Source organism: Vidua macroura, chromosome 1 (assembly GCF_024509145.1).
Source record: "Vidua macroura isolate BioBank_ID:100142 chromosome 1, ASM2450914v1, whole genome shotgun sequence".
NCBI lineage: Eukaryota > Metazoa > Chordata > Aves > Passeriformes > Viduidae > Vidua > Vidua macroura.
The window spans coordinates 3006983-3151161 of record NC_071571.1 but is presented as its reverse complement, the minus strand read 5'-3'; the positions used below and the strand labels follow the sequence as shown (position 1 = coordinate 3151161).

Sequence of the window (144179 nt, the reverse complement as noted above, 5' to 3'; positions counted from 1 at the left end):
TCGCCAATACTGAAAGCAAATACCTGTTCAGCCCAGAATTGTTCCAGCTCCTTCTAATTCAAGGCAGAGAGATGAGCATCTTCAGAGGGTGATCCTAAAAGAGCTGCCCTAAACAAGTGAGGTGATCCATCCCCTGCCCTTACACCAAGAATGAACTCAATCAGCTGAGCAATAAGGGCACTGCCTCTGTCAGTCTGGCAGTTCCAAATTTGCCCTTTCTGGGTGACTCTGGATGATTCTGCCATGGACCCACGTGGCCATGCAAGATATTCATGTGCCAGGCTTGTTCTTGCTTGTGTTTTCTTTTTAAATCTTTATTTGCCTCTTGTTGCTTTCTAATAACGCTGAAGAAATTTCCCAGATATTGTGTGGTCAAATGCAAATCCCAAAATTTGTAGTCAGGTGGGGCTGGGCTCTTTCTCCAGGCAACACTGACAAAACCAGAGGACACAGCCTCAAGCTGCACCAAGGGAAGTTTAGGTTGGATATCTGGAAAGAGTTTTTTACAGAAAGGGTGATAAAGTTCTGGAATGGCTGCCCGGGGAGGTGGTGGAGTCACCATCCCTGGGTGTGTTTAACAAAGCCTGGATGTGGCACTGGGTGCCAGGGTTGAGTTGAGGTGTTGGGGCTGGGTTGGACTCAATGCTCTTGAAGGTCTCTTCCAACCTGGTCATTCTGGGAATTCTGTGAAATCCTATTGCAACCAGGACTATTTTTTATTTTGTTGCTTTCCTCCTCTGAATCCTGCCAAAATGGACTTTTTCCACTCTTACCACTTTATTGTCCCACTAACACATTCCTGACTATGATGAACTCTAGCAAATTCCCTTTAAAAGTAAACAGTTTAATTAAAAGTCTGCTGCATAGCCCCCCTCTAAGCCTCTAGGCTGTTAATAAACAGAGGAAAATCTTATTTCAATAAGCTCTCCTCTAATTAACATTTTTCTCTGCTTTTCCCTGGACATCTTAAACAAGTAGTGCCACACTGGGACCCAGCTGAATCTTCCTCCACAATGATATTAAAAGCTGGATAAATAGTAATATTCAATTTATGTTAAAACTTAGCATGGAACGCTGATGTCAAAAATTCTTCCTTTCCTTTCTTTTTGACCCTGGTTGATATTTATGGTCTACTTGTTTGATTTGATTATTCATGTGCCTCAGTTTAGGTTGTACCAGAGCAAATCATGAGGGCCAAATGAGCACAAAATAAGGTAAAATGGCCTAATAATTTTCCCCTGCTATTTAATAAATGCATTGCTGGGCTTATTCCAAACCAGTTTTAAACACAACTCAAAGAGGTTTGTGTGCAAATGTCATGTATTTCACAGATCTCACAGGCTGTAATGGTGAAATTCCACTTATTTCACAGAATTATGCTGAAAGCAGTCCCAGGTTTCCGAAACTCCTGTAGTAAGTAAATTTCTGCATGGTTATTTTAACTCATGCTTCTCTAAAAGCACCAAATAGCAGTTCTGGGAAAGGATCCATCTCACTTCTTGGTGGGGGAATCTCCTGTGGTCATCCTAGTCCTGGTGGTGATCTTTTAGTCCAAAATAATTAATTCTTCTGTTAATTACCCTGGTAAGTCTGGCAGGTGAGAGTCAGCTCCAAAATAACCAAGTGCATAAAGGGTAAGGTGGGCTCATGATAGACCTTGTAAAGATTGAAGGGTAAAACACAAAACAAAAATTCCCTCATTGCAACATAATGGTATTTTTGGGGAATCTGTTTATTTGCTTACTTTTTGTTAGGATATTTTGATTTGTACCTGAAAAGGGCTGTGCTAGTATGTAATGGAATTACAACAATTCAAGATGGACACAGCTTTTTAAAATTTTGTTTATTAACCACCCCTTCTCCTCACACACAAAAGGAAAAGAACAAGAGAATAAAAACTAAGGATTATTTAAATAAAAACTCTAGGAAGGGGAGAAAAACTCTTCCTTCCACATATTCTTGGTCACCCCAAATTGTTTTGAACAAACCATAGGAAAGCATTCTGTATCACCTCGCGTTTATCCTTTTTTGGGTGCAATTTAAATTTACCTTTTAAATTAAAACTGCAGCTATAAATCAGCTACTACTTCACTATCAGTCATATAAACATGAACATTTCCCAACACTTCTCCCAGTTTAACTTCCTGCTTTTTCCTGTTGTTTCAGGCACTAGGATTTAACATGGTCAAAAGTTCAAGCTGGAACATTGCCTGAGCGTGACAAGGAGCTGCCTCTGGTTATGGGGTAGATGTGGATTTGTTAAAATATGAAAGATTCTAAATATTTTTACCCCTTTTGATTTAATCTCTTTTAAAAAAGGAACACATTTTCGTGTCAAAATCATTGAAGGCTCCTTAGTAACAAATTTACAAGGCCTGTGTGTTACAGCACATTACTGCTCAACCCTTGAGGAAATAACCCCAATTATTGGGTTATTTTAGGACATCCCATTAACTTTGAGGGCACAAATGAAACTCCATTAGTAAAATGGATTCAGCTGGCTGTGGAGGGATGATATTTTCAATAGGTGTCCTGATAAAAGGATTTGGGTTTGCTCCTTTGGAGATTTACAAACATTTTTCTTCTGTGGTCTCTGTGATGGCTCACATTTCACCCCTAATGAACTCAGCTCTGGCTGGAATTATGCTTTATTTTTCTCCAAACTATTTTTATGCAACTATTTATGCACTGTGTTTATTTATTGGATTAGAAGTTGAAACTGTATCCCAGAGATTGTCCTGTATCTCAAAACGCCGTTTCAGACTTCATCAATCCTGATTTTTGCCCTGAACTTGGTTTTTAAAATTCCTTTTTTTTTTTTCCCTGTTAAATTTCTGTTCATTTCTCATTAATCCTATGAGGCTTTACTCTGAAAATTAGTCTGACAGTTTTAGAGTGGAAATGGTTTGTTTTCTATCTTTTGGGGTTCGGTTAATTGCATTTTCCTGGTTATAGATCTGCCATAATTCCTGAAAATTATTCCACACTATTTGTGGGTTTCCCAGCTTGAGTTGAACACAAGCTCATATTCATGGCTCCATTTCCTTGTAGGTTTTTATATTCAGACTTTGAAAATCAGTACTCAGCATCAATGCTCATTCAGAATTTTAGGAATTATTCTAATTTCCTGAGTGCATAATCATTGTGAGAGAAAACCTTGCAGCTTTTGTATGTCACAAATTCTTCACTGTTCTGCTCCACCTTAGCAGCTGATGGATTCTGCTCAGACATTTCATATCTTCTGTGAATGGTGACAACACTGCTGCCTTCTTTTCTGTTAAAAACCCCCAAGGATGTGCATTAGACTTGCTCTCAATCCCTTCAATTTTTTATTATTTCTTATACTTGAGTTATATGTCAATAATACAGGCTATTTAATTTTTTCCAGTTGATTTACCCTCAAATGTTGTATATCTATCTGTTGTAAAGTGTCATTATCTTAGCATATAAAAAATAAATTATAGAAATTAACTTCGAACAAAAAAAGCCAACAATGGTTGGTTTAAGTCTTCTTTCTGCTGTGCTATGAAAAAAAATCACCAAATTTACTCTCACAGCAATGAAAACCTTGAAAATACCTTTTTTTTCCTTAATACATTCTTTCAAAAGATTTATGAGTTTCAGAATAATGTAGTTGGGGCACTGTGGATATTCAGCAACCCTCAAAATAGAGCTGACACTTGAATCTTGGCCTGACAGATCACATGAGACCTGTGAATATAAGGTCTGCATAACCCCTCTTAAAGTCATTTCCAGTTTAATACTCCAGATTGAGAATGCTGATTTTCCTTCTCCATTTTTCACTCCTTATCAGTATGCCCTGTCATGGCAGAAGCTTTCACAGAGATTTTGATGCAGCTGAAGGTTGGTGCCACCTCATTGCAGTCACTGCCTCAGCCATGCAATGGCCAGGGGGCTCCACTTGTCCAGTGGTAGATTTTTGAGTTTTACCTGTAAGAGCCACTGATTAATCTGGAAACAGTCTCAAATAAACGACTCTGGCTTCACCAATTTTTTTTCCCCAGGATTTTTTCTATTCACTTGTTGGAACCCTGGCTGCTGAGAATTTCAGACTTTCTGTGCTGCCAGGCACTGACCCCCAAGAGAACACTGCATTGACCTGAGGCCGTGGAGAAGCTTCCAAAATGGAATGACAGAACTGGGATTGTGGGGGTGGAGTTTGGATAGAAGTGTGTGATATCACAGGCTGGGAAACTCAGAGGTTAAGGGTTTAGAATACAGGAATAGATAGAAAGCAAGATGGAGGTTTTGGGGTGGAGGCTGGTCCTTCTTCTTCTCCTTCTTCACCATGGGTTTGGGTGGTTTTGTGTGTTGCACTACGACACTAAATAACTCACACTCACTCAAGATGTAAAAGAAGAAAAGAGGAAGTTTTATTTCTGACCTTGTAATATATAGAATTTTAAAAGTGACAGGGGATTGGAGGATGAAATTGCTACCTCTCCAACCACACTGATCAAATTAACAGTCTATCAATTTTCTCTTCTTACAAAGAAGAATGCAAAACAATCATTATTTACATGAACAGTGCATGAGAACTCCAGTAGAAATATGTAAACAACAGAAGGTATAAAAAACTTTTAAAAGAACTTCAAAACTTTTAAAAGAACAGGACAACATTTTGTGTAATTGGATAAAAAAGTCCCCATTGCAGGCACGGGTGGTTGGTTATTGGGTTAAAAGTAAAAATAATTGAGGTGTCATTTCTTAATTGGACAGTTGATCCTTAAAAGGCCTTGTAGAGAGAGAGATGGGGCTCCATGTTGAGTTTGTTGGAGTGAAGGGCTGCAGAACTCAGGGTTTGTGAGACTGTGACAGAGATAAGAACTGATAAACATTTGAGTCCTAACAAGAAATTCCATCTCACGCATTAAATCCTGACCCTGGCAAAAAGAAGATAAGACTCAACGTTCATCCATCCTGTGAATGGTGAATTAGATGTTTCCTGACAGAGCTGGACTTTGGGATGAAGAGGGAGTGTCTAAGTAGAGGTTCTGAGGATGTCAGAAGAATCCAAACACCTCCAGTTGTGCTCCGATACAGATTCCCCAAAACAGGAGGTTTGTTGTGAAATGAGGAACTGGAAGCAGGTTCCCCTCTTTGCAATCCCAGATTTGAGAAGCCAATCATTTCCACTTGCCAGTCCCATCTGTTTTCTCCGCAGTACCTAAAATAATGTTGTTTTTCTCCCAGTGGGGCTGATGCCTCTTCAAAGAACATATTTGGGTGGGACCCAGCTCACAGAGGGATAAGATCATTTTTGGGTGAATCTGTACATATCAAATCCCACTAATAATCCCCTACACCCATTTTCCATTTGTTAGAACCGTGAAGGGAGAGAACTTGCAACACTTGGCTGTGGATATTATCAGTGTGGTACAATCAACCACCACAGCAAAAATCCACTTATTAAATTGTCTTGGTCCAGCTAATCCACCTGATTTAAGCTACAGGGGGTAATGTTTCTGACTTCCTTGAAACATCAACACATATCTTCTTCCTTCTTTCAACTCTGAAGCTGGCAGACAGGTATTGCTGCTCAAAACTATTGATCTTGCTTCTCAAATCTCATTTATTCTATCTCAGACTCAACACTACAGCCACCAATACTGGAGAGATAAAGAGGGGTTATGATTACATTGCTAATGTCCTCACACTAAATTTATCAGATTAAAGGATGGATTTAATAACTTCAGTGCAATCTCAGATTTGATGGCATTGTTGGTATAAAGAAAGACTGTTGCTAACATCGTTGATACTGGATAAAATTGACCCTGGCATCATTAAAATCAATATTTTTCCTCTTCTTCACCTGCCCTACTGACTGAACCATTGAAATCCTAGTCCTGAAATCTGTCAGTTCTGCCCTGGTTCCTAAACAAGACAGCGAATTCCCTGGGATTGTGAACTTTAGTCCCTCTTTTGCTCCATCACCAGGTGCCTGGAAGCTCTGCCAGTGCTCAGCCACCCTTAGCTAATGTTTTCCCTCTCCTGTGTGTGAGCTGAAGCCTTTAACACTGTTTCCCTTTGATCAGATTAATAAATGAGGTAGCTGAAATCACCACTCCCTTGCAGGATCCAAAGGCTACACCACAGTGAGAGTCTCCATCACCATGGGCTGGGCTGAAGGTCACATTCCCCATGTTTTTCTGGAGGCTTTGAAGCCTGTCCATGAGGGCAACCTCCTAAAACCCACAGATCACGGGACCATCCATCTGTTCAATAAACACAAATGGACCTGGAAGGAAAAGTACCGAGGTCAGGTCATGACTGGAAGCAATCAGCATTCCCCCATTGCCTCGGTGATGATTTATTTAAGGATATTAACTTGATGCCTCAGGTTTTAACTTTTATATTTTCAGATTCTGTGCTGCTTTAGTGTGTGGGTCTGGGCTTCATATTATGGGATGGTGAGCTCTCTGCACAGAGCAGGGAGACAAAACAATTCCTGCTCCAGCTGGGCACCAAGGACAAATGATCCAAATCTCAGGCCCAAGAGCACAAACAAGGTGGGCTGGAGAGAGAAAAACAAGCAGGATGGGAGTGCATGGGCTAAAGCTGGAATGGGACAATGAACTGCAAGGTGCAAATGGAGCAGAGATGATCCCAGTGAGAGCCCCCGGGAGCGCTCGTGCATTTTGGGACCATTTTGGTTGATCTTGGGTGCAGCCCTGGCTGGGCTCTGGTGCTGCCCAAGGTGTATCCATGGAGGCCTTTGAATAAATCCCTGCTTGATTCTTTAGCTCTGTCCAGCCTCTGTTCTAGGTCAGCCTTCACAAGGCATCAAACTGACCCTCAGCTCAGCGGTGCATTAATCAGTGTTGCACAGGAGGAAAACAATTCCCCCTACAACATTCCCCTGAGGAGCAGAGTGTGTGTGGTGCTCAGTTTGCTCCTGCAGCCCCAATTCTGGTTTAGGTTTGGTTTTTTTTTTCCACCCCAGAAGCCTGTGTGTCCAGCATTCCAGCCTCTTGCCAACACACCCATGATTTCGGTTTGGCCTGCTCTTTACTGCTGGGCTGTTGTTTATGGGATTTAGGGATATAAACAACACTGATTGCATCAACAGAAATGTAACAACTGCACTGCACGAGGCATGGGGTTGTATTTTTTAGCATTTGCCAGGATTTTTTTTGGTTTAGTTTCATTTTTCAATTAGGGTATGTGTTTAGTTTATGAAATTAAAGCCACTGACTTTCCAGAATTTGGGATTAAACACACCATTCCTGGATTTAAAATCTGAGGTTTTTTTACTGATGGGGATTCATAGTTCCAACCCTTCCTTCTGCGTTGGTGCTCCACAGCTGCTCTTGCAAATGCAACTGAAGTAACCAGAAATTGGGACATTTCTGAGTCTTCACCCATCCCAGGAATTTGGTAAAAATCTCTGGCACCCTGGACCATCAGTCCTTGGCCACCACCCTCAACATCTCTGCACAGCTGTCCCTGCTGAATTGCCAAAAAAGGGAAGGGAAGGGAAGGGAAGGGAAGGGAAGGGAAGGGAAGGGAAGGGAAGGGAAGGGAAGGGAAGGGAAGGGAAGGGAAGGGAAGGGAAGGGAAGGGAAGGGAAGGGAAGGGAAGGGAAGGGAAGGGAAGGGAAGGGAAGGGAAGGGAAGGGAAGGGAAGGGAAGGGAAGGGAAGGGAAGGGGATTTCCACTGAATTCTGCCTTTACTTCTTTTCATTTCTAAGTGCAAGAATTGAAATCCCAGGAAATCTGGGTATTTTATCAAAAGATATCTTCATTTTAATAAGCAAATCTATTTGAAATGCTAATGTTCTTCAGCCAACAGTGGATTACACATAAGAAAATTTAACTTTTATTGACTCTACTGAATACTAGGTTTTTTTGTATTTTTTAAGGTGAGTGGGTGAGATGTATAATGTTTTATGCTGAAGTTCTATGTATTTTGCTGTTAAAGTAAATGATGATTTTTCCTTTTAAAACCCACGGCAGCCTTTTTCCACCCTCGCCTTACTCAGTGCTGTGATAAATGTTTAGAAAAGTCATAAGAGAACGGGTCTTGATGTAAATTTGGGGGCTACTGGGACCTGCATTCAAACCAGCCCATTCACAGCACTCAGCTCTCCTGTGGATATAAGGGTTTATTCATCCTGGAGAAGAGAAGGCTGCAAGGAGTCCTGAGAGCCCCTTCCAGTCCCTAAAGGGGGTTCAAGAGAGCTGGTGAGGGATTGAACAGTGGCAGGCTCTGGCACAGCTGCTAGTACTGAAAAATGAGGTCTTGGGCCTGCAATTCTCTTGTGGAAATGTCAATTCAGCAGAAGTATCAGTCAAAAAAAAGCAAATGAAATTTGAGATATTCTAGGGAAATGAAGAAGAAAATGTAAGGCATTTTTCTATGGGTAATGTCCTCACATCTTGAAAGTTGTGTGTGGTTCTGGTCACGTTATAATAATTCTGTAAAATCTTCCTGGCAAATCCATCACTAAAGGGATGATCCATCATGGATTGGTGGTATTGGAATAAGGAGCAGAAGGACAGGCTGGAATCCAGGCTGGCAGTGGGATGAGTGAGGAAGGGATGATGGACACCTGCAGAATCCAGAGTGACATGAGGAGTGGCTGAGCAGATGAAAAGGCAGCAAATCTGTTCCTGGGTAGTAATTACCTCACAACAAATCAAATCAGTGAGTGCCCAGCTCAAAACAAACAGAGGAGATGCCAGAAAAAGGGATGTGGAACTGTGGAACTCTCTGCAGCAGCTTGGAGCAAAAAGGACGGACAGGTTCAAAAATGATTGGAGATATTCAGAAAAGGAAAATCCATAAACCAGGCAAACACATCTCAGGATGTTCTCCAAGCCTCCATTCACACCCAAGCCTCATCCTGGGGGAATTTAGGAGACTGTGTGAAGGGAACCTCTCATATTCCAATACCTGGCCCTGGGAAGGTGCTTTAGACATACTGAGGACAGGATACCCATCTGGGCACTGATCCATAATGATATTTTCATAGGTTTTACCCCCTCACTTAACATATTTTTAATTTATTGGGGTTTTTTTTCTGCACAGAGCAGCACCAGAGTAGGAAGTGAGTACACGAACATGTCTGGTAGGTGAAATAAATAAGATGAGGTGTGGGGAAAACAACTTATCAATATTCCTTGGCTGGGGCTGTGCTGGCAGATCATAAACAGTTTGGGAGAACAGCACCTAAGAACTGTGTTGTTCTAAATAAATAATGATGGAGGGGAAAATTAATAAAAAATAATTTTATTGATTGAAAGATATCTGTGTTTCAAGCCACAGATTTAATTGCTAGAGAATGTAAAAGGTCTTAAGGAGGGAGGATGAGCCAGTGGTGTAACACAGGACTGGAAACCAGTGGAATTCTGTCTTCTCCCTCAAGCTACTGGGAGTTTTCCTGCCAGGTCCCTCATTCATTCAATCTCCATTTTTCACAACTTAATAGCTAAATCTTATTTTCTTTGCAGTGCCAAAAAAATCCCACCAGAAATATGGAAATTATTTGGGTCAGCCCCCAAAACTTTAATTTCTTAATGAACTAAAAAGGGGGAAAATGATTTTGTGGTAACCAATTCATTCATCCTAATTAACCCTCATCCTAATTATTCTCTTTAAAGGAGAATAATTTTTTAATAACAGTTTGTTCAAAATCATCAATGCAACTTTATAAGACTATTCAAAGGTATCAGCTTCTTATTTTTTTTTAATTGTGAACTGTACAGGAACATCCCCAGTCCATTAGCTGACAGATTTTTTAAAAAATATTCTTTATGAAACAGGGTTTTTGCAAAAAGAAATTTTTTAGCTCTGCTGCAAACAACATAGGCCAGAATTATATCCCATAATGAGTTTGTACTACACCGAGCATAATTATGTGCTTGTAACCAGTGCTGATTCTAGAATAATAATTACCAAAATTTTAAGTACATTTCTGAATTTTACCTGAACCTTCTAATTACATTGAGATTATCCACAGAATTCACAGAGCTTATCCACAGAGATTATCCACAGAGCTGAGCTGCTAAATGAGAGTCTGATTGAACAGCTGTGGGGATAAAAATAACTCAAACCTGCCCATCTTGCCTGCTTGTCCCAACAGCTGGTGCCAGCCTCAGAAAATACAGAAAATGTAAAAAATGAAGGTGGGCTGGACTAAACACCAGCAGAGTATTTTGACCTCCTCCATGGGCTGGATCCTGACACGGGTTAAGGTTTGTGCAGCTGAGAGAAGCCAATCTGTGAATAAACTGAGTTTTCATAGCTCACTTTCCAAACTTATTTATTTATATCAGATTTGAGACCAGCCCAAAAAACCTGGACCTCACACTGCAGACATCATTAAAAATCACTGTAAAACCTTCAGCCTTTTAACCTCTTTTAACCCTGTGATCCCTTCACAGGAGATAACCATTAACCAGTGTTCCGTTTTCCAGGTTTTCTGCCCTCAGAGCACTAAGGCACGCTTTTCCTGCTACCCCAGATTTGTGTTTACATGATTCCTCCCTGCCCTGTATATTTTGGGATTGCAAACTTTCTCAAACAAGTAAAAGGAGATGGGAAAAGCAGCTGTGCTGCAGCAAAGATTTCACAATGTTCCATTTTCTCCCCTCACGGGGCTGATGCCCTCCATGGATTTCTTTGCAGCAAATACAGACTTCTCCTAGCTGGGCATGATAATCCAAAAATATCACTTCATAATTAAGGAGCACGTGTGTTTTGCATGTTAATGGCCATGGCTGAGCTTGCTGGACTAAGAGCACCAGTGTGAGCTGGAGAGAGATGACAAATCTTCACCCACGGTGTCCAAATGCCCTTTGAGCTTCCATGGCTTCTCAGCAGATGATTTCTTTCACCCAACTGGTTTCAGGAGACAAATAAAAAATACCCTCTTCCTCCAAATTAGATTCCAGCTTTCTACTGACTGGCATTAAGGTCTGCTGTGGGTTATGCCTAGTGTTAGGTAAAAAAATATGTAATTGGTTCAAAGCCAGCATCACTACATTTCAAAATATTAAAGCTAAAGTAGTTAAAAAAAATGTACAGCTTGAAGAACCATCCCAGCCAAAAAGCTACAGCTCTAAGAGAGGACTGAGTGTAAACATGAGACTTCTTGCTCCATGTACTCAACATCTTCTATGGGTTGCACAGAATTTAAGTGGGGATTCTCTGGCTTCCTAAAAACCAAGAATCTCATCCCAGAAGTTAAACATTAATGTTTTCAGCATTAAGTGATTAATTTTTATGGTAATGGTGTTTCTTATAGCCCTTTAGGACCAGCCCACGCATCATCTTTAGATTTTTTTAGGAGTCAAGCCAACTGACTCCTAACAGGGCCCCATAACAATCCCAAGAAAGATGCAGGATTAGGTGGGATATTGGGAAGGAATTGCTCCCTGTGAGGGTGTCCAGAGAAGCTGTGGCTGCCCCTGGATCCCTGGAAGTGTCCAAGGCCAGGTTGGATGGAGCTTGGAGCAGCCTGGGCTAGTGGAAGGTGTGGGGTGGAAACAGACCCCTTTAAACCCAAACCACTGTAGGATTCCATCCTATGTTTTGCTGTCTGGATGAATGATCTACCAAGGTGAACCTCAGGGGGTTTAGGTTTTTCAGCAAATAAAAAACGACTTCTCTCCTGTCCTGCAGAACCTCTAACCCAGCCGTTCTCAAGCTTTCCTCACCTCTTCTCTCTTCCATTACCATAATATTCCTTCCATTTACACCTCCAGGCTGGCCACTCTACTTGGGCCTCTGGTTTGGTTAGAGCAGAATGAAATATTTGCTGTTTTGGATAAGGATTACAAAAATCCTCCCCATCTGCTAAATATCTTCAGCTCAGCCTGGAGCTTCCTCCTCCAGGGCAGCCCTTTCCATGAGCAGCTCACTTATTAAAGCTCACTGATAGTGTGTCCCTGCAATTCCATTGCCTGGGTGTTTTTGGAGGTTGTTCAATTCCCATTCCAGATGAGAACACCCTGGAGCCAATAAAAACCAAGTGCCTCCCTGCTGGGTATCCTGGTACTGTTTGTTGCTGTATTATCTATATTTCTTCAAATAGTTGTAAAGCACATTGTTTTCTCTTTCAGCTGGTTGAGAATGTGAATTTCTTCTGCTGGTAGTGCCTCCTTCCACCCTTTCTGGAGTCTTTTCTCTCTAAAGATGACATTGATGTGCTTTGTCCTCCTTCTTCCCAAGAGGGCAGCTGGCACAGGCTCCAAACAGCATCTCTGACAGACAAAAATGTGTCTGCAAAACACTCACTGGGTCATCAGCACCAGACACTCCCACCTTGTGCTTTCCTCTGGAGGAGAGCACCAAATTGTCAGCAGATAAGAGGATTATCAGCACCATCCTGCAGATGGAAAAAGCTGAGTTCAGCCAAACTCTACCCCGAGGCTCAGGCAGCTGCCAGCCAGAATCCCAGCTCTGTCACTCCTCTGGGATTATCCTCCCAGCAGAGCTGGGGGAAATGAGTGTATGAGCTCTCATAAATCACTCCAGGGTGAAGTTCAGGAGCTGAACTCTCATAAATCACTGCAGGGTGAAGTTCGGGAGTTGAGCCCTCATAAATCACTTCAGGGTGAAGGTCAGGAGCTGATCTTCAGCCTTTCCACTGAAAACCTTGACATGTGCACACAGAGCCTTCTGTGCAGTCCATAAGTGCCACCAAGGCATCAGGGACAGAGCTGGCCCTGGATCTGGAGTGGACAGGACAGATGGAAGGGCTGCTGCTAGTTCCTTTCACACCTGGAAACCCACAGGAACCCTACAAGGCAACATCCTGCAATTATTGCATCTGTCCTGCAGCTCTTGCATGGATTTTCTCCTGGATCTGTCCTGCAGCTCTTGCATGGATTTTCTCCTGGATCTGTCCTGCAGCTCTCAGTTCTCTACAGCAGGAGCTCTCTGCCGACACAGCCCTCCATTGCCCACCTTCCAAAACAATGCTGAAAGCCCCACAGCTCCTTCCAAGGGAAACTCCTCACTCCTAAATAGTTTCACTACTTCTCCCAATCACTCCTTACCCCAAAACAGCTCTGGGATAAACCCTTCCTGCCAGATGAGAGGTGATGCTACCCGAGTGTGACTCAGCTGGCATATTTCAGGATTAATCCACCGTGTCCCAAGGGAGGCCGAGTCAGACGTTGGTGTCTGGAGCTACAAATTAATCTCCTCCTTGTGTTCCAAATTTATCTCCACCACTGTCACTGTTGCTGCACCAAGCCTCCCATGAGAATTCCTGTTCACATCCAGGGAGTTGGTGCATCTGCAGGGGAGTCAGCTCCTGATAGTTTGGGAGCAGAACCTCCACAGGCCCTTGTGCTCCCAACACCTTTAATCTCATCTGAACGTTTTTCCTAAACCATTAAAACCTCAGCCTTGGGGAGAGTGTGCCTAGAGCACATTCCAGGGAGATCATGAAAAGGGGAGAGAGAGATTCAGCTGTGGACATGGGAATTTTCAACTTCATACAAGCACTGTCCAGGTAAAATAGTAAAAAGAGGCATTTCAATAAAAATCTCGCTTCTCTCCATAATTTTTTTAGCAATTCCCTTTGGGTAAATCCAGTCCAAAATTTCTCATTAATGTTGGCTGCCAATTAAAAGCATCTAAATGGATACATTTAATTTACCTTTTTGTAGTTTTCAGTGCTAAAAGAGATCTAAGGCAGACAACATCAGAGAGGATTACTCATGTGTCCCGAAAAAAATACATCTCTTAAAAAGGAATAAAAAATGGCTTTGTGACTACCTTTTGGAAAATTCATGGGGAGTTATTCAAGGGATCATAAGAGACCAAAACAGTGTTACAAATAGTCAGAATATGTTCTTTTGTATCCTCTGTTCTTGTATCTCCTCTGCATATGAGGAACGATACAAAGCTGCTGGACTTTTAAGGAAGGGACTTTCAAGGAGTTATTCTGTACCTTTTAACCTATTTCCTCTACATTTGAGCCATCAATATTTCTACTTTAGAGCTTCACTACACTTATTGAATCCACCTGGCATCCCAGCATGATGAGGCAAATGCTGAATTCCCAAGGAATCAGACACCAGTGCCAAGGATCAATTTTCTGCTCTTGTTTTTTTTTCTTGTCGCTCGACAGGTGAATCCATGAATGAGAACGAGACACTAATGAGGTTGTAGAGCATAATTCTGAAAACATATCGAGTCCAGAGGCGTAAATGGTCTCTTTTAATGAATCCCCATGTTTCAGTTGTACTCACTTTAGCGTGATAAATCAATAGTGCACGCTGTGACAGCGGGAGCATCGCTGCTCTACACCCAGGCTAAATCAAAAGTGCCAAGAGAAGTGTTCAGGATGCAGCATCACACAAACAAGCATGAAAGGAACCTCTAAATGTGATTTAATCTGTTCCTTCTCCATGCCAGCCAAGGCCAGGCCTGAGAAACATTCCTTTCACCTGGGCAGAGCTCATCATTGCACACTCTCAGGGTGCTGGATATGACTCACATAACTCAGCACAACCACACAACCTCCACAAACTGATTTGGAATATAACCCCAACCTCTTGCTTTCTGATTTTTTTTTTTTTTAATTCCCTGAGGGTGTGTCCCTATGACAAAGTACAAAACTGTACAGGTGGGTGTGGGAAAATCCCATGGATCAGTACAAACTGGGAATTTCCTGGCTGGCAGTTGCTCTGCTGAGCAGGGCCAGGGTGTTGTGCTGTGCCCCTGATCATTTTGGTAGCTCTTTTCCCAATCACTTTTACTTTCTTCACATCCCTCTTGGGCTAGAAGGGGTGGGGAGAGCAGGAATGTGTACAGGGTGTCAGAAGTGACCTCAGCAGTGCTGGACAGGGGGAGGATACCAGCTTGACTTATCTGCAGGCCACCCTGACCCTCATGAATGTTGATTATATCTCATTCCATATCCAAAAAATCAGCTTGGACCAGTGATTAGGGTGAGGGACCAGGATTTAACTACATGATCCTTTACAAACTGCTTGGATTATTTCAGACAAATCCTTAAAGGATCTAACCAGACCATCTCTTATAGGTGCTCAACATCTAAGTTACAAATCCCACAGACCTTTTGATCAAGAGAGAAAAGCCCATGACTCAGAGTTTAGGGTTTCTATTTCCATTTAACTGGGCAGTCAATGAATAGGTTTAGATGTGGTGTCTGAATTAATGTATATGAAGACATGAAAGTATATTCTTTACCTTTTCCCTGGCTATTTCCTGTTCATGTAATTATTTTCTAGTCAAAAAAAAGTGTCATAAAAATATCTTCATTGGCACTGTAATGTGGCAGAGAAGAATATCAGTTTCACAGCAAGTCTGGCTCGAGCACTGACCAATCCTGCATTTTTCAGAAGATCCCAGAGAAAGTACAAATCCTTTTACATTTTTGTTGGTCTGTACCCTGTCATTGTCATCAGTTTTACTCTGAAACTGTTGTTTGTTCTGTTTGACGCTGCTGCAGATGTCTCCTATTATCCACTGATTTCAGTGGAACGTGGTCATCCCCAAATGCCACCTCAGACAGAAAAAAAATAAGCACTATCCCCCAAAAACACACATTGGGCTTTGAGTTTCTCTCCTCATAATTAATTATTCATGTTATTTATTTGGTCTGTAATTAAACAAGCTTGATTTTACTGATTTTAAATTAGCCATCATTCACTTTTATCAGTCTTCTTGTTTTAGTAGCAGAGTGTTTCTGTGTATTGGTTTGGGGGGCCAGGTTTTGGTAACAGGGGGTTTCAGGGGTGGCTTCTGTGAGAAGCTTCCCCCATGTCTGAGGGAGGCAATTCCAGTCTGCTCCAGAGAATTCAGGAGTGAGCTTGAGCCTGGAAAGAAGGGAGGGATAGGAGAAAGGTGTTTTATGATTTGGTTTTCATTTCTCATTATCCTGCTCTGATTTTATTGGTGATACATTAAATTATTCTTTTTTCCTAAGTCAAGCCTGCTTTGCCTGTGACAGCAACTGATGAGAGATCCCCCCCTGTCCTTACATCAACCCAAAAGCCTTTCCTTATATTTTCTCTCTCCTGTCCAGCTGAGGAGGGGAATGATGGAGTGGCTTTGGTGGGAACCTGGTGTCTAGCTGAGGTCAGCTCACCACAGCCTGATTTCTCTGAACAAACCTTTTCTCAACACTCATTTTCTCTTCATCTGTCACATCCCTCCACATCCATCTCCTCCCTCCCTCTGGCCCTTGCAGAAACCTTTCCCTGTCAGCAGTCATTGCTATCACCTCATTCTGGCGATCTTTGCTCTCTACTCAGCCCTGTGGGATGCGAGGCAGCCAGTGACAGGGAATGGAGATGGATTCATCATGGTGCAGGCTGTGTATCTTCCCCTGGGCTACTTAGACAAGATTCTCTTACAAGCAGTATCAACCCAGCCAGTCACACCTTTGGTTTTGGTTTCTGAGACCAAGAGTGATAAATCAGCAGCACAAGAAAGGAAAGAAGTGGATTCTCCATTTCTTGACACTTTCAGCTACAAACTGCTGACACCCCTCAGCCAAATATTGGATGATGAACCCACTGTGAGAAGGCCACAGCCCCAGTAATTTATACATCCTAGACCCAAATCTATCACAGGGAAGAATGAATTACCCTGTCAAGGAAATGATCCCTCTCCATTAGCTGCAAAAGGAGCAGAGGGAAGACAGCTCATTTTGGCACAGGTATTCTATCTCTAACTTCATTCCTTGAATAACTGGGAGGTGAATCCCATCCCACAAGCTCTTTAAAAGATCAAGGTGAGTGAGCTAATTATCCCATCTGGCCCTTAAAAGTGTGAAAATCACTGAAATACGAGCTGATTCCAGGGACTCCTTTCCCACACAGCCAATGTAACCAATTCCTGCAAAAAAACTGAAGCCAGCCAAGATTTCAAAAGCATATACAGAATTAAATATTATGGTTTAAAAGTACTAAATTGTTTTGGTGGGGGAGGGGGGGAAGCATTTACATTCTCTGCTCCAGAGAAAAAACAACCAAGAAATGGGGATTAGGAAGAAAGCACCAATGTGATTCAAGTATCCCAGAGCTGACAGCCTCAAGTCTCCTTCTGCTGACAACTAAATTTTATGCTGGAATCATAGGACATGGTTCTAAAATTTCCTGTGGCATTGAAAATCTGACCTGAGGCCATGTCCATCACATGAAGAGCTGCCCCTCTCCATGGAACAGCCCAGTGTGTGTCTTCCACAAATCTTTCCTAACTGGAGAGGGCTGTCACAGGCTTGTCCCTGTCACAGACATCTCAAAGGGCCAGATGGATCATGATTTCATCCAGTATAGGAACAATTTATCTCCATTTTACTCAGACAGCTCTAATTGAAATGGAGTCTCTTCCCAAGGCATATTTCCATGTTGGATGTATTTTTCAAGTCCACCATCAGAGGAGAATGTTCAGCACAAAGACTACTAAAGCAGTCTGAAAAATGAAGCCAGGGACACAGTCTTACATTCTTCCTCTCAAACGAGCATGTAATTAAAGATTCCTTTTTGCATTTAAGTAATTTCAATCATCTTCAAGCCTTAGGGCTATATTCTGAAGTGGAAGATTGATTTTATAGGGGTTTTGATGAAAAAGTGGCTATATTTTTGAACTTCATTCCTTTTCTGAAATATGTCTCAGTGATTCCAGTGGTTTCACTGGGGATTGATGTGAATTAAATATGATTAGTGGTGCCCCATAAATTTCCAGTTACTTGTGTAGGAAGTGGTTCCACAGAGTTACAGGACCTGTGGCTTTGGGTATATCAACATCTAGAGATGTTACAGGCTGACAATTCACTGTCACTGTCATTCAGAGGACAAGAAAACAATTCCCCAAAAATTAACATAACCCATCAACACAAGTATAAAAAAAAAAAAATAAAAAAACCTTCACAATTATAAATTTCCCCAAACAACTACTATTCATAAAAAAAATTAAAACCACAAAAAGCCTATTTTTATCCTTATTAAAAAATCTCAATAACATTAACAAAAAAACTTCTCTCCCTAAAGAAGTTTTTAAAAAAACTGTTCTAAAAATAGTAAACTAACTAAAATTTTAAATTGTATTTATTTTCATTATCAATAGAAAAAGAAAAATTATGTGAAAGAAAAATATTCTAAAAGTATTATTCCAATTATTATTACTTTCCTTTAGTTACTATTAATAAATTTTTCTTTATACACTTTTAAAATTTTAAACCTATTTTACCTTTCTCCTAATCCTACCTCACAACAAAAAAAAAAAAATACACTAATAATTAATCAACACTAAACCCACCACACTCAATAATACATTAACCAAAAAATCTCAAAATTAACAAAATCTCAAATTAACAAAACAAAGCCACTACACGAATTTTTTTGGTTTAGCTATAATTTGAGCAGATGGGGTATTGGTTGGGGTATTGAGAGATTGGGGTAGTTGTTGATTTTATTTTTTTTGTTTTATTTGTTGTTTTATAGTATTTAGTAGCGTGTAGTACGTATAGGTTAGGATTTAGTTTATCCCCATGGCATTTATCTGAATGTTTTGAGAGCAGCCCCAAAGAAAATGAATTGTGAGCATCAAAGGACGTGGCTCAGAAATGTGGATTCACAGACTGAATTCTGGGCTGCAGCAAAAAAAAAAAGAGCGACCAGCAAGCTGATGGAGGAGATTCTCCCCTCTTCTCCACTGCATCCTGCACTGGGTGTTAGGAAAAAAATCTTCTCTGTGAGGGTGGTGAGCTGGAGCATTGCCTGAGTGTGACAAGGAGTTGCCTCTGTTTATGGGGTAGATGTGGATTTGTTAAAATATGAAAGATTCTAAATATTTTTACCCCTTTTGATTTAATCTCTTTTAAAAAAGGAACACATTTTCGTGTCAAAATCATTGAAGGCTCCTTAGTAACAAATTTACAAGTCCTGTGTGTTACAGCACATTACTGCTCAACCCTTGAGGAAATAACCCCAATTATTGGGTTATTTTAGGACATCCCATTAACTTTGAGGGCACAAATGAAACTCCATTAGTAAAATGGATTCAGCTGGCTGTGGAGGGATGATATTTTCAAGAGGTGTCCTGATAAAAGGATTTGGGTTTTTTTCTTTGGAGATTTACAAACATTTTTCTGCTGTGGTCTTCTGTGATGTCTCACATTTCACCCCGAATGAACCCATGGAAGGATCAGAGGCCAATACAAGGCTTCAGATTGCCCAGAGCAGCTGTGGCTGCCCCTGGATCCCTGGAAGTGCCCAAGGCCAGGTTGGACAGGGCTTGGAGCAGCACCCTGGGATAGTAGAAGGTGCCCCTGCCCATGGCAGGTTGGAATGAAATGATCTTTAAGGTCTCCTCCATCCCAAACCATTCCAGGACCCAAATGATTCCAGGATTCTGTGATCACAGCTGGTTTGAAATGGCAAAAAAAAAAAAAAAAAAAAAAAAAATACACCTCAAAACCAGTCAGAGATACCGAAAACATTGGCAGACAAGATATGGTATGAGAAGAAAACTGATCACATCATCACAGTGATGTGCCCAAGTTAATCAGGCAATTAGTTTATTAATTAATTAATTGCCAGGAGCTGCATGCTTCCCTCATGTTCTCATGCCATTCTAGAAGCCTGATCTAGTCACAGCCTCCCAAATTATCCCTGGAGACACCACTACACAACACTGCACTTCTGAGGACAGACAAAACTTGGAGGTGTTTGGCAGCCAAGGAAGATCAGAGTCTCCCTGCTCTGATCAAACATGAACTAATTCATTCACTGTGTGAAATACATCCTCTTCTGAGGAGGAAATCTGTGTTCCCTCAAGTCTGGGCCCTGCTTTGGATTCCTTTCTCATGCTGCTGGTGTGAGGTTTCCCTGGTTCCTCTACTGCAATCAATCTTTTTTTTTTGTCTGCTGATGCAGCTCCTGATGAATAATTGCCTGGGGATATAAATAGTGAGCTGATTACAGCCAGCATTGGAATGCTGGCAGTGCCTTCACGATGGCTTAGCTCCCCTTCAACTCCAGCCTGTGCCTTCCTCAAACCATCTCTGTGCAAATCCAAAGGATTTGAAGTTTTCCTGCAGTGCTGGAGCCCAGCCTGGCAGGATTCCCTGGCCAGCACACTCCAGATGTGCCACACGAATAATTTTTTAGCCAGAAATCACGCCCTGAGCATTGTGGCCATGTTGAACAACAGATCTGGAATGTTGGAGTCTGAAATGCAAGGAACTCTCAGAACTTTGGGCCTCTAAGCCACAGCTTAGAATTAAACCAGGAATTTGATCTGAGACCTTGGGAAAGGCTTCCAAACTGAGGTGCTAGAAGTGAGAATGTGGATTTATAGTTTAAAGCAGAGACACGTTAAGCTAAGTAAAGGAAAGTTCAGAGTTTTAGAGTTTAAATACAGGAAAAATAAATGTAGTTACAAAGGTAACGGGAAGTTTTAGAGTGCAGCACTGTAGGTTTATGTTTCACAACAGGATTGGTTAAGAAAGCTCACACTGTAGCATGGGTCCATAAGACAAAATATTTAAAGATTGGGTGAAAAGCATAAATACCCTTGTTGGCAGTGTTTTATTGGTCAATAAATCCTTAAAAAGTCTTGTAACTGAACTTGAACCATGCAGTGAAGTTGTGAGCCGAACTCACCCTTCCTTCCTATGTAGAAGATAAGAAAAATTAATTGCACCATCTAAAGCAACTCAGAAGTCCCATCTCGAATTCTTTCAAAATTCCTCACAGTGGAAGTCACTCAGGGATATTCAAAATGTTTTGCCACACAGAATTCATTCAAACACACACAGAGGACGTGCCTGAAGAGCTGCCTCAAGTTCTCCATAGCATATCTATGCAAATGTTATCACTGATATGAGATAAATGTGAAAGGGGATCATGGGTACAGAGCATGTAAAGGTTTTATGGCTTAAACTCTGTAAATATTCTTCAGGTTGCCTCCATAATTTGATTGTTAATAGAAGCCTGACTAGGTAAAAAATGATTTTTTTTAATCCTTCTAATGAAAATTATGGATTTTTAAAGCAATCTGGCTTCATTTTCCCCACTTTTTAAACAGTGGATGAATGGAGAAGTCTTGATAAGCTTTGGCTATAAACAGAATATAAGGGGTTAATCATTTAGGATAGCTTCTAATTTTTAATTATATACCAAAATCAAAGGAGCATCGGATATCACACTGATAACCATTCCTTGCAGGAGCCCACAGGTCACTGCTCCCGTTTCCAACTCAAAACAAAATTCAGTCCAAGCAAATAATTTCAGCTCAGGTTATTATTGTTTATATAACCATTGCACTTAAAAGGTTTTACAGCTTGAACAAATAAGCCAAAATCGAACCAAACTGAAGGGAAAACAGAAGGGTCAACCTCTGAAAGAGCTGAAGAACTGCACCAGCTTTGAATTCAGGGTCCTGCTTCTCAGGTTGCCCCTGAAGCTCTCAAAAGCCCAAAGTCTGGGAGCATTCCAGCATCAGGATTTCCATTCATTCAGTGACTTTAATGCCCAGAGTGGCCTGGTACCTGACCAAACCCAGAGCACAGGGCACCTCTGGGGACACATCACCAGCCCTGACCGAGCTCTCCCGGGTCAGAGCATTGCCCAGGAGAAAGGAGCCAGGGCAAGTGGGTCCCACATGTGTTTTCTGCTGACCTAATCACAGCTGAAAACCTAAACAAAACCCTGAATCCCAGTGAAATCTGTCCCCCAGATATTTACAGTCTGAGCTTCTACACCTGAACTTGTCAGCCCTGAGCTCTGCTGCTGCTGAAGGACAGAAATAAGGTACTTTTGAAGGGGGTTTTTCTGACTTCTTTCAGATGTTTTCATCGGGATTATCTCCATCTTTCCATGGCTGGAAGTGATTAAACTCCCAATGATTGTTAAAAACCTGAGGAGCCAAATGTACACCTGTAACATGGTGCTCCACAACTCAAAACCACAACCACAATTTGAAAGACTTTTGACACAGCACCTACATCTTGCCCAGCCGCATCTTCCCACCCTGTAAAGCACAGATGTGCTGCAGATCCTGCAGACCCTGCCCCCTGTTTGCCACGCTCACAGGGCTGCCAGGCAGAATCTCAAATAATGTTGTCTTTTGCCGGTGTTTGAGCAAGCAAATCCCACCCAGAAGCCCAACAAAGAGGTTGTATAAAGGAGCAGTGCTCTCGTTTTATGTGGAGAAGGATTGATGGCTCCAGTAAAATTGGAAGATTATCTGAAGATGCAAACTGGGGTGCACTCTGATAACACTTCACTATTTACAGGCTGTCTCTTGACAGGGAGTGTGTTTGCTTTTGGGGCCACAGATGAAGAAGCTCATGTAAATACTGGTCTTTATTGCAGGGCTCTTTTGCTGTCCAGGAATAGAGCAAACCTTGAACAGCATGAAAGGCATAGGTGGCACATTGGGCAGTGCTGGGTTTTGTTATCTTCATCACCCCAAAAGATCTCCACCATGATTAATTTCCCTGGAGATCAGTGTGGGTGGCACTGAGACTGTCTGGCAATGAAACTCATCCTGCTTATTCTTAATGTGATGTTTGACTCTGGCTCCGAATGGTTGTTCTAACACACAATCCTAATTATGTGCTCTGGAATAGTTTTGACCCAGTTCAGGAAACCCTTAATAAGTCCCCAAAGAGGAAATAGTTTTAACAGACACTTAGCTTTCAGCACTAACTATAACTTCCCCAACTTAACAGGATTTGAGTAAACTGGAATTTAGGCATTATAACTATCCCCAACTTCAATCCATTTGAGTAAACTGAAATTTAGACACCATAACCATCCCCAGCTTCAAGCCATTTGAGTAAACTGAAATTTGGACACTATAACCTCCCCAACTTCAACAGATTTGAGTAAACTGAAATGTGGACACTATAACCGTGCCCAGCTTCAATCCACTTGAGTAAACTGAAATGTGGACACTAAACCACCCTCAACTTCAACAGGATTTGAGTAAACTGAAATCTAGACCAAGTCTGTAGTGATTTTTCCCCTGATTGTGGATAATTTCTTGAAGTGAAAACTTAGCTGATTAAAACTCCCAGTTCAGAGATTCCTTGTTATCTTGGTATTGTTTAAAATCATTATTATTATTTTCTCAATTGTAAATACACTGAAAGGCTGCATTTTGTCTTGGACTTTATCACAAGCTTATATTTTGTAGTCATCCTTGATATTCACAATAACAGAAAACCTTGGTTCAACCTGAGCATGGATAAATGGTAAAAGCAGAACATCTCCAGTTTTGCAAATTGCATCTGCGTGTCTGATGCTTCATCCTGTGGTCTCCACCCTTTCTGCTGGAAAACTTTGGTGAGAAGTGTGGAGCTTTGGTGCAGTGAGACTCTAGGGCCGCATCGTCGATCAGATACGCCTGGAACACACAAATAAACAAATGGAAATTGGTGAAGCTGCAGTTCAACAAGATGGGGATGACTCACTGCGGAGCGAGTCCAACCCACTCACCTCCCCAGACAGAGGGAGATGTGGCACGGCTGCCTAAATTCCCCCTCAGAGAGCTATTTCCATTAAAGAGGGGACAGACACCAGAAGTTTTCTAGCCCAGCTGCTCTTAGCAATGTTTTACAGTGAAAACACCTCCATCACCCCCATTTTCTCCTGGGAATCCTGCTGTGAATGCCTGGAGGTGACAGGACCTTAGTGGGGTCATGCTTTAAAAGTAATTGATATTATTGCCTCTAAAAAACTGCCTGCCTGAGAGCAAAAATCCCCTAAGCACATTCCCTGATGCTTGGTGCTTCCCTCAGCGTTGGCACTGGAATATTTTCCCTTTTTCCCGTATTTTTCCCTTTGCTAGCTGCACACAGCCCAGCTCTCAGGCTGTCTCTGACTGGAGATAACCCAGGGCACAGATGCCACTCCCTCCCTACGTGGAGCTGTGGAGCAGGAGTGGTTGCTCTTTGCCATCCCCAGCCAAAGTTCTTGTTTGCTGACCCAAAAGTGCGCGAGGGCAGCGGCACAAACGTGAAAAGCTGCCCTGCTCCGAGGGGATTGGGAGCCAGGGGGTGAGCACAGGGGAGAAGACGCTGTAAAAACACAGAGGGCTGAGTGTAAATAGAGAGATAAGGGAGAAGATTAATGTTACAAATGCCAAGGGTCATATTTTCTGTTAAAACAAATAAAGCTTCGGTGAACTTCGCTGGGGCTGTGCCAAGCCTTTGATATGTGAGGAGCGGGTTCAAGGCAGCACCTTGGAGGTCAAATCCAGTCCCAAGCTCTCGTGCCCTTCAGAAAGGTCACTCACCTCGCTGTGAAATCCCTTTCAGAGGCACCAGGTAGCACAGGAGGCACCAGCACAGAGCCTGCACGCCAGGAAAGCTCAATAAATTCAATTATCTTCCCTAAAACTCTAACGCTTCACTTCCCTCAATTAGTCCCTATGTTATGCCATCTCCTTGGATAATGTTTAGCTCTCCTTGGGAAGCATGTCTTTATATGCCTGTTTTTTTTTTTTTTTTTTCTAGATGACTACAGCAGCACCCACCATTTAAAAATCTCTTTTTTCCTTGAAAAATCCAGTGCCAAACTTCCCAGAGAGGCTCACAATTCACAGGTATCAGGGTAATGCCACACACTTCAGCTCCTTCACTCATCCACCTCTTGATACAGAAAAAGAGATGGGAGTTTTTGGGATATTTTGTCATTACCATTTGCACTGTCAGAAATTGAAGGGAAGCATGGAAAATCAGTTGTTGTCATCCCGGTTAAATCTAACACGATTTAGTCTGGATTAGGAGAGGGCTTCCCTGCTTTGTACAGTCAGTCTGGCAGATTGTGGGCATGAAACTGTCTTTTGCTTACAAAGAAAGAAGAATTGTCAGGGAAAGGAAAAAAAAAAAAAAAAAAAAAAAAAAAAAAACACTTCAAAATTATCTGGAAAATTACATTTGTGTGCAACAAATTCTTCCCAGACAGCATTAATTCAGGAGAATGTGCTGTCATTTCTTATTCCCCCCAAGAAACAGAGTTTTATTTTTCATGTGTGTTGAAAGGACTCAGAACATAACAGTTCCCCCCATTAGTGCATGTAATGTTTTGCTGACATATAGTGAGGATGCTTAATTTGCTTGCACAAATCTATCCTGGAGGCAGCAGATATGCAAGGAATGCATCAGGCAAGGGAATCAAATGAGCAGCACAAACCCTGGGATATTCATCAGCTCAAGCAAGAGAAATGAACTGCAGCAGCCAGAAAGGCTTGCTTTAAATCTGATTCATAATAAGGAGGGCTGGAGGAAGAACTCCCAACCCTAATACCTGGTTGGATTCTTTCTCTCCGAGAAAGCTGGGTGGAAAGGGAAAAGCAGGGCTGCTCTCATTGCTTAGTGCAAGGAGGATTTTGAAGAGCAGGTTTGAGCTGGAAACAAGGGATATCCCAGCTAAACAAACAGGGGGAAAATCAATAATCTTACAAGGAGCGTTCGCTGCCTGCCAAAAGCACAACCAGGCAGAGGCAGAAATTGATTCTTTCCAGTGGCATCGGTTTGTTTGGGGTGTGGGAGAATGAGCTCACAGGGGAGCCCTCAAACAGGCAGATACCTTCCCACTAACCACACACAGAGCCTCTGACTTAATCTTTATCCTGTGGAAACCACTGGATTCCAGATGACAGATAACCAGCAAGTTTCAGGCTCAGGGGTTTTCTTACCAAGCTGCAAAAAGATCCCTCAGTTTGAGGGGAAGGGGGGTTTGAGGGAAAGAGGGGGGTTTTATTCCCTTCTCCATTACCATGTTTGAGCCCTAGCCTCATCATTTTTGTGGTTTTTTTTTCCTGACTGATGCCTGCAGGAACAATCTGGCACAGTCCAGGCATGGGGCAGGGCTATGCAGCCCTGTGTGAGAGCAACTGGCTTGGACAGAGCTGAACAGACCAAGGCTGCTGTCTGCTGGCATGAAAGATTTCCTTCTCTGCAGGCATGAGAGGAAAGGAGGCAGCCTGAGCTTGCTGCTCATTTCAGAAGAGGAGTGGAAAATAAAAGAGAAATACTCACAGGAGCTCTTGTGACTGATAAATCCCAAAGAGTGTCCTGGTGGATGTCCAGTGCTTTGGATCTCAGCTGCACCTTCCATTCGGCTTAAAAAAGTAGCAACTCAGCCCAGCAGGTGTGAGAAACAGGATCATGCTCCACAGTGTGGCCAAAAATGCTTTGCTGAGCATTTTCTCTGTTATTCCACTTTCTTCCCTGCATCTGGCTCTCCACAGATCAGAGCCACTGTCCCCGGGGCTCTTTGCACCCCTCCAGCAGCCCCAGAGCACAAAGCAGCTGGATGGATCAGGCAGATCCTCCTTAGCAGCACCAATTCAATGAACATGCTGACTTCTGAAATGTGGGCTTTCCTCTTTAACCCTTCCTGAAATGGATGTGGCAGTTCAGCCTTCTCAAAACTGGTTTCAGCAAACTCAGGCACATCCAGTCTCAGAGGTTCTGGAGGGTTTTGTCCATGGTGAAGCCAAAGGTGGATAAAAGATAGGATCTGGGAGAGAAATAGATTTATAGAATCTTGGAATTTTTAGCTTGGCAAAGACCTCTAAGATCAAGTCCAGCCATTAACCCAGCACTACCAAGTCCACCAACAAACCATGTCCCTGAGTGCCACCAGCAAGTCCAAGTAGACACCTTGGGAAGAGCCCTGAATGTTTTATTCACTGTTTATTGCACTTGTCAGTTTATACCAAGCCTCATAACATTTATCACAAAAATTACTGAGATTCTAGAAATTCCTCTTTCCAGCTGCTGAGCCCTTAAAAAACACTTCATTATTTTAACAACAGAGATTCTCATCACCCACTCAGAAGAAACTGGGGCTTGTTCTGTGGACACCAGCAGCCAATCCTCTCCGTGCAGAGCAGCTCCGTGATGCATTTGACCAGGCTGTGTAAAATGTTCCATTTCCTGCCTCCTCCACAAAAGCATCAGCTGTGTCACATCCTCTAATGATAAGGTGGAGGCTTTATCTCCCCCTCTAGAGCGTGTTTTAGCCCAAGCTTTTATTTAGTTTGTGTAATCTCTGGTGTCAATCACCGTGTTGGTTTCCCTGCTTCTTGTGCCTTCTTCTGCTGCCAAACCACTCTCAGGGAGTGTTAGAGGAGATAAAAATCTCTCAGTAGTGAGGGTAAAATGTTTCTTCATAGTGGCCACGACCTGGGACAGAACCTGCCTCTGCTGGGCACTCTGATTTTAAGGAATGTGGTTGTGGCCATGCTGAGAACTGTGCTGGGCAGCTTTATGCCCTCACAACCCTGCCCTGGCCACCTGCTCTGTCCTCCTTGGCTCTGCAGAGCCCCAAGGAGAAAGGAGGGAGAGGTGCCCTGTTCCCCTGTGCCTTGGGCACGTGGTGTACCCTGGAGCTGCTCTACAATGTTCCCAGTGTAAACAGCTCTGCTTTAATAATGCACAGTTTGCTACTCACCTGAATTCATTCCATCCCTGCCATCCCCAGCTTGGAGAAAGTTCTTGCTTGTTAGTTTGTTTGCACAGTTTTTTTTTTATTTGGTTTGCTCTTCCTGAGCCTGAAGATTTTCTCTTTTTGTGCCCAAACACAAGTAAGATTATTATTTTTTTAATTATTCTTAAGAAAACTGTTTTATCCAAGTATTTTGTGAGTGGATAGTCCCCTGTGGATATGTAATGGTAATTGCAAAGCTTATTTTTTTCTGCTCCCAGTGGCTTTGATTGTGTGAAAATAAATGTTGAGTACTATGAAGCAATTAATCCTCAGCTCTCCTGAGAGTTGGGTAGGTAATTATTGCTATCTTTAGCTTACAGAGTGAGGTGAGCATCAGCAACTGGATCATTTGCCCTTGCCCCAGAGAACAAGGACAAGATTTTAGCCCACTTGTATCAGGTAGATCCTTTTAATTGAAATATCCCACTCCTGCTCTTCAGACATTTCATGTTCTGCACTGACATACCCACCTCTGCTGCCCTCACAGCTTTAGTCATCAAACAGGTGAAGACTTCCAGGAGAACTTCACTGGAAAACTTTTGGGGACAGAAATAGAAGAAAGTCTGCGCTTTCAGCCCTGCTGGGTTGTGGTCAGCTCACTTTAGATTTTCCCTAGGGCCACTCTGGTGTTTCCACCCCACACTGAATAAGGGGCCTTAAACCACAGGAAAGCCCCAATTGTTTGTGCTTCATTTTGCAAATAATGAAGTCCTGTAGCTGGATGGAATGGTCCTGTTTGCAAAACACCACAGCCAGTGTTTGCCTGCCTCTAATCCCCAGTGCAAATAATGCACGGGAATTTATTTTGCAGCTTGCTTATGGGATGTGGTGTTATTACTGTATTCAAATAAAGTCACACAGTGGAAAGCAGAACAGATGCATTGTGTTGGCTTTGGAGAGGAAGCTGAATGGGGAATGTAACCCCAAGGGCACAGAACAGCAAATCCAGCCTGCAGCAAACTGCTGCATGAATCAGCCCTCAAATATTGTCCTTCTAGACACTGCTGCTGTTAGTCTTTGCATTTCTGGTTGCCAGAGGCACAGAGGAAAAAAAAAACATGGGCAGGAAACAACGTGGTTGCTTTTATTTACCTCTGCCATTAGTGTCCACCAAAATTTCTTACATTTGTATGACATTTCCCCAGGCACCCCTCCGAGAGATAAGTCATTTTGTGAAGGATGCCACAGCAGAAATGCTAATTACCTTCGAGGAAGAGGGTTAAATGATGGCAATGAAGAAAGGCAGGCCCAGAGAAGATGCACCAGCCCAAGACAGTGATCACTGAGGTAACTCTGCTGCTGCTGATGTGAAGAGGAATTAGATCAAGGCTTTCTCAAATTGTTCACAGCTGAGATTAGGGGGGAAAATGTCACCTTCTAGGCTGCAATATCAACTTATTAGCTGAGAGCCTTGTTCAACACCAAGCAGCTGCCACCCTCCAGCCTCCCCTCCCAGCCCTGAAGGTCAGGGAAGATTTTTGCAGGGAGGTGTTGGATGGAATCCCAGTGAGGGGAGCACCAAGCTCCCACCAGCACAGAGGAAATGGAGCTGAACTGCAGCAGCTCAAAACAGAGCCATGCTTCGGGGGAAATACATCTTGGAATGGTAATACCTGAGTAACTCAGCTGGGAATTCTCCTGTTCCCACCCACCCAAGGCAAAAATGAGGGTTTAAACCACAACCAGCACTAGGCCTTGCCATAAACCTGACATTTTGAATTCTTCAAGCACCTATTTTTGTTTTAAAGAAGATACACAGGGATAAGAAGAGGGCAAAAAAAAAAGATGCCAAAGGCATGGCACAGACTCCAGGCATGGGGCTCCAGAGAGTTTGGGGCTTTTCAGTCTGCACTGACACAGAGCCTTGTGCAGAAGGGAATGTGATTTCACTGATACAGGCAGTGTAAGATTTGGGGGCATGGGATGAAACGAGCAGGAGGTGAGTTCAAATCCAACAAGCAGATTTCTCCCAATGCTGTGGAGTTCACTCGCTGCCTTGTAAGAAATTATCAGGGTTTTTTTTAGAGAATTATGTAAATTTGATGAAGAACTGATGAGAAAAACATGAGCTTTCCCCTCTTTTATCTCGCACCTGGCCAGAGCAAGGAGTGACAACAGCATGATGTCTGGAGGAAGGCAGAGGTCCCACAGCCTGATTTTGTTTCAGAAGGGTGGAGGAGGACTAAAGTGTTTATTTTACCTGTTGTATTCACTGTCAATTCTAAAAGTAGCCACGTCCCTCATTAATACTCATTTGCATATTAACTTCCACACCCCTGAGGATGCAAATGGAGACACAGAATGCCTCAGATGCAGACAACAAAACCCCACCTGTAACACGTGATTGTTCCAACCCTCTGGCAAGGCCAAAACTTACAGTACAGAAGGAATCTGGATAAAATTAAATATGAAGAAAAAAGAAAAAAAGGGAAGGGAAGAACAACTCTGTTTGCTCAGGATTGTGTCTCCCTTCCTTCATTGAATGTAACCAGATTTATGGTGTTGAAAACAAACTCTCTGTGAATCCGTGGAAGTTCTTGCTGAACAGGACCAGACTTGAGAGCTGAATTGGTTTTAATCAAGAATCAAACCCAGCCCTTCTGATCCCTGAGGACCAGCAGCACCACAAAAGGGTTATTTTCTGCCAAAATTCCATACCCTCAACACAGCAAACCCACAGGATGCTCGACGAGCTGAACCTCGATCCACCACAGGGCAAAACGTGCTTCAGACTTTTCCTGTAAAATCACAAAACCTTCAGATTTACTCTCTGCAAAGAACCCAAAAAGCAGCACCTAGCAATACCTCACTCCCCTCCTCCTTCCCCCCAAAATTTACCCTTACCAGGCTACTTGAAAGCATTCAGGCTGCATTAATAAATGAAATAATGAAACCCAGAGTGGCTGTAATTAGTGGGGGGATGCATTGACCAGCTAATCAGCTCTGCCCCTGTTGTTTTAGGATCCAAACTGAGCCTTATATAGCTTTATAAACCTCTGTACAACTAATTGAGGTAATTAACATCTTGTCCCTCTTTTTACATGGGCAATTATAGGCCACCATCAGATCTATGATGAGAAATAAGGGGGAGGATGGGGATTTTTCATATCAAATGTTAAAAAAAATGGAAAAAATATTTTCAATACCAATAAATTCACATCTTTTCAGAAAAGTGTGGGGGGGAAGACACTAAACTGGTCTTCTTCTTACCCTTTGCAGGTTATATTTAAAAAGTGGTTGGTTTAGTGATTTGCTAACAAGAGCTAAAGACTGGATATATCTTTGGATTTTTAACCATTAAGCCTTTTCCCTAAAAATGGTGTTTTTCTTGGTCGTGTCAGTAAATTGAAGAGCCTGGAATCAGGGAGCTGTCTCAAGGGCCTCCAAAATATGAGGGTTTTCTTTTCTTTCCTTGAGGATTTTGGTTTTTTTCTTCAGCAGGTGCTTTACAAGGCAAGAAATCTGTCCGTCTGTTGGAGCTTGAAAATCTAGTGGAGCTGGGGGGAAAGGAACAGCAAGAAGGGTATTATTTTTCTTATTTTTACCTTTATTTATAGGACTTGTTTGGCTTTCTATACTAAAGCAAGCTGAGACCTGAGGGTTGTCTTGAATTGAAAGGAGCATTGCCCTTAATATTAAATTCAATGCTGCCCAGTGTGCTGGAAAGGGGAAAGATGTCCACATTTTTATTAAAAAAAAAAATGAAGGTCAGCCTGGTCTTGAGCTGTTCTTCCAGTCTGAGAAATTCAGAAATTCCATGTCAGTGACCTATAACATGGAATTGTTCTGCCTTTTTCTGGGGAAAATATTCATACAGATCACTGAATTGGGATTTTTGGCCCATTTAACCACTTCTTACCAAGCAGTTATTTCAGAGGAAGCCAAATGCCTCAATCAATCATTCATTTATTTCCCTTCCCAGCAGTGCTGGGTCACATTCCCAAAAGAGGAAAGGAAAGGAAAAAGGAAAGGAAAAAGGAAAAAGGAAAAAGAGGAAAAAGGAAAAAAAGGAAAAAAAGGAAAAAAAGGAAAAAAAGGAAAAAAAGGAAAAAAAAGGAAAAAAAGGAAAAAAAGGAAAAAAAAGGAAAAAAAGGAAAAAAAGGAAAAAAAGGAAAAAAAGGAAAAAAAGGAAAAAAAGGAAAAAAAGGAAAAAAAAGGAAAAAAAGGAAAAAGGAAAAAGGAAAAAGGAAAAAGGAAAAAGGAAAGGAAAGGAAAGGAAAGGAAAGGAAAGGAAAGGAAAGGAAAGGAAAGGAAAGTAGTAAATAGGGAAAAATAGAGAACGAGGGGGAAATGGGAAAGAAAAAAAAAGGAGGGGACAAAAGGGCAGAAAGAAAAAGATGGAAAGGGAGATAAAGTAAAAAGGGAAGAGAGAAGAAAGGGGGAAATAGTGAAGTGTGGGAAATAGGAGAGAAAGGGGGAAGAGAGGAGGAAGAGGGGGAAAAAAGGAAGAAATGGGAAATAAAAAGAAAGGGCAGAATAGAAGAAGATAAAGGGGAAAAATGAAAAGGAGGGAAGATGGGGAAGAGAAGGGAAACAGGAAAGAAAGGAAGGAGAAAGGAAGGGCAAGAAGGAAAAACGGGAGAAAGAAGAGGGGGAAAAAGGGGGAGGAAGGGAAAATTAATAAAGGTGAAAAAAGTCGGGTGAAAAAGAAAGGGAAGGAAGGGGGAAGGAGCCGGGGCGGCCGAGCAGCGCTGCTCCCCGGGCCCGGCCGTACCTGGGGCGGGCGGGGGCGGTGCCGGAGCCGCCCCGCGCAGGAGGCGGCGGGGGCGGTGCGGGCGCTCGGCGGAGCGGGCTCGGAGCCGCTCTTTCCTCCTCCTTCCTCCTCCTCCTCCTGTGCCTCCTCCTCGTCCTGCTGCCGCTGCCGTGCCCGCTGGATGCCGGAGCGGCGCGGGGGCTGCGGGGCTCGGGCAGGATGCGGGGCTCGGGCAGGATGCGGGGCTCGGTGCTGCGCGGCGCCGTGCCGCTGCTCGGCTGCCTGCTGGCCGCGGTGAGTGACCGGGGGAGCGCCACACGCCTCGGGCAAACTTCGGGCAACTTTGGGAGGGTCTGCTCCTTTCGCTGTGCCCTGGCAACCCGGGGAATAGCGAGCGCTTGGTTCGCCCTTAGGTTCAGGTGCGCGTCCCCTTCGCGGGTGAGAGGATCCCTTTGAGCTGCAGGGATTCCCTTTCGGGATTTTAGCGTTTTGTTTCACAAGCGGCTCCTGGGTTCGCTGTCATTCACGTTTGCTGGCTTTCGGTTCGCTTTGGTTTCTGTTGAGGAGCTCGATGAGTCCTTGCAGCGCTCGCCCCAAACCTGGGGACAACGGGACGGGGCTGTCACGGGATGGGGGAGCTCTGGGGTGGGCTCTCCCCGCAGCTGCCCACGAGAAGTTGGGCAAAGCGCCGCTTTCCACCGCTCCAGAGCCGGAGCCGGGGGATGTGTCCGGGCTGCCGCGTCCCTGCTGGGTGTGATGTCCCTGCTGGGTGTGATGTCCCTGCTGGGTGTGATGTCCCCGCGCTCGGGTCCGGGATGGGGGCAGGCTGAGCGAAGGGGTTTTGTTTCTTCTGGAGCTGTGTCTGCCCTGCACAGTCACACGTGCGAGCGGAGCTGATCCTCCGTGCCAGCAGGAGGATCAGGGCACGGCTTCTGCACGCTTATCTGAGCTCCCCGCTCCAGGGAAAAGTGTCCCTGGCCATGGCACGGGATGGAACTGGAGGATCTCTAAGGTCCCTTCCAACCCAGACCACTCAGGGAGTCTGCAGTTCTCTGATTTCGCTGGAGCTTTGCTCTCGCAGCTCGTTTCCTCACAGGGTTTGATTTAGAACGAGTCTGGTTTTAATTTAGCAGCCTGGGGTTGGGGGGAGATTTGATGCTGGCTGTGGCTGAGTTTCCCTCTCACTTGTAACCTGCTCCCACGGCTGTTTTCTCTCTGGAAGGTGAGGCTGCCTCCCCGGCATCCTGTAGGGCTGGGTGAGGTTGCCCACCAGAATTGGGTTGTACCATCCAAGTCACCTGTGTTTGCTCTGCTGGGCTGGTGGCAGTGGTTGTGGTCACAGAACCATCACGGAATTGTAGAATGGTTGGAAATAAATAGCATCTGATCCCAAAGCCCTGTGGACAGGACAGCTTTCAGGAGACCAGTTGCTCAGAGCATCATCCAGCCTTGTCTTAAAGCAGAATCAGACCAAGCAGGCTGAGCCTCAGAGAGTGGAAGTTAACCCAGATGTGTCAGTGCATCGCTTGTCTCCCCTTTCTTCTCCCCTTGTCCCACAAGGAATGAAACAAATGGATTTAATTGTAATTTTTTTTGGCTGTCACCATAAGCCACCCACCCATCTGCATTGCCAGAGACTTTCTTAGAGCTTGAACAGGTTGGGAAAATGGATTAAAGTACTGAAAAAAAAAAAGGACCAGGCAATCAGTTCTTGGAATTCTACAGAGCTTGCTTTAGGGAAGATCCAAAATAGCCCAAATGTCCAGGGCTGGAGTTGGGGAAAGGAGAAGGGGGCAGCATTCTCATCAGCTGCTGGAGCTGCTCCAACTCTTGCTTCCACTGAAGCCCTTGGCAAAATTCCCATTTTTTTTAAAGATTGTTGGCATGAAGGGCTCCTCTGGGGCCAGATCCTGCAGAGGGTGAGGTCACAGGGCCGCTGAAGTTCACCCTGCAAGGGGTGGCAGGATCTTGGGGTGGGGAGTGATGCTCTTGGGTTGCCATCAACGAGCACAAACCCCTAAAGCTTTGGGGCAGCACAAGACTGGGTGCAATCCTGTAACTGCTTCCTTTCCAACCCTTTTATTATTCTGTTGTTGTTGTTAATGTTCCTGGGATCTGGTTCACGCTGGTGGGTTAAAAAGATTCACATGCTCCTTTATCAGCACTGATCTACAAGGTGACTAATACTGAACTGCCTCAGTGCTGGAGAAAATCCCTGGTTTGTTTCTCAGCTTAAACCTGGGATTTGGTGCTGATTTTTAAAGCAGAAGCAGCTCTGCAGTCATAACCCAGCTTTGGGACCTGTGATGGCTCAGCAGAGCTTGGTTGGTTTGGGTTTCTTTTGTATAATTTCTCGTGATAATTTTTATTGGTACGTCCTTGGGGAAAAAAAAAAAAACTCTGAACAAGTGGCTGATCAACAAGTTCAGCACCATAAAACTCCTGCAGCCATGTGGTTTCTAATTGCTGTTATAAACTTTCACCTCTCATCGTGCACGCTGTGGAGAAGAGGGAATTGGGCAGATCTCATTTGCTGAGGTCATCAGGCCATGCTCACCAAAGTCCTGCCCTCCTGCCAGGGGCACCTTGGAAAAGTTGGAATAAAAGTGTTAATGTTGGTGGTGGTGTAAATGCACAATAATCCCTTTTAGGTTCTTCTGTGTTGGTTTTGGGGGTGTAATTAAAATAATTTGGCCTGAAGAGCTACAAATTAGACACTTTTTTTTTTCCCCCAGTGTGTGTTTAGAACATGAGATGTGGATAATTTGAAGCAGTTGGTGGATTCCACGTGCCTTCAGACTTCAAGCTCCTTAAATTAGCCAAATCTGCCCAGCTGGTGTAATTTGTGCTTTTCTTTAGAGCTTTGCTCTGTTCCAGCCTTGAAGTAGGTTTGTGATGGAAAAGAATAAAACAACTCAGATCCGATTCTTCATCAGTCGGAGTGCAAATGCTGGAAATGTGATCAGTGTGGAAAATCAGTGAAATCTGAGCTCCACAGAAATCGGAAAAACCACTTCAGCTGTGTCTGTACCTCTTTCCTCCTGTCATTGATTGAGAATCTGCGAAGTGACAGAAATATACGTTAAACCAAACAACCACTGGTTTTGGCCAAAAGACAAGGTTCTCACTGGAATCCTCCAGGCCAGTTCCTGCACCCAGCACAAAGATCCTTTAGCAATAACAGCATGTGTTTAACAAAGGCCTTGCCACAAATCCTGAATGTATCGCTGGGTGTATGATTTATTCCATTTATGCTTGTATAAATGCATGACTGACTTTATTCAGGAGAACCAGTTGCCCAACCCTGTGTCTGGATAGCTCTGAAAGCCTCTCTGTGAAGTTTTCCGAGAGGACACATAATCAGCAATAATAACATTGTGGGAGCTCTTACCTAGGGCATAAAAAGGCAAAATTGTAAAATAGTGGGGGGAAACAGCATCTGAGGGGAAAAACGTGCTAGGGGAAATACTTAAAGCTGTTTCAAGCTGTGTTTTACTCACCAGCACGTCAGCAGGAGCATTCACATCATCATTATCACACCCTCCCTGCAGCCCAGGAGTTTGTCTCCAGCAGGGAAACTCGGGACAACCAGCCGGGAATTGGGATGGGCTGTAAAAGCAGACGAGTCCACCCGGGTGTTATTTAAAAGAGGGATTTTTACCAGACACTCAGCAGCAGGAGACAGGTGGGACCATGGACAGGGAAAGCCGCCTGGGTTGTGAATTTTGGGTGTGGAGGTGCATTTCCCCCGGTTTTACAGCGCTTTAAAAATCCTCTGGTCCCAACCCGTCAGTGAGAGGTGTGAGAGCCAGAGGGCTGCTCGGGATAGAAATGCAAATTCAGGTGAGTTGCGTTTTGTCCTGTGGTGGCTCCTGAGGCTGACAAAACATTTTGTTCTCGTTCTCAGTGTGTCACAGTGACTTTGTGGAGTGGGATTTTTTTTGCCTCTCACACTTGGCTTTCCAAGGAGGGATCGGGGCAGTCGGGGGATGCTCTGCACATTTGGCAAATGGGCAAGTGGAGAATGAGTGAGTGAGTGAGTGAGTGGTGGGACTGTGTCAGGAGAGAGGTGTTTCAGCTGCGAGGCTGCCTTAGAAATGGCAAACATGCAGAGTTTATATTCATTTTAACAGGGGGGTGGGGAAGGGGAAAAAATAGAGAGGTTTTTGCCTTTACCAGATGGTCTCCAGCAGAAACAACTGGAGAGACTGGTGACTTGTCAAAGTCAATCTTCCACATGACATGCTGATAGTCTGGGAGGACTGGGAATTCTCTCCTGTTTGGGCTAGAATATGGACACAAATCTTTTGGAACAGAGGGAAGAGGGACAAGAGGGAGATCTCCCTGTTCAGCATCAAGTGTTTATTGGCAGCCTGGGGCAGGGCGCCAGACACTGTGGAGATCAACGAGACCCGGGATTTGATGATCTTTTTTTAAGCCAGACCTGAACGCACTTGGAGGAGATTTGTCACACCATGAGTGGCTGAAATTCAGGAAAGGGCTCAGATCATCTGTGCAGAATAAAACCTCTCAGTCAGGCTTTGGTGGGGAGCAGGATTCAGCTGGGTTTTGGGAAGGCAGGAGGTCACACCCTGCCCTCAGACCAGGTCAGCACCAGCGTGGCGGTGTCACTTTTGTGCTGCTGTCACTTCCCCTGCTGCATCACCCTGCCTCAGGGGACATGGATTTGTGGCTTTCCAATGCCTGGGAAAGGCTGTGGGATTAAATATAGCCCCACTCCCCGCTCTCATCAACTTTCTCTCTTCTGTGTTGGAAAGAAGAGGAAAGAGCTTTGCGAGAATCAAAATCCAGGAAATGCAGCCAAGAAAAAAAAACCCCAAGTCAGGGGCCAAAAACAGAGACAAAAGGAGCTGGAGGTGACTGGAGAGCCCAGAGAGGAGGGGCTGGAGTTGTGACCCAGCAGGATGGACAGACACACAGACTGGCCTGTGCCATGCCAGGGGTTCATCCTCCTGTGCTGGTTTCCCTCTGTGGGTGCTGAGTGCAGCTTCTCCACTGCTCCCTCCCCTCCACACTCCCAGATGTTCTCCAGAAGTCACAAGCTCCCACAGCTTCAGCTGGGTGGGACCTCAGCCAAGAGGGGAGACGCTTTTGCCTCTGAAAATGGGATCTCAGAGGGCTGCAGTGGCAGAAAACCCAAACATTTGGGTCTATGAGAGGGCCAGGGATGCGATGCCAACCCTCAGACTGGCACCCACCCAGAGCTCCACAGCTCCTGCCATGGCAGGGAGGTCCTGGGCATGGCTGGAGAAGGCTGGTTGCCACCTGAGCAGGTTTTTTGCCACCATTCCCTTTTGCAGAATGAGCACCAGGGATTTCTGTGGGCTGATTCATCTCTCTGGACACATCCTTCACCTTTCCCCAGATTTTTTCTGCTTCTGTTGAGGTTGGGATTGAAGGCACTTGAGATGATGGTTTATTATTTAGATGTTTATTATTTAGATAATTTATTATTAACTAATCATTAGATTAGATTATTTATTATTGGATAATAATTTATTATTATTATTGGTTGTATTTAGATGTTCATTATTTCTTATCTATGTCTCACAGTCTCACAGCAGTGAGTTTTGTAGTCTTTAACAAGGCACAAAATGGTTCACAGCCTTTTGCTACAAGGTTTTTTAAGGCTAAACTATTTAATTAAGAAATGACACTTAAATTATTTGCACTTTTAACCTAATAACTAATCACTCAAAGTCCGCAATGTGGATTTTTTTGTCTAATTACAAAATACTACTCAAGCTTATGAAGAAGAAGGAAGAAGGTGGTGAAGAAGAGCAACTAGCTACTGCTTTAAAACTTCTACTTTGTCCCATATATATTGCTAGATTCTAAAACTTTAAACTCTAAGTTTTCTATTTGGTGATATTACACATTTCTAATCAACTACACACCTGCAATCTTAGTGTTATCAATCAATTTTGATAGTTTTATCCATGGCTTCACGTCAAATCCAGTGTTCTCCTGGGGGTTAGAGTCTGTTAGTACAGAAAGTCTAAAATCCTCAGCAACCAGAACTCTTAACACAGGGAAAGTTCATTCATTGGCACTCAGGAAGTGCCCGGGGGAAGGTTTGGAGGAGATTTTTGAGGAGGGGATGAGCTCCCAGAGCCATTGGATGCTCCTTGCATCATTATAAAACCCATTTATTTGTTAAATGGGGCAATACCAGGCTGCTTCAGCACTGCTAGAAAAGATAAAAGCTCCTAAAGATGTAAGAACAAAAGGTGCATGTTGAGGTTTTTGGCTTTTTTTTTTCCTTTTTTTTCTTTTTTTTTTTTTTCTTAGGATTGGGATTAAATGTGTGAGGTTTTTTTTTGTTTGGATGTAGATGTTTATTAGTTTTTATTTATATTATAGTTTCATAAATTGTGAGTTTTAATAGTAGTTTATTTTAATAAGTTAAAAAACAGAGTTGTATTTTTTAATAAGGTTTTTTAAGAATAAATATTTTTTAACTAAGAAATGTAACTTACTGAGGATGAATCAGTAGCTTTCCTTCTGATGAGGATGATAATACAGCGCAAATATTTTCCACCCCAAAACTTCAGCTTTATTAGGAGCATCCCCTTGGCTGGGGCTTTGCCACAAATCACTTTGAGCCAGCTCAGCCTCATGCCTAAACCCTAACGAGGGCAGAGCTACAATAGCAAATCACTTCTTTTTAATAATTGCCAATCTGCACAAAAATAAATATCCCCTGTGAACGAGTCCTGACCCGCTGGGAGCGAGCAGGTGAGGTGGAGAGGAGCAAGCAGATGTGAGATTTCCTTGCTCTTCCAGCCCTTGCCTCTGCTATTTTTTGTGTCCCCGCAGGCCCCCAGCTGGGTAATAATTAGCACTGGCTCCATGATTGCAGAAGGCTGATCAATTGCTTTATTATATCATCTTATACTATATTATACTACACTCGTTAAGAACCTCAGTAACCCTTGCAGCCAGTTTAATACAGCTTTGACCTCACTGATCAATCAACCCAAACACCATCCAGTGTCCAATTAAGGAATCACAAATCTCCACGACACATTCCACATGTGCACAACAGCAGGTTGAAGTGGAGATAAGAATTGTTTCTCATTCTTTCCTCTGATCTCCTCACAGCACAGCCCTGGCTGGAGGCTGGAGTGGGTGACATCAGCCCTCAGCTGGGTCATTTGGAGCTGGTTGGTTTGTGGAGGGAATTTAGGGAGGTTTCTGTGAGCAGGGACGTGTGCTGTGGGTTGCTCAGGGCTGCAGAGCTCGCATTAGTGCTGCTTTACTGGCGCTTTATTGGGGCAGATCTTATCTCCAGCACTGACTGTTACATATATGTATAGATTTAATTTTATATTTATATATCTATATATATATTTCTATTTTTATCTATATATTTGTATTTATATTTATATATGTATGTCTTTATATATATATATGTATATATATGTATATATAAATATATATGTGTGTGTGATATGTGTGTGTATGTATGTATATATATATATATAGGATTTCCAGGATGTAAAGGCCTGTCCCTCTACAGGAATTTTAGAGACCCTGATGTATTTTAAATTAACACAGTCACTTTTTCAGTCAACAGCACCAGTGGATGTTAACAGCTTTAAATTCCTCCATTAGTCGCATTAGGTGGATTTCTCCTCCCCCCAGGGCAGTCTCTAACTCTCCATTTCACTGTTTGCATTGCTGGGAGCTGGAGATTTACACTTCTGGAAATCTGCTTGGCATTTAAATTCCATGGTTTGCACAGAATTGTGATGATTTTCTAATTCAGAACCAAAGTGGGATTATTTTTTGATACGTTTCACTAACGAGCTGAGTGGGTGATGTGGTTTTGATAAACTCTTCTGGCTGTCATGGCCTGGCTCCATTGATTTGCATCGATTTAAAGTAGAGAAGAGGCCAAAGGAATTGAATACAGAGATCCCAACTCTGTTTGTTGAGCCACCACCCCCATGGTCCTGTCCTTTTTTTCAGCAGGGGTGTTCCTCCTCCCCTATGAGCTCCATGTTTTGTTTTTTTTTTTTTCATCCTCATCCCTGTCATCAAGAGTTATGGAGGGGAAAAAAAATCTATTTAAACACAATTCTTGTCTGGAGGGCAAAATATCAATACCTGGTGTCTCCTTTTGAAAGCTGAAATCCACTGGGTGTCTTTTGAAAGGAGCCTCTTTGAGGCTCCAGCCTGGATTCTGTGTTTAACAGATGTTTCCATTAATCCCTGGTGATCTGGAGCATCCCAGCCACATCTGAGCAGTGTCCCCAGGGCCCTCCCAGATGTCACTGGCTGTCACAGATGCTCAGCCTGGGAGCTCCCTTGCAGGTGGGATTCTCCTGGCAGATGAGGACACCCTGATTTTGGCATTTTGGGTGTCTGAGTGACCAGGATGGTCTGAGCTCCTGTGGGGTCAGCAGTGAGGGCAGGGTCAGTGCAGCTGACCACTTTCAGACCACTGGAGGGATAGAAAAATATCCCCACATCATCCCTTTGCAGAGAGGGAAGCCCCTGCAGATGCTCTGTGGGGTTGGGAGGAGATGATCTTTAAGGTCCTTTCAACCCAAACCATTGTAGGATTCTGGGACTCTGTGATGCTGGGAACACCAAAATTAAAGTTACCTCATTCTGCACCTTCCACTGATACAGTGGCACTTCAGTCCTTTGGCAGACACCTCTCTTTAGAGATCTTAAGCCTCAAACTGGTTTCTTGTGTTGTGTAAGAGTGGAAAAAAAAAAAAAAAACAAAAAAAACAAAGGAAATTTCCTCCATGCTGAGCTCTTCCCTGCAGCCTGCTTTATTCCTTACCCAAGAACAGGTTTTATTTCATCTCTCCCAAGTGGCAGCTCAGACTTTGAGGAACACACATCCCCTTGCCAGGCAGGAAGGAAATGAAATCAAAATAAATGTACTGGTTGTGATCATCACCACCCCTCAAAAAAAAGGACACAACACACAGCTCTGCACATCTGCACCAAAATGAAAAGCAGCCTCAAGGCTGACCCTCAGCATTTTTATGCACTCAGCTTGGAAATGGCCAGGATCCAAACCCTGCTGGGGATTACACCTCTGCCACCTTTATTTTGCCACCTCTCATTTTAAGTGAATGTGGTGATTTCTGTTCTATCTTCTACCCCACCCATTTGTTGAGGAGAGGGGAACTCGTTCCTCCTGCACATGGCTGGGTGGGACACGTGTACTTGTTTGTTTTTTTTTTTTTATTATTATTATTATTTATTTTTTAATTTTTTAAAAATTTTAAGTCACCTTTCACTGCCCTCAGGAGTTTCCTGAGTGGAGATTAAACCTGTGCCTGGTTTAAAGTGGCTAAAGCCATTTCATGCTCCTCACCATCAGTGGCTGGGCTCAGTCCTAAGCTGTGCCTGGCATTTTTTGGCTGCATTTTTTCCCATGGAATTTGGGACAATTCAGCAAGGAATGATGTGGCTGCTTTGCTCCCCTTGCTGAGCGTGTGCTGGGAGTTCTGTGGAGGGGTGATGGAGTTTTGGGATCCCCTCCCTGAGAGTTTTCCTGTTGCTCTGGGGACATTCCAAAGCAAAATGGAAATGGCAAAAGAACCACTACTGAGTCAACTCACTTGTTTCATTCCACATCTGCACCCATCTATTGGGTTTTTTACCACTTTCATCCTGCTTTTTAAGAACAATTAGGCTTTTACTTTTTTTCCTTTTCCACATCTGCATCCATCTATTGGGTATTTTACCATTTTTATCCTGTTTTTAAAGATCAGTTAGGCTTTCACTTTTTTTCCTTTCACATCTGGATCCATCTATTGGGGTTTTTACCATTTCCATCCTGCTTTTTAAGAACAATTAGGCTTTTCCAGCCTGTTTTCAGAATACAAACAGGTTGTTGGTTTTTTTTGCTTGACATCCTCAGAGGCAGAGAAAAACGCTGCTGCTGAGAGAGCTCCCAGCTTTCCAAGGCACCAAGAGGAGGCCAAGCACCACATGAGGAATTTCTGACGTGCCCAAGTGTTGACTGCAAGGCTGAGTGCATTTTTGGGGGGGATATGACATTAAACATGTCTGCATGTGGGTCTCAGCCATGCACTTAATTCCAGTGATCCCTCTCAAGGAAATTTTCCACCCTTTCTGCTCTTCTCTGCTCCCTGACTCTCCTTGGACAGTTTGGTTTTTGCAGAGTTTCTCTGTGCAGAGCTTTTTTTTCACCTGCTGGAAGTGATGCTTTGTGCTTGGGGCGCAGGAATTGTTCACACAGTTTTGTTTTCAGCAGCATCTCCAGCAAAATTAAGCTTTGTTCCTCCTTGCCCCTCTCTCTCCTCCCTTTCCAGGGAATTCACACAGCACAGGGTGTATCAAAGGCTTATCTTTACCTCTTTGTGTGCAATGCAGATGAGGAAAGGTTTTATCAAGAGAAATAACAGCTTCGATTGGAAAAAAAAAAAAATATATATGGTTAGAAAAATATCTGGAAATCTTTTTAAACCCAGCTACAAAGCTGAAGCTTTGGTTGTCTGTGCAAATATGTTTGCTGAGTGTTGTTGTTACAGAGAGGTGGAACAAAGGCAGGATTTATTGAGGGGATATCTTCCAAAAACCACAACTGAGTTGTGGAAGAAGAGCAAAGTAAAGGGCTGAGGAAAGGCTGTGTTTTCCTGAAGGGAAGACCCCTCATGCAAGTCACCAGCACTGTCCCTGCTCTTTGGAAAGAGAGGTGGGAAGGGAAAAGAATCCATGGGATTGCTGCAGGCTCTGGTGGAGAGCTCAGGGTCTGGCCAGGAGCTGATCCCAGCAAGGAATTGCCTGGGGATATGGGATGAGGGAGAGGATGGAGGCTGAGGTGGCCACGGGCAGGAGTCCTGACCCCCAGCTGCAGAGGGTTGGGAAGCACAGCCCTGGGGGACATCCACTGTGGAGTGATCACAGATCTGAGCTGGATCCCTGGTGTGGGATGAGCCCTGGCTCTGCTGGTCCCACCTGGATCACCAATGTCCAGAAGCTCCAGCACCCCCAGGACATTCCCTGTGCTGGGAATGCTGAGCAGCCCAGATGCACTTCTCCCTCCTGCACTGCCCTTTTCCAGCGTGGGTGTTCTTTTTCCTCTGCAAATTGCTCTGATCGTGTACCCCCCTTGTGTTCCTCTGCTGCAGATCTGACAGGATTTGTTACTGCACAGTGAAGCTATCATCATCACCATCATCATCCTCACCAAACAGCAACTGTATCTTTGATTCTTGCTTCTTTCCCTACTATGGGACTGCTGAGGGTTCAAGTCTCTTTTTCCAGAAGAGGAGTTAAAATGTTTGGCAGGTTGATGCCCCTCTCCTTTATAATGATTTCTTGCGTGTGCCAGTTCACCACTCAAACGTCCAGCTCTGAAAACAAGTATTAAATATATATTGCAGCCCTGGGAGGAGAGCCCAACCAGTCAGAGAGCAATGGACCTAAAAATAAATGCTGATTTCCCTGGCAGAGTAGCCTGGGGAAAAGTACAGGCAAGGAACAGCATCCACTGGGGCAACCAGCAGGAGAAGGAGATGAACCAACAAATTCAGCTACAGATGGAGAGTTCAGGATAAAGTTGGGAAGCTCAGCTCAGTTCCAGGCTCTGAAAATGAACTTTCTGCTGGGGGTGGCCTTGTGGCTGAATGCATACAACCCAACCTGGAAATGAGACTTACTTTTGCCTTGTTTCTTTTCACTTTTTTCTGCCTACATGCTAAAGGCGTTGTAATTAACATTTGGCTAGATTAGCATTGCTAATTGATGTCATGGGGATGATGTGCTTACCCCCTACACACGTGGACTCGTGATGATATCAGGGAATGGAAACATCTTTTTCTTCATGGAATTGTTTGGAAAAATTTCTTCTCTGAACGTGTTGTCAAGCTTTGGAACAGGCTGCTCCTGTTGGTGGTGGAATCACCCTCCCCAAATGTGCCCAAAAAAATGTGTAAAGGTGGTGCTTGGGGCCATGGTTTAGTGGTGGACATGGCAGTGCTGGGTTTATGATTGGGCTCAGTGATCTCAGAGGCCTTTCCCAGCTTTAAGGATTTTATGACTCTATGCATAAGGATTTTATGATTCAGTGCTGGTGCAAGAGTGTTGTATACTCGAAGGGATTGGATGTAGCTGGGTGTGGGAAGGTTTGCAGCAGTGAGGGAGTGAGATGTGATCCTGTTCCCAGTGCTGAGCTCACCCTCCTGCTCTCCTGTCAGGAAAAACTGAGCAAGGCAGAACCACCTTTAGCAGGAGCAAAGCATTGGTGCAGTTATGGATCTACCTGGCAGTGCAGGAATGGGAGCCTGGTGAAGCTTGGAGCTGTATCTGGATTTGGCTTTCAGTCAGGGTGAGAGTAGGGGATGGGAACAGGTCATCCTGGAAAGAGGAACATTTCTTCTGGTTTAGAAGTTGAAATCCAGTGCAGAAATCCAGTGTGGTTTGTTGAGGGATGGGCAGGATCTCTCCAGGGGTTTGTGTAGTCAGAACAGAGTCATGGGATGGTTTGGCTTGGAAAGGATCTTAAAATCATCCAATTCCACCTCCTACCCTGGGCAGGGACACCTTCCAGTGTCCCAGGTTGCTCCAAGCCCCATCCAGCCTGGCCTTGGACACTGCCAGGGATCCAGGGGCAGCCACAGCTTCTCTGGGCATCCTGTGCCAGGCCTCAGCACCCTCACAGGGAACAATTTATTCTTGACATCTAATAAACCTCTCCTCTTAGTTTAGAGCCATTCCCCTGTCCTATATCTATCTGCCCATGTGAAGAATTGTTCTCCCTCTTTTTTATAAACCTCCTTTAAGAACTGGGAGACTTCAGTGGTGTCTCCTCAGAGTCCAGTCCCACCAGTGCTCTGGATTTGCCAGATCCCTGGTGGAAGGGTCCCACTGATGATTCCTCTTTTCAACAGTCTTTCTCTAGGCTCTTTATTTTGGATTTTGTGACATTATTTTGGAAATTGTGTGTGGACACACTGGGGGGTGTGTGGGTGGCAGAAGCTCAAAGCCAACTGGACAGCTTTGCTCTACGTGTGACAGGGCTCACTGCCCTCTCCCAACATCACCCCTTGTTCTGAGGAATCCATCCATCCTTCTGGCCTTCCTGGGCCAGCCAAGTGTCCTGGGGATCACTGCCATGAAGGGAAAGGGGTGTTTTGTCAGGGAGCAGAGCTAGGGAATGGTTTCCATCAGGATGGCACAGGCCATGTGCTCAGTGGTCACACAGGAGTTGGGTGACAGTCCCAGCACGGTGTTTCACCCAGCAGATGTGGCCCATTTCCTGTAAAACAATTGGAATGGCGAGGAAGATTAATATTTTTTATTGTCCTTGTACAAGCAATAGAGAGCCTCACCCAGACTCTTCACACTGTGCTAAAACAACAGCAGCAAAATTAAAAATTGTGCTTCTCCCCAGAAACGATGCAGTGAGCACCTCCAGCCCCACATGCACAGGGACATGAGCTGCTTACAAGGGGCAGGAGGGAGAGAAATCTAAAACTGAATTTGTACCCCAACAGTGAGGTCTACAGTGGGGAACCCATTAAGATTCTGCAGAGCTCACCAGTGAGTGACTGGAGCTGCCCTCTGAGACTGGGGCATGTGGCCACTGGGAAATGAGATTTAATTGATCTTAAGACCAAGACATAAGGATTGGTGAGTGGTCTCTTCAGACCTTGCTGACTCTGCCTTCCAAAGATATTTTCCCTTAACAAAAACTCTAACTTTTTCTTGAGAAATAATGTCACCAAGGTGGGTTATTTTGTGAAGCTGAGAGGAGGGGTTGAAGGGGTTTATCATTTTCATTCTTAGCTCATGAGGAAGAAAAAACAGAATAGCCTTTCCCCCTTTCTTCCCATCAAGAGACTGGATATGTTCAGAAGTCCTAAGTTACTTTTCTTAACAGAGGGGTGAATAAATAAAGAAAAAAGTCTTGGTTTTAAACATTCTTTTCAGGCCAGAACATGGCCAGGATGGCCACATCTTTATTTGATGGCAGAGCCATTTTTGGGAAGGAGAGAAATGCCACTTTCCTGATTCTCAGGTTGCCAGTCTGACCATCTCAGAGAAGGGATCGTGACCTGTGCCACGGATCAGACAGTGGAAGAGTTTTTGAAACTTTTGAAAGTTCTATCACAACTATCAGTTTCAATCCTATTGAGCCTTGGGGTCTGGGCTTCTCTTAACTCCCTTCAACAGCAGCAGACTTCATTGGGGAAGAACGTTTTTAGGCTTAGAAATGTAATATTGGGATAAGTCTGGGGTTTAAAAGTATTTAGGAATCTTAAGAAATTCGGGCCACTGAGATCAGGTGTCTCCTGTGGGGTTTCTCAGTGGGTTGTGTTTCCCTGTAGAATGGTGGCATTGATGGGAAGCAGCACTCCTGGGTGTCAGGAGGGGGAGAGGGCAGGAGGAGTGCAAGGGAAAAGCTGCATTTTCTTCATTATGTGGGAGACACATGAAGAGCAACACACGTGCTCTTGGGTTTGACCTGGAGATGATTAATTCAGCCTAAATCAGCACCTTGTGGCTGAAATCATTTTACTGGAGCTAAAAAATGAGTCTTTCTTGATGCAAGTAGCATCTGATCTCCTTTCTGTCTGTAAGGAAAGTGCTGCTGAGTTCCTGTGGCTATTTCAAGGGAATTCCCACAGGATCACTGCAAACAGCACAAGTCCAAGACCTCAGCTCCAGCATCTCCCCCCAGCATCCCTTCCCCTCACAGGAGCTGGCAAAGGACACAGGGAGATAAAAGCCCTCAGGAATTGGGTCACATATTCATTGGGCCCTTGGAATTTAACTCCTGGCTGTGCTTGGGAAAATCCTGTCCTGCAGTCACCACCCTGGCCAGGATAAATCAGCTTAGCTGGGCTGAGTGAGCCTGGCTGTGCCACATTAATGCTCCTGGAAGGTGTGACAGGAGCAAGCCCGGGCCTGAGACCCACGTGTGGCACAGGCAGCACGTCCCAGTGACCCCAGGGATGTGGGAACACCTCGAGGGGAGTGTGAGCCAGCCTTGTCCCTATCCTGAGCTGGGAATTTTGTGTGGGTGATGATGCTTGGGGAAAAAGGGCTCCTTAACCATTGGAGTGGGGGGGGACCTGCCAGGAATGGGCTCAGGGCCCTTCCAGGACAGTGAGGAACATTTCAGTTGTCCATGAGTATAAAAAACACAGCCAAGGAGATGAAATTAAATGTATGGAGATTCTTAGCTTAGGAAATTCCCAGGGTTCAGCAAACTGAACTCCAGCAGATTCGGGGAAGGAGCTTTTGTCTCAGCTTTTACAGAGACTCTGTGTGTCCTACATGACTTTTTCGGGTCCATAAGTGGGGTGAGGAGAGCTCAGGTGGGGCAGTTTGCAAAGGGTTACACAGGGAGTTGGGGGCACAGGGAATGGGGAATGGGATGCCAGAGTTTGCCACTTCCCTTTGTAATCAGCTAAGTGCTCTCACTCTGATAAGCAAAGTATGATTTTAATTAAAAAGCCATTCCAGCTGGATTTAATTCTTATGCCATTGAAGAGGCAAATTGCTTTGTGTATAAGGAGAAAAAAGTGTGATTCTCTTCTTGTTCCAAAGAGTTTTAATCCACAGTGGCTCGGATCCCAGGTCAGGGATAATTTCCCTGCTTCTCGGAAGAAATGTGATTTTTTTTTTTTTCTCTCCCATCTTTAGGACATCCCTGCTCTGACTCCACATGTTCAGGAGTTCATTGTGCCATCCCAGGGGGATGCTGCACTTCGGGGAGCCAACCTTGATTTTTTTGCTTTTAAATGAAGGCTTTTCAGAGAAGATCTGCACATTTTGCTGTACTTTGACGCTGAGGAAAGCACTTCTCTCTATTTCCTATCCTGAATTTAATTTTGTGGAGCAAAGCCTGGAGCTGGTGCTTGGCTGAATCCAGGGGATTTCTGGCCATGCTTGGTAGAAAATGTGTGTTCACCTAGGAGAAAATAAAGATGTTATTTAGCTCTTTATATTGCTCAGTCTTACCTGGTCCAGGTTTAGCTGTGGCATGAGATGCTGCTGTCAAATACCACCAGAAACAACTGTCTGATATCAACTTGTGTCACCAAGGAGATGAATGACACAAATCTCCCCCGAAGGCTGACACACAGAAAAGAGCAGGAACACAGCAAGGTGATGGCTATAAACTCAATCCAGAACGCTGAAAGCTCTTGGAGAATTAAAAATAATAATAATAATAATAATAATAATAATAATAATAATAATAATAATTCAGTTATTTTGTTTATTCACCCACGAGAAGAGAATATTTCCAGGCTGTATAAGCACAGCTACGGTCTGGAGTGTCCCTGTAAATCATGGGGCAGGGTTACTGAGTTTGATTTTCCTCCAGCTCTTTGCAAGGCTCAGTTCTGGGTGTGCTGGGAGCTGTGGATGGATGGCTCCATGCCCAGGTTGGGAAAGCTGTGGAAGGAGAATATTCCTTCCCTGCCTGCAGCCCTGTGAGCATGGAAGGCACATCCATTAGCAGTGACAGTAAGCACAGCTATAATTACAGCAATAACAGCCTTGTAAAAAAAATGGTCCTAATGATTCCAGGCCTTTGATTTGAAGCTTTGGTGCTTCTTCTCTTTCCTCACCCTGTTCTGCTGCTGCTATGCCTTCTTTGTGATTCACTATAGCCCAAAGCTGGGGATTTAGGAGTGAAATTAAGGGGCAAAGCTGCATTTCCACCCTTGGAGAAGCCAATTTCTCCCAGAAATGCTAACAGCCTGAGAAACCTGTGAGGGATGCACAGGGCACAACTGGATCCTGGTTTGGCTGTGATTGAAAAGCGCCATAAATTCTCCTCTACAAAACCTGGCCCTCAATAACGTGTGCAGGGCTGGGAATGGGATGTTCTGGGCAGGAAGCAACCCCCTTGGGGGCAGGAAACCCAGTTAAGGGAAGTTAATGGTGGGAACCAGATGATGGTGAACACGATGTTCACTGCAGTGAGCAAAGCAGCACAGGCTGTGGAACAGAAAATCCTCATTTTTTCACTGGGCTGGCTGGTGGGCTGTGGAGCTGGGAAGAGTTTCTGGAGGACTCCTGACCTTAAACGTGGTTTTCCTGTTGGCAACAGCCTGAACTTCTCATCTGGAAGATCTTCCCTTGCTGGACCAACCTCTGCCATGGCAGTGTGAGCTTGTGCCACTGAGAGGCATTTTCATCTCTGAGGATCCTCAGGGAAAAGGCTGAACTCTGCCAGAAGAGTAAAACAACTGGGTTGTGAAATCCCAACCCTGAAGATGCTTTTTAGGTCCCTGCTCCCAGGTTAAGACCCAGAGGAGTCTGATAAACCACGAGCGGTGCAATTCTCTTTTATGGGATGGGGCACCTCAGATAGCAAGAGGGTTAAAGTGGGATCCCACAGCACATCTGCAGGCACAGGGATTGCACAATCCACTCACATCTGTAACATCCAAATAGCTCCTGAGGGGCAGGTGCAGCCAGAGTTCACTGTGTCCCCAGCCCCAGCAAGCCCAGAACTGATGACATGGATGTTCTTGCTTTGAAGAACAGAAAACAGCAGGGAAAAAAATAAAAGAGTAGGAATGGTTTCTCTTCCCTGGAATTGCAGAGCATCTCTTTCATTCAAGATGGATTTCTTTCTCTCACACATGGAACAGAGTGAGATGTTATACAGAGGACAGGGAGACTCCAGGCGTCCTTCATTTTTAGCAAGAATAGGATCAGATCCTCCTTTTGTCCTGTGAAAACATCCCCAGGGTGGGAGTGGATTGCAGATTAAGGTGCCAAACTCTGCTTTTGTGATCACTGGAGCTTTGAGGTTGGATTTATCTACCTCCAGGCAGGGCCTTGTGCCAGTTCAGGAAGCTGAGGGCAGCACAGGGGACACGTCCCTCAGACACCTTGCCTTGGACCAGGGGCTCTCCCAGCTCTCGAGAATTTCACCTGGGCCTTGGGCAGCAAATTGAGGCAAAGGAATTCTGCCTTGGAGTGCAATTTCTCTGTCTGTTCCTGCATGCACAGGGACCAGCTCCGTGTCACTGTCTGCACTGGTGAAATACCAATAGCTCCTGGTCACTTTTGGCAGCCACAAAAACCTGCAAAACCAGCAGCAAAAATCATTAAATTATTCAGGAAAAAAAGAAAAAGTTGAATTTCTCATTTATTTATCAGCTGGATTACAGAGGTTTGGCATCTTCTCTGTGCCACCAAGGTGACCTGAAGGCTGCTGCTGCTGCTCCTCTGTTGGCTGGGATCACAGAATCATGGAATGACTTTGGTGGGAAGGGATCTTGGAGTTCATCTCATTCCAAGCTGCTGCTCTCAGCAGGGGCACCTTCCACTAGACCAGGATGTGCTGACCATGGGAAAAACTGAAGATACTACAAGTTTCCTGATGAAACTTTGGGAACTGGCAGCACCTCTGGTTCCATCAGGATCAATATGATTTTTCTTTGCCTCTTCTTGCTCCATGACATGGATAGTCAGGCCTTGACCTGGCTTTTTCCAACCCAAAGGTGTTCATCAAAGAGAAATGCCCCTGGAATGGAGTTTTCACGGACATCTGAGCAGCATTTCCTCCTCTTGCAGCTGAGAACATTATTGAAGCTTCATTATTTAAATGTGGGGGTTTTTTTCCAAACAAGAGCAAGTGGGCTTTCATGAGTGGAAGCCAGCAGCTACTTGGGAAAGTCCAAGGAAAATGTAACATCTCAGTGCCTGGGCCAAAATCTGACATCAAAACCCAGGAAGTCTGTGCAGTTGGAGCTATATTAAGATTAGAGTAATCCCTGTTGGGAACAACAGATTATTTTATTTGGCAACTTATTAAAAGCAGCTAATTTTCACCAGTTACCTCCAGTAAATCGAGTCCAACAACCTGTTCCTGATAAAATGTAACTCATGCTCTGCTGAACTCTTCTATTTAAAGGGCTGAGATGGGCAGCCCAACACATTTCCCCTGGCCCTTGCTATTATTGGAGATAATCTGGAGAGGGTTATGGATTTTCAGAGGTTTTCAGTTCATATCCCATTGTGCTTTACTCTGCTAGATTGAATTTTCTGATAGCAAAGAGCCTCTGAGCACATTCAACACCTGGTTAAGTTGCCTGAACATGCTCCCAGTAGCTACTGAGATAACCTGAGGGCATCCAGAAGGATGCAGAGCTCCTCTACTTCCTTTTGTGCTTCCTTTCCACACCCTCCTTTGGTTTTTATTGGCCTTTTAAAATTCTTGACGTGGTGTCATGGGACAGACCTTCCAGTGCCGTGTAAGAAAGGAGAATTTTCTTTTTGTCCTTCCTCTCTGCTCAGTTTATCCAGTAAACACTCATGTTTGCCTTTTCCCAGCAGCACACACTGGGAGTTAATGTGGAATTATTTACCTCTTTTAATCCCCAAATTCTCTGCCACATCACTTCTTTCCCAAAATCTGGCTGCCGTATTGGAGGTCTGAGCTGAGTCTGTTCTTTCTCGAGTCCAGGCTTTGCATTTGGCTGGGTTCAAACAGCTCTCAGCCAGATTTACAAATGCTCTTAGGTGCAAGTTCTCCAGGCCTGCTAATTTTAAATGTTTATCTCTCGTGGATGCTGTTTAACATTTGCCTTTGTTACTAATGAGCTGGAAAAAGCTTCTCCGTCATCAGCAGAGCCATGCATGTTGCCCTGCTGCTATCCAAATACAGATCAAAATTATTACATGTTGAACTTTCCTCTGCTGGAGTGTATGGTCTTAATTTTTTTTTTTTTTTTTTGTTGTTGTCATGTTTTTGTTAAAAAAAAAAATCCAAACTGAAAAAACCCCAAGGAAACCAAACTCAAAACAAATCAAATAAAAAAAAATCCAAAACCAACAAAACAACTAAAAATATTAACTTCTCATTAATCTCTTATCTTTACCAGCTGCAGAGTTTTCCTGATAGCTCCAGGTTCTCATATAATGCTTCTAAATTTCATGATGCTTTGTTTGTATTTCTTCATCTCTGTTTGCCTTAGTTTAGTAAACACTGGGTTGTTGGTTCACTTATTTATTTTCACTTCCGATTCCCCCCTTTTTAATTCATGGTTGAGCTGCGATGAAGTTTTTACTCCAAGTTAATAATTTCCATTGGGAAACTGTGCCTGGCTTGGATCACCTTTGGTGGCCTGGCCTTCCAGAAGAACGATGACCTGTGTGCAAAAAATAACCTGGTCTGGTGGGAGATGTCCCTGCCCATGGCAGGGGCTGGAATGAGAGGAGCTTTAAGGTCCCTTCCAACCCAAACCATTCCATGATTTCATAAACAGGACAACCAAGAGGAGGTGAAGAAGGTCCCCCATCCTCAAACTGGTGCCTGGTCATCAGGAGGAAGTTTTTTGTCAGGATGCAGAGATCACGAGAGGAAGATGGGTTTTATTACAGAAGCATCATTTGGGGAAACATCAGAGATATTTTAATAGGCTCCTACAGCATTCTGGTGTTGCTTTCTGGAAGACAGGGATAGCAATTTGGCAGTGGGAGTAGGATAATATCATCCTAAAGGCACTGTTGGGATGGTGTTCCCTGGAAAGGTGCAGAGGATCAACAGAGCAGTGGTCAATTCCCTAAACAATTGTTTACTCAAAACCCAACCTTAATAAACACTCTAAACAGCACGGGGAAATTTCCCACAGTCCACAGAGAGGACATGAGAGGGGAACCTCATTCATTTCACAGGGAGGCAGTTTTAATGTTATTATGAACAATTTAAGTGCTGTTTCAGTAACAGATTTACACTTGGTACAATTAATAAAATCAAAGAAAAAAGAAATGTACTGCATATTAAACTCAGCTTCCAGTCAGTAGAACCCAGGCAAAGGGGGATCTCCTGTTTGGTATCACTCTTTGTGGAGATATCTCTGTTTACAGAACATATTCCTCTTCATGGGGCATGGATGGCAGCTAAAGAACTTGGCTGGGTTTTGTCAGTTAATGTTTTCAGAAAATTCTTGGGCTATGTTTGTTAGGTGTCCATACTTAAGTATTCTTGTGGTGGATGCCTTCTGTGGGAAATCTGGGATATCCAGGAGTGTGTGATGTGCCTGAGAAAACTGCTCAAGATCAAACTCTGGAGGGAAAAGGAGCTGGATTTCTTAATTGTTATTATTTTTATTCTTTAATGAAGCACCTTAATGAAGCACTTTAATGAAGCACCTAAAACCTTAGGATGGTTTTTGTGGTTATTTCTTGTAGGGCATTGTGTGATTAGAAACTTGGATGGCAGCTCAAGCTGTTGCAGAAGGAGTTTTAAAAGTGTTTTTAATCTGTTTGTGCAGATCATTTTTTTTTTCACCTCTGCATCCACAGAATCATAGAAATGTTTAGATTGGAAAAGACCTCAAAGATCATCAAGCCCAACCCTTAACCATGCCAACTCCACCCCTCACCCATGGCCCAGTCCAGACCATTTTGAAGCCCCAATATTTATCCTTCTTGAATGGGTAAACTTGGCTGGATTCATTGTGAGTCATCCATTATGTGGCTTTGCAGGTGTCACATTTCCAGTTGCATCCTGAATTAAAATCCTGACAGGACATTGCTGCTGGCCGGGGATTGCAGGTGAAGATCTTACACTGGTTGCTCTTCAGGTGCCATGGGGACATGGTTTGGTGGTGGATTTCACACTGCTGGGTTAATCACATAGAAGTTGGGTTGGAAGAGACCTTCAAGATCATTGAGTCCAACCCAGCCCCAACACCTCAACTCAACCCTGGCACCCAGTGCCACATCCAGGCTTTGTTAAACACACCCAGGGATGGGGACTCCACCACCTCCCCGGGCAGCCATTCCAGAACTTTATCACTCTTTCTGTAAAAAAACTTTTTCCTGATATCCAACCTCTATTTCCCTGATACAGCTTGAGGCTGTGTGCTCTGGTTCTGTCAGTTCCTGGAGAAAGAGCCCAAGCCCAGCTGAGCACAGCCACCTTTCAGGAGCTGTGGAGAGTGCTGAGGTCAGCCCTGAGTCTCCTTTTCTCCAGGCTGAGCCCCCCCAGCTCCCTCAGCCGTTCCTCACAGGGTTTGTGTTCCCAGCCCCTCTCCAGCCTCGTTGCCTCCTCTGGACGCGCTCGAGCGTCCCAACGTCCTTCCCAAACCGAGGGGCCAGAGCTGGGCACGGCACTCGAGGTGTGGCCTCACCTGTGCCAGGTATGGGGCAGAATGACCTCCCTGCTCCTGCTGGCCACACCGCTCCTGATCCAAGCCAGGAGTCACTGGCCTTTGGCCACCAGGGCCCGCTGCTGGCTCGTGTCCAGTCACTGTTGACCAGAACCCCCAGGTCCCTTTGTGCCTGGGCACTGTCCAGCCACACCGTGCCCAGCCTATTGTAGGGACACAGTTTGTGGTGACTGGGAGTGGGGCTGCAGCCCAGCCATCTCATGCTTTTTCATGGTTTTTATTTGTGGAGGTGAAAAGGGGGACACCTGGCTGTGTAGGTGAACATTTGCTGTGTAAAAGGGGAAGATGTGGCTCCTTTTTCACCTCAAGGTTCTACACGAGGCTGTAGTCAGAAGGTGCTTGAAGAGCAGCTACAAATAATGCGGGTTTCTGCACTACAAGGGTTGTAAAACAAACCAAATCACCCAGAAAGCTTGTGCAATCTCCATGCTGGAAGGTTTTTTTGGGTAGAGAAATCTGTGGCTGAGCAAGACTAATATTGGTGTGAGTCCAGCTTCAAGCTGAAGGCTGGGCCAGCCCTCCTGAGATCCCTTCCAGCCAATTTTTCTGCAATTCAGTGATTAGACAGCACCAGGCACTGCCTGTGCTGTGGTCACCACGATGCCTCTGCTGCATCCTCCCCTTGGGGGTGATTGGGACCATCTCTTAGCCAGCCTTACTGCAGAACAGGTTGTTAAAACAATAAAGAGAAGGGCTAACTCACACCTGTGAGACTTTGCTGCTGTGCTGGATGAACTTCCAGCAGTGAGGAGGATTTGTTAATCAGGCCTTGGTTGTGTTTAGTGGGGGGGGACAATGACAGTGTCACCAATAGAGGACTGAATATTTTCTGAGGCTCAGCCTCTTGCATTCAGCTGCCCAGAGCTCCTGGCTGACTCAGAATTGTGCTGTCAGATCATTGCTCAGAACCACTGAGAGAGTGTCAGGAGTTTCCTAGGTCATAGCAGCAAAAATGGCCACTCCTTTTACTGAATTTGTGCAGGGCTGTGGTATTGTTTGTTTGTTTGTTTGTTTGTTTTTGTTTTTTGCTTAAGCATCCACAGAGGGGCTGAGTGTCAGTGTGAAATCACCCCACCTCAGAAAGGCATTTGGGAGCTGAAATCCTGGTGACCTCACAGGGACACCTGAGAGCCTCCTCCTCTGCTATCCCATGTTACAGTCAGTGTTTGAAAGGCACTTAAGAAGAAGCATAAATAATCTGATTTCTTCCCAGTAGTTTTGCTTTCCTCCTCTCTCACCCTTCTGGAGGTGACTGCTGTGGAAGGAGGTGCTCCCTGTGCTCCTCACTGATGTTCTTACTGCTCAACATGCTGCTGCCTGTCTCTCAGCTAATTGATTTTACACACTTGAGGAGTTTTGGAGAGTCGGAAATTTTTTTTGCCTTAGTTTCATACTTTCTTCTTCAGAACCAAAGTTCAATTTAGTTGCTATCTTTTTTCTCTTAAATTTTCCTTTTTTTTTTTTTTTTTTTTTTTTCTTTTTTCCCCTTCTCTTTCCAGTCAGGAAATTGTAGCCCTGCTGCAGGAACTGCAGTTTCTGGGGGAGCTGTCAAGAGTTATTGCTGTCCTGATTTGATGGGACCAAAGGATGCTGGGGTAGAGCCAGGAAAGATCCAACTCCTGATGGAAAAGGTGCCAGGCATGTAGGGGCTGCTAAAGCAAGGAGGAGGTGGCTGTGAAGAGCTGATTACTCTAAAGGCACCATCAGCACCCTTGAAATTACCCCTCTCTGTCCCCTTTTAAGGATGTTTGCCTCATCTTTAGTTGTAGGCAGATCTGGATTGGCCATTTTCTGGTGTGTGCACACAAGTGATTAAAAAAAGGTCACTCCCCCTCCTGCCATGGCAGGGACACCTTCCACTATCCCAGACCCCATCTAACCTGGCCTTGGGCACTTCCATGGATGAGGAATTCACAGCCTCATGGGCCATCACCTTTAGTTTCCTCCCAGTTTTATTAATCCTTGTGCCCATTGTTATGGTAGTTATTCCTTTTAGCACAGAATCAGACTTTTTACAGAGGTCCAGAAAGTTTAAATCCACTGACTTTCATCTCTTCCCCTCAAAAAAAAAAAAAAAAAAAAAAAAAACAAACCAAACAATTACCTTGTAAAACAACCTTATAAGTTACCTTGCCATGACTTACTCTCAATAAACCACATTTTCTATTTTGTTGCTGCCACTTTCCATCACTCTTTCTTTCGAGTCATGTTCAAAAGACCTGTGTGTTTAACTCAGATTAACCTGCTGAGAGCTGTCTGGATCTTTTTCCCCCTCTCCTTCCTACATATAAAAAAAGCTTTACTTTTGTTGACTTTCAGCCAGCTGGTGCCACTCCCACCATCCCATCTGAGCACATTTTTTCCTGTCTGAGTGGCTTCCACCTCGCATCAGTTTCCATGCACCTTCACTGTTGTTGTTCTCAGTTATTCAAGCTAAATCATTTCCCTGTGTAACTGTTCCAGTTTGCATTAGTAAAATTATATTTTCACCTCCAGTTCTTTGGAGAAGCCAGTGAACAGAAGCTGGGGTGGGGCTCCACATGTGAGTTCTCCTTTTCTTGGTGCTATATTTGGCTTTCTCTTGAATTTCAGCTCTTTGCATAGTAATCTCACTTGGTTTCTTTTCCTGTTGTTCTCTTTTTAGCCCTGTTGCTCAAAGGCGTTTTCTGCTCAGCTGAGTTGATCCTGACAGCCAGGCTGAGACTTCTAGCAATGCTCAGAGGTTTTCTGCTCCTCCTGCTGCTCTAAACATTGTTTTCTTTCCAAGATCCTCTTCCCGGGTGTCCTGATCACTGATGCCCATCTCAGGTTTTACCTTCCTAATTACCTAATCTGTTGTTTTTCTCATATCCAAGATTCCTAAGCTGGGATTTGAAGTCTTTCCCTTGTTCCCATGGAAAAAGAGCCCAACTCTTTTCTTTCCCACTCCTTTCACAAATTCTCTGTTTTTCTGTTGGCTCTTTGCTGGCAGACCGGGGTATTTTGAGGAGAACATTTCAATATTTTGTATCTCTGACAGATGTGGACATCAATGTAGACTGGCACATGGAAAAGTCTTTTAGAGACATTCAAATGCCGGGAACAGAGAGTGTGAAGCATTTAGTGGGGGGTTGTTACTCCTTTGTCTACTTTTTTTCTATAAAGAAGGAATTTTTGGAGGCAGAGAGACCAACTGACAGTTTTGTTGTGGGGTTTTTGTGGGTTGAGGTTTCCTTAGGTTCCTTTGAGTTTGGGTGGGGTTTTTTTGGTTGGTTTTATGTGGGGTTAATTTTGGGTTTTCTGCTTTGGATTCTCCTTTTGTCAAAAGACATTAAGGACATAAACATTGTAAAACATTGAGATCTACAGCCAGTGGCATCACCTGAGAGAGGTCTGGTGATGCTGTACCAGTAAGATTTGGTCTTGTCATCCAAGCACTCATTTTCTGTATCATTTGTGCTGTTCTATATTTTCCCTTTTAACCAGACAAAACAGGAACATCTTCCCTCTAATCTCTTTCCCCCATCTGTGCTGTTAGCAGGTAAGGAGTGACAAAAGGAAATGCCTGGGGGAATAAAGCAGAATTAATTATCTGCCTGAACATCAGGTTCACCACGAGCTGGTGCACAGTCTGAGGGTGCTGGAAGTTGGCTTTGTTTGGGGATGGATGGGCAGCAAAGCTCCCATCCAGCAGCCAAGCTGGGGTGGTGAATCCCTGCAGGAAGCAAGAGGCTTTGATCCTTGCTTCCTTAAAGCTATTGGAAATCACTTCCCTGGTCAAGCCTCACCGTGGCCCATCCCTGGGAATGTCCAAGGTCAGGTTGGATGAGACTTGGAGCAACCTGGAATAGTGGAAGGTGTCCTGCCCATGGCAGGGGGTTGGAATGAGATGAACTTCAAGGTCCTTCCCAACCCAAACCATTCCATGATTCTGTGTTTCAAACATGGAAGCTGCTGGGGTTGTTTGAGTTTGGAATGTGAATATTTCCATCATCTGACACTTCACTGGGATCATCTGTCCCACCTGGCACTCAGCTCTGTGCTCAGAAGTGTCAGTGGTGGGGCTGCAGCCCTGTCACAGCATCCCTCTGTGAGCAGGAAGGTGGTGGGAGCTGTCAGAAGAATTAAAAGTGGCCCTCGGGCTCCTGGGGAGGCGTCAGTGCTCTCCTCAGGTGGAAGAGCTGTGTGCATGCCTGGATTAGACAGTGTGGGTGAGCATGTGTCATGTCCTATTTGTCACCTTTTCAGGCTCTCAGGCTCACATTACAACCTGTTCAACCTGTGGCTTTAACTCCCTTTTCAGGCACCAGGAGTGGAACCACATTTTGAATTGTCCCCATGTCTTCATCCTGACCCTGCACACAGGACTGCGCAGGGGGAGTGCTGATAGCTTTGTTTACTGAGTCCAGTAATGTTTACTCCTCCAGGACTGTTTAATTCCTCCTGAAATCTGTAGCCAGGCTGCTAAATCCTGATGAGAATGTCCCTCTTCAGCAGCTGCTCAGGTACATGATGTCCTCCATGTGCACTGGCCATTGGGCACAGGAGAGTTATCAAAAATGTCTTTACTCAAAGCTGGCAAACTTAAATGCAATTAGAAACTTTCCTCTAGGAGATCCCTGGACAATCAGTGTTCTCCAGCATGTTCTGTTCTTCTGATTCAGCTCTGTCCACATGTCCATCCTGTGCTGGCTTAGGTCAGGATCTCTTCACTTGCTCTCTGCGTGGTTTTCCCCATTTTTTTGAATCCTTTGTCTCCATGGCAGCATTGCTCCCTGCAGTTGTCCTAACCTTGCTGTGCTTCACTCATTTTACAAATGACTTGTCCTTTTGTTTCCCACCCTCCTCAGCCAAGGGAGGAGAGGTGGCCCTGTCCTGACTTTTGTCAGAGAAGCTCTTGAGCTTGGAGTGACTCCAAACCACTGGGGCACTCTTGACTCCCTCATTTTTAGGAACAATGACTTTTTCCTTTGTCCCAAGGCTGAGAGCTCATCCCTGCATGATGAGGATGCCTGGAAGGCCCACCTGGATGCTTCAGACCATCTGTGAAGAACCATTCACAGAGAGCTCTGACAAAAACTCTTTACAAACCCATGAGTAATGTGCTCATCCAGAGCCTTGGCTGAGCCACTTCTGCTCCATTTGAAAGAGGAGACATTCCTTTTTTTGCCCAGTGTCTGAATGAACCAAACTCATCCTGGGCCAACACCTTTGTATTTTTGTGCTCCCCTTTGTAGGGAAGCAGCCCTTTGAGAGTGAATTCTTTGAAATGAGACGTGCTTATGGATTGTTCCAGGAACATACCTGGATAGAAAGCTCTGAACAGTGGCACAAACAAGCCCTGTTTAGGGCCACTAGCTTAGAATGGAAGTGATGTATGAATAGTAAAGTCATCCTGGAATTGCTCTTAGGTTGGTTTGATAAAAGATGTGGAAGGTACTGGTAGGTTAAAACCTTATCCCAAACTGTGTTCTAGAAGGGCACTGTGGTGGCTGCTGGATAACACAGCCCATAGGAAGGATTATTTTATGCATTCCCTTTTTCTTGTTTCTGTCTCCTCCTGGTTGCTCTTCAGGATGTGATACTGACACACCTTCCACTGTCCCAGGTTGCTCCAAGCCCCATCCAACCTGGCCTTGAACACTCCCAGGGATGAGGCAGGCACAAATTCCTTGGGCAACCTGTGCCAGGGCCTCACCAGAGAATCATTTCCTTCCTAATACCCACTCTCTTTCAGTCTGGCCTGTAACATTTCCCTTTCCTGTCTTTAACTGAGTGCATAACAAAAAAAAAAAAAAAAAAAAAAAAAAACACAAAAACACAAAAAAAAAAAAAAAAAAAAAAAAAAAAAAAAAAAAAAAAAAACAGTGAGAAGCTGTGGACAGGATTTGCCTCCTCTCCAAACAGTTCCAGAGCTCCAGGTGAAGTTGATTCTTATTCCAGCTCTGAGGGTTTCCAGCAGGAACACAGGGCAAGCCTGATGTCTGTCACTCCAGCCCTTCCTTTCCTGATGCTGTGGTCACACTGGGTTTCTAGACACTTCCAGGGCTTTCACTTCCCATAAAACTTAAGAGGAGCTGCCTGTGTTTGTAACCAAAACTGTTGTTCCTCAAACCAAACCACTGCAGCTTTTCAGAGAACTGGAGCATGCCCAGTTTGCTTTGTCCAGCTCCCCGGTTATAAGTGATACTCCATTCCTGTCGGAGTCCAGGACATCCCTCTGGCTGCCCTGGCTGTCTCGAGACCCTGGCAGGGGCTCGGAGACCTTGGCATGAAGTCAAAAACACCTGTGGCTTCGATTTTAGCCCGTGGAAAAAAACTGTCAACTCTGTGTGAGGAATTACAAGCCACAAGGGTTTGAGCAGTGTGATATTTGAAGACAGGGTGGAAAAGTAGAATTTTGGGGATTTTAGAGTAGGGTTCAGGGGGTCAAGATGGAGGGAACTGGACATGTCCTGGCCTTCTTCTCCTTCTTCTTGCCCTCCGTGTCTTGGTGTGATGGTGACACTTTTCTATTGGTTTAAGGTAGAGACACACTAACATAGATGATAGATATTGGCACGATATTGTAAACATAGCACATGTAGTTTTTGGTATGAAGTGTAAACACTGCCCTGAGGGCACACAGAATGCCATGGCCGAGCTGCTGGACAGAGCTCAGCAGGTCAGAGAAAGAATGTTATAGATAAGAGAAAATAAACAACCTTGAGAAGCCGACTCTGCACATTCAGACTCCTTCTCTGGCTGTGCGGGCTGGGAAACGAGGACTTTTATGATCCTGGGGTCATCCTGACATATCCATATCCACATATCCAGCCTTGCAGGAGGCCTGTGGGGTCCTGCTTTCCAAAGGTTTTGTGGATGTGATATGTGTACACCAATCCCCGGCAGTAGGAGAGGAGAGGAGAGGAGAGGAGAGGAGAGGAGAGGAGAGGAGAGGAGAGGAGAGGAGAGGAGAAGAGAAGAGAAGAGAAGAGAAGAGAAGAGAAGAGAAGAGAAGAGAAGAGAAGAGAAGAGAAGAGAAGAGAAGAGAAGAGAAGAGAAGAGAAGAGAAGAGAAGAGAAGAGAGAGAAGAGAAGAGAAGAGAAGAGAAGAGAAGAGAAGAGAAGAGAAGAGAAGAGAAGAGAAGAGAAGAGAAGAGAAGAGAAGAGAAGAGAAGAGAAGAGAAGAGAAGAGAAGAGAAGAGAAGAGAAGAGAAGAGAAGAGAAGAGAAGAGAAGAGAAGAGAAGAGAAGAGAGAAGATGACATCAGGGTTGGATTCAGGAGGAAAATAAGACTCAGGTGGCACAGCTGGAGTGAACTGGAGGTGCAGTGGGGAGCAGGCAGGGCTGGCTGGGGGCACTCTCTGGTTGCCCAGGGAAAGAATCAGAGATGGATGGATGGATGGATGGATGGATGGATGGATGGATGGATGGATGGATGGATGGATGGATGGAGACTGTCAGGAATTGGGATCTGAGGTTTTTTCAGTCCCTTCTGAGCCTGCATCTGAATTAGGAAGCATTTTTTCCTGTGCACATCAGTGCAGAGGTGGCTGCACAGGAGATGACTCGGGGCTGGATGAGCAGAAATTCAGGACAGCATTAACAGCTCACCTGCCCATTCTGCTGGAGCCCAGGGCCTTTCCTGAACAGCAGCATGTCAGAGTTGCTGTGTCTTGGAATAAAAAACCCATCCTGTGAGCAAATTAGAGCACTCACAAGTATTCACTGTACTTCTTTATAGGGATCCTGCCAGCTACCATCTCCACAGGCTCTTGGAGAACACTGGGGGAGGATGGGGCTGTCTGGAGGGGAATTATTCTGTTTAGGTGAGCCCAGGTCTGTGGGGTTTGGATCATTTAACTTCAGATATTGCAGAGTAGGCATTCACCCACTCAGCTTCAGGCTTTCTGGATGGAGCAGAACAGGGCAATTTTTTTTAATGCCTATTTCAGACAATTCCTTCAGTTTGGAGTGACTTGTGCCCTGAAAGTTCCTGCTCCTCTCTTCAGGTGAGGAAGGGCAATCAGTGTGAAGACAGGTGTAGATGTTTACATTACAAACACGTGATTTTTGCCCACAGATCCCCAAATCCTGTTCCTGAGCTCTGGGGGTCAGGCAGGTCTTGATCTGCATTTTCTTTTGGATTCCTGCTGTTCCTGTCATTGACTGAGCAGATGATTTGGAGCTGAATTTCATCCAGAAGGCTTAAATAATTTAATGGGTAAATTTTTGAATATCTTTATTAAAAAGAACTGTCTTCCCTCAACCAGGCTTCTTAGACCCAAAGGGAAAAGGAACTTAAAAGTAGTCAATGATCAGTAGTTGAGGGAAAACTACAAGATAATTTGCACTCCAAGTAGTGGAGTTCTTTCCCTCCTTTGCTGTCCCTCTTCCTACTCTTTTTGGGGTAATTATTGTTGTTCCTCTCTTATTTTCCCTCAGCCATGAGGGATATTGCAGCACTTTTCTCTGCATCCTGTAATTGCAGATCTATGTACTGCTGATCCCAATGTTGCAGCATCCCTCTATTCCTGCAACAGCCTGGATTCAGGTCCTCACTCTCCTCCTGGAGAGGGAACTCATCCTTGGCTACTCCAGCTGATCATTTAAGGAGCAGAAGGTGCTTACCCAGCCATCAGAGCTGTCTCTTGCTCATTTGAATTCACTCAGGTGCTGCCTCTCTTTTACTTGTGTGGCATAACTGAAATTCCAGGGTTCTCTTCTCGCTTTAAAAACTCCAATTCATCTCTTTTTTTTTTTTCTTTTTTTTTTTTGTAAGCTTGTCCCTAAGGAGTTAAGGAGCACAGCTGCTCAGCTTCCCTTTCCCTCTGGCTCTCCAAGCCCTCTAAAAAACACTCCTTTTTCCCTGCTCTTCCAACCCCTCCCACAGAAATGGGCCAATCTGACTAAAAGAAGGCTCTTGAGCCTCCAAGCTGCTGGATTGATTTGGCCAAGTTGCCTTTGTTTGACAGGGCCTGCTTGGATGAGCTGGGAAAAGACATCTGCTGTCCTTGTCAAGTGATGGATCTGTCACTGGCAGGATTATGTTTGGCAGGAAGAGAAAGTGGAGGGGTTTGAGCAGCTAAGTGGGAGTCAGGAGAGATGGGCATTTGCCTGCACCTCTTTTATTTGGGAAAGTCTCCCAGGGACATGTGCTGCTGCCCATGGTCCCTCACTGGTGGTTGGTCACAGAGAAATTTATTTATTCACAATGCAAGAGAGGTCACAGGAGAAAACAACTTTTCTCTGTTTAAAAACCACTGGGTTTGCAAATCCTCCTGGAGTGATCCTACAAAGGGTACACAGGAGATTTGGGGTGTTTTAAACTTGGATTTGTCTTCCATTCTGTCTATATTACTGACATTTAAAATTTACTTCCCTGCATCGTCACGGCATTTGTAACATGGTTTTGGATTATTACACAAAGGTCCTTCAGAAGAGCAAATAATTATAATGCATCATAAATACTCCCTTTTTAAACAAATTATTTTCCCCAGGCCTCCAGAGCTTTTGCAGCTTTTGACAGCCTTATTGTTGGGAATTGTGTCACTCGTCACTATAGAAAAAAAAAAAAAAATCCTTGGTGTCTTTTGTCATTCTTGCACTTTTACACTGTATTTTTTTGGCTGACTCAGAGGGGTTTTAGGAATAAAGCTGTGTTTTCCTGAGGATGTTTAAAAGGAAAAACAACAAAAAAAAAATAATCTGAAAATCTAGTTTTAAGACACAGAGCTGAATGAAGTTAGGGATAAATTAAAGCCAGGGTTGTTTTGAGAGAAGTTCCTTCAGTCCTGTGTTCCTACAAATAATGAGTACAGATGAAAGCCAGAGGGAGGTTAGATTTCTGATGCTTGAAATAAGACCTGCCTGCTAAAAGCTTTCATTTCCTTTGTGCTTCACATGAGAAAGGGTTAAAAAACTTCATCTCCACCTCGAGCAGTGACTGAAGTCAAGTTACAAAAACTCTAGGAAGGGAACTTGCTCTTGTCTTATTGCATTCCTGTTTTCACAGAAGCTCTGGGAAGGTGGGGATGGGGAGAAATTATCACTCAGAGAGCTGGAAGTGAACCTGTGTCCACTTCCACTGAGCTGAACAGAAATTGGTGAGGGGTGGGATTGCATCACCTGAAGACTTTTCAGTTCTTCTCCTCCTCTGTTTGACTCCAAATCCTGTTATCACTGTGGTCACCCTGGTTCTCATCTCTGGAGTCTCCATCCAGAGAGCTCCAGGTGAGCCCAGGAACACCCTGGGTGTTGGATTTTTGGTTTTGATTTAGAGATGGTGTCATTGAGATGGGTTTAAAAAACTTCTATTTTTAGTTTTATGTGAAGGTGTTATATTATATATTTATGTGAAGATGTTATAATTAATGTTATTATAATTAGAAGCTATTTTTAAATTATAATACATTATAATATGTTTCTTGGCTTATCAGCTTTTGCTACACTATGTTGAAAATGCCTTAGAGCCAATAATCTAAAATTACTCCTTGTGGGTCCTACTATAGTGCATCTTTCCTAGTTCTATTTCTCCAAAATATCTGGTCTTATTTGTAAGGTTATCTTTTGAAACTTGTTTCCAGCTCCATTTCTCTCTCAGCAATGTCTGTCCTATTCCATGGCATTTCTAAGTCAGCATTTCTTATTTCAAGGTTTGCACACGGATGCACACACTGTGTGAGCCTCCTGTCAGGCTTGGAGAATTCTCTACAAACACATTTCCCACACCTGGGATCAGGAGAAAGGGACACATCGAGGCTCACAGCCCTTCTTCTGTGCCTCCCACCTGTTTCTGAGGAGCTGCCACGTGTCCCCTGGACATTCTGGCCCTGCAGATGAGACTAAGCATTTCTGCAGCTCCTTCAGTCTGTGGCAACCCTTGGAATTGTATTTAATTAGAGTGGACACAAAGGCTTTATTTGCAGCAGCAGACTGCACAGTAATCCTCTAACAATTCCTGGGATCTGTTGGGAAAGAAAACTCTCATTAATAAAGACTTTGGTTACAACTCCTTGTTATGTGAGTTGCTGCAGAGCTCAGGGCTGTGAGAAATCACATCCAGAAAAACATTCCCTTCACCTTTCTGCTCAGGCATTAGAGTGGGAAAACCCCTGACAAACCCACCACAGCTTTACAGGGTGTTTTGGGTATGCCAGGAGGGGTGGTTGCCACGTTTCAGCTTCATCCATAATGGATATTCCCAATAAACTGGATTGCAGTTCACCCTCTGATGTTAACGTGAGCTAACCAGAGCTCGTCATCCTTTTTGCTTTGTATTTACTTTTTGGATGGGAAAAGTGAACTCATGTGCTCCCCAGCCCTTTGTCTGTGTGGCCAGTTGCCCATTGCAGTGAAAGCCCAAAATTTCTGCCTTTTCTACAGGAAAAAAAAACCAAACAGAACAGCACAAAATAGTAAAAAACAGCCTGGGAATGGAGAATTAGTAAAGTGAGTTTGTACAAAGCTGTCTATAAAGTCTAATTCAACTTTTCCAGGAGGAATGGACCAAAGAAAGATAATTATTTAGCCCCTCCTCCAGGGAATATCCCCTTTGTCGGGCAGGAGTCACAGCTCCTCAGGGCTCTTTCCAGCCATGATGAGCATTTTGTCACCTGGGGGGGGGAATTAAGGCAGCAGAACTTGTTCCCTGATAACCCCCCAACAAAAAACCCCACGCTTTGTTTCCTAATGATGCCCAAAATTGTGATCTTTTTGGGTTATTTTTATTCCATCTGCCTTTGTCAGCCTACATCAGTGACTGCTGTGACATGTGGGGGTTATTGCTGTTATCACTGAGGAGGCTGAAGGAGGAATAGCGAATGATAGAGTTATTTATTTACTTCTTTAGTTAATGTGCCAAATGAACCATAAACTTGAAATCTTCCAGTGTGAATCTGTTTGTTGACCTTGATTGAGTTAAAGGTCTGTGGACATTAAATTCACACATCACTGACCTTTTCCAGCTGAGTGCTGGGTATTTAAGTTTGAAGCCATCCAACCACAGGCAGTGGAGTGGGATGAAAGCCTTCAGAGCCGGTGTTTGCTTGCTCTCTGTGGACTTGGAGGAATGGTGAAAAAAATCAGGTCAGACTAAACATAGAGCTCTGACTCAGCTAAAATTGAGGGTGATGTGTCCCACTGACAGAGAAGCTGAGGTACATCCCACTCTTTCTTTATGGGACCATAAAATCATTACGGTTGGGAAGGATCTCCAAGATCATCCAGAGGAGTCATTGCCCAGCACTGCCAAGGCCACCACTGGCTCATGTCCCCAAGTGCCACATCTACATGGCTTTTAAGTATCTCCAGAGGAAGGTGACTCAACCACCACCCTGGGCAGCCTGTGCCAGGATTAACCCTTTCAGTGAAGAAACTTTCCCTAATATCCAAACTAAACATCCCCTGGTGCTAATTGAGGCTGTTCCTCTTGTCCTGTCACTTGTTACTTGGTAGAAGAGCCACACCTGGCTGTCCCCTCCTGTCAGGAGTTGTGCAGAGCCACAAGGTCCCCCCTGAGCCTCCTTTTCTCCAGGCTGAGCCCCTTTCCAGCTTCCTCAGCCTCTCCTGGTGCTCCAGACCCTTCCCCAGCTCCGTTCCCTTCCCTGGACATGCTCTAGCCCCTCAGTGTCCTTCTTGTCATGAGGAGCCCAAAACTGAGCCCAGGGTTGGAGGTGTGGTCCCACCAGTGCCCAGCACAGGGGACAATCCCCACCCTGGTCCTGCTGGACACCCAATTCCTGATCCAGTCCAAGTGCCATTGCCCTTCCTGCCCACCTGGGCACACCTGGGCTCATGTTCAGCTGCTGTCACCAACACCCCAGGACCCTTTCCAGCCCCTCTGCCCTCAAACTGCAGTTTGGCTTGGGGTTGTTGTGAGCATCCACCTTCCCTAAAAGCTCACAAGAAGTCAGCACCAGCACCACAAATCCAAGATCTTCTCTATTTTGGTATTTAGCCGCTGGACACTCTTTTTTCAGAGTTTTGCCTATCATAGATAAATTTTCTTTTGGATTGTATGGCAAAAAAAAAGAGATGAGATTTTAAAGATTCTATGGATATTCAAGTTTACCTAAGCCTGTCACAAGCCCACTTTTCAAAAAAAGAGCCTCATTTGTTTTTTAAAGGTGATAAAACCAGTTACTCAGAAACAAATATTGGACCATTGAGGTGGATATACAATTATCCAGCTCAGGCATGAGATTTTGGTGAAGAGAAGAAGTGGCAGTGAAGTACTTGCTAATGGGCTTGGTGGAAAATCTACTGCCTAAAAAAAGTTCAGATATATTGTAGAACTACAGAGTGCTTTGCCAGCCCTAATCAAAGTTAGAGTCGCATGAATTAATTTATAAAGTGAAAACCAGAGGAATTTATAGATAGATGTGAGATGAATCTGGCAAACGTTTATGTCCAGAGAGTTAAAACTTCCCCTTGAAAAAGTCAGAATGTTTTGAAAACATTTCAATCTTTATTTTTTCCAGCAAGTGTTCTGCAAATCTCTCACGCTTCCCCTCGTGCCTTTTTAAGGTTAAAATAAAATGGCAAGAAGAACTGTAAATCAAAACAACTCTATGGTATTTCAGATGAGCCAAGATGAAATTTCCAAAGATCTGTTTCCCTTTGGGGAAAAGAAATATTTGAGAATGAAGACAACTCCAAATGATTCCCCTTCTTCTAGTGTTTGTATTTTTATTTATTTTTAATTTTACTGGAAAGCCACAATTATTTGCTTATACACTACTAATCAAGGCCCATTCCCAACCTAAAGGAAATTAAAATCTAAACCAGGCATGGCATGAAACAGGGAAGAGAGCAGGATAGGTTAATAGAAAATGGTAAGATTAATGTGTTAAATTATTTTATAATCTTAACCCAAATTTACATCAAACAGTTGTTCCTTCAAAGGATTGCTGGACTTTTTTTTTCGTCTTAAAACCTTGACTGGCAAATATATCAACAGAGCAATAACTCAATGCATTTTGAAACAAGACAGGAAATTATTTTTGTTTTCTTAATTTATTTTCTCTGTCTATTTCTGATAAAAATATATGATTATCCCAAAACCCTCAAGAGGGGACACTGAATCAATCACTTCTCCTGTCTCCTCATGATCTGTTCCTGAAGTTCACCCCATGGATGTTTTTTCCCACATTACATTTAACAGGGACAGTATAAACTCAAGCCAAGGCTTGGCTCTCTTGACATCATTCCCTTCTCTCCACCTCTTTGCAGCTGGATTTCTGGAAAGTTGTTTCCCATTCCAACCCCTTTAGAAGAGCTGGGGTTGGGAGCAGCCTCAGTTTCTGCCCATAGCAATGGTCAAGGTGTCCCCTCCAAGCTGAGAGTGTGTTGGTAACAAGGGGACACTGAGATATGTCCAAGTTCCTTTTTTTTGGAGTAAAAATCACCATTTCCATGTTTTATGGTTGAGGCAGTTCATGAATTGCACGTTATGAGCAGTCCACGATTAATTACCTGAACATTTGTGGCCATTGCTGTATTACAAACACAAATTGATTAGGGCTGACTGAGGAGAAACCACTTGAGAGGGAAAAAGCCTTCTCACTGGGAATTTCCTGCTTTTTAGCTCCTTGATCTCCTAATCTGCATCAGAGATTCTGTTCTTATTTGATTTGGGGTTTGTTGTGCTTTGAATTAGCGTGAGAGCCAGGGAATAAACCACGAAGCATGGATCCCACTGCTCCTGGCATAAATATTAAAGCTGCCCTGCCCTACATAGCTGTGGTGTTGGTTAACCAGGCAGGGTTTCCAGAGCATAGGGCAGCAGAATTGCTCCTGATTTGTTGGAATCCAAAATGCAAGGAACTCTCAGAACTTTGTGCCTGTGAGCCAAAGCTTAGAATTAAACCCAGGATTTGATCTGAGACCTTGGAAAAGTCTCCCAAACTGAGGTGCTAGAAGTGAGAATGTGGATTTGTAGTTTAAAGCAGAGACACGTTGAGCTAAGTAAAGGAAAGTTTCAAGCTTTAGAGGTTAAGATATAGAAAAAAAAAAGTAGTTACAGAAGTTACAGAAGTAAACAAGGAGTTTAGAATGCAGTGCTGTGGGTTTGTGTGTCATAACACGATTGGCTAAGAAAGCTTACACTGTAGCATGAGTCCATAAGACTAACTATTTAAGGACTGGGCCAAAAACATAAATATCCTTATTGGCAGTGTTTTATTGGTCAATAACTCCTTAAAAGGTCTTGTAACTAAGAAGGTCTTGTGACCTTCTGAGCCATGCTTTAACGATGTGAGCCAAACTCACCCTTCCTGCCTGTGTAGAAGATAAAATATATAAACCACATCATCAAAAACAATTCAGAGGTCCCATCTCAAATTCCTTCCAAAATTCCCTACATGTGAATTATCACGCTGATCATCATAAAAAAAAATAAGTTTTGGGCTTTTTCCTAAGGAAATGGAGGGAAATTCTGATTTTTCAGCAGGCTCTGGGTTGCTCTCCCTCCTCTTGAGCGAACAGAGAATAAGGCAGGGTGCACATCTGTGCAATGGTCCTGGAGAGCTCCAGCTTGCTCCACGAGGTCATGAATCCCCAGGAAAGCCTCCCTGAGGATGGGCTTTGCTCACTGTCTCCTTCTGTGCCCTCCCTGCAGGCGTCCAGCACGCGGCCGGAGTGCAGCATCATGCAGGAGATCGAGGAGGAGCGCAGCCAGTGCCTGGCAGAGCTGACCTGGGACAACCAGACCTCAGGTATGGCAACGTTTCTGTCCTTCCCTGGCCAGCAAACCCACGTCCCCCAGCCTCACAGCTGCCTTGTCCTGGCTGTTTCCCAGCCCTTCTGCTGCTGGAGCAAGGATTCCTCCAGCTGCTCTTCAGGAGGGAGAGAAATAGCTGCTTCCAAAGTCAGCCAAGATTTCCAGCAGCTCTGCTGGCTGGGAATGCCTGACTGAGGCGTTTCAGTGGCTTTAATCACAGTTGTCCACCTGTCTGAACTGGAATTTTTTCCTTGGGAATTGAAAGCCTGAAGTTCTCCTAAGTCTTGGATCATTCTAAGGGAAGTCACTTTGACCATCTCCTTTGAGTGAACTGGCCTCCCTTCCCTATGCCAAAATTGCTCCTGTCTTGGGGGTGAAGCAGAGGGTGCTCCAAGGCTGTGAAGTATTTCTGGAGTTGGGACAGGCAGCTGAGATCCTCTCCTTGTTCATGGAGCACTCACCACACTGAGAAATCCCCCTGGAAGGGTCTCCAGTCTCCTTAACCCTCTTCCTGCTTCAATGATCAGGAAAGGAGGAAGGTTTTGGTGCTGCCCCATCCCATCCAACCCTGTCCTGCAGCAGAGCTGTCAGAACCCCAAATGAAGGCATCCAGTTGGATCTCTCCCCCTCCAAACACCTCTTTCAAGTTACCAGCCCCTTGTCTGCCAGCAAAAGGTGTGTAGGAACCCAGGTGAGACTGCCAGGATCCAGAAATAAGGGATTATTTTGCTGGGAAAAGGGCTGGGAAGATGAATCTGAAATCCTGCTTGAGATTTGCATCCCTCCTCCCAAAAGAGGGAAAAGTGGAAGAGGAAACTCTACACTGGCAATGTTTGCAGCCAGGCCACAGAGTGAAGGACTGCTCTGATGGAGCAGAATCCTGGGACAAGCTGATCCCAGGAGGAGCTTCACTGGATGCCAGGAAGGCTTTTGGCCCCTGCTCTTATCTACTAAGGGATGGTTGTCTTTGATTTGGAAGCTGTTTCAAGTGCCCCTGTACAGTTAAATGGAGCCTTTTGAAGAAGTGTTCTTCTGGAATCCAGAGAAGGGAGAACTCAGGGTGGATAAAAACCTTCATCTGAAAGCCAGCTAAATGCTTCATTTCGTTTTCATGGATATTTTAAGAAATTAAATTAAATGTAATACATTAAAAGGAGAAAAAATAGTTGAAGTGATGATGCTTTTTCTGCTTTTCTAAAATGATTTTTCTCATTGGAAACTATAATCCAAAACAGTTTTTCTTTTTTTTTTCCCCTTGTAACAAGAGAATTAAACCACTGGAAGTATTTTTCCCAATTCTGAAGTAAAGACACACAGCCATGTTGAAAGTCATTAATGCCCAAAGCAAGTACATAGCAATGCTTTGGAAGTTTTTTCCCTTGATGGAATGCTGAAATATTGGACTGGGATAAATCTGCATTTCCACCAGTCACTACTGATGAATTGGACTGATTCAGAAATTGCAGATTTAAGCACAGGAAAATGGTTTTGCCCATGGAGACAGTACTGCAACTGGAATGACAAGGGGGAATGGCTTCAAACTGAAAGAGAGCAGGTTTAGATTGAATATTAGGAAGAAATTCCTTCCTGAGAGAGTGGTGAGGCCTGGCGCAGGTTTCTAGAGAATCTGTGGCTGTTCCTGGATCCCTGGAAGTGTCCAAGGCCGGGCTGGACAGGGTTTGGAGCAATCTGGCCTAGTGGAAGATGTCCCTGCCTGTGGAAAGAGATGATTTTAAGGTCCCTTCCTTTGTGGGAAGCATTTGGCATCCATTTACCCCAAAACATCAGCAGGTATTTAGGAGCTCAATACCTGACTTTATTATCCAGACACTCAAAACTGCCCTGGAGGCAACAGAACAAAACAGATTTGTTGGCTCTTAAATGGGTGGATGAATTTATGGAGAACTCTGTTATGGGTTGTGTGCACAGATAATTTGTGCCTACACAGGATGTGTTTCCCCTTCAGAGTGCTCACAGCATGTGAGCACAAGTAGGCCAAGGAATGTGCTTTTCTGGAGTGGGGCTCCATAACTCAATAAGTGTGGCTGAGCTGTAAAATCAAACTTTGAACTTTGATGGGTGGGGGCAAGGGGGGAGTTTGTTGGAGAGAAATCTCATTAAGGTGATGATACAAGATCATATGAAGGTGATGACTGTTTTATCTGAGTGCTGCTGGGAAGAAAAATCCTAGTAAAACTCTGAGAAAAAACATGATTTTAACCCAGGTCCATCCCCCAGAACAGGAGGATGGAAAGCAATTGAGGCTCCCTGTGATCTGCAGCGTTAAACTTTGATTTATGGCCAGGTGGTTGTGTTGCCTTCTGTAATTCCCACCCTTTTCAGGAACAGGAGAATCACCTGAGGTTTAACCAGCGATTCATTATCCTTTCTAATCAAATGAGTGGAAATAAATGAGTGTCTCGGTACATTCTGGAAAGAAAGCTTTGTTTAGGAGCCATTATCAATTGTATTGATCAGAGGGGCTTAATCACAGGTGTAATTTGATGTGTCAGGCAGATTAGTCACTTGTTGAGAGCACTTGATGGTGCTGAGGTTGATCACTGGCTTGGGTTCAGCAGGTAGATTTCCACTGATAAACAACAACGTCCTTCTTAACCCTCTTTTTTTTGTCTTCCAACACCCATCCCTTCCTCACAGGGGTTGAAGATGCATGAAATCCAGGTTTCTTTTCAGATTAAATTTCTTCCATCACTGGAAGTTGGATAAACCAGGTTGGACAGGGCTTGGAGCAACCTGGGATACTGAAAGGTGTCCCTGCCCTTGGCAGGGGGTTGGAAGGAGATGATCCATGCAAATCTATTCCCTTTTAGGAGTGTGATTCAGTATCCATGGATTTACCCATATTTGAGGAAGTTTGACAATTGGACTTGATAATTTTAAAGGTCTCTTCCAACCCTGATGATTCTGTGATGCTACAGCCCAGGGGTCACTAAATATTGCTTAACTCTGATGAGAAGTTTATTTAATTTGTTTTCCAGCACAGGAAAGGCTGCAGAAGATGCAGTGAGGGGGAAATCCACAGGGAAAAGCAGTTGAAGCTGGCAGTGAGTACAGAGGAGAACCAAACAGCAGCAAGATCAAAGTCTGGGCTTTTGAGGAAGTTTGTAACCATCAGAGGACACCCAACAGCCTCTCTGCAGGTGTGCAGGAAGGAGAATTTTATGGTGGCAGGGCTTGCCCAGTTTCTGGAGGGGTGTGTGGGGTGCAGTTGTGTGGCAGCACAGGGCTGGATTTGGCGAGCAGGACTGGCCTTGCACTCCTCTGCCCTGGTGTTCTTCCCATGCTGAAGTAACTGGCAGAGACATCAAATGCAAGGTGTGATTCAACACAGGGTGGGTTCTTTCCTATTAAAATCAGGAATAGGTAGACCAGATTCCCATGGGCAAACAGCCATGGCATGGGAATGACTTTTGGCAAGGGATTTTCACTTGGGTTTGGGTATCTCTGGTGTGTTCTGGCCAGGTGTAGGCAGCTCTTTCAGGATATCATGAATCCTGTTCAGATTGTCTTGCTTGCTGTCAAAATATTTAAAATGAGGGGATATGTAAATATTTAAAATCTTAGTGAGCAGCTCAGGTGTGTAGGGAAATAAACCACATTGCACAGAAAATCTCTGTGCTGGTGTTCAGTGGCTTGGAGGGGATTTGGCAGCTGAGGTGAAATCGTGGCAAGGGGGTTGAACAAGATGACCTTTAAAGGTGCCTTTCACCCCAAACTATTCCATGATTCTGTATTTCAGGAGGGAGGAATGCAATTCCAGCCTCACTGAAAGTTGGGATTTAGCTCCAGGTGAATTTCCAGCTAGGATATGTGTGTGCAACACGGTGGCTGCTCAGCTGACAGTGCACTGAGCAGCAGGAGGGAAGCTCTCCCAAGGGTTGGGATAAGGGGCTTTGCTTCCCAGACCCACAGACAGAGGCAAATCCCTCTCTGTGAAGTGTGCTTGAGCTCCTGAAGGCTGCAAGGCAGGAATCACCACTGCACTGCTTCCTGCTGACTTTCACTTGCTTCTTTTATGGCATGCAAAAAGGAGTATTTCTGTTTTGTTGGGGTTTTTTTTTTTTTTGGTTTGGGTTTTTTTTTTTGTTTGTTTGTTTTTTGGGTTGGTTTTTTTTTTGTTTTTTTTTTGTTTTTTTTTTTTTGGAAAGCTTCCTTTCTCCACGGTTTTAATTTACAAACAGTTCAGCTTAAACTGAAGCAAACAAACGAAATGATAATAAATTTTTAAAAGTAGCCCTCTCTTTTTAAAAAGGCAGGAAAATCAATCAGGTCTAGGTTGGCTGGCTCAGCTCATTATCCGTTTATCCCATTATTGCTAATTAATTTGCTCGGCAATCAGATACTCTTTCAGAAGCAGGAGAGTTATTTAGGGGATAGCAGCTGAATTAGGAACCATGACTCCTGTCTGGGTGGGATCAGCAACTCTGGAGACCAAGAGCTGTGCAGGAAGCACGGCCTTCATGGCATCACAGAATCATGGAATGATTTGGGTTGGAAGGGACCTTAAAAATCATCTCATTCCAACCCCCTTCCGTGGGCAGGGACACCTTCCACTATCCCAGGTTGCTCCAAGCCCCATCCAACCTGGCCTGATAGCCCTAGTCCTTCAACACTGCACTTCTTTGTTTGCCCTCTAGGCCTGTCTGTCTTGGAAACATAATAAAGCCCAATAAAAATGTCTGAAAAATGGAAAACACGGTGAAAAATAGCGCCATTCCCCCTCCCAGTGCCTGTTCATATCTGCTTACCTTGCACATGCCTCACATTTGTGAGATAAAGATGAGTTCTGCAAGCTCATCATCACCACTGTGACATGTTAAAAAATCCAGGTGGGAAATGGCCCACGCTGTTTGAATACTGCTTTTGCTGTTCCACGGTGGAAGCTGGCTAAAAAAAACAAATTTGGAGCTTGGGGCAGGGGTGGGGGGGGGGTCTCTATCAGCCCTCCCTAAGAAAGTCAAATCAAGTTTGATGGGAGGAGAAGCAGTGAACAACATATGGAAATTAAAAATCAAGCTGGAAAAAAACATTGATGAAGTTTAAATTAGGAGCCTGTTTATTCATCACCATCTGTTTATAGTGCAGCAAGATAAGAAATAATTAATAGTTCCTTGCTTGGAAAAGTTCAAGTGAATTCTCACCTCCCCATTGCATAAACCCTCCCGGGGCAGATGAGGTGCCTGTGGGATTTGTGGGACAATCCTGTTATCAGCAGCTCTCCAGGTGCTGGAGAAGGCTGATCCAGCTCAAGAATTCCAGAGAGTGTCCAAACTAGGGTGGGGAAAATCTGTGGATGTGGCACTTGAGGACGTGCATCAGTGGTGAGCATGGTGGTGCCAGGTTGGTGGCTGGATTTGGTGACCTTAGGGGTCTTTCCCACCCTCAAAGATTCTGTGATTCTGTCACTTCAGAGCTGTGTAGAGCTCTCATAAGTCTTGTGCCATATCCATCAACCTCTTAAAAAATCCTGGGACAACAGGAATTGCATTAAATGGCAGCTGTTGGTCTGCTAAATCAAATCCTCAATCAACATATTAAAAAAAAAAAAAAAGCAGTTTAGCTCAGTGTTTGATCTTGATGGTCTCTCTAAAGGCAAAAGGACCTGCTGGACTTTTTGCCACATTCTCTTTTATTAATTATTAATTTCATTTTTAATTTTGCTGGACTTTTTGCCACATTCTCTTTTATTAATTTTTAATTGACTTTTTTTTTTTCCTGTAGCTCCAGCCTAGGTGATGCAAAGGGTCTCTTAGTTTCATTCTTGCTCTGACCAGCAGCACTGGGCAACTCCCAGATGTGACATCAGTCCCCTCCATTCCTTGGCAGGGTGGCCTCTCCTACAACAGTAGAAAATTCAGCCATGGGACATCAAGACCTTAAACCCCAGACTCTCATGTAGGATCAGTGCCAAAGTCAAGCTCCCTTTTATTTAGCAGGAATTTTTCTCCCAGTTCTTTGGCAATGATCACAATACACAGTAGGACAGGTCCATCCAAATGCTCTTCCTTCACCATTCCCTCATCTCTCTGGGACTCTTCCCAAACACCTTCATGCTGCAGCTCTTACAGAGCTGGAACCCACTCCCCAAAAAATCAAAATAAAGAAATCTGCCATGGGTTTTTCAGAGGAGAACTTTTGCAGACTCTGCTGTGAAAGCTGGCCCCTGAAACATGAGGAAGGAGCAGCATTGTCACAGTGGTAAAACCAGCCTGAACCTTGAGAACCAAGCCCAGACTTTGGTGTTGGCTGCTTTGCTCCAGCCTGAAGCTGATGCTGTTCTTCCAGACCAGGAGTTTCTTTCTGAGGAAACAGTAATCAGCAAAATTTTCCCTAAAAATGGTTCTTTTTCTGTCCATCTTTGCTCCATGGGCAAACAGCCATGGCATGGGAATGACTTTTGGCAAGGGATTTTCACTTGGGTTTGGGTATCTCTGGTGTGTTCTGGCCAGGTGTAGGCAGCTCTTTCAGGATGTGATGAATCCTGTTCAGATTTTGCCTGTTGTCAAAATATTTAAAATGAGGGGATATTTAAAATACTTAAAGTCTTAGTGAGCAGCTCAGGTGTGTAGGGAAATAAACCACATTGCACAGAAAATCTCTGTGCTGGTGTTCAGTGGCTTGGAGGGGATTTGGCAGCTGAGGTGAAATCGTGGCAAGGGGGTTGAACAAGATGACCTTTAAAGGTGCCTTTCACCCCAAACTATTCCATGATTCTGTATTTCAGGAGGGAGGAATGCAATTCCAGCCTCACTGAAAGCTGGGATTTAGCTCCAGGTGCTTGGGATTGGGATTTAGCTCCACCTCTCCCGTGAGCACTGCTAATTCCCAGTTGAATTTTGGGGATGTGATTCAGTGGTGAACACTTGCCTCAATGCCTTTAAAATGTTTTTTCCAACCTCAACAATTCCATGTTTCCAACAATGGTCCCTCAGTCACCTGACTGAGCCCACCCTTCACTGAGTTGAAGTGCAGACACCCACCAAAAACAGGATGAAATTCCAGCACAGACCCACACAGCACCACATCGCTCCTCCCTGTGGAGCTCAGAGCTGATTTTCACCTTGACATCACCTTTCCACAGATATTAAGATGTTCCAACATCTGTTTTCTGCCTTAAAACACAGCAGGGGTGGAGGCTTTGCCTTGGTTTTGCCTGTTGCTGACTCCAAGCTGGAAGCTCTCTAAGAACAGCAGGGTTTGTTTGATTTGGGAACAGCTGTCCCAGGGTTTGTCAGGATTAGCAGCCACTTAGTGGACATCAATTTATGTTGGAAAAGGCATTTTAGTTTGGAGAATGTGCCACACTTTTAAATGCTAGCTGAAATTTTGGTTCCTTTTTTTTTTTTTTTTTTGACATAATAGATAAATGCACACAGACTTAGCCATGCAAAGGTTATAGAAATAAGGAGAAAGTGGCATTGGTGCAATGCAAAATAAATTCCAGTATTTTCAAAGCTCTGGATAAATGGCTCAGATTAAATCCATCCATGCAGAGGTTTTTTTTCTGACAGCAGCCTGTGTTTGTCCGTCTCAAATTCCATGAGATTTTTTTTTTTTGGTTAAAAAGACTCTCCTCCCTCATCTTTTATTTTAGTTTTTATATTAATATTGACTGTATCAGAGCGCTTTCATGTTGGTATCCACCCTTTTTACCTGGGATAAGTACACTGGGGAATATTGCACACACCAGAAGAGAAGCTGGGAGAAGCATTCCTAGAGGTTGAGCCACTCATCTTTGCTATGAATTTCTCTCTGGAGATGCCAGTGTGGGAAAAACCATCTAGGAAGGTACCTAAATTCAAATCCAGTTGTCTACAATTCCTGGAAGAGCAGAGGGATTTGAGTGAGGAAAGCCTGGAACAATCCTTTAAGCATGCTCTGTGTCAGAGCACTGGAGATCTTGTTTAGAGGCTGCTGAGGAGATAAATTATGGTTTTGGCAACGCCCTGGGTAAACCTTCATCTTAAATCTTGGACCTTTTCTTTCAGTTTACATGTTCTGGAGTTAGGCAGAAGAGCTCAGCTCACAAATTTGATTTATGAAAAGGAGGGATTTAAAAAGCCGAGTGTTTATTTAGTTTGTTGGTTTAAAAAGGCTGAAAGATTACAAACTTTTTCTTAAAAACAAAATTGTTTCCCAGTAGATGTTGATGGAAAATCTCATAGGATTTTCATGCTTAAAAATCACCCTCCTGCAACAGTCACTGGTGATTTCTTTCATGTTGATTAGACTGACTCAGTCCAGGGGCTTTAAGGTGAGGTTTCCTTCTTATGTTTTTGAGTCAAATTTCTGCAAACATTTAGGAAGAAAGCTATTTTTTAATATATTCCTGCTGAGTGCCTGGACAGCTTCTACTTGTGTTGCAGGCACATCCTTCTCTCTTTCAGGATTTTTCATAGAGGAGCACAGAGGAAAGAAAGAGAAAACAATTTCTATTTCTGCTCCTTGTTTTTCCCATGTGGAATGTGCTTGGAGAATTGTTTACCTGGGGTGATTGCTTGGTTGGATTCTGGTGAGGATTGTTTGAGCCTGATGGCCAATCCAACCCACCTGTGGCTGGACTCTCCAGAGAGGGTCACAAGTTGTGGGTGAGTTAGATTTGGTAGTTAGAAAAGTAGGTTTGTAGTTTTAGTATCTGCTTTAAATAGTATATTAATGTATTATAGCATAGTTATAATAAAGAAATCATTCAGCCTTCTGAACTGGAGTCAGACATCAGCATTTCTTCCCACCGGGTTCACCTGCATTTACAATATACTTGCAGAAGTATAAACCAGGTTTTATAGTAATTAATGGTGTTCTTGTTATAGAATCACGGAGTTGTTAAGGTAGAAAAGACCTTTAAGATCATCAAGTCCAGCTTGTGGGAAAATTGAAATCACAGGCTTGCCACAGATATTGAGGCAAAGTCCAAAGCAAACTCTTTCCACTTATCCTGAATTTTGGGATCCTTTTTGCTCTCTGTGATTGCTTTTCTGCTGAACTGGAGCTGCAAATCCCTCAGTGAGCAATGAGCAAAGGAGCATCAGAGCACCAGCAGAGCTCATGGGTGGTGGGAAGGAAATGCCACCGTGCCAGGGGTCACAGCCCTGGCAGCATTGTGGCTTTCCTGCAGCTGCTTGGCTTCTCTGTCACATCCTGCCTGCAGGGCTGGAGGCAGAGCAGGCAGCACAACAGGCAAAAAAAATACCCAAATTAAACACAAAGATGTGGAAAGCTGGGAGGGGATGGGGTTGCTGCAGAGTAGACTGTCAGTGGTGATACAAATAAAAAAATAAAAAAGGTGGTGAGATGGAGCTGGGGGAAGGAGAGATGCCCAAAGGATGCTGGAGTGTGAGTGGGACTGAGGACAGGAGGGACAGCAGTGACTTTTTCAGGGGAGGGAGGGAGGGTGCACTTAGTCAAACCTCAGAGCCAAACTAACCCCAGTAAATCCCATCTGTTACAGAAAAATAGGGTAAAACCCTACTCTGCAAGCCCAGGGCAGGATGGGGTAGAATTAAACCCACCAAAGATACAGGGGGGAAATGACAGGGAGCTGTTTCCATGCTGGAAGCTACTGAATAGACTGGGACATTTCAGCTTGAAAAAGAGATGCCCGAGGAGGGATGTTAAAGAGGATTTTATGGGTTTTTTCCCCAGAGAAAGGGATATTGTGGTTAGGGTGTGAATATTTCTGTCTTTGTAAAAGAACTGAGCAATTACTAGTGAAAGCAGCAATGAGCAGGTTCAAAGTGAATTCAGAAAAGGATATAATTTTTCTGTCAGTGGACACTTAAATCACGCAATGTCCTGACATGGGAGGTTGTGAATTCTAAAATTATCCTGGGTTCAGAATCAAAATCCAATTGCATTTAATTTACAAGATTTATGGCAGACAAAGAATTTATCTATGGTATTTTTTGTTATTTCCTACAACTTTTAAATAGAAAATCATCCCTTATTTGGGAGGTCTCTACTCTCTGGAGTCTGTGGTGGCAGTGGTGGCCCAAGGCTGATGGGTTTTCCTCCACTGAGATTAAATCCAAACTGCTTGGGTGGTGCTGAGTTGTGGATTGTTGCAGGCATCATCTTTTGGGGTCTGTTCCCCTCAGTCAGGGAGAGATCAGTGCTCAGCTGGGACAGGGAGATGGATGCAGAGATAATTGGCTGTAATGAGATGCTTGTAACGAGGCAAGCCACAGTGAGCACCAAGGCTGGGCTTGTCAGGGGGACAATAAATGTCCCCCCGTGGCTGTTTACAGTCCTGAGAGCTTGGAAACTGCCTGCTGGTATGAAATTGGAGTGAAAATGAGATTTTATTGCAGCACACCAGGCTGTGATGGTGCCCTGGGATGGCTCAGCCTGGCTTAACTGAGCTGTGCCTTTGCCTTGCTGTTATCCCTGAGGGTTCTGAGAGCTCCTGAGATACCCCAGGAGTCAAACGGGCATCCCTGCATCTGAACAGGGATTGCAAGAGCAAAATGTGTGGGAATGGCTTTCAGAAGAGACCTGAAGTGACCCCAAGCATTAAGGGGAATTTGGTGTGAGGGTTTGGGGGTGGTGTTCTATCAGAGGTTGATGCCCTTGGAGGTCTTCTCCAACCTCAATGATTCCATGATTCAGTGAAAGACTGATGTGCTGAAAGGGTTTTTCCCTGAACTGGGAGTTCACCTGGCTTCAGAGAGTGCCTGGTACCAGCCTGCTGTTATTCATCTCTTCTTCAGCCAGACCAAATCCCATCTCAGGGCTGTGCCAAAGCTCTGGAATTCATGTTTATTCATGAGGGAAAGTTATTCTCTGCTGCTTCCTAGATAAGCTTTGACCACAATTTGCTGTAAGTGTAGATATGACTCCAATAAATGGGTTTTCATGCTCCAGTCTGCCAGTCCTGCAAACCAGTGTGCCTTGTGAGAATTGACCTGTTTTCTGTTTATTAACCTTTCAAAGGGACAGGAAATGAGAGCTCTGATCCACTTTTAGCAGAGCCAGTGGGAAAGGTGTGCTGGGGCCTCCTGATGCCCTGCAGCCAGCACTGTGTCACTGGTCTGCAGCTTCTTCTGAGCCAGAACCTCTTAGAGGAGGGCTCTGAGTGAGGCTGGTGGCTTGCTGGTGGGGTATTTGGCTTGCAGAGAGGAAGGCTGAGCTGCTGGATAGAGGGAGCTGAGCTCCAGCTTCTTTAGAGGTGTGAAGGATTTCTCCCAGAAGAAGACAGTCAGCTCTGGAGAGCACTTCATGGTCTGGCAAGGAAGGGAAGGGCTGAGGGCATGGGAGTCACAGTTTAAATAATTGAAATGGAAAAAAAAAAACACTCTTATTTTTAAAAATATTTATTTAATTTTTTGAAGCTTATTTTTATAATGACAAGAGTTTAAAGACTGCATCTGAGGCACCCAGAGAGTTGCTAAGTGCTGCTGACTTGGAAAAGGCTCACACTTATTTTTATACAGCTCCTCCAGATTCACCTGGGATCCTTCCCAAGGCAAGGCACAGCCCCTGGCAGTGTGCATCCCGTGGTTTTTTGGGACAGGCACATGAGCAGAGTTCTTTTGATGGAAATGGAGAGTAGGTGTGTGTGACAGGCGCATTCTTCTCTCTTTCAGGATTTTTTCATAGAGGAGCACAGAGGAAAGAAAGAGAAAACAATTTCTATTTCTGCTCCTTGTTTTTCCCATGTGGAATGTGTTTGGAGAATTGTTTACCTGGGGTGATTGCTTGGCTGGATTCTGGTGAGGATTGTTGGAGCCTGATGGCCAATCCAATCCACCTGTGGCTGGACTCTCACAGAGGGTCACGAGTTGTGAGTGAGTTAGATATGGTAGTTAGAAAAGTAGGTTTGTAGTTTTAGTATCTCCTTTAAATAGTATATTAATGTATTATAACATAGTTATAATAAAGAAATCATTCAGCCTTCTGAGCTGGAGTCAGACATCAGCATTTCTTCCCACCGGGTTCCCCTGCATTTACAATAGGTGTGTTTTTAACTCATCAGCACTTGCTGCGCTGGGTGAGGATTGATAAATACCTTTATATCCTCCCTGCAGACCCTGAGTGCAAGGTAGAAGACAAAATTTATAATTTTATAATTAATTAATTAATTAATGGGGAAGCACTTATCAATCCCCAAACATGACTTGATCAGGCCAAACTTGTCATCTTTGCTGCAGCCAAGTGATGCCACAGGGAAGAGAGGGATTTCCTTCTTCCAAGGCACAGTGCAGCTGTTTCTGCTCTCAGATGGATTTTTGCCTGCCAAGCCCCCGATCCCAGCACTTTTCCAGGATAAAATCTATCAGTTTGGGAGGAAGAAAAGCATTTTCTGGAAGTCTCTTTGATAAATGTTTTCTGTCTGCTGGGTTAGATGAAAGGGCACAAGGTTTTACCTGAAATTGTGATGGGATAATTACAGCACTGAGCTGTGCATGTAAAACATTTTGCAGGTATCAATCTTCAATTGTTCCAATTCTTTAAACTCCAGTTGTTCTCTTTTACTCACTAAAAATTACTGATTTTCCTGAACTGTAGATAATTATCCCAAGAAAGACACAGACCTGTTAGAATAGGGTGCCCAGAGCAGCTGTGGCTGCCCCTGGATCCCTGGAAGTGTCCAAGGCCAGGCTGGACAGGGCTTGGAACAGCCTGGGACAGTGGCAGAGATTTAGAATGAGATGATCTTTAGGCTCCATTCCAACCCAAACCATTCCAAGATTCACTGATCCTGTGGTGGCAGGCACTGCCAGCCAGAGTTCTGCTTTCCATTCCCTTTATTTATTGCAGAAATATTTTCAGCATGTCTGGGGTAGTGATGAGGAAGATTGGTGTGGTAAGAGCTAACAGGCAGGTACAAGGTGTGTTTACAGAAGCAATAATTTGTAAAAATACACTTTATGTGTCTTGCAAGGCCAGTTTCACTTTCTTTTTATCAGAAAAAAAAAAAGCTTTTTATACAAAACTGAGCACCTAAAAGCTTTCTTCACACATCACAGGCGGTGCTGAAAAATGTCAACAGCTAAAAAGATACAGATCACCAAAACTCTCAGAGTGCATAATTCAGGGCATTTAAAAAGCCATCTGATGCTATCAGATGGCTTTTATTTTGTATTATAACCTATCATGAGGTAATGGCTGCACTCTAATTTATTGCACTTGGTGGAGGAAAAGATTGTAGAATGTGAAATATTCCGTTGTGGAATCATTTTCCATGGGATCTTTAATAACCTGACACTTTTGGAGCTGCTGGCTGTTTGGTGGGAGATAAGTGTGAGGCTGTGAGAGCAGAGCTGGGCACCTGACACGAGGACCTGAAACCTGGCTTTTAATGAGCTCTGCAGGAGAGCTGCATGAAGGAGATACCATCAGTTATTCCACTTTTCAGGCTCTGATAAACTCAGCCCAGAACTTCATTATTTGAAAAGTTCAGTTTGTTCATGAAAGAAGAGGGGGGGGGGAAAACCTGTAAAATCACTTTGAAAGCGAGCTAAGGGTTCTTTTTCAGCTTCAAAGCATTTCTGTGTGCTCTCTATTGATCTGAGACAGATCTGCCTCACTCTGCACAGGCTGGTGATGACACCAGCCCTTTCCTTAGCTCAAGGAGTAAAAGATGATTTAAAGGAGGAATTTGGGTGTAATTACCAACAAGTGCAGCCTGACAGGGGACCTCATAGTTCCTTTTGCTGGCAAGTGAGAAGTATTTCCTCAAGGTTTTGTCACCTCTTTGTTCCTCACACCCCAGTGTCTCTCCTGTGGGGCTGTTGACCTCAACAGCGCCGTGAGTCACATTTGGGGGAGCGTTTCCAGCTGATGGGCTGTGACAAATAACTGACAAATAAAGAGGTGCTGGAAAAAGGGAGCTCTGCTGACAACCCATCCATCTCACCCAGGCAGCAACTGAAGTGCCTGGCTGTTGGAAATATAAGGCAGGGAGGAAAATGTCAAAATTCTGCTAAGAACTCTAAAAGGGTGACATATCGATGTAAAAATGTGTTTGAGTCCTTTTTTTTTTAAATTCAAATCTGCCAACTCCTTTTGGCTTTGGCATTAATGTTACGTGATCCAACAATGCAGCATGCCTGGGGTGTTATTAATGCCTTTTGAGAAATAAAAGGGCAAAATCCAAACAGTAGAAATCTGTGGAAAGGACGTGGCATTTTTCTTTCCACTAAAGCTTTTATTCTACCCAGAAAATCTTCAGCCATGCCTTATTTTGACAAAACCCTGTGTTTTCTCCCTGTGTTGGTTATTCCTTCATTCCTAGCTTGGATAGCTCAGGATGTGCCACCTTCCCTCACTCTTCCAGAGGGATCCTCTCCTGGCCACAGCACTGTCCTGCTCAGCCTCCAGCAGTGGTTTGTGCCTTTTCCCTTTTTAAGAAGAAAACTGCTTCTGGCTAAGGGATTTTGGTCCTTGATCCCTTGATTGTCATCTGAGTCCCCTTCCTGCTGGGAGAGCTGCACAGAGGGGAGGAAAAGATGATGGCATTTGGGGGAAACACAGAAGGAATGGGACAATACCTCACAGGTTCAGATCAGGTGTTTTAAGGCAACAGGGAGTGAAAGGGCAAGGAAGAGAGATATTTAATCAGGAATTTCTGCCTTTTTAATCTAGGAGAAGACACTAGTCTTGTATCAAGCCTGATTTGCCTTTTTTTTCCCCTTATCTGCTGTTCCATCCATACTGATTTCTGGACAATTACAGTGCTGAATTTTAGGGACTGGAGGAGATAAAAGCTGCGTGTTTAAAGGAAATATTCAGGGGGTTCATTCCAAAAGGTCCCTGTGCCAGGGTGAGGGGCTCTACACACCTTTGCAGAGCTGCTCTGCTGCATCCAGCAGTCCTGAGTACTCCACCATCTGCTTTTCTCTCTTCCCCAGGCTGCAGGAGGCAGTGGGACAACATCACGTGCTGGCCTGAAGCAGAGGTGGGAGAAGTCGTGGTACGGCCGTGCCCCAAGTACTTCAGATTCCTGACCTCCTTCCTGGGTAAGCAAATCCCAAATCAGCTCCACAGCTTCACTCCCTGTGGGCTTTCTCATCATTCCACGGGCGGAACACCTCAATAAAGAGGGAAAAACCCGAGGTGAAGGAGTTTCCAAGCCATACATGAATTCCCAAACATCAAAACATCCTCCCTGTGCTTGCAGCAGCACTGCTGTGGATCACAGGGATGCAAAAATGGCTCCCGGTGAAATCCAATAGTATGGATGTTGTGCAGTGAAAATTGAATCAACCAGTGGAACAGTTGTGTTTGTTGTGCAAAATGAGCAGTTTAGCAAAATCATTAATTAAGTCTCTGACAGAAAATGAACAAACTGGAACTGGATATAATAAAGTTTTGGGTGTTTTCCTGCTGGAATGACAAATCTGACCACAGGTCAAGGAATTGACTTGACAAATAATGGGCAGGGGAGGTTAATGGAGGAAGTAGTTTAACTCTCTGTTCAGGGTGTTCTGAGAAGCTTTAATTTAAAACTCAGGTCTCAAGGGGCTGTGCAGCAACATGGGCTGATTGTGTCTCCTGATAGTTTATAGTTATTTTTTGCTATTTTTATTATAGAAGCCCTGAAGGCCTTAACAAAGAATTAAGTTCTATTGCACTGGAGATGCTGCAGTGAGCTGACCCTCCGTTTTTAAAGCCTTGTAGTGCAAACACACAGGATAAATTAGGAGTGGGGGTAGGGACACAATGTCAGCCCTGTTCAACAGGCCTGGGCACTGCACTCATTAACCAGCACCTGCTGATTACACGACTTGCCCAAGGCCACACCAGAACTCTTTGCAGGCACAGAAGGGAAATTCAAAATCCCTGGAGTCCTATCCTATGGACTCTTTGCTTCTTTCTTCTGTCAGGGTCAGGATTAAATGTGTAAGATGGAATTTCTTGTTGGGACTCAGATGTTTATCAGTTCTTATCTCTGTCACAGTCTCACAAACCCTGAGTTCTGCAGCCCTTCACTCCAACAAACTAAAAATGGAGCCCCATCTCTCTCTCTAAAGGCCTTTTAAGGATCAACTGTCCAATTAAGAAATGACACCTGAATTATTTTTACTTTTAACCCAATAACCAACCACATGTGCCTGCAATGGGGACTTTTTTATCCAATTACACAAAAACCACCCAAACGCATGGAAAAGGAGGGGAAGGAGAAGGAGCAGCCTCTACCCCAAAACCTCCATCTTGCTTTCTATCTATTCCTGTATTCTAAACCCTTAAACTCTGAGTTTCCCACCCTGTGATATCACACACTTCTATCCAAACTCCACCCCCACAATCCCAGTTCTGTCATTCCATTTTGGAAGCTTCTCCACGGCCTCAGGTCAATGCAGTGTTCTCCTGGGGGTCAGTGCCTGGCAGCACAGAAAGTCCGAAATTCTCAGCAGCCAGGGTTCCAACACTATCCTAGCCCTGACTTCCTCGTTTCCAAAATTCCCTGGTAGCTCATCACTCCTGTGTCAACACCCAGGGAGAAGAGGCAGAAGCTGCTGTGATATCACACCTTGCAGGACAAGACCCCTGTGAGTTGGATCAGCCATGTGGAATAATTTCCTGCTGGTTTTGCTCTGTGCCCTCCCCTGAGCACAGCATTCACTCACTGGGTTTTATACGCCAGCAGAGTTAGTAAAACACAAAGAAAAATCTCTTAAAAATGCCTTCTAGTACATCATCCCACCAGAGCTGAGCGATGAGGAGAATATTGTGTATATTTGATTATATATAGAGGTCAAGCAGTGGAACAGGCTGCCCAGGGAAGTGATGGAATCATTGTCCAGGGAAGTGCTCAGAAACAGGAACGTGGTTTAGTGTGGACATGGCAGTGTTGGGTTAATGGTTGGGCTTGATGTTTTTAGAGGTCTTTTTAAACCTCAGTGACTCTTAAGATTCCATTTTATGTGTATATTCTTTTTTCCTTTAAAATCATTGGGACTATGTTGGACTTAAGCTAAGGAAAGTGGGATATCTTTAATTTTGTGGCAGGATGGGCTTATGAGACTCAATAAATTTTCCTGTTCAGCTGCAACTGCTGTTCACTGGCATGTCCCAGGACATCCTGGTCTCCAAGTTCCCCTGCAAAAAGGTGCAGATTTCCCATAGTTTCTGTGTCATTGGGTCTGTCAGGTACTTCAGAGTATCTCAAAAACCTTAGGTTGGGTGAGGGCTGGGCTCTGCTCCTGGGGAACAAGGGACAGGACAAGAGAAAATGGCCTCATGCTGTGCCAGAGGTGGTTCAGGTTGGATGTCAGGATAATTTTTTCTCATGGTAAGGGTGGTCAGGCATTATAAGGGGCTGCCCAGGGAAGTTTGGAGTCCCCATCCCTGGAGGTGTCCCAGGAAGGCCTGGAGGTGGCACTTAGTGCTATAGGCTGGGGACAAGGTGGGGATCAGTCACAGGGTAGGCTCGATGACCTTGGAGGTCTTTTCCTACCTGAGTGACTTTGTGATTCTGTGTATGAGTGATTCCTGTTCTGGGAGAAGCCCAGACTTCCCTCAGAGCTTCATTTGGGCTCTCTGTGCCCTCATCTCACTGTGCCCAGCTAGGACAGAGCCTCAGACACGACCCTTCCCTGCACCCTTCTGTGGCCAGTTGTGCTCTTCTGGGAGCCATGACCTCAGCAAATGTCACCCAGTCTTGGTCAGCAGCCTTCTGGGACAATTTCACGTTGCTTTGGAGGAGTTTCCTCTGGTTTAGTGTGGCTCTCTGCAGCTGACTGATGTCATCCAGGGACTGCAGTCACTGGAAAGCTGGCTGGTTTGTACAAGGGTGATAGAACAAGAGGGAATGGCTTTAAACTGACAGAGGGCTGGGTTAGATTTGATTTTTAGGAAGGAATTCTTCCCTGTGAGGGTGTTGAGGCCCTGGCACAGGTTTCCCAGAGAAGCTCTGGCTGCCCCTGGATCCCTGGGAGTGTCCAAGGCCAGGTTGGACAGGGCTTGGAGCAACCTGGGACAGTGGGAGGTGTCCCTGCCCATGGCAGGGGGGTGGATGAGATGAGGCTTTAAGGTCCTTTCCGACCAATCCGTTCTCTGATATTATGATAGAATGGTTTGGTCAGTGATTCATCTCAACTTGAATTAGCCATTTACAGTGATCAGATGAACAGCAGCACAAAAACACCTGTTTGTTAAGAACAGGGTGAATTTCTTTGGAGAAAGCAGAGCGAGGACTCTTAATTTCTGCTGTTTGTAAAGCTGGGGTGTCTGTACATGGCTGGTGTCCAGGACCCCATTAATGATCACAGAAATCTGGTCAGCACTGGCTAAAGACACTGTGGAGGTACCTGAACAGCTCTGGAGGTGCCATGGGCTCTGTTGATGAATTTTCTGTTGACTGGAGTAGGAATGCAGACACTGAGGGCTCCATTCATGTGTTCAACCATAAACATCTGGGTACCATTTGATAAATGTTGGAAGATCTAAAATCCATGAGGATTCCCCAACTGGTGTTAAGATGCCTCTATTCAGGAAGCCAAATTTCCAACCTGAAATGCATTTGTATCAACAGATTTTAGAGTTTTCCATAAGTGAGCCTATCTCTGAGCTGGTTTTGCAGTCAGGGGTGAGGAACAGGCTCCTTTAGAGGTCCAGTTCAGCGGGGTTTTAGATTCCCGCTCCAGGATGAGTTTAATACCATCTGTAATCCACATACTTCGCTCCGTTTTCAACCAAAATATTGCAGAGTACCTCTGGCAGATGGGAATGTCTTCCAACAGGATTGAATTCCGCCTCAGCAGAGCACCAACAGAACAACTGATGCCATTCCCAAAGCAGAAGCAGCAGCTTTGATTCTCTCTGAGTCAGACACTTTGTACACAACCATCAACAAACAGGGAAAGATGCTATGGTCTTAAATAAAGGGAGGGGGAGATTGCCTCCTGTTTTATAGGATTTGTTGCAAAATTAATGCCATTAAATGTTGTGAAGCAGCTCTTCCTATGTAGCAGTGAGTGTCATTGAGCAGCCTTCAAGGAACTCAATCATCTGGGTAATGTTTGTGTCGTACTCTTTGATCCCTTTGCAGGAATGTGAAAGCTTTTATCAAGTTGTGAGCCAGAGAAAATCTTTTTAATGTATTTATAGCAGGAAAAGAGTGAAACACCAGGGAACAAAGAGTTAATGTGATTTTCCTGCCTCGTGGAGAATAAGCTCTTCAAATGACTAATATCCCATCTCATGGTTAATAAAGGATAAAATGTCTCGTGGCATTTAAAAGCCTTAAACTGTCCTGATGTCATTTGACATTAATTTTTTATGGCATTCGCAGACCCAGAAAATTTTCATTATTTCGTGACGTTCGTCGGTGCCATGTGAGGGAGATGGATGAAAATATTTTTGGCACCTTTCATTATTAAGGTGCATTGCTTTCCACCCCTTGACCAGAGTGTTCCAGCTCTCTTTCCATACGAGGAAGATGACATTTGTAATAGGGATTTATGTCTCACGGTTTCTCCAAAAGTAAATTGTCCACCATGCACAAATTAAATTAGCACTGACAGTTTTAAAGCTTCAGCTCTGAGATTAATTGACCTAAGGGGGTGGGGATGGGCACAACCAAACTCCGGAATCCCACTCAGCGAGGTGAGATCTGTCTGAGTTTTGGGCTTGCCAAACTCCTTTTTTCCTCGGGTGTTCTAAATTTATTTCCCCTCTCCTTTCCCCTCCTTCGTGAGCACTTTTTTATTCTGCATTGCTTCTGAAACTGGAGCAAAAATTGAATAAAATGAGGATAGGGATGAGCAGAGAGCAGCAGATGAGAAGAAAAAAACACCACCTCTCTAAAGAACCCCAAAATGAACCATACCCATTAATTATTTGCTACAATGGTCATTAAAATACCCAATAAGTTGAGTGTGGTTTTTGTGGAGTTCACTGAGAACCTTCGACCTGCTCAGGTTTCTTGCTGTCCTTCATGTCAGAAAGGCAAAATTTCCTGGAGAAAAGGAGGCTCAGAGAGGGCATCACCACCCCTGGCAGTTCAAAACCGTGTGGATGTGGCACCTGGGGACATGGTTTGATGGTGGCCTTGGCAGTGTGGGGTTAATGATTGGACTTGGTGATCTTAGAGGGCTTTTCCAACCTCAACCATTCTATGATTCCATGATTTATTTGCACCTGAGGTGTCACAATGCTTGTGCCCCACTCCTCTGAAGGATTGGTGCTAGACCTCCACCTCTACCCTAAAATGTGCATCTTTTTTTCCTAAATGTTTCCTGGAATCCTATAACTGCAGGATCAAAAGATCTAAAGAGAATTTTGTCCTAAAATTTGACAGCTCTGTTTTTAGGATGAGAAAACAAACGGTTTACAAAAAATGCCTAATCAAGGGGAGCATTGTTGTTGTTAAGAAAGGGGGAATTATCTTTATTAAGGATCAGGATCTTCACTCTTAGAAGTGCAATGTGCAGGAAGGGGAAAAGAAAATAAGGGAAAATTGAGTTTTGCCAGAAAAATGGGGTGCAGGAAGTTTCGGGGCACTGGACGTGTGGCAGTAATATCTGCAGGCCAAGTGATGTGAAAAACAACCAAGGAAGAAAATTAAGTTGGTCTTGTTTGAGGTGTTAACCCAATGCCACAGGTTCAAAATACAAAATAACATTAAACACTGGGCAGAAGTTGCACTGAAGGAATGATATTGTGAGACCACGACTGAGGCAGAGGAAGCAAATTGGGAAATGATCCTGTCATGACTTTCCCCACAAGTTTTTCCCAGGCCCAAGTACTTCAGCATCCAGCTAAGTGCAAGCTGTCTGCAAGTTTCAAGTGTTTCCCAGGAACAGTGGAGCAGATCAATAATAAAAATGAAAGTAGAGATGTGCCAGTGGGCTCAGCGGTGTCTCAGGAATGGTAAATAATAGAAGTGGTACTGCTGTAATAGTTTCTGCTGGAAAAAAAATCAATTTTTGTCCGTGGAATATGATGCTAGAGAAGCAGGACTGATTGCTGGGCAGAGCACACCATCCCCTCTGCTTTAGAAGTTATTACAGAAAAGGGCAAGGAAAGCAAGAAGGGGCAAAACCCAACACCATGATTGACCTCAGATCTCTTTGTCTGAATTCAAATTCCCATTAAAAGCCAGTAAGAGGGTTTTTTTCCAAGAAGATCAAAGAGGTAAAACTTCACCTGTAATATGAATTTTCAGACATGTCTCAGAGTTTGAAGGGTGTGTTTGAAAGAGATGAGAGACAGAAAGAAATTAAGAGAAAAAACCTAAAGAGCAAGAGAACAGCTCCGTGCATTTATTCAGTTCATCTGTTCAGTGTTTAACTCCCACCCAGATCAAACACCTCTGATAAAGAAAATGTTCTGGTTTTATCTCTGTTCCACAAACTCCTCCCTCCTCTTCTGCTGTGTCATGAATAAATCATGGAAGGAAATTCCTCTGAGTGGCAACAAGGAGGTTCCCTGCCCATGGCAGGGAGGTTGGAACTGGGCTTTAGGGTCCCTTCCAACCCAAATAATTCCACGATGATTTCATGATTCTAAGTTCTGAGACAAGATTTGCTTGTGCAGCCTCCATCCTTGAAGGATTCCAGGAATATCCAAAAGGCATCTGGTCATGCTTCCATTTTAGGTGACCACACCTGAGCAGGGGTTTGGGGCCAGGTGACCTCCAGAGGTCCCTTCCAACCTCAGCCATTCTGGGTTGCTATGAAAGCAAAGAGCACTGAGCTCTTGCAAGGCATTATGAGATTATTATTAAAATAAATGAGAGGTAGTGGTGGCTTTTTCAATTTTTATTTAATGGAAAACTTCACCTCATTGCTTTCAGGAACAGACACACCAGTTTGACAGTGGTAACACTGATCAAATCAAATACAAACCCCACAAAAAAGCCCAGATTAATTTATGGCTTTAACTAACACCACAAGAATGAGGGGACTCTGTTCTCACCAGGGACTTGTCTCTTCTTTTTCCATAACACAGAGGAGAGCCTGGAGCATAAACTTACTGGCACTGGGATGCTTCCCATCTCTCAGTGAATCTCCTCCACTCTGCATTGCTAATTACATGTAGTTATAAATCCCTGGTCTCCTTTCTCATTAAATCTCCAGGAGTACAGTCTGAAAATTTTAGCTGCAGTCTGATAGGAAATGAGAACATTTGGGAAATCTAGTGAACTGTGAAAGGCTGGAGAGAAATTCCACGTGCAGAAATTTTGTGTTTTCTGATACTGTCGTTTTCAATGTACTACAAATTTTCAATGTACTCCAGATTTTCAATGTACTCCACTGGTGCTCATTTTAGGGAGAACTTGTGTTACACAAATTAGTGGGAAACAGCTCTGGAAAATGGCAAATACAACTTCTGGTGCTTTGAAAAATTTGCCTTTCCATTGACAAATAATTAGACTTTATGACCAAAGTCTGGAAAAACCAAAAGCCAGCGAGACCATAAAAAATATCTCATTTTCATCAGGGATCTGTGGCAGAGCTGGGATTTGACACTGGAACATAAAAATCTGTGTGATACTTCAGTCTAGCCTGAGCCTGTAAACATCAGAGGAAAGCTAAGCTTTTGTGGGGCACTTTCCCAAATGTTATGCTCATTTTCAGTATAGAAAGTGATATTTTCAATAGTAGTAATTAGAAATGTTATTTGGTCTGAGGAGAGACATCATCCATTACTTGAGGCAAATTGTGGTGTGATAAAATCTTTGTTTTCTAACCTTCTACTTCTTGTACCTCTCAGACATCAGGTGAACATGAGAGGCTTTAGAAAGGTGTCTTGTATCACACCATGTGTGTGAATTTCCACATTTAAAAGTGACATGAGCAGCAAAGGCTGGTAGAAAAACTTCTCTGGGAAGTGAGTTTCCCTAAAATCAGAGGAACTTTTATTATTTTTCTTTAATCCCACTGGTGCTTTGTCATTGTTCTTCTTTCTGCCTTGGTTTCCACATCTGCTAAAGCATTGGGACAATTTTTGAAAGTATTGAGAGAGGAGAGAGTTTTTAAATAATCATAAAATTGGGAGGAAGTGCAATTGAAAAGAAGAAATAGGAGAAAAATAAGCTGAAAGAAACACACCTTAGCTCACTGAGAATAAGAAACAAAGATTTAAAACCACTGTGAAATCTTAAGCCATCCCCAAACAGAGTTTTGAGCAGGAAATGGGAAGCAGTGAAGTTCAGATAATGGGATCCATTGTAACAAAGAAGAAATAACAGAAATTGCATAACCTCAAAAAAGCCTGAAAGCACTGAACAGTCATTGATTTGTTTGCACAAGATCCTTTATGATCCTGATATGAACTCTGGTGGAAAGAGCTGCAAACAGTGCAGGGAAGGCCTGGAACAGCAGCCCAGGGAGCTGTGCTGAACTTGCTTCTTCTGGAGCAGCTGTGAAAATGAACAAAGGCACCTTCGAGAGCCCTCCCAGACACAGATCTGTTGCAAAGACAGATTAAAGGGGCAAGTTGAATGTCAAAATCCATCTGTCACAGAGATTGGAGAAGTGACTTCAGGCAGGGGATTGCCTGCTGCTGATTTCAGTGCAGAACAGGCCCACGGTTGGGAAGATGCTCAGATGACTCAAGTGTCAGAAATTGCTGGAGGTGATACTCAAATATTTTTGTGACTCACAGCTGCATAATTGATTTGGTCCCATTTCCAGCAGTTTTCTTACTCTTGTGTGCAAAGAGCTGTATTGTTGGAAATGTTTGCAAAGCTCTTTGAGCTTCACTGGTGTCGTTTTTCAACTTAAGAAGCAAGGTTTGACTTCTGTTTGTTCATTCTGGTGTATTGACCAGTTTTCCAGTTTTGTGTGGTGAATGGCACCAGTGGAATGCCCCAATAATGGGATCTTAGTGAGGTGGGCAGGGTGGGGAGTGGTGGTCAGGGAAGGTGCTGGGGGAATTTACAATGTGCTGCTGGGTGCATTTCTGCTTTGTTATTTTTTAACAAACCCATATCTTGACCTTTTAGCCTACAAACCTCTTGGGGTAAGGCTTGTCCTGAGTGCTGGTCTCTCCTTTTGCTGGATTCAGCTGATGTGGGTTTGAGGTCCTGCTGGGACAGGAAGCAGAGATGTTTTACCAAGTGAGAAGTGCTTTGCTCTTACAATCCTGGATGGATCAGGCAGTTCTGAGTAGCAAAGAGCCATGTGAACTTCAGTTTTGACAGTTTGGCTGAAGGAGTGAGATGTTCTTGTGTTAATTAAAGCTCTTTTTAGCTGGTCAGAGGCCCCAGGCACTCAGCGAGCTTGACAGTCCAGGAAATCTTCCTGCCCTGGAGTATACAAGTTAAAACAGGCAATGCAGGTTGTCAGTGTGTGGATTTTCTCCCTTCACAGCCAAGTTTTGAAGTGTTTTGTTCACAAACCAGAGTGCAGTACATTTCCCAGGAATCACATTTGATCAGGGCTCAGTTGTAGGCAAGCTCTGGGTGTGGAGGACTGGATTCAGTTCCCAGACCCCCAGCCTTATCTGCATGGTGTGAAATGAGCACTTTATCTATCCCTGTCCTGGCTTCTCACAGGCACAGTGAAAGGCATAAATACTTCACTGCTCTGTTTAGATAAAATTTTTCCAGGAACAAATTCAATGTGACAATAAAACATTCAAACAATACTGGTGCAGTGCCAGGAACCAAAGGTCTGGGTACAACTGGCAGCATGGTACCACTGGAAGAGATGTTTTGTGTGCACCTCTGTATTAAAATGTACTTTTTTTACTGAGGTCTGGACTTTGAAACACAATGGATGCCTCCTATTTATAAGCTCTGTGTAATATGAAAAATTAATAACAGGGAAAAAAAATATGAGAGTTTTTCTCTAAGTGTTACAAGAATTGTACTTTGGCATTTATACCACAACAGGCAGAAGTTGTTTTAACAGTGAGCTGAAGGTTTCTTTTTAAATCATGTCTTTTTCTTTTCTTCCAGGGAATGTGACCAGGAACTGTACAAGCCAGGGCTGGTCAGATGTGTACCCTGCACCCTACGCTGTAGCTTGTGGATATGATTCCAACAGCACTCCAGGGGAAGAGGTCTGTAAACCTGGATGGGTGGACATGAAGATTTAACAGGGATCAACATCCAAGTTGTATGATCTTCTCACGCCCAATTTTTTCCCATTCTCCCTCTGATTCCTCGAGAGGGAAGGATCCACTTGAGGGTCCTTGGAGTTCAAATGTTTGGTCAAGGAAACGATGTCATAGACTCATGGAATTATGGAACAGCTTGGGATGAAGGGGAACTTCAGGATCTTCCCACTCCACCCCCTGCCGTGGGCAGGGACCCCTTCCACTAGACCAGGATGTTCCAAACCTGGCCTTGAGCACTTCCAGGGATGGGACGTCCAAAGTTTCCAGGATTTCAGGACCTGAGAAGATCAGACCATTGTCTATGTGATGCCCACACATAACTTCAGGTGTTTTATGTTCCACAGTACACTTTGAAACAAGCCTTCCACATTTATATTTATGCTTTAGTAGATATGGTGATTCCAGTCTTTCTATGGGAGCATAAGCATCTAAAGCTCTAAAGGGATAAAAATTATCTTTTGTTGCTCTGCAGATCTCAACCAGCTAATATCTAGCTGTTAGATATTTTCTCCCATATCTAGATATTTGTTAGATATGTGCTCCCTTCACTGTAAGGAACACACATTTTCATGAAATTTTACTAAATTTTGATAGAAAATCCGAAAGTTCCCTGGGATATTGTTTGTGTATAAATTAGCAATCGCTGACCTAGGTATAATTAGCTTTACAGAGTATTGTCATTCCACAGGAAGGAGTTTGTCACTGGTTTGCTGCATGCTGAGACACGAAGGGTAAAGTCTAAAGAAGATAACAAATGTTAGAAGCAAGATTCACCTCACCTAACTCAAAGTTCAGCATCTAATCTAAACTAATCACCTGTAGCAGTCCCATAGTCAACAAGAAAAAGCTCATGCAAGAAAAAAAAAGTTATATTTCGCTGCAATCATATGTTGCAGTATTTATATTTTTATGTAATAGGTTCATGTGTTTATATAAAAGCTCTGTTCATGCTTTGTTTTTTTTGTTGTTGCTGTTTAAGACATACCTCAGTGTTAGTGAATGTTGGACATAGGAATCTCAATAATTAATTAATATGTGTTAATAATTAATTAATATGTGTTTCCAGTGTTTAAAGGAGGCTTACAAAAGGGCGGGAGAGGGATTTTTCACAACAGCATGGAGTGGTGGGACAAGGGGAATGGTGTTAAGCTGAAGGAGGGCAGGTTAAATGGGATATTGGGAAGAAACTGTGAGGATGGTAAGGCCCAGCACAGGTTGCCCAGAGAAGCTGTGGCTGCCACATCCTGGGAACTGGCCAAGGCCAGGTTGGAGAGGGCTTGGAGCAACCTGGGATAGTGGAAAGTGTCCCTGCCCATGGCAGGGGTGGAATGAGATGATTTTTAAGGTCCCTTCCGACCCAATCCATCCTGGGATTCTGTGACTCGATGTGGTGAGAGGTGTCTGTGCACAGCCAAGACAATTGCCTCTGTGAAATTGCCAAGGCACTCCAGGAGTTAACAGGGGATCTGAGCAGAACTGAGCCAGCTCTGAGTGTGAAAGAAAACAGCAAAGGCAGAGGTGCATAAAGAACTTGAGGGCTGTGCTGAAGAGAGCCTCAGTCTGCCTTTGGTGTCAGCCAGCACTTCACATCCTCAAGTGTCTGTCCCTCAGACTGAGCTGTGTGCCTGCAGAAACCCCTGCTCCAGCTCTGCTGTGCAAGGACCCCCACCCAGAGCTCTGCTTTGTGTTCTCCCTGCTGCACAGGGGATTTGGGAATTCCTGGGACATGCTCCTGCCACCCAATGGGTTGCAGCGTTGCCAGAGTGCCATGTTACCAGGAGAACCTCTATTGTGTTCTTTAAATTCTTTCTTAATTATTTTCCCTTGCTTTCCACAGCTTTTTCTTGCTGTTAAAGTCCAATTTGTGTGAAAGGCGGCTGAGGGGGGTGAACATGCAGTAGCAGCCTGTGAAGAAGAATAGGTTTTTGTTCTGTTGATGTTGAATTGGCAGTGAGTTTGGGGAGCAAGAAGTAAAGGGAGTAGAAAAAAAACAGCAGGCTGTACAGGACACGAGGTCCAGGAAAGACTGATAAGCCTCCAGGAGTGAAAAAAAACTTAATGAACTTTTGGTCTCAGGTCAGAAACAGCAAGAAAAAGAATATGAAAAATAAATAAGGGCAGCGTGTAAGGTTTTAGCAGTGAATTCTGGCAGTCCCCAAAGCAGCAGATGATGTAGGCACCAAAGTGCTGCTCTTGGGGTCCATGCAGTGATGATGAGCCCTTCTCCAAGCTGACCTTTAAAAGGTGCATTAGCAAATGGGGAGTGGGGTTGTTACCCTGCTCCTCTGTCAGATGTGATGCTCTTCTCCCTGCTGTGCTTCCATCTGCTCAGAGGGGCCACCCCAGGGTTATTGTGGTTTTTTGTTTTGCTTTTTTGTTTTGTTTTGGTCAGGGTCAGGATTAAATGCGTAGAGATGGTATTTTGTGTTTGGATTCAGATGTTTATTAATTCTTATTTATATTGTAGTCTTCTAAGTTGTGAGTTTTACAGCATTTCACTAATAAGTTACAAAATGGCTTGGTATTTATGTCTATAAAGTCTTTTAAGGAAAAACTATCTAATTAAGAAATGATACTTAAATTATTTTTATTTTTAACTTAATAATTACTTGTGTTCTGCAATGTGGATTTTTCTTTCTAATTATAAAATACTAAAACTCATGAAGAAGAAGGTGAAGAAGAAGGATTAGCTACTGCTTTAAAACTTCTATCTTGCCTTATATATATTACTATATTCTAAAACTTTAAGTTTTCCACTATGTGATGTTACACACTTCTATTTAAACTATACACTCATAATCTTTGTGTTAAAGATAATAATCATCATTATTATTATTAATCAATTTTGGAAGCTTTCTCTATGGCTTCAGGTCAAATGCAGTGTTCTCTTGAGGATCTGTGCCTTTCAACACAGAAAGTCTAAAATTGTCAGTATCCAGGGTTCCAGCATCAGGTCTCTGTAGGTTCTGCCTGAAAATGCTGAAATAAAGAGACACCTCCAGAGGTCAGTTCAGCCCACATTTCTCTCCAAAGAAATTTCATTTACTCTCAGGGAACCCCGATGACTTTGGGCTGGATGACATGAGCCCCAAAACACTTGGATCCTGAAAGACTTTATATCAGTATTTCTCTTCTTTTTTCTCTCAAAATTGTAAATGTTTCCCATTGTCAACCAAGGGACAAATATTGAGATTACTGAATAGAAACCGATGAAAATAAATCTCAGTTAATCTCAATTTAGCACCTACCTCAGATAATTGTAATTATCACACTCCTGTGAAATTAAGCAGAAGCTTTTAGAAGTCAAAGAGACAATGATGAAGTTGCCTAATTTCATTCTGTAAAACAGTCAGGCATCCTGGCATGCATTGCCTTCATTTATCTACATCCCTTTCTTTTCTAATAAGAATATTTTATAATCTGGACCCTGAGTGAAATTTCAATTCCATTTATGATCTTGGGTCAAATTCTCTGCTTTGGTATCTCTGAAATAGGAACCAATTGTCATTAGCAAGTGCAGTGAGGAGCGAGAAGTCATTATGTGCTGTTTCCAGAACAGAGATGACCCCACACCCTGCATTAAAGCTGCCTGCAGAACCATCACTCTCTGCACAAAAAGGATTAATCACCATAAAATACCGGGGGGAAAGCAGGGAATTGCTGGTTGAATAACACCAGGAACCTTCTGTGCATCACTTGCTCCTGGGAATAACCCTAAGAAGCAGAAGGCCTGCTTTTCTCTTCTCTCCTAATGAAGTGTGGGACAATCTCTTCCTCCTACAGTCCCCTACCAGGAGCTTCTTCCTTCTGCTGGCCAAGTCTTTCTCCTCTGGTGCCATCAAAAATAGAGATAATAGAGAAAGTTGAAATCAACATGAGGGAGGTTGACTGCTTTGATTAGAAAAGTCAGAGCTGCCTTTGGGATCCCAAACTCCAGGAAGGCTGGAAAGAAGACTTTATCTTGGGGGTGCTGGTGGAGGAGAGGCTGGACACGAGCTGACCATGTGCACCTGTAGCTCAGAAATCCAATTGTATCCTGGGCTGATCCCACAGCCTGGGCAGCAGGGAAAGGGGGGATTCTGCCCCTCTGCCCCCTCAGGCGAGGCCCCACCTGCAGAGCCTTATCTGGGCAAGACCAGGCAGATAAATTGTCCTGAAACCCTTGAATTCTCTATTCAGAGTGACCCAAAGCTCTCAGTGATGTGTCTGGAAGGACACGGTGCTTTAACCACCTCTGAGATCTGTGGTCGAAGATATGACCAGTGGTATCTCTGAAAACTCTCTTGTTTTAACACCCCTCCAAGCTGGCTTGTGCAAATGCTAAGGGACTGCAACTCATCTCAGCCTTCCTGGTTCTGTAAAGTACCAAATACTGGTCAAAGCCTGTGAAAATAGCACATAAAAATGTCAACTCTCAATGTTATGGAAGAGTATTTCTCCAAACAAGGTTGGATTTAGAATTTCTGTCTGACCTGCTCTTTGTGATTGTGGTTGTTTAGGTTGTTTATAGAAGATGGTGACAAGGAAGGCAGAGGAGAGTCAATCAAGAGCTGGAAAAAAAAATTCCTTAAACTGAGTTAAATTCTTATAAAAATTTAGATTTTTTTTAAATTGATAAATGTCTAAATAATTTTACCTCTTGATTTTTTTCTTTTTTTTTTTTTTTTTAAGCTGGAAATAAAAAACTATTGATTTAGAGTGTTGCTAGAGAGCTTTGGAGAGCTTATTTGCCCATTTTATTTAGACTGGGATTCCCTGTTGGATCCAAGCCCTGTGGTGCACCATTCCTCTGTGTGCTGTCAAAGAGAAAAAACCATGAACCAATTTCCAACTTAGCACAGTGAGAACCTTTTACTTACCTAAACACACCATAAATCCCACAAAAGCAAACCAATTTCCCAGACAGTTCTGCCCTAAGACCTCGTTAAGAAAATTAATCTCACCGCTCTCACCACGTCAGACCCAGTGTCGTGCACTCTTTAGCTGAACATTGGTCACTCCTGTTCCACGAGGTTTTAGGCTGTAGCTGTCTCTGCAGGTGTCAAATCAGCCTCCTTCCAGCAGGAACCTCTCCCTTGTGTAACTTTAACCCAGGTTTGGAGTGGCCCAAGCCCTGCTGCAGCTAGATGAGTTCTCCACACTCACACCGGCGGTGTTTGAGTCACACGTGCTACTGGACGGGATTTTAAAGGGTGAAGGAGTCAGAGGTGTTTTAAGAGAGGGGAGAAGGATGATTTTCTTGTCCCAGCAGTCAGCGATGCTGTGTTTAGGATTTTTGGACCTCTTGGAAAGCCCTGTTTTCTTTCTTCCACACCAGCAAACGGCGTTCTACGGAACGGTCAAGACCGGCTACACCATCGGACACACCTTATCCCTCATCGCCCTCACGGCTGCCATGATCATTCTGTGTCTCTTCAGGTAAGGCCACCAGCAGAGAAAGGCACAGGGAAGGGGGTGACTCAAAGGCTGTACAGGCTACGAGTGTCACAGAAAGATGCCCAAGATTTCTGTCAATCTGCGTTGGATAGGGGAGGAAGGTTCCTCCATCTTTCAGCGTCGCTGTGTTTCGGTGCGTGGTTTGTGGCATTTTTGTGGGGGTTGTAACCCAAATCTAATTATTTGGGTGGATTCATCTCACCAAAGGCAGATTGTTCTATGATTGATCCCTGTTAGAAGGTTACAGTCCATAGAGTCCTGTATATGGATACCATGGAATTTCTACCTAAAGTAGGTATTCAAAATGATATCCAAAATCTCATCCAAAAATATCCAGGATTACAAAATCCCAGAATGGTTTGGGTTGGAAGGGACTTTAATGATCATTTCATCCCATCCCCTTGGCAGGGACACCTTCCACTATCCCAGGTTGCTCCAAGCTGCATCCAACCTGGCCTTGGACACTTCCAGGGATGGAACATCCCCAGTTTCTCTGGGCAGCCTGTTTCCTCCCAAAGTCTTTTCCAAAAACACTTCCTGCTGTCACTCTATGGCATGACAGAGACACCCAGGACCATTTACACTTGCTGGTGTCCCTGAGATATGCACAAGTGTGGCAGGTAGGATGCAGGGCCTTCAGGAGACCCAGGGCCTCAGGGATGGATGGGCAGATACTCTGCAGCTCATCAGGTGCCATTGGAATCCCAGATTGCAGCAAATGGATTCATTCTTGCTCTCTATTTTTTGCAATAGATTCAGGCATCTAAATTTGGGTGCCTCCAATGAAGAAGTCTGCATATACGTAATCTCCTGTTATAAATTAATTTATGTAAAGGGAGATCAGCAAAAAGCTGAGATGGAAGAACCCTTTGGATGAGGCTCCATCTCATGTAAGACAGAGCACATTTTCTAGGGTAATTCACACCAAGGCCGGCCTCACCTTTCAGGAATTTAGGACTTCTCCTCCCATGTGCTCTCTCCACTCTTGCAATGGAGGAGTCAATCAGGCACATGCCAATTACCTCCACAAGGTACAAGGTGCCAGCCAGGCTGGTGAAACCATTGAGGATCCTGTTTTTCCTTGGTGGGAAACAGCTTAACTTGACTTGCCTTGGCCTGCAGGCACAGAGGACTCAGCTCAGCCCCATTATCTTGCCATCATCAGAGATTAGCAGCACAACCTCTGCCAGTGCCCAGTGGCTCGTTAAGAGGTGGTAATTTGATTGTGCTGCTGAGTGAGCTCTGGTATGTTTCTGGTGTCTGCACAAAGTACCCATTTCCAGACTATTAGGCCTTTCACTTTAGCTGATATAAACTCTCTCTTGAAAAAAAAAAAAAAAAATCCTACTTGATCAGAATTCATCCTCAAAATATTAGCGGGCAAGGGATAGAAAAACTCTGGTGTAGTACTCAGTATCGTTAACAACCAGTAATTTTTAAGTGAAAATATAGTTCACACTGCTCCAGAAAGTCTGTAATATGTGTTAATTCTGGCAACAGATGCTAAGAATTTATTTGCCTGCTTGAAGAGACGTTTCACTTTGAAAACAATTATTGCAGCAGAAACATTCTGTAGAAAAAAGCCCTTTATCATGAGCACAGTCTGCTCAGTCAAAAACATTTCTTTTCCAGTGGAGAGCAGTGGGATGGACCTGCTTTCTGTCATCCTGTTGTTTTCCTGTTTTTCTGAGGATTGAAAAAGCAGCAGTACTGCTGCAGATACATGAATTGCCACATTCTGTGGAATTAAAGAGAATTAAGTGGATTTGTGGTGATGTTTATCAGACCAGAGCCTGTCTCAGGGTTTCTAATGGTTAATTGGGGCTCTATGTCACGGTAGAAGAAACGTGTAAATATAAAAATAATGCTTTTGAGAAGATTTGCTGTTCAGAAATGCTTCATTTTTTCCCAACAGAAAACTACACTGTACTCGAAATTACATTCACATGCACCTCTTCATGTCCTTCATCATGAGAGCCATCGCAGTCTTCATCAAGGATGTCATCCTGTTTGAAAGTGGGGAGTCTGAGCACTGCTTCATGAGTTCAGTAAGTAGCCTCGAAATTTCCACCTCATTTTGTTGCCTCTCTTAAGCAATGCACCAAAAATTGCCTTGCAAATGCATGTGAGGTGGTACTTTGGGAAAATTTCAAATCCTTTTCTCATTTGAAAGGGAAAAATAAAAAGCATCCATGATTGCTGCCATTTGACTTATATGGAGAAGGAATAAATTTATTATCAGAGTCCAAAATGTATAGATTTCTATTTTATATCTGGTCCTTTCTGAAGCTGGACTTGACGGTCTTAGAGATGTTTTCAAACCTTAAGAATTTTATCAGATCAAACCCACAAGTGAGGTTGTACAGGATTTGGGGGCTCCTGTAAATCCTGTGTCCATCTCCCAGCCACATGTTAATTTCTTGGATATCCTGGTCAGATGAGGTTTGTGTTTAGGGATTCAATAAAACCTTTTCCTTCTGAGAGGATGGGAGTCAGATCCAAATTCACGTAACTAATTTTAGATATCTGTGGGGTAACTACTTACACATGAGCTGTGTGTGTTTTATGTGCATCCAGAGATAGTGGGCTCTAATTAATCTGTTCCCTGGAGTCTGGAATGCTGTTCAACCCTTTGGGAGAAGGCACCTGCATGTGGGTGATTCTCTGGGCTCCAGTGACCAGAATTCTGCAGGACTTCAGGCAGGAAATCTATGTGCAGACATCATCATCCATTTTTCATCTGAATCACTATCCCACGCTCGCTGTCTGCAACTGTGAGATTTCCCTACTGGGATGATAAATAAGGGGAATAAAGGAGTTGGGTTTTTTTTTTTTGGCCTTTCAAACTCAGTGTTATCAGCTGGAGCAAACATTAAGGAGGGAGAAGGGCTGTTTATCTAAAGGCAGCACTGACGTAAGAGGACACCAGTCATGAATAAATTTAGGCAGGAAATTCAAATCACCAAAATGAAGAAATGTGATCAGAAGTTATCCAGGGAAAAAAAAAAAAAAAAAAAAAACAGGGACCCTCCATAGTAAATTCAGAGCATTAGAAGAGCTGCTTGCTGATACCTCTGGACCTGTTTTTTATGTCATACACCACCAGAAAAAAAAGATTCTCTTTTCCATCCACCCAATTTCTTCCTTGCTTGCTGGCTTTCCTGTATCCTTACCCTGAGTTATCCCTGCTGTTATAATGACCTTTCTGATTGAGCATCTCTCAGCTGAAACCCAGAGCAGCCTCCTCTCAGCTTTTCCCAAGAACTGTGTGCAGCATGATTCCTTTCCCTGTGTGCTTCTTCCTCTCTGTGATTCACTAGGATCTGGATTCTTGGAATGGGATTTTCTTGGGAAAGTCCATGAATGGGTAGAAAGACATGGAAACTGGAATAAACTGCCACAATTGTCAATGCCAATTGGCAGAGCAGGACAAGCCATGGAGTGTGAACCCACCTCATCCCTCTGGGAGTTTGCAGTGGATTTTGCTGGATCAGGACTGAGGCACAGTTTGCAGAGAGCTGAGTGAGAAGTATTTGCTTCTCATCCTTGCAGAAACATTTCTGGGTGTAAATACAGAATTTTCCTGCAGAATCCAGAATACCTGCACTTTCAGGTAGCCCATGGGTACAACATTTTTGTGTTTCTCCCCATAAGAAGATTTTTGAGTTAATTGCAGCTCAGGGTGAATGGCTGGATGATACATAACAGTTATAAAATTGTGTGGGACAGATCTAATCTAATCTAATCCACCACATTAGGCTGAGCATACCCCTTGCAAAATCTGCACCAGTCTTGAACCAGAATTTTGAACAACTTTTTAGGCCACAGTCTAAAAATACTGATACAAAATGCCTCTCCTAACATTCATCTGCTAGCAAAAATTGTTATAAAATCCATTGTGCTCCTGTGGGCTTGGTTGGGTTGGGTTAGGTTGGTTTAAATTTGTGTTTTGCACTTGCAGGATAAAGCTTGACTTGGGAGACCTGGTACTAATTCATATAGTCAGGATTTTATACACAATTCACTGAAGGCTCTGTGTGTAATGGATGTGGCCTTGAGCTCCTTCAGTCTGGGGAGAGATTTGAACAAACAATTTGCTGAATGCTCTCACTGCTACTCTGCTTTAGAACAGAGCGAACCCAAAGCCATAAAAGTGTTTCATTAGAAGAGGAAGTACCACACTCAGTTCCTTTAGGGAATGAAAGGGTAAAGACACCCTCCTTCCAGAACAGATTTAGGGCTATAAAATCCAAATCAATAGAAACCTTTCCCAGCATTTCAATTGAAGGCACCAAAGTCCTCAACTGGATATTACCTGCTGCAGTAAGACTTTAAATTATGTTTTGTGCTCTAGCCACACAAAAATACGTTAAGCTCTCCACCAACAAATGTGTCAATGCTTCAATCAAGTATGAACTTCAACACAGAAAGGTGTATATGTAATAAAAAAAATCTCTTTTTAATAGGCTTTACTGCATTTTTACTTCATTTTACCTAGTTTGGGACACTTCAGGTGTGGTGTTAACTCTCCAGCATTTTAAACTCAAAGAGAATTGTATTACTACTGAATTCAATATGAACAAACACCCTGAAAAATTAATTTATTGAGCATTTCTCTGGGCCACAGTGCCTGAGAATGTGGCTGTAAGCACTTCAGGGCCAGTGCAGCCAAAATATAGAATATATGTGATGAGCATCCTTGAGTGATGGTGTGAGCCAGCACTGGGTGGTGTTTGCAGAGTGGTGGGCAGTGCTTGGTCCTACTTTATGGATAAACTCTCTCCTCGGGGAAAGAAAAGTCTTGCTGCTGGGGTGAAAAAATCAACCCATTTTCAGTAGGCAGAAACCCTGAGCTGACAAGCAGGGCTTGTTTTTATGACTAAATGGAGCAGATTTAAATGATTTAAAACCCAGAACCAGCACAAGGCCCCTTGTCCCACACCAAGGAAACTCAGCACGGGTGGCTTTGTCAACATCCCTCACTCCTTCTCCTCTTCCCAGGTGTCCCAAATCTGTTAGATTTGTTTCTAGGCACAATGAATGAAGGAATGAAAAAAGCCTGAAGAAGGAGACACAAACTCACAGAATACAAGCAGAAAATTAGTCCCATTTCCTGGTATTCCAAGAGTCAGCTCAAATAATAACACAAAAGATCCTTCAAGAGACATACCAAATTCTACCAATTAAGCAGAGGTTAGAAAAGGAAAAAAAAACATTAAAGGTTGGCAAATTTGACATGACATCAACACAAATAATAGCCATACCAATAAAGCAGGGCAAACAAAATACAAATCCCAAATTTGCACTGACACACGACATAATTAAAGGCTTGAGACAAACAATTAAAGACAGCAGCTTAAGCTCTCCCTACTTCAAGCAACTATTAAAAAACACTTTTAGTAATTATGATCTAGTACCTTATGACTGCAAATATGCCACCACAATCTTAAGAGATTCACAGTGCATACTGTAAGAAGTCAAATAAAGAACTCTCACCAAATTAATAGAGACTTATACTAAAGCTCATGTCTCATGGAGAATCCTTAGACAGACCTCTTCCAAAAAGTGGATTTTTGTGGGATTTTCCAGTAAGAAACAAAATGCTGCAGGGAATTTTCTAGAGGGGTGTGATGGCCATGCACAGACACAACGTTCTGCTCAAGGTACCACGAGGAGACCAAACCCACTCCCTCCCTCTCTCTCATAAAGTATTTCTGTAGCTTTTTAACTGTAATTATAGGCAACTGAATCATCCTGTTGGCTTAAATGGATTAAAAACAGGCAACTGCTCGAGTGTGTTTGTCAGCTGGGGCTTTAAGCACTTGGATGTGGAGATGATGAGGCTCAGAGGGATCTCTGGAGCCACCCACTTGGACTTCTTCAATAATCCTTCAATTCAACTTCCTCAATATTGGTTTTGACTCACTCAGATTATGTTCTGTCACACAAATTGGTCATTTCTGATGGAAAACTCGCTGCATGTGGCTTTGTTACATATGCAAATTGTTCATTGTGTGTGAAAAATTGCACCATTTTACAGTCTGGATTTGATCTTCATTTTTTCCGGTTTGGTTTTGTTTTGTTTTCCTGCCAGACTCAAGAGGCCTCCTCAGAAGTGTTAGTTTTTCTCACTGGTTTCCTTGGGTTTAGTGCCCTTCCCTCTTGGCATTCCCACAATTCATCTTCCCCTTTCTCTCCCTGGGGAACACCCTGTGAAAAACAACAGTCAAAACAACAAATGTGGTAGAAGGATTGAACTGAACACTTCAATAGTCGTTTAATGTCATTTTTTGTGGGTTTAGGGATAGGTTTTGATATAGTTTCATTACTGTCATATCTGGATGGCATAATAATGATGAACCACTTACATTTCCAGCCCTGCTGAAGACAAATCTAACAGCTTGCCATAAACAAAGATCAGATTCTACAGATTAAATTCAGGCTGACTTTTTTATTCTGAGCTCTGCAAGTTTGCCCTTGCTGGAGATTCAGCCAAGGGAGATCACATCATTTATCTTTTCCCTTTTGTATTATACCAGTAAAACAAAAAATTCCAACACAAAAATTATTCTCTGCAAAGGAGAGTGGGAGTTCAGCAGTTGAGAATTTACATGCATATCTCATATTTTCAGAGTGAAAAATTGGTGGCTTTTTACTTTCATTCCCTCAGGACAAACTGATAACAGCTACAGGCCCCTAAATGAATTTTATTTATGGATATTGAAGACAGATACATTTTCATTTCCAGCAGTGAGGCTACTCAGATCAATGTGGGAGCACCACGATAAGCAGGCTGACAGAGAAATGAAACAGTAGAAGGTTTTTTATGCACTTGTGTTAAAGCAAAACAAATATTAGAAAGTCAGATGTTTCCTTGGGTGATATCTGATGATCACTGCTACAGTCTAAAGTTTACAGCAAAACAGAGGGGAAGGAAAAAAAAAACAAAACAAAACAGAAAAAAAAAAAAAAAAAAAAAAAAGAGAAAGTTTCTGTAAATTATGCAAAACAACAGAAAGAAAGCAAAGGGAAGAAATGGAGGCAGAAGGAAATAAACCAGGAATAATCTAGGAATGGAGAAAGAAGGAAATAACCCAGGAATGGAGAAAGAAGGAAATAACCCAGGAATGAAGGAAGGTCAGACTGGCAGAGCTCTGGAGCAGGAATTTTCTTTATTTAAGTGATTCTGTAATCCTGGACACAGCAGTGCCACCCTCATGGGCTGGCACCTTAACGCACCAAAAAAAAGAGGGAAAATGGGAAAAGTGTGAGGAAGGGCTTTATTAAAACCACGACCACCTTCTCTTTTTAGTTGCTGCCTTGTGGTTGACTTGGCTCACTGCTCATGAGGGCCTTTATCCTTTGATCGATGAGCACAAAACAGGCACAGTCAACCCATTTACCAAGATAATTCTATTTTTACACTTGAACTCAACTCTGAGTCATCTGACACCCAGGTTAGACCAGCCAGAGCTAATCAGCATCTCAGAAATACTCACAAGACAGCTCCCAAAAATCAAACAGGAATTCCTAAGAGACAAAATAGAAAAGCTGAGTCTTTCAACACTGACAGTTACATAACCCCTGTTAAAATCAGCAAAGAGAAATTCTTAAATGGCCTCAAGGATCACAGTCATGGGGCTTAAAGTTGCTTCTCCTGTGAGGGAAAGCAGAAGAGTTTCTTCCTGAATCCTGAATCCAGTGTTGGATTTGAGGAAGCCTGCATGGGAAGTGGGCAAGGCATGAAGAGCAGCCATGTGCACCACATTTTTCATCAGTGTAAAGCAGTACAACCCCATTTATTTCAATATAAAATTTACAGGTGCAACTCCATTTGTTTTGATACAAAATTCACTGGTGCAACTCAATTTCTTTTAATACAGAATTTACAGGTGCAACTCCATTTATTTTAATACAAAATTCACTGGTGCAACTCCATTTATTTTAATCAGTGCCCCTGCCATGCTTTGCACATGAAATAGAGGCTGTCTCATGTAATTTCCTTGTAAATCCTCACCTCATCCCTGGAAGTGTCCAAAGCCAGGTTGGACAGAGCTTGGAGCAGCCTGGGGCAGTGGAAGGTGTCCCTGCCCATGGCAGGGGGTGGCACTGGCTGATCTTTAAGGTTTCCAACCCAAAACCATTCTGGGATTCTATTTCTATAAATGCCTTGCCATTTTCAGCTGGCTTTCAGCTGGCACTGAGGAGGTGAAAGTACAGAGAAAAACCAAGTTTAAATCAGCTTTAAATTAAGTCTTGGGACTTTGGATTTCATATGCCTTTGGACTGAGCTCTTTCTGCAGAAATAATTCTCTAATGGGGGATACAATGCTCCATGCAGGTTCATCAGTGGCCCAACCTTGTTGCAGGTGGAAGAGGCACAGGAAAGAAATAAGTAGAAATAGAAATAGAAATAATAGAAATAGAAATAGAAATAGAAATAGAAATAGAAATAGAAATAGAAATAGAAATAGAAATAGAAACAGAAATAGAAATAGAAATAAATAGAAATAGAAAGAAATAGAAATAGAAAAAGAAATAGAAATAGAAATAATAGAAATAGAAAGAAATAGAAATAGAAATAGAAATAATAGAAATAATAGAAATAATAGAAATAATAGAAATAATAGAAATAGAAATAATAGAAATAGAAACTGATGCAAAAGCTTCTTCCTGATGTCTCCATTGCTCCACACTTTTGATGGGAGCAGGAAAGGCTCATCTGGCTGAGGCAGGGGGGTGTGCCTGGGTCAGGCTGTACAGCCCAGCTCGTCCATCTGGGAATGGCATTTCTGCTTTATGAAGTGGTAACAAATCCATGAGCCCAGACACAAATCCAGGTTATAATGGCTTCATAAATTGCCCAATGACAGCTGATGTGAGGCAAGTATTGCAGGGCATGCTCTTGGGGCAATGATGGGTGTATGAAAATGTAATGGAGTGTGACCTGAAGGAAAGCAGGTTAAGATAAATGGAATTAATTAGCCACTGGCAAGGCTTTAGAGTGCACTTGCATAATGTTTCTGGGGCACCATGGGTGCAGAGCAGGAAGTTAACAGGGAAAATGAGGGTTTGGGACCTCTTCTTCCTGTGCCTGAGGCAGGCAGTGACCATGAATCCAGTTAAATTGATCTGCCTGTACTGTTAATAGTACATTTTTACACTAAGAGTTGAAGACTCTGAAAGGTTCATCATCAAGACGTAAGAGTATTATTCCCATGAAGGTCTTTCATTTTTCATAAGTCCTGATAGATCATAAATTACTTTAACAGAGACTTTCAGACTGGAGTCCATGTGCTTCCATCGTGAGCCACTTTGCTTCTGTCACGACGGCCTTTTAAGAATTTCTTGAATCACATTTCTTCATTCATAGATATTGTTCTTAGCATCCTAAATTTGTGTGCATCTCCCAGGAAACCCTGCAGAGCCACCCACTAGTGCAGCAATTTGTTGTTTGAAATTCCCTGCTTGTCACAGCCCGTGATAGGGAGGGAGGGAAGGAGTCAAAGGCACCCAATTGATTTAGGAGGAGTTTTCTCGTTTGAGTTTTTGAAGGCAATTCATTTCATTATCGAACATAAACTTTGTGGGGCTTTTTTATAGCCCACCTGTCTGAACCTGGTCTACAACTGCAATTAGACTGAGGGAAGAAATTTAAGGGATGGCTTTTTGCCAGGCAGTCTGGATGGTTTGTTTTTAATTTGCTTTTTTGCTGTTGTTACACAAAAGGTTGGGTGTGCTAAGCCTAAGTTAGCATAAGTCAGTTTCTTTTTCCTTTTCTTTTTCTTTTTCTTTTTCTTTTTTTCTTTCTCTGTTTTTTTCTCTTTTTCTTTCTCTTTTTCTTTCTTTTTCTCTGTTTCTTTCTCTTTTTCTTTCTCTGTTTTTTTCTCTTTTTCTTTCTCTTTTTCTTTCTTTTTCTCTGTTTCTTTCTCTTTTTCTTTCTCTGTTTTTTTCTCTTTTTCTTTCTCTTTTTCTTTCTTTTTCTCTGTTTCTTTCTCTTTTTCTTTCTCTGTTTCTTTCTTTTTTTTCTCTCTCTTTCTCTTTTTCCTTTTTCTTTCTCTTGGTGACACAGTTTAGTGGTGGCCTTGGCAGTGTTGGATTTACAGTAGGACTCGATGATAATAAAAGTCATTTTCAAACCAAATGATTCTCTGATTCTGTGATCTAAAAGTTAAAAGCAGAGAAAAATCCCCCATGAAAATTGAAAACACATGTTTGGAAACTGAGTCCACCCTGACATCTCCATGGCACATGCACAGAAATTAATGGGTCACGTTTAGCCATGGACAGAGCAGTTAGATTATAAAATTATTGGGAATTTGACACTTACATGAATTCCAGTGTCATGATAGTGAGATGGGGAATTAATCACATTGTGTAGCCTTACAAGCAGAGCAATTATTTGGTTATTGGATCATTATTACAGATTTCATTATGCTTTGGTTAAAATGGATGTCTCAACAGGAGGGGTGGGGTGGGAACAGCTCAAAAGTGATATATTCCTGAATTTAATTATGATTATGAGTGTCTAAAGTGGAACTATAGTTATGGACAGTCCCTGTGCTGGAAATTCTTAATTTCAGCACCTCCAAAGCAGGCAATACCTGCCCAGTGCTGTGCCATCTTCCAGGTCATGAGTGGGATCTATGAAAAGCTTTTAATTAAGGTCAAGGAAGCCTCTTTGACCAGGCTGGGGAGAAGATCAGCTCCTGCTGTGTGCAAATGCAGCACCAGTCAGTCAGCAGCCCTTCCACAGGTCATGTCTTCTGGGCAACATAAAACAAAAGTGCTGGATAAATCTGTCACTGGGAAAATGAGGTTTTACCAGTCTTCCATGGAAGACACCTGCAGGAATCTCAGTGTAAATCTCTTCCTGCTGCAGTGCTGGTGGTAGCCCAGGTAACAGCACCAAAGTGCCTTAAAGGAGGATTTTGATGTCTCAAGGTTTCCTGATTGATGGATTGAGACAAACCTGAGCTCCCATTTTTTGCTGGATGCACTGTCCCAACTCCATAAACAATGCCAGGAGCTGCATCACTGACCAGGACTGCATGGGATGTCTTCAATATATCTTTAATCTGACTTAAAGAAGTCTTGGTGGCCTGCCCCAAACCTTCCACAGGGCAGGAAGACACAGAGTTTATGGGAACGAGGGAGGGACGTGGGGTCTGCACAGGGGTTGTGTCCATACACAGGACAGGTCATGCAGGGTGGGACCTTTAAAAAGTCCCTTCCAACTCAAACTACTCCATGATCCTGTACAGAGGAGGGACAGGTGATGGGGGATTCTCGTGGGGCAGTGAGACTCCAGTGTTCCCAGTCCAGCTGTGGCAGGTGGGGAATCAATCACCCACGTGCTCCTTTGTACTCCTTTGGTCTAAATCCTTCCTGAACCCAAATCCTAAACCTGTAACAAACCATATCCCTGCTAAAGGAGGCAAGGGAGGCTTGTGTTGGCATTTCTGTGGAGTGATTGCTTTTTTTATAGAGTTTTATTGCATGCACAGGAGGCTGATCATGGATGTGTGTTGCGTGTGTGTGTACCTCAAAAACTCAGACCAATTCTTGTCCAACTAAGCTGCTCTTACTGAGCTTGAGGAATTCATCAGTTGGTCCAGACTGACAAATTTCAGGAGCTATGAATGAGCTTCTGCTACTGAGGAGAATGATAGATGTATATTTAGTGCAGATTCAGCTCTGAGCTAATTACTGCCTCCAGCATCTGAACTGTATTTTTAAAGGTGTGTCATAAAACTGGTGTAGTGACCAGCTGATCCTCCTAAAAAAATGAAGAGAAAGGTGTTTTTCTCAGGGCTAACATTACCCAAAAGTAAAATGTGCTACTGGGCACAAGGAAAAAGCCTGGCAGGGCTGTATCTCAGTCTTGTTCCCACCCTTGTGTCCCTTCTCTTTGCTTCTTCATCTTGAAAGCCCTTGAGCAGGTCTAAGACAGGCCCCATCCTCAAGCAAACTTTTAAAATAATCAAAATGAAATTTTCCTATTGGCAGTGAGGAATTTGCAGGGATGCACAAATGTGTTGGGGGCCAAGAGTTTGTCAGGAGGGGCCAAGAGCCCAATGCCTCATTGGCTGGAGGCAGAGCCCTTCCCAGAGTTCAGCCATTGGAAGCACATGTGGAAAGGGAGGGATATTCATGGGAAAAGCAAATGGCACATGCCTGATGCAGCTCTAAAGAGAGGAACAAGAGAGGAGCCACAAAATCAAGGGAAAAACCATCTCACTGCCACATCTCCTGTGGACATGAGCAGAGCAAGATCCCTGAGGAAAGACAAGGAAATAAGCCTGTGGAAGAAGAGAGAGTAGCAAAAGCAGTGATGTAATTCAGCTTTTTCTCTTGAAAATGTCTGTTCTAAAAATAGCCCATGTTAGTCTTTCAACAGTGACACATCGTGAGGTCTGCTCCTTATGGAAAAAAATAAATTCTAGAGATGCAATGGCTCATCTCTGCCCTGTGTCTGTCATCTAAAGGGTAAGATATCTTACATAAAAGAAGGTTTTATTCCCCAGCATTAAACCAGCCTCTCTGAGGCTGAATTTAATCAGTCAGGAAGGTGGAGACCTATTACCAAGTGCTGCACGGAGTAAGTTCTCCCAAAAGCCAGGAAGGGCTGTTTTCCAAAGGTGCCACTATCAAAGAGGATCAATGGGATCATCAACAATCAAACTGCACCTCTCATGGAAATATTTGCTTTAAACTTACCCACTTTAGGCAGCAGTAGCAAGCCCAGGCAGTGGAAAAACGTCACTATTTAATTTTAAGGACAGGACAGTGCATCCAACTCTGTCCCAGAGCAGAACATCCCTGTGCCATGGGGGATCCCTGGCTGCAATGAAAACAAATTTGAAAACAAATCCCTGGGATTACTGCCATGCACTCAAAATGGTGCACAAAAAGGTCTTTTCTCCAGGTAAAACCAAAAATTCCACGAGTTGTAGGAAATGCTCAAATAAGCAAATATCCCTCAGCAAGGAGCAAAGAATTGATCTGCTGCAGGTCCTGCAGAGAAGAAGTTGCCAAAACCCAGCTGCTGCCCATGTGCATGGAGAAATAAAAACATAAAATAAATAAATTAATTAAAACCATAGAATTATTAAGGTTGGAAGGACCACGGAGATGATTGGATCCAACTGCTAACCACAATCCACCTCTGCTTTGTGACAAGCCACCTTTAAGGGAGGAATTAGGGCCAGAGACTGCCACAAAATTGATGTTTGCCAGTGCTGGGAGAAGAGAGGATGGACTTGGATCTGCAGTTTCTGCTGCCACAGCCTGAGTTCAGCACAGCTTTCTCTGTACAGCAACAGCTCTGCAAAGTCAGGCTGGAAATCCCTTCCTGAGGGATTTCCTTTCCTTTTCTGCTGGGCAGAAATCACGTGCACTGCTTGTGAGCAGCCTTCCCTTGTCCTGTGAAGCCTTGCAGCTCCTTGTGCTGTGTCCTGCCTCTGCCATGAGTTCAGTGCAGCCATCCAGAAGTGATGCCCTGGTGTACAATCCCCAAAGGAAATCCGTGTTTTCCAGTTTGAGATGCAGCAGATCTGCCCCCTTTAACCTCCCCTGGGAGCTGCTGAATTAGGGCCAAACACCCCCAGAGTGAAACCATGAGGGAATTCACTCACACACAGATCCCTGCTGGCTGCAGACACACCAAGCAGGCACTCAGGCTTTGGGGGAAAGGAAGGAGGGGTGGCAACGTCCTACAGCCACGTGCACACAAAATCAGAGGGAAACCAAACGTGTGGTGATGCCATCGGGATGAGGCTGCTGCATCCCCAGCTTTGCCAGCCCAGCCCTGTGCCACCTTCCCTCCTTCAGGCAGCCCCTGAAGTCACACACAGAATATTCTGAGTTGGAAGGGAGTTCACCTCCTGCTCTGCCCCCACCTTCCCCTGTCAGCACCCCTCAGCAAGGCTGTGTCTGTGCTGTGCCTCACAGGAGGCAGCTGATGTGCACTCAAGTTGGTTATCAGGAGCCCATCAGGGTCCCCAGGGTCACACACTGGTGGGTTTAGGGGTGAGGGTGGGGACAGTCCCCCCCAAAACATGTGGCATTGGAAAAACTCTTTCCACACTTCTCCTTTTAACCAGTGTTTCATAGTAACTGCTTTCAGCCGGAGAGGAGTAGAGGGGAAAATGGGGTCTTGTCACTGGTGCTCTAAATTAAAATTGTTGCTCTAAATTAAACTTTCTACACGTGCAGGACGCCAGGGAAGTGTCCCCAACCAGGGAGTGAGAGCAACCACTTGCCCCAGAAAGTGCAGGTCACCACCCAGGCAGACACACCGAAAGCAACAGGGCAATTGCTGAGCCAGCACCTCGAGGATGTGTAATGATGCAGTGGGTGCCAAGTGTCAGAAATTTCCCTTAAGTGTCAGAAATTTCCATTTGTATTTATTTCTTTGCTAAGGGAACTGTTCCCATTACCTGTGCTGCAGTGAAATCTCCACACAGCAAGTTACTGTGTTTAATTATTCATTTCCTGAAGGTAAACAATTCACCTTCCCTTTTCAAATCTCTCCCCTTCCAGAGCAATAAAACCTGTGCATGCTTTTGTGTGCTTGCCCTGCTTCTCCTGCCCAGCCTTTATTTTAAAAACACATTTCCCAGTCCTTCTTTTCCTACAGAGCAGCAACTTCTTGTAGACTTTTCACCACCAAATTAATTCTGTAAGGAGTTCAGGTGCTGCACAAAGCAATCCCAAAGGTACACCCAGAGCAAGAGTCACTGGGAATTTGGTGGAAATTTCCTTCCTGTGGGAATGTGCTGCAGTTCCTCACACAAGGCACCACTATGTGGATTTTTTGGTTTGGGTTTTTTTTTATTGTTGTTAATAAGGTTGGGATTAAATGTGTGAGATGGTATTTCTTGTTTGGACTCCAATGTTTTATTAGTTCTTATTTACATTACAGTCTCATAAAGTGTGAGTTTTGTAGTACTTCTTTCTAATAAGTCAAAAATGGAGCTGTATCTTTTTCTTTATAAGGTTTTTTTTAAGGATAATTGTCTAATTAAAAAAATGAAACAAGTTATTTTTACTTTTAACTTAATAGCTAACTACTCGTGGTCTGTAATGCAGATTTTTTTTATCTAATTACACAATACTACTTAAACTCGTGAAGAAGAAGGTGAAGAAGGACTAGCTTCTGCTTTAAAACCTCCATCTTGCTTTATATATATCACTGTATTCTAAAACCTTAAACTCTGAGTTTCCCAGCCTGTGATATCACACACTTCTATCCAAACTCCACCCCCACAATCCCAGTTCTGTCATTCCATTTTGGAAGCTTCTCCACGGCCTCAGGTCAATGCAGAGTTCTCCTGGGGGTCAGTGCCTGGCAGCACAGAAAGTCTGGAATTCTCAGCAGCCAGGGTTCCAACACTTCACCACTGTTCATTTCTTCTCTTCCAGGTGGGCTGCAAGGCCATGATGGTTTTCTTCCAGTACTGTGTCATGGCCAACTTCTTCTGGCTGCTGGTGGAGGGGTTGTACCTTCACACCCTGCTGGTCATCTCCTTCTTCTCAGAGAGGAAATATTTCTGGTGGTACATCCTGATCGGCTGGGGTAGGCATCTCCCCCAGGAGGGGATCCTGACTGGCATTTTTAGCAGGAATTTAGCACAGATAACTGGGGGCTCAGGTGGGGCAGAGGTGTTGTAGACAGCACCCAGCTTCCCCTAAAGTCCCAAGAACGATTTGGAGTGGCTGGTGGATGAGAGGCTGGACACGAGTTCAAAACGTGCCCAAAAACCCAACTGATGCAACCCTGGGCTGCATCAAAAGGAGCGTGACCAGCAGGCTGAGGGAGGTGATTCTGTCCCTCTGCTCTCCTCCTCTGAGACTCCACCTGCAGAGATACATCCAGCCATGGGGTCCCCAAAATAAGAAGGATGTGGAGCAGCTGGAGCAACTCCAGAGGAGGTCACAGAGCTGCTCCAGGGCTGGAGCCCCTCTGCTCTGGAGCCAGGCTGGGAGAGCTGGGAATGTTCACCTGGAGAAGGGAAAGATCCAGGGAGAGCTCAGAGCCCCTTCCAGGGCCTAAAGGGGATCCAGAAGAGCTGGAGAGGGACTGGGAACAAGGGATGGAGGGACAGGACAAGAGGAAATGGCTTCAAACTGACAGAGAATAGATTTAGAATGGATATTGGGAAGGAATTCCTTGATCCTGACTGGGATTCCGAATTTGATGTCATCACCTTAAATTGTAAGGATGGATCCCAGCAAAGCAGAACTCCTGGACTGAACCAGACACTGAATTCAGGCCAGCCAGCTGCCCTGAGATCCCATCACCTGTGTGCTAATGCTGATAACCTTCTGCTCACTGCTTTGGTGATTTCTCCAGCCTTAATGCAAATCTGGTCTCAAATGCATCAAATAAAAGTAAATTAAAATCATATAATGAAAACAAAATAAAATAAAATATTTTTAAAATAAAATAAAATATTTTGAAAAGAAAAGAAAAGAAAAGAAAAGAAAAGAAAAGAAAAGAAAAGAAAAGAAAAGAAAAAGCAAAGCAAAATAAAATAAGTAAAAATAAAATAAGAAAAATGGTAAGGAAGAAAGAATTAAGCTCTTCACAAAGCAACTCACAACTGAATTGCTGACTTATGCAAATTAATCCTACCAGAACAATTTCTTTTATTTCTCCAAAAAGGCAACAGAGATCTTTTTTTCCCCTTCATGCCATTTAGCTGAAGATTTCTATTTAAGTAAGCAAATAACTTTCTACTGCCTGCTCTCAATAGCTGAAACTGAGAAATAATAAGAGCAGGGAAGAATCTTGAGAAGAAAAGGTAAAATAAAATTGTGCCATGCCCAGGGACATGTCAGAACTCAGGATTTGCTCAATTATCCATGGAGTAACTTCCATTGAAAGTGACAGGAGCTACTCTCGGCTTCACACTGCAAAGGAGAGATAATTCTCCATGCTCTGGGCAGAAGGAGGGGTGATAGGAGCAGGTCTCGTTTCAGTTACTCAGGTCAGACCTTTGTTAAACTCACCTTGTGCTCCAGATATTCTTTATTTCAGCACTGGAGAGCTGGCAGGTTTTAAAGAAAAGTGCACGAAGGTAACGATTAAAATCAAAGGAAATTTCTTGCACTCCTAATGTGTCCTGAGGTTGCTTGGCTGCAGAAGGGCAATTCCAGAGCATGGCAAGTGCTTGAGGGGACTTTTGGCTTTTCAGTCATCATTTGCAAGAGCACCAGGGATGGATTGTGCGTGAATTAATAATTTGGATGTGCTAATCCCAGCTTTTACTGGGTTTAGTACCATTGCACTTGGAAATCACTGGGGATAAAGTGTACACAATCTGTGAGTAACACAGAGCAAAGAGGCGTGTCCTTCCTGGAGTATTTCCAACCTAAATCCTGTCAAAGATAAGAGAGAGAAAAGAGCCAGCTCAAGGATGGGACAAGACCACCCTAACCATGGAGTTAGGAGCAGAGGCAGCTTCACCTGGCCAGCTACAGACAGCTGTGTGTGAACTTGGCACTCCAGGCTCCCTTACAGGGCAAAAGAGTCCAGGGATATTTCATTTTTATTGTTCTAAATGAAACATTTAACGTTGTTTAGTACACAGGTCATTTAGCTGGGTGACCTGTGTGTGAGAAACACACAATTCTGCCCCTTGGTGCTAAGGAGGGCCTGTGGTGACCTCCTTAGGTACAGGTGTCCACACTGTAGGTGGCTCAAGTGATCCCTGTTCCTTGCATTTCACCCCTGGAAGGCTTTTCTGGGCACTGCAACAGGAATATCAACGTGCTGGGAGCAGTTCCAGAGAGTTGATCTTGCATGGCCACAGGGAGGGAAAGCCAACGTTGCCAGTTTGGCATGTGAGGGTTGAAAATGTGAAGTATTTTCCCACCCCTGAGGGAAGGCATCCCCTCAATCACTCAGGAGAGAGAGGGAGAACAGCCCTGAAAAATGAGGTAGATTTTAAATAATCTGGTAATGAAATCAAGTAACCATTTGATCATGATTTCTGACAGCAACACCATTTCTTCTCTCCTCAGGTGCCCCCTCCGTGTTCATCACTGCCTGGACTATTGTCAGGATTTACTTTTTTGATGTTGGGTAAGCCTGTGCACTCCATTACCTTTCCTTTCTAAATCTGCTTTCCTCTATGGCCAAGGAAAGCCCTGCAGCCTTGGCAACCCAAAACCCAGCAGCAGTGGCACCTCTCCCCTGCCACCAAGAAACACTCCAAGGTCTCTCTGAAATGTCATTTTAGGCCAATCACTCCCCCTTTTTACTTCCCAGTGCCTTGGTCAGGATATTTGCAGGGAATTTGTGAGCAGACCTTGATGGTTGCATTTGGCCCCGTGCTCAGAGCAGAGCTTTGCACCCTGCAGAACTGACACTAAACATGCAGCAGGGAATTTATAAACACACCCAATTCTCTCCCATAGGAAAAGGCTAATTTTTTTTTTTTTTTCTCAAGCAGATTTTAGGATCTATTCTTCATTCCTTTTAAACTAGCAGCAGCCTTTGATATTTTGTATAAGAAGCAGATAGAATGCAGCTAAGAAAATGAGCAGACACCAGAGTTATCCAAGGACGTGTGCAAGTAAAGAGGATTTGATCCTGAAATTCTCATTCTTGCTTTTATTCAAGCAAATTGGAAAGGGTTTTATAGGAAAACACCCCAGAGAGATGCAGAATCAAGTGCTTATTCTGCCCTCAGTGTGCATTCCCTCACTTCTTGCATTGGCATCCTGGAGTTAAGTCCATTTTCTCCCATGCATTCTTCCCCTCCAAATGTGTCCTGATTTGCCCCTTTCTCACTACGAGAAGCAGCTCAGATTTCTCACTGCATTTTTGATTTATAGTCATGCCAGCACATTTCCTGAGGGCTGCTACTCACTTCCTTTATGGTTTCACTCTATCTGCATAAAACTGACCTTATTTACTCTGTTAATAAATAGCCTCTACAATGAGACAGGGACAGGAGGATTTAACCATTCTGGATACCAGTTTTTCTTACTATATATTCCCATTCAGCTCCAAAAATTCTTAATAAAAAATACGGAATTCTTTGCGTTTTCTGGAGGCTTTAAAGCCCTACATTTTTGTGCTGAGTAAAACAGAGCATGAATTTACAGAATATATTAATACCTAACACAGATTTTTTTTTTTCATTACCTGCAGAGAAAAATTACAGGAAATTAATCCAGATTAAATAAACCCTAATTAGGTAAGATTGGTTAAACAACACTAAGAATTTATTTAACATTCTAACTCCAAGTGAAAGTGACCTTTATTCAGACTGTCTCAATTTATTTCAAAAATGAAGTGCACTAGACATAATTAGGGCCACTTTAATTTTAAATGAAAAAGCAGGATACACCTAACTGGAAGCATCTGTATGTGAGAAATTTGCTTCATTTCCCTGTAGAGTTAGGGCAGATTTAGACAGTGTAACCCATGGAGTGCAATTTTTATCATCCTAAAGTTTGATGCTTAAAATAGGTCTTAAGAACTGTGCCCTAAAAGTGCCTCTCTTCATCTCCTACTGCCTTCCCTGCCAACATTTGGAATTAGAGGAGCTGAATCTGGGTGAAATTGTCTGCAGTAGGCTCCACTAATCTATTCTTACACTAAAGCAGCCCAATTTCCATGAATGCTTTCCTAAAAATGCACCTTCTATCACCTGACTGTGCAGATAAATGTGTCCCAAGCAATATCAGTCATTCCCACATCAGTCCTGTCCTCTCGTTTCCTCGTTGGCTTTAGAATGCAGTCCCGGGTGAGGGGTGGTGTGTGCAGACAGCTCTGGCTTCAGGATGAAATAAATCCCACCCTGGACCCTGGGGACTTTTCTAACTCCATGCATAGCTCAGGTGCAGCTTGCTGGATTTAATGGCACTAACCCCACCACTGGCTGGGATTTTTTTCAGAAGGATGTGATGGGGTTTTCTTCTGCTGGTGGTGTTTTTTTCTGCTGGTGCCAATTGCTCTGTGCTTATCAAACCCCCTCCATCCAGGATGGTGGAGAACACTGGAGCCCTGGTGAATCTTTTCATAGATTTTGATAGATTTTCATAGAATTTCCCTGCAGCAGAGCTCAGTGTAGGAGAAATTAAGAAAATCATCATCCTCCCCCATGTTCACTCTGCTTAACATCCTCCAGCCCATTCCATGGCTAAGGGAAAAAAAAAAAAGGCATTAAATCTGGGATATTTGGTACCTACCAGTGCTCACAGCCACTGCAAAGCAAGTTTTGGCCATTCCCAGTCCATTCACATTCAGTTTAGTCCTCTTCACACAACCCAGCCTAGCAAAATGTAGCTTTTAGGGAAAGCTGAGAAGCTTACAGAGCTGCTTGCTTGCTGTGCTTGATGTTTTAAGTCTGGCTTTGTTTCTTTTTAGGTGCTGGGAGGAAATAGTGGAATCCCCATTCTGGTGGATCATTAAAACTCCTATTTTGGTGTCTATTTTGGTAAAGTATCAGCATGTTCTGCTGGCTGCAAAGCCATCTTTAGTCCTGTCTGGGGAGGGGGTGAAGGGGTGTTGAGAAGTGTCCTGTAAATGTCCATGGAAAATGCACTGCCAGGTAAAATCCCACTGTGCACTGAACATCTGCTTTAAGATGAGGAAATTCCTCCTCCAGATAAATCCCCTCACCTGCAGCACTGACCACGGGAGGAGTTTGAGTGACCAGGCCACCAGGGTGGAGCTCACTTGATGTAGCTTTGACCACCTCCATCTCCTTGTTGGGGTGGCCATGGGAGATGGAGGAAGGTGGTTGGACATCCAGGAAAGGCTCATTTTGCCTCAGGAAGCAGTGGGTGCCTGAATTCCATCAGATGACCCATGCTAGAGGTGGTTTTGTTTCTCTGAGCTGACCAGGATGACTTGTTCAGTTGTAGATGTCAGCAGTACAAATTAACATCAGTCCTACCATGAATTCCCTCAGGAGTTTGCCTCTTGCATGCAGTACAGATTTGCATTCCAGCTGTGTATTTTTGGAGAAATTTCTAGAGGAGTTTGGCTAATTTACAGAAAAATCAACAGAAGTGTTTTATTTTAATTCTCTGGATATGATCAATTCTGACCATAGCAACCAGAACACTTCTCAGGAGCTCTGGGTCCTTCCACCCTTGTTGAACATTGCTCTGTTGGGCATGGATCCAAACCTTAAAATCAAATGAACTGGAGTTAAACTTAATTTTGGGTTTTCTTAAATGAAGTCAAGGATGTGGAAAGGAAAAAAAAAAAAAAAAAAAAAAAAAAAGCAGCAACATAAATCAAATCAATTATTATTCCATGTACATTATGACTTTTACAAGAAGACTTTTTTTAGACTTTTTTTTTTTTTTTTTTCTGTGACATTTATCATGCAGGGATTCCAGACTGAAAGTTTCAATAATGACATCTTGCTCTGTTTACCTCACTGGAAAGAAATATAGTACTTAGATGACACATCTCCAAATATTTATATCATCCTGGAAAGCTATAGATAGCATTTTCCCATTCCTGAGATAAGCTTTCAGTCAAAAAACACACCCTTTTATTCTCCTCAGATCAATGGGTCTGTATTTTCTGTTGGCCAATAAATCTTATCCTCATTGCCAAACAGAATTTACCCAGCATTTCCTGATTTTCCTTCAGCAGATATCCTATAAATCTGTCCTAAAGGAAGGGCATGATGGCCACTGGCTGATGAACAGCAGGTTTCTCCAGGGGGTAATGCAGCATTTCCTCCAAATCCATGGGAATACAGCTGGTATCTCAGTGTAAGGAAGAAATACATAGACAAGATCTATAAGATCTTTAAGGTACATGAGATATATCTTGTGTACAAGGTGTTAAGCACTGGAACACATTGATTACCTTTGGTTATACTCTAGGGATAAAAAAATCATCTAAACAACTTCTCCAACATCCTGATTCCTGTCTCTTCTGCCATGGAATTCCAAGGTTATACCGAGCCCACATGTTACACTCCACTCTGTGTTTGCTCTTGATCACTCCAAGCCAACACAGTCAGAATTTGTTAATTTATTAATTGTTCCATTCTTGCCTTCCTTGCAGCAGCTTGTGTGTTATCAATGCTTATTAGTGTAGTTGATCTAGATAATGCTCATTTGGACTAATAAATTTCACTTCCCACCAAATCAGACACATAAACCATTTTTTCGAGGAAATAAATACAAACAGAAACTATGAAAATCTGCTCAGGATAGGTAAGAAGTGATTAAGCAATGCATTATAACCAAGAAATGCAATGGATATCCAATCACTCATAGGCTTTGAAAAAAAGAGTGTCTATTTGAGAGATGGGCTTCAGTCTGTTTCATTAATCTATTGTTGTGATAAGTGTAGGAATTGCTGGAAGAAATCTTATCATCTATTTTTACAGGGATAAAAATAAAATAAAAAAAAAAAATCTATTTTTTTATTGGTTTAACACAGTCCCTTCCAGCTGCTGAGCCCCTAAAAACGAGAATCATTTGCACATTCACTGACCATGAAAGGATAAAGAAAGGGGTTCTGCACCAAACTAAAAGTGAACTAAGTCCCCAGGAATCTGTTATTGCTTTTCTGCTGTCTGTGCTGCATGAGTAACAGGATGAGTCAACAGAGAGGACCTTGAAAGAAGCAGATTTGCATTCAATTCATGCCATCAGGACATTCCCATTCCTAGCTCTACACCCTTGCTGTTAAATAAGGTTCACAATGCTTGAGTACATTGGTAGAGCACTGTGAGATTTTGGGGTGAAAAGAACCACCTAAAATCTGGGTATCAGCCAGATTTCTCTGGTCAAACATGCCAGGAAGGAACGTTCCCCGCTGCTTTGGTGAGGCCTGTCCCTTGCTGCACAAGACAGAACATGGCCAATATGGTGGCTTGGAGTGGCTGCCTGAAACAGAGGCTAAACAAGATTAAGAGAATAAAAGTGGGTATAAATTAAAGGCCTTCAATAGGTTCAGCTTGGGCAGTCAAAAGCCCCCAAGAGGGCCTACACCCAGGATGGAAGATGGTCATGAGTTTTTCATACAGTTACAAGTTTGGTCCATTTACATACCAAAGGGCTAAACTGATGCCTTAAGGAGCTGGAACAGAGGCTGGGCAGAGTTAAGGGGAATAAAGAGGATATTTACTGAAAAGTCTTCAAAGGCCAGACCCTGGCAGTACCAGAGCCACAGTCGTGGCTCTGCCCAGATGGCTCCAAGATGGAAACAAAAGAGGGCTTGGTCACAAGATCTCACGTTATTATAAGTTCTGCTCCATTTGCATATTGGAATTAATTGCCCAACCACAGCTCCAGCCCATGAAGTGCCATCCTCCATTTTTTTCTCTCTTCGGCCCATCTTGTTTTTCCTCTTGGGCCTGAGATTTGGATCATTTGTCCTTGGTCCTCAGCTAGAGAAGGAATTGTTTTGTCTCCCTGCTCTGTGAAGAGAGCTCACCATCCCCTTATATGAAACCCAGAGACACACACTAAAGTAGCACAGAATCTGAAAAAAAAAAAAAAAAAAGCTAAAACCTGAGGCATCAAATCCTCCAATTACAGCTTAAGGTAATGAAGTCATATACCCCCAGTTTGTTCACTTTTGTTTATACTTTTCAGGGCCTGATACAGTCAGGTGTCCTTGAGTTTCAGGCCCAGAGAGGAATTGTTTTGTCTGAATACAGCGGGAGAACAGCAGCTGACAGGCTATGGAGTTTCAGAGCTGTACCCTAAAGCAGTACAGGATCTGAGAAACATAAAAGCTAAATCCTACGGCATCAAATAGGCCAGCTGGAGTGGATCCTGCTTCGTGCTTTGGTTTGGTTTCCCTGGCTCACCACGCTCGGCAGCCGGTCCCATGTCACCGCCTCGCGAGCCGCCGGGCGCCGCGGCTCCCTCCCGCGCGCGCAGCAGGACGTCGTGCGGAGCTGTGCTCGATGGGCTTGACATCATCATACTTGGGATGTATGACACGAAGTCCCAAGCAGGCTGATGTCAGGCCCAAGATGCCATCCTGTGTCGGTTTCCCCTGTGCTCCCCGCCCCCCCCGAGCGGGGTTCTCTCCGCTCATGGCTTGTTAAACGGCAGCTCCTTCCATGGCAAAAACCATTCCAGTGAGAGGAATTCCCCTCTAGCGGTGGGCTCTTTTCCCTGGAGAAAAATGCTGATGTTTTACCCCTCTCTTCCCATCTCCACAGGTGAACTTCATCCTCTTCATCTGCATCATCCGTATCTTAGTCCAGAAGCTGCATTCCCCAGATGTTGGGCACAACGAAACCAGCCAATATTCGTAAGTGCCAGACTTTTCCAAGCCTATCCTGTGTTTTTTGGGAAACTGGCCTGGCTGCTTGATAGTTCGTTATTGCGTCTTGTTTCGTGATTACGTCTGTCTGCACTGATCAAAATCAATTAATTTTAATTGCTTAAAGCAGATTAGAAATCAGGAAATTGAGCATTTGCTAAAAGAGCTGGGCAGGTTTTATGGCAGTTTGTGGCAGGTGAGAGGGATTTCTTCCGGGATTAATGATGAAGAAATGAGAGTAATAATAATGATCATGAAACCAAATATAATTTTTCTTTGATCATTTAATATTTATTGGATTCTGAAGGCAGAAGGACCCTGATGGAAAACAAAAAGTTGCTCTCAGTGTACAGGCTTTTTTCCCTGACCCTCAGTTTTAAAGGAGAGATCTAGAAAAATACCATTCAGTAGGATCTATAACAAATTTTCCTCATCCTAAAAGAGATCTCTAAACAAGATTGGATTAACTCAATACATTTCTCTGCTCTGTTGAGAAGAATCACTGACTTAGAAGTTTTACTTGACTTAATACTTTTATTCCAGGGATATGAGGTTGACCTTAATGGGGCTTTATATATAATTAACAACATGCCAGAGAGATCAACATCTCTCAGTGGCCAAGGCTGGTCTTAGCTGCAGTATTTTAAGAGTGAAAGAAATGTCTATCTGCATAGATTTATTCTGGCTTCAATGCAAATAAAATAAAAGTCCAGACCGGGTTATTTTTGACTCTTCCCACTGTTCTGGCTCCGCTTTTCAGCTATCCTGGATATTTAGTAAATGTTTCCTAGAAAAGAATTAAATGAAAAGAGTCTAGTGTCTGCATGGTCACTGCTTGTAAATCTTTGTCTTTGGAGGGAGATGTGCTTTTGGGTACCCTGAAAAATCTCACTTCATCTTCCTGCAGGATGGAAAAAAGTAACAATATGTTCCTTAAATCCTGCCCAGCCAGGGCACTGAGACTTTCTCTCTGGTGATGGTGAATTATTCATTTCATCTACCTCGAGAGATTCTCAGATTTATGAAAGGAAATGCCAGGTTTTGACCTTAATTTTCCTGGCAGCAGCCAAAGCCAATTACCTATTTTTCTGTCATCACAAGGCACCTGCATTACCAGACCCTGTGCTTTCTACCACCTGCCCTTCTGGATTTCCAACTGGGAATTTTATCTTTGCCCACCAGCTTTGCAGCAGGTGCACAGATTAAATCAGCATATTTAAGTACCTTCTAGTACTGAGCAGCGTCCTGGCACTGCTGGCTCCTGTTCACCTCAGCACAAGTGCTGCCAACGTGCACCTGATGAGTTATGCCCAGATTACCTCAGAGGTCATGCTGGGCTTTGGGCTCAGGACACATTTTCCAGGGAGGTGGAGCAGTCAAGAAAGCCCTTTTTGTCTTGTAAACAAACGTAGGGCATGTTGGTAAAACACAGATTTCCCCTCACTGACCTGCTCAACAGGGGGTTCTGCTGAAGGACAACTGGTCCTGACATCTACAGATCCTCACCTTCCTTCACCACCTGGAAAAATGGCTCAGTTCCACTGGAGATTGAATCACTTCACAAAAGCATAGAATCCTGCAACATTTTTGGTTGGGAGGGACCTTAAAGCTCATCCAGTTCCAACCCCCTGCCATGGCCTCCTTCCAACCTGGCCCTAAAATTTTAGGTTTGCAAGCCACGTGAGGTGCTTTAGGACACTTCCAATGCTTGCACGGACCTGCCAGACAGGACATAGGACCTATGGGACACTTGTCCCCTTGTACAGTAGCACCTGGTGACCAGCCACATCTGGCTGGGACATCTGGAAAACTCTGTTGACTGAATTCAGGCAGTAGGTACAAGACATCACACTTTCCTGTGGAAACAAATATTAATTGTCTGAAACTGAAGGCTGGACCCCACCAAGGCGAATTCTCAGCGTGGTCCTAAGATTTTTACTTTTAGACAGTAATCTGTGGAGGCTTCTGGGGTTTGACTGCAGGACCCAATAGTTCTTAGCAGAAAACTGCTGCTGAAATGTCGAGGGAGCTGGGGGTGTTTAGCCTGGAGAAGAGGAGGCTCATGGTGACCCTATTGCTCTCCACAACTCCCTGAAAGGAGGTTGGAGCCAGATGGGGACTGGGCTCTTCTCCCAGGCAACAAGTGACAGGATGAGAGGAAATGGCCTCAAGTTGTGCCTGGAGATGTTCAGGTTGGACATCAGGAGGAATTTCTTCACCAAAAGGGTTGTGAAGCTTTGGAAGGGGCTGCCCAGGGAGGTTTGTGCTCTCCATCCCTGGAGGTGTCCAAGGAAGGCCTGGACGTGGCACTCAGTGCTCTGGGCTGGGGACAAGGTGGGCATCAGGCACAGCTTGGACTCGATGGTCTGGGAGGTCTTTCCCAGCCAAATGCCTCTGTGATTCTGTGTGCATCCCTCCTGCCAAATCTGAGACAAATCTGTTTTAAACTAACAGCATCCTGGATATCTCATTTGCATTTCTCCCTCCTTCTCATGTGTATTTTATATTGTTTATTTTCTACACACACAGCCTGCTGACGTGCTGACAGCATTGTTCAATTCCAAAAGGTCTGAGCTTAGCTGCAGGCTGGAAGCTCAGGTGTGCTGCTGACTCCCTCATTAATGCTGCAGACAGGGAACTGGGCTTTCATCTACAGGAAGCTCTAAAAACAAGTCTCCCAAAACAGTTTTGTGGAAATGACAGGGACATGTGCAAGAATGGGACAGCAATATTTCAGGCAAATAGAATTTGTCTTCTGCAACAAAAAACTTGAGCAAAATTCATCTCTCCATTCTGTCCACGTCTGTGGATCAATATTGTCATTAAAGTCCTCTGAGTAACTTTTCCATTATGATTTCAGGGAGCGTGACTGAAATGTTGGTTCACTCTTTCCCACTCCCAAGGACAGGAGCAGGTTCCATGCAGGTTAATGGACACGTGTTCTCCCAAAATTACCTGTCACCACGTGTACCTGCCAGAGAGGGGAGGTCGGGGGTGTGCTGGGAATCAGAGTAATGAGGGTTTGAGAATCCATGGTTTCCAGCAGATTTAACCAGCTTTAGACAGACAATCCCCCAAGCAGTTCTGCCTCCTGCACAGCCAGGCTTGAGCTTCCTGCGAGCAATTACACTGGGACTGGGTGATGATTTTCCTGAGTGCAGTGTTTAGGTGGTGGAGTCTTTTTAAGCATCACAGAGCCCTTGCCTTGATGCCAAAATAAAATCTAAAACTCAGTATCTGGTGAAGCTCAGTGTTGGGAGCAAGAGACTTGTGTGAGGTGTGCAAATTGGAGGAGGGAGCTCAGGTTTTGTCATTAATGTCCTTTTCATCACCACAGTCCAGCCAGGAGGGAAAATATTGTAATTAAGGCCCCAGTGTTGTCTGCAATGATAAGATAAAATTTTCTAATCCACTGGAGGTAGCAAACAGCATCTCTGTCCATGCAGGACACAAAGGTAGCCCCACATCTCCTTCTCTAGGCTGATGTTCCTCAGAGAGGGGGGAGAGAGGAGAGATCTCTGCAAAGCCATTGCTGATATTTGCTGAACTGCTTGGGAAATGAGTGACTTCCCACTTCCCACACAGCTGGGGGGATTAGGGCTTGGTAATGCCAGCATGGGTCCCACTGGCCAGAGCTGCTTCTGGAGTGAGGAACAGGGAACACTGACGCTCACCAGAGACAGTGACAGTCCTGTGGCAGAGCAAGGCACCGAAAAAACCTCAGATTTTGGATCCCTGTGAGCAGTGATGTGCCTGCTAGTGAGGGAGGTGGGAAAGGCGAACTCCTGTAAAGTTCCTCATCTTCCTGCAGGCTCTCATTTTGCCTGGGATGAGCCACAGCCTCCAATCACAGCCTTAATGTTGAGCTGTCTGTGGGCCAGGCCCAGGGAGAGCTACAGAGGAGCTCTGGGAGGCACAGGGATGAGCATCCTCTGCACAAAGCTGCCACATCAGCCTCCCAGTGGGCTCCTGCAGGTGGCAAATAAATGAAGATGGTCTGAGAGGTCTGAGCCCGAGGAGGCTTTGGAGGTTGCAGGTGGAAAAAATGAATATTTCCAACATCCCAGCCTTAGCTTTATTTCCTCCAGGAGCCTCTGAAAGAGGGGGAGATGTCAGAGGATACGAGTGACCAAGGGAGACAAAACCCCCACAAGCATCCTTAGACCCTTGATTTCATTTTCTTTCTGCCAGCTACTTTTTAATAATGATTAGATCCAATACATTATCATCTCTTCCTAATTAGACCCCTGATTACCCAGCATGATGCCATTAAGCACTAATACTGTTCATTCCCCTCCTTTGGAGACATTCATTGTGCAGTAGCCTGTCATTATTCTGAGCTAAACATACCATTTCTCTCCCAGAAGCTGTAATTTTCAGAAATCCCAGGCAAACAAAGACATTGCTAGATGATGATTTAGCTTGTGGAGATGAAAAAAAGATTTCTGGTGGGAAGGAAAGAAGAGAGGAGGGAGAAAGAAATACCTCCAGTGGAGCTACTGGGAATAAAAATGTCACATTTTATGGTGCCACCAGGTCTGAAATCACCAGCCATCTGCAGTCTGTGGGACAAGGAGAAATAATAAATTTTCAGGGTTTATTTCAGGGCTCAGCTGCAGGATTCCTCAGCCTCTCACCCTCTCCCCTCTCCCCTCGTGGCTCATGTTTGTCTTTCCAACAGGAGGCTGGCCAAGTCCACTCTGCTGCTGATCCCTCTCTTTGGCATTCACTACATCATGTTTGCTTTCTTCCCCGACAATTTCAAAGCAGAAGTGAAGCTGGTCTTTGAGCTCGTGGTTGGGTCATTCCAGGTAAGCCACCATTTGGGTCACCAGGTCTGTCACTAGGTCTGTCACCAGGGAGAAATGCAATGAGCTGGACATGGGTTTTTCCTGGACATGCCCCATACTGCTCTTGTACCTTTGTGGAGAATCTACTCACTCCAGCCTGGCCAGGATGAAAGATAAATTTATAAATAATAAAGTACTGGAATTGTCTTCCCAGGGAGGTGGTTGAGTCACCATCTCTGGATGTGTTTAAAAAAAGACTGGACATGGTGCTATAGTCTAGTTGAGGTGTTAGGGCATAGGTTGGACTTGATGATCTTAGAGGTCTCTTCCAACCTCATTATTCTGTGATTCTGTGATATTTTGCCTTCCAGAAGGAGATTCTCTTCCCTCATTTTAGGAAATGAAAAGAAAATGCTCCTCTGTACATTGGTGTCTCTGTGTTTTTTCATACTTAAGGGAGAAAAAGAAGCACCTCAGTTTCAGTTTTTGCATTATTGACATGTCCAAGGCCAGGGTGGATGGGGCTTTGAGCAGCAAGTTTCATTCAGCAGTGAATGATTAACATTCCTGACTACATCACCATCACTGCACATCTGGAAGTGTTCAAAAATTGTGCAGATGTGGCACTTGGAGACATGGGTTAGTGGTGGACTTGGATGGGCTTGATGGCCTTAGAGGTCTTTTCCAACCTGAACACTTCTGTGGTTGTGTGATCTCTCCTTTGGGAGCTGAATGGATCTACACTCTCTCCTTGTCTGTAGTGCTAAAATCCTGTTTTCTCCTTTCCCCAGGGATTTGTGGTGGCTGTTCTGTACTGCTTTCTCAATGGAGAGGTAAGACCAGACCATCAGGGTTTTTTGGGTTAATGTTTGCAGCTAGGACAAAATGAATGCATGTGGAGAGTGGATTGAGAAGTGTCCCATTCCTGATCCCGGTGTTACAATATTGGGGGGAAGCAACCAAATCACATCTCTCTCTCTCCAGGAAAACAATTCAACCATTTGCCTGACAGTTTTCAGCACAATTAATAAAAACAATCAATAAACGCATCAGGACCTGTGCTTGCACTGTAGCCCATCCTCTCCTCATGAGACAGCATCAGCAGAACTCCTGTGTGAACATGCACAATCCCTGATCCCAAAGCACCCCCTTCAGCAGGGCAAGATAAATCCCATCCAAGCCCTGTTTGTGCTTAGTGCCTCCAGTGATCCTCCCCAGGATCACACCCACAGCCAAAACCAGCACAGGCATTGGTGTGACTGCACAGAGCAGTGCAGGTGAACGTGTTTCTGCCTTGCAGGAATAATATTGACTTTCCCACATTTTAGTCCTGGCATTCTCGTCCTGGCATTGTGCTGTTCCTGTGTTTATCCCAGAGCATTTTCATCTGTTTCATCTAATTCAGCTGTTTCATCTAATTCATGCTGTTACCTAAAAATTTGCACTGGAGGGCTGCAGGAGGGGACAAGGACAGTGGCCAGGTTTGTTCAGGATTTGAACTGGGATGCTGTAAACCAGGTTATTTCTGTAAACACTCTGAGCACCAGCAAGCAGCTTCTGTCAAAAAAAGCACAGCTGTATTGACAGCTTTACAAACAAGCTGTAGTTCAATCATTTCTATTTGGACCAAAAAGAGGGCAGTGAAAAGGAAAGCGTCTTAATTATACTCACCAAGTGTTGTCATTGAAGTTAAGTAGTCTGGCACCTTGACTGTGTCAATAAGAATTTTCTTTCTGATGAAGCTCAGGGATTTCTGCTCCAGTAATTTACTGACTGGAGTGTCCCCTTTATGTGGAAAGTTTTGCTCCAGTAATTTACTGACTGGAGTGTCCCCTTTATGTGGAAAGTTTTGGCCAAGCCATGTTTAGTGGCCTTTATAAAGTAATTCTTGGCCCCGTGGTGGGTGGGTTACCCAAGGCTGCTCACATAACCAGGTCAGAATAGGCTGGGCACGGTGTGGCTGGACAGTGCCCAGGCACAAAGGGACCTGGGGGTTCTGGTCAACAGTGACTGGACACGAGCCAGCAGCGGGCCCTGGTGGCCAAAGGCCGACTGCTCCTGGCCTGGATCAGGAGCGGTGTGGCCAGCAGGAGCAGGGAGGTCATTCTGCCCCATACCTGGCACAGGTGAGGGCACACCTCGAGTGCCATGCCCAGCTCTGGCCCCTCAGTTTGGGAAGGACGTTGGGACGCTCGAGCGCGTCCAGAGGAGGCAACGAGGCTGGAGAGGGGCTGGGAACACAAACCCTGTGAGAAACGGCTGAGGGAGCTGGGGGGGCTCAGCCTGGAGAAAAGGAGACTCAGGGCTGACCTCAGCACTCTCCAGGGCTCCTGAAAGGTGCCTGTGCTTAGCTGGGCTTGGGCTCTTTCTCCAGGAACTGACAGAACCAGGGCACACAGCCTCCAGCTGCACCAAGGGAAATAGAGGTTGGATATCAGGAAAAAGTTTTTTACAGAAAGGTGATAAAGTTCTGGAATGGCTGCCTGGGGAGGTGGTGCAGTCACCATCCCTGGGTGTGTTTAACAAAGGCTGGATGTGGCACTGGGTGCCAGGGTTGAGTTGAGGTGTTGGGGCTGGACTGGACTCAATGATCTTGAAGGTCTCTTCCAACCTGGTCATTCTGGGAATTCTGTGAACAACATCCAGTGATGCCCTGTGCTGCCTTTTCTGTCTTTCCCATGCCCAGGTGCAAGCTGAGCTCAAGAGGAAGTGGCGGAGGTGGCACCTGGAGCGGTTCCTGGGCTCGGACATGAAGTACCACCACCCTTCCCTGGGCAGCAACGGCACCAACTTCAGCACCCAGATCTCCATGCTGACCAAGTGCTCGCCAAAGACACGCCGCTGCTCCAGCTTCCAGGCCGAGTTCTCCCTGGTGTGAGAGGCTCCCCAGGCACTGAGTATCCAAAACTGAGGCACGAGGATCCCCGGGAATCAATGATCCCATGACAAAACCCTGTGAAATGACCTGCTCCACATGAGCCAACAGAGGACACACAACTGGAAAAGCCGCTGGCATCCAGGATGAGATCGGACAAGCCAAGAGGCAGAGAAACACTTTTGTTCTCCCTCTTTTCAGGCCTTTCACTCTTCAGTTTCAAGCCCTCAGAGGTTGATAACTCTGAGGAATTGTTCAAGTTGCTTGAGGACAGCCTGGGAGATGCTGGTGTGTCATAAAAAATGAAGCACTGGGGGTAAGGGAGGGAGAACCTCAGTCCTCGGTGGCTTTACCAGAACTGGCATCTCTGAAACAGACAAATTGCACTTTTTTTTCTTTTTTTTTTTTTTTTTTTTTTAATGAGCCAGTAAAGGAGAGACAGAGGCAGGAAGCAGGAAAAAAAAAAAAATGCCAAATATACGAATGTGCCAAAATTCCTGTGGATAAGAGGTGATGATACAGCACCAAAGACGGTGTTGGGGACACAGGGAGAAGGGACAGGAGGAACGTGAGCAGGAAGGGAGAGGCCAGCACATGGCCCCCACATTTTACACAGGTGGAGATGAAGCTGCAGCACCAGGAGAGCCCCTCGGAGGATGCCCCAGTGTGTTCTGCTATTTCCCCACCATCCTGGGGAGCAGAAGCTTTCCAGGCACCCTTGGGTGCCCTGTGGAAGAGCAGATCACTGAGAAGGACCAACCCTTCTCTGCATTGTGTTGGTGACATGGTGTTTTACTTGGTTGTGTTCCATGAACAGGAAACTCGATTTGCATGTATAAAAACCAGGGCCAGATGCCAAAAGCAGAGCACGGCTGTGGTTTTTTCATTCTCTTTAAGTTCTCCCATAGATCTCGGTGCATGGATGCACCCAGGATCATTAGAGATCAGGAGAAAATAATTGGGCTGTAATTCATTTGCACTTGCTTAGCACACACTGTCAGGAAAGGGAAATACAGGGCCCTGTAATCCTTAATTGAATCAGAGCTGCCATAAGGAGCCACTCCCCAGATGAAAAAAATTAGCGTCACAGCAGCAGATAAAATTGCTTTCATCAGAGCAAGGTTGTCTCGGCACAAAACTGGCACTCCAGGAGAGAGGAAGGAGTGAAGGAGCTATTAAATGGATTTCTTCTTCAGCTTTTCTGGGGAGCTTTCATCCTATATGAAGGCACTGTTAGATATTTAAGATGTGTGTGTGCATTTTACCTCTTTTCTGAAGGCCTGTTAGTTTCCATACAGGGGCAATTCCTACTTGAAGAATGCACATGGATCCCATTAAAACCAAGGGAGTAGGGTTTTTTTTAATTCTTGCTTTCATGGTGGAGAGGCAAAGGAAAAATGTTAAAGCCCAGTCCTGCTCATTTGAGGCAACCCCACAGTCCCAAACTCAGTCAGAAGACAGAAAATACAGGGATACAGATGCTCAAGTTTGTGTCCCACTCAACTGAAAAGGTTTTATGCTCAGTAACTGGGCTGCTGCCATCCTACTAAAACAGGTCTTCGTGAAGGAGTGTCTGGGTCACCAACAGAGGCACCTGGAGAGGGAGGTGAGCTCCTCTTTTAGAGCTCAGAGATCTCAACTCACCAGTTCTATTTCTCCACAATGAAATGCAGTTCATTGGAGGGAAGCACCTGCAGCCTGGTGGGGCTGGGAGTTGTTGGCCTTAAGCAAAGATGCCAACAAACAACACTGAGCCCAGGAGGAGACTGGCAGATCCTTTCAGAGTCCTGACAGGGCAGTGTTCCATGCCATAACCACCCCCAGAGCCTATTATCAGCTGAGCTGGATGCTCCCAAAGTATTTCTCCAGCCCTGGGACTGAGAACAGCGTCGGGGTCTGGAGTCAGTAAAGGGCCATGAGGAACTGTGATCCACCAAGGGTAAACTTGCAGTCCTGAGTTTGCAGGGAGCCAGCTCAGATCCTGTCACAGTGCAGCCATGGCTACCCAGCCTGTAGGTCCTAAAAGGATAGGAAGATGTGAAAATTCCTGGAATTACAGTGCTGGTAATCCCAGGCTGGCCAGGTGTGAGCCAGCTTTGTTATGGCTACTTTATACTGAGCCTACATCAACAGAGAGGATCCAGCTCTGACGTGCTGTAAGATAATCAAAATGCAGCTCCCTGATTCCCAAAATGCAGAGAAAACAAGAGGATGCTCAAAATTTCCCCACTTCTCTTGCAGTGAAGCCCTTATGCCTTGACACCCCTCAAACAATATCCCACTGAAATCCACAAGGTTCTCAAAGAGGCAAGAACCTTTGAAGAGGTCCTGGTCAGAGTTCAAGAAGAGTTTGGATGATGCACTCAGGCATTTGGTGTGATTTTTGGGGTTGTCCTGTGCAGGACCAGGAGTTGGACTCGATGATCCTTGTGGGTCCCTTCTGACTCAGGATATTCTGTGATGCTCTTTGTGTTTGGTGCTTGTGTTGCTCTGCTTGTTGCAACACTGCTGAGCATTTTCAGACCTGGATTAGGACTCACCCAGGAAATACTGGAGAAATCCCACCAGTACCACCAGTTCTTCTGCTGTGCCTGACTCAAAGCAAGGATTTGACCTGCATTTTTCCAGGTGAATGACTAACTTCAAGGAAGCCCAGAAGAAGCAAGGGGAAATTCTGTCTCAGCTTCCAAGTTGTTCCACTCGGTGTAAAATGTTTTCTCTCATTGGTTCAGAGTTTTGAAGCAATGTCAGTCTGGGAAAGATTGGATTCATCAGGCTGCAAAGCCATTCCCCCTGTTCATCTGTCATGGTAAATATTTATACCCAACAAAACTGATGGGCTGCAGAGGAGCACTGCCCAGTCTTGGGAATGCATCCACTGAGGTGTGAACTGGAATTTCAGGTCCCAGCCAAGCAGCAAAGGAACTGGAGCACAGAGCTGTAGAGCAGAAGTGCAGCACCACTGCCAGCAGCCTCCTTTGTGGGATGTGAGGGAATCCCTTCCCATCTGTTCCAGGCAGCCTTGCTGGGGGAAAGCCTGTGAGCCACCAGCTCTGAGACACACTGAGCATTTTCCCTCTTCTCGTCACCTTCCCCTTCCTCTCCCTGTGCTCCCTTTTCCTTTCCATTTGCAGGAGGAAATTTGTGTGTTTGTAGCTTTTCTTGTGTTCCAGCCCTGTGCTAACCCGTGCCAGCACGAGCCATATGCCAAAGACAGCCAGGAAAGGTTTGCCTTTTGGAGATGTGACAGGGAAAAACCCCAGCTGCTTATTCACCCTCCCCACAGGCTCCTCTGCAGCCTGTCACACTCCCCACCAGGCTGTTCTGCACAAGAACCTGAAGATGGGATGTTTCCTGAGCTGAGGAGCTCCTTCAAAAAGTGTGAAGTGCATCAGCACACCAGAACTGTGCCCCCAGGCACCCCACTCACAATTATTTCATTACGGAACATCCAGCCACGCCGCCTTTCTGCTGTCAGGGGTGTTTGAGGGATTAAATGAACGTGCTGAAAGGACCTGCTGTGACAGGCATGGCAATGTCAGCGATGCAGAGCTGCCAGCCCAGCTGCCTTGGCCCCGTGTTCCAGGAAAAAAGAGAGGAGCTGGGGGTGAAATCAGAGCCTCTCGCTCTGGGGACGTGAGCAATCAAGTGAATGATGACATTGGGATCGAGCCCTGTTTGACTGGCTCAGCGCAGGAATTTGGCTCCATAACTTGGCCTGGTCTACTCTGGTTTTCATCCAGCTCATCAATAAAATGGAATTCAAGGACTTCACTGTGGATGACAACGTGGAGTGATCTGTCCTGGCCCCATAACCTGGCCCCACACAGAGCACAGAACAGAGCTCAGCACTTTTGCTGCTGCCCCAGCTCCAGCCTGATGCCCTGACCCCAGAGCTGACCCCAGCAGGGCAACTGCATCCATTTGCTGCATAATAAGGTCTGAGGTGTGCCTCTTAAAAGGGATTAAAGCTCCTTCTGCCTCTGTTAAAAGGCACAGATGTGTTTGAGGATCATGAATTTGGGCTCCAAAACTCTTTATAGAAATAAAGCCAAATTCTGATCCTGCTTGCACCAATCAGCTCACTGCAGTGACTCCTGAATTACACCAGCATTAAACTGGGATTTGCCTTCAAAATAATTCCTTTTTCCTCATTCTGGAGCTGCTTACTCCCTTTTTACATCAGGGATAGAGTGAGTCCCTCCTGTTCTATACTTCAGTGATTGAATTATTAAATTTATTCCTAAGTATAGAACAATTAAAATATAAACAATAAATTATTGTCAAGGTCTAGAGGTAGCAGGTTCGATGCTAACATTAGACTGTAGATATTTCTGTTCAGCTGGGATCTGTGTTGCTTTGTGACCCTCTCACAAACAGCAAGAAATGAGAATATGTCCATGTTTAGGGTTCAGAAAAGAAATTCTGTTGCAGAATTTTAGGGGCATTAAAATCAAACAAGTTTTTAAAATCAGAGTTATGTATGCAGGAGCAGCATTACTGCAGTTGTGGAATGAAAAGGAAGAAAGGCCAGAAGATGAAAGACCTGAGCATTTTGCTTCATTTTTTTGTTTGTTTGGGGTTTTTATTTGTTAGGAAACAAGTTATGTTTCTCTTCAGGAAGGTGTTGCTGCAGAAAAGATATTTTATACATGAACTAAGTATCAGATTTCCTTTTTCTCTACATCCCACTGGATTTCCCATTCATCTCAAAAGCAATGAGGGTCATGTCTGTGCCACAGGGCAGAGGGATTAAACCCAAATCTCTGCTCCAATCTGATGGAAATGCTTTCAGAGAGAAATGCACCTGCTGATTAACGAAAGATTGATGGTAGTTTTTCAAAAGCAAAATGAAGTTCCAAAGAAAGCTCAGGAGTGAATGAACACCACTTGGCTCCATGGCAGGGATTAAAGGGGTTTGGGGGGACTTTTTTGTGTCCATTCCTTCCAGTTTCACCCCAGGGTTTAAACAAGGGGAAAGGAAATATAGGGAAAGGAAATACAAAATAACTTCAGACTAAAAGGGAATCTCTCAAACTGGGAAGTGCCAATGTGTGTCTCCATAAAGCTTATTTTATTCTGACCACACAGGTACCTCTTGGTTTGATAAATGGCCTGTGGACACACAGGTGGACCAGAAGAAATGTCCCTTCTCTGGCAGGTGAATGCAGCTGTAACAGGAAAGCCCACAATAAAACATTCCTCCTGCTGTGTCCCAGCTCCTGCTTTCAGGCTGGGTGTTTGGCACAGCCCAGGTTCCCTCCCAGCCTCGCTCTTCCCCCCATGGCATCTCTGCAGCCATGAATGTGCCAAACTCCCGGGGACAGGGATTGCAATCCTGAATTCCCTGGCTCACAATGCAAATTTGCACTTTTCCCACCCCAGTGCTGATGGGGCCAGCACCAAGAAGCTGCTTCACTGGAGATGAGCCTCGAAGAGCAGGGGGTCACACACACCCACATCCATCCAGAAGGACTCTGCTGGCATCATTCAGGCACTAAGCTGCTGTAAAAAGGGAAGGATTCAAGTCCCAGACTGACAGGTGGAGTCAGATGTGCCAAAATGTGGATTTCAATCAATTTCCTTTCAGTCAGTCAGCTTTTCATCCCCTCTCTTAACCCATTATTTGCATTTCAGTCTGATGAGGTATAATTACAGTGTCTGACCTTGTTGTTTCCCCTGGAGACCCATGCAGATGTAAACCAGGGCTTTTAATCAGAAGTTTCTTTGGAGCACAGATCATCTTTTCCACCTCTTCCTGAACGTCCTAACTTGCATGATGCTGTGCTGAAGAGCCCTGCGTTTGAAATTCTGGTTATTTCTAGAATACTGTGAAATCACAGGGGAGAAAGCAAACCTTTGGGACTGGAGCCTACAGGTCTGTAAGGAAAATAATGCCCACTTGTGTTCTGAGGGCCAGACCCTGAGGACACACACAGCAGAGCACCAGTGTTTTATACCCAAGTTTTGTGGATATTGTACATTTGTACATAGAGGAAATCTGAAGAGCACATTTAAGAAGAAAAAAAATAAAAATAAACACCGCATTTTTGATATTCAGATGATGATGATGAGAAATTGAGTTCAAAAAGGCAGTTTTGAACTCAAAAGTGCATTTTTTCAGAGCCTGTTTCAAACACCTCAAGCTGTGGGTCAGCAGCTGGTGCCATCTGACCCTTCTCACTCAAGCTGTAAACACCTGTGCTCTGCCCTCCTGTAAATAGGCTTTGGCAGCAGAGGGTGATGGGCACTGCCTGTGAGCAGAGGATCTCTGTCTCTGTGGGCTTCTCTGTACCAGGTGCTTGTGATGTATCCTCCATGCCAGCAAGAACGGGCCTGCTTGCTCAGCACAGGTGAAATCTCTGCCTTGTTCCATGGCCTTTTGCCTGATGTTATTTATTTTTGGTCTGACTCTGTACATATGCAATGAAATGGCTATTTTTTTTTCCTTTTTTTTTTTTTTTTCCTTTGTATTTGGTTCACCTCCTTGCTTCATAGGGGGTTCTTCTCTGTGGTTGACACTGCTGAAAACAAGCAATAAAACCATCGTGAAGACATTGTGTCTGAGGTGCTCCACCTGGTATTTTAATTTAATCTTCACAGTCCTGGAGAAGACACAGAGAAGGAAAACTAAGAAGGAAGTGGTGAGCTGGGGAGGTTCCTGCTTAGAGTTAACCATAATGACCTCATACTTTGAAAGGTTAACCAGATAGACCAAATCACCTTTAAAATCAGAGAATCATAGAAATACTAACGTTGGAAGGGACCCCTTGCAGTGAGCAGGGACATCTTCAAGTAGATGAGAGTTCTGTGTAGACCTTCTTTGAGAACATCTGTGCCAGCAGAAGAACCAGTACCAAATCCAACATAATTGACCCCAAAAGCTCCACCACTGCTCGAGCTGGGTGCATGGATGGTCCTTTGGAGGCAGGACTGATGCGTGGAGGTGACAACCATGAAATCACGAACACGCTGCGGTCGTTTTGTCACAATCCACAGGTGTGAGATGATTCCTGCATTCACAGGAACTTACAACCCCACACACAAATACAGACATGTTGATTGTTGCTGGAATATCCTCCAGCAAACATCTTTATCGCTCAGAACAAAGCACAAGCCTTCCTCTGTGCTGGAGAAAAGCCCGGCAGGCAACCACAAGTGAACCATAATTGTTCATATCAAAGACACATTATTTGATGCACACGGATATCAGGCAGTGAAAATAGACCTCAACAAGAGGTCAGTGAGCTTTTCCATGTCCATAGGGCCAGTTTGGCCACTCACCCCCTTCTTAAACTGATTTACACCCAGTGCTGACACTACTGATAAAGGCCAAGCCTACAACTTGAAATGACAAGTCTTGGCTGTATTTGTCCCTCTTTCTGCATGGATTAACCATTTTCATTTAAAATCAAGGGGTCTGATGCTCTGGGTGTTCTGAGAAGTGAAGCTGTTTGTACTGACTTCCACTGGATCTCCCTGTGTTGGTTAAGCCAGAAATCAGGAAAACACCTCGTGAGGGCTGGGGAAGGGGAAAACCAGCCAGTTACATTTTTTCTGTGTCTGTATAGGTGAGGATAATCCCATCCCGCCAAAAAAACAGCTTCCACATGAGGAACCCCAATCACTGCTCAGAAATTAATGTAAGTGGGTTTGATGAAGGTCACCTGAGAAGTCTGGGGGAAAAAAAAAATCAGCCTAACCCTCTTTGGTCCCAGCTGTGTGTCCTCTGTGTCCTTCCTGGCCGGCAAAGAGCAAAGCGTGGCTTTTTTAGGCACACACCATTATTCTGAATTTGATGGAACATGCAATCACAACCTCTGGAAGGTTTTGAGTTTGGCTTTTAGGGCTTCTCTGTGTAAGCTCAGTTTTCATGACTGCAATAGCATCTTTCTGTATTAGAAAGAATCATGTTTAAAGATGGAAAATGACATCCTCCTCCTTTGATCCCCCTGTGGTTTCCATGGCAAAATACCAGGATGAGGAATTCTGTGATCTCCATGACATTAAAGCAATTTCCCGTGTAGTGGATCAAACCTAGTGGCTAAATCATCTTCATTGCACATGCAGGTTGTACCTACACCCTCACACTGGAGATATAAACTGAACTGTGACTCAGTACAATCCACAGAGGGGATTTTGGCTGTCCTCAGCTCAGAGAGATGCTGGGTTGTCCGAGGATCCCGAGGACACGTGGCACAAAGAGCCTAGGCATGGTGACACAGCTGTAACACTGCACTTTCTGAAAGCCTAAAAGCCTCTTCTGACACTGACAGGGCTCACAGGGAAATCATTCCTGCTACAGAACCCTACAGAAGCAGTGTGATCCCCGCTGCGCGGGGAATAGCGCACTCTGACTCCATGCTGCAGAAGGCTGAATAAATTGCTTTTATTAAGCTAAATTATATTGCATTAATACTGTACTATACTAGAACTGTCTCATACTAAAAAGATACTCAAGAAAAAACCCATGACTGTTTCCAGACAGTCACGACACAGCTTTGACCCAACTGGCCAATCAATCCAAACAACCATCACCAGTGTCCAATTAACAAATCACTCTTGGGTACACAATCTCCATAACACATTCCACATGTGCCAAACAACAGGCGCAGCCAACAGAGATAAGAATTGTTTTCTTCTTTCTCTGCGCTTTCTCACTGTGTCTCACAACTTCCCAGGAAAAATCCTGGGAGAGAGAATTGTGTCGCCCTCTGTTCAGAGAATGTGAATACCACAGAACCCTTTATGCATTTACTCCTTTGCTGGATCATAAGAACAAAGGCAGGTGAGTGGCAATGTCATCTTAAAATAGCCATTTCCCAGGTCACAGAGTCACAGGATCACTGAGGTTGGGAAAGCCCTCCAAGACCACTGAGCCCAGCCTGTTGTTGATGTCCACCTTGTCACCAGCCCAGAGCACTGAGTGCCACCTCCAGCCCTTCCTTGGACACCTCCAGGGGTGGGGACTCCACCAGCCCCTGTCAGGCACTGGTCTAGGTGTGGAAAGCTCAGAACTAAACTGGCCTTGCATCCAAAGACCAGAGAGGCAAAAGTTTCCTGTCCATGGCAACAGATCCCTTTTTATGGATCTAAACCTCTCCTAGAGTCCATCCCCCCCCATCAATACTGATTAAACTCCCCTTAGAAACATCCCCACTCCTCCCAGTCTAGATCAACACCTTGAATCCTTCCCACACACAGCCTAAGGGTACAGGAAGTAACTTGGAATGCTGAAACCAGCCAATATCAATCATCCCTGCCCTTGGTTTGCAGAGCAAATCTACATGATTATTGTACAATGTCTGAGATAGAGGGAGGAAAAAGAAAGGAAAACATTTGGCTGGTAAGCCTGTGATTTGATGTGCTTGTTGGGGAAGACAGGACAATCTAAAGCACGTTTTGTTGTCCAAACATTAAGAGGAATCATAAAATCACAGAATGGTTTGGGATGGAAGCAACCCCAAAGCTCATTTTGTTCCACCCCCTGCAATGGGCAGGGCACCTGCCACACACCAAGTTGCTCCAAGCCCCATCCAGCCTGGCCATGAACATTTCCAGGGGTGGGACAATTAATTCAACTCAGAACTTCAATGCATTGATAATTAGGTGTCCTGGGTGACAAACAGAAGTTCTGTCACTTAATATCAGCTCCAAATCAAGGAAGTGGCTTTTAAAGCACAGGGATGCCAATACTCAATGTGAAATAAACTAGGGTTGAACCAACACCCACAGATTTGTCTTTCTCTCCTGAAAAGTGTCTGCACCCAGTTGTCATTTTTTTTTACCTGAATCCACTTGTGAAACTTATTTTACAAATGAAGTAAAATACCAGCAGCAGGGCCCAACACTGAGGTGGGCACTGCTGCCAAGAATCTGCCTCCCTCAGCTCTTAGAGATTTATTGCTCTGGGATACCTATTTCAATGGCTGTTCCTTATCAGCCACTTAATCCTGAGCTCTTTGGTATAAAGCCATTAAAATCCATAATATTTCATTATGTCCTATCTGCTTCCAGCTAAAAAAATATGGGGATCTGGGAGAAATATGACCTGCGTTGGCAGTGAGGAAGGAATTTATTATGTTTAAGAGATTTATGTGTGTAATGTGATTTCTGGGTTGGAATGCATGCAGGTTCTCATTCCATCCCATCAAGTATTTCCCATCAAGTATGATCTAGTTGGCCACTAAATTCCAGTTCTCCTCGTGTCCTCTTTAGTTCACAGGTAAGAGTCTAAACAGGGGGCTCCAGGAATTCTCAGGCTTTTGAGATAATTCCAAACATGATGGTCCCTGATGGGAGAAGATCCTTCTTGGCTGGGTAGGAGCTCAGCCCTTTCCCAGTTTGTGATGGTCACATTTCCAAGGATCTCTTTGCAAATTACCCGACCTGGAGAAGACTGGAAGGTTTTATCCTCCCCTGCTTCCATTACTGGCCAGGAACCCTCAGTTTCTGAGACAATTACTGTAATTTTGGCCAGAACTGGGCAAGGATAAAGCTTGGAATCAAAATTATAGAGTACAACTCAGTCCTGGGCTCTCAACAGCTCCCCCATCTCCAAGGAAAGATTTGAAATTCATCAGCTGGATCAGTGATTAGGGCTTGTGTGAACAACTGATTGCATTTGTTTGGCTGCTGGGGAGGAAAGGAAAAAGGAAAAAGGAAAAAGGAAAAAGGAAAAAGGAAAGGGGGATGGCACTGCCTCCCTCCCACTGACTCATCTTAGGGCACCTAAATAAAGTGAGAGCAACAATTCAGATCAAGACTGAGTCCTGGCTTTGGACAGCCTGCTCTAGTGGAAGGTGTCCCTGCCCATGACAGGGGGTTGGAACAAGGTGGTTTTTAAGGCCCCTTCCAACGCAAACCATCCTGGCATTTGATATCCAACTGCATCCGTTCATTTTTTCCTATGTACACAATTATTTATTTGTCTGTAGTTAAAATACACATCATTCTCATGGCAGGTTAGAAACACAAGGTTGATCTGTGGAGCTCAGGAGCAGCAAGAGTCAATGAGCACCTTTTCTAACATCAAAAAACGATGTATAGAATTCAGCAACTCTCATCATTCAAACCGAATCTAATTACAGTGCAAAATGTAAATTAATGCAACGTTCTTTGGAGAGCTGCTCACATCCATAGTAATATGCCAGCTCTGGAAGCTGCCCAAGCATTGAACAAGAGTGAAATTCTTCAGATTCAACACCAAGTGCTACGGTCTGTTCACAAAGAAAAAGCATTTTAGGTGTCATTAAGGCAAAGTTTAAAGCAGAAATTGTTCCAGCAAGAGAGAAATTTCCAGGGAGCTTTTGGGATGGGGTCCCACACACACATCTGGAGGTAAACAAGTCCTTGAGGAGCCAAGGGCTGGCAAGGTGCTGGAGAAGTGCAGGCTGACACACAGGTTTGAAGCACTTCAGCAATGAAGACAAATGAGAGTCCTCACTGTTGTCATCTGGCTGCAGAAGCTCACTACCAAAGTTTTTACATTTTAGAAACCAAAAAATTGCCAAATTAAAACTAACACTGCTCAGCTAGGTGAGGTGGACAATGAAAATTTTCTTTATTCTGAATTCATGTTAATTCTGAACCCCGATTTAAAGCTGTTCTGACCTTCTCCAGGTGTGAGCACTTCTGTTGGATAGGTTTGCATTCTTCACCCAATCTTAGCAGGGTACGCACAAATTCCTCACGTCAGGAATAGATCCCACAGGTGGAATTCAGCCCTAGAATGTGGACAAACTTTCCATCCAATGTTTCTCTCCAGAAAAGCA

At 44.1% G+C, this 144179-nt stretch overlaps 1 protein-coding gene and 1 long non-coding RNA gene across 2 annotated transcripts; one reads left to right on the top strand and one right to left on the bottom strand.

Annotated features, from left to right (window-relative positions):
- The first annotated feature begins 32333 nt into the window (after positions 1-32333).
- VIPR1 (vasoactive intestinal peptide receptor 1) lies at positions 32334-132786 on the top strand. Its single transcript, XM_053996694.1, has 13 exons — positions 32334-32445; positions 69897-69993; positions 84869-84976; positions 94870-94973; positions 100348-100448; positions 102382-102514; positions 115893-116046; positions 118497-118557; positions 120853-120922; positions 124637-124728; positions 129422-129551; positions 130322-130363; positions 132217-132786. Exons 1-13 carry the CDS (start codon positions 32371-32373, stop codon positions 132406-132408), a joined length of 1359 nt encoding a protein of 452 aa, XP_053852669.1. The 5' UTR covers positions 32334-32370; the 3' UTR covers positions 132409-132786.
- Positions 132787-138962: 6176 nt separating this feature from the next.
- On the bottom strand, positions 138963-139325 carry LOC128818037 (uncharacterized). Its single transcript, XR_008440375.1, has 2 exons — positions 139161-139325; positions 138963-139010 (listed from the first exon to the last, which is right to left on the bottom strand). It is a non-coding gene; the product is annotated as an uncharacterized LOC128818037 (long non-coding RNA).
- Between the last annotated feature and the right edge of the window lie 4854 nt (positions 139326-144179).

Coding starts and splice junctions, on each gene's coding strand:
- VIPR1 (XM_053996694.1), top strand. CDS start 32,371: ATGCGGGGCTCGGGCAGGATGCGGGGCTCGGTGCTGCGCGGCGCCGTG. Junction 102,515..115,892: donor AGCACTGCTTCATGAGTTCA/GTAAGTAGCCTC, acceptor CTTCTCTTCCAG/GTGGGCTGCAAGGCCATGAT. Junction 129,552..130,321: donor TCGTGGTTGGGTCATTCCAG/GTAAGCCACCAT, acceptor TCCTTTCCCCAG/GGATTTGTGGTGGCTGTTCT.